The 144,179-nt window shown below is 41.4% G+C and overlaps 1 protein-coding gene across 2 annotated transcripts; it reads left to right on the top strand.

Annotated features, from left to right (window-relative positions):
* Positions 1–38,704: 38,704 nt before the first annotated feature.
* Positions 38,705–139,427, top strand: LOC139161885 (A.superbus venom factor 1-like). 2 transcript variants are annotated; one of them, XM_070741581.1, is made up of 30 exons: positions 38,705–38,785; positions 55,540–55,732; positions 60,528–60,690; positions 66,064–66,134; positions 66,370–66,455; positions 67,338–67,420; positions 68,381–68,471; positions 69,254–69,356; positions 71,349–71,469; positions 76,685–76,800; positions 77,478–77,630; positions 85,401–85,610; positions 85,734–85,928; positions 86,067–86,228; positions 86,330–86,459; positions 87,670–87,744; positions 98,936–99,035; positions 101,621–101,706; positions 101,821–101,960; positions 102,940–103,152; positions 107,701–107,851; positions 115,113–115,167; positions 115,949–116,036; positions 117,103–117,192; positions 128,767–128,872; positions 133,808–133,897; positions 134,059–134,142; positions 135,468–135,551; positions 137,538–137,673; positions 139,124–139,427. In XM_070741581.1, exons 1-30 carry the CDS (start codon positions 38,715–38,717, stop codon positions 139,263–139,265), a joined length of 3,588 nt encoding a protein of 1,195 aa, XP_070597682.1. In that variant the 5' UTR covers positions 38,705–38,714; the 3' UTR covers positions 139,266–139,427. The 2 variants fall into 2 exon arrangements, with proteins under 2 accessions (XP_070597682.1, XP_070597681.1); XM_070741580.1 differs by having other exon boundaries at positions 98,924–99,035.
* The last annotated feature ends 4,752 nt before the right edge of the window (positions 139,428–144,179 follow it).

Genomic DNA, 144,179 nt, shown 5'->3' with positions numbered 1-144,179 from the left:
GACTGAGTCTCTCATCTTGGCTGCCTGTGGCAGCTTTTTAAAACACGCACCTGCCTGCATGAAGGTTGTGAGCTGCTCTTTCTGTGGCAGCCAAAGGAATTGGCAGTGCTAAGCTAGGCAAAGCTTGTTGGAGCCAACAAGGCAGCTTCACACCTTTGCGCTCTTAGCTTCTCTGCATTCTATGGCAGCTCCGGAATATGAGAAGCCAGAATCCCTTCATGGACTCGCCGTTGATCTGCTGTCACTCTGCTTCAGTATTGGATAAGGTGATCAGATTTTAACATTTGTAAAATGGGACATCATTGAGGGGGGGGAGGGGGCATCTTGATTAAAAATTTGGTCTATATAGAGCAAAAAAAATCTCTTTCTCTCTCTCTCTCCCTTCCTCCCTTTCTCTTTTTCTTTCTCTCTCTCTCTTTCTCTCTCTTCCTCCCTCCCTCCCCCATTGTTTCGGTGAGGCCAGGCTCAGCAAAGAGTCAAAATCAAGAGTCCATTTTAAGTTGTGCCACATGCCATGGCCGAGTTGGGGAGATGGCGGAGGAAGAAGATATATAGATTTTCATGAAATGTCTAGTTCAATCTTAAACATCTTGTTTTCAAGTTTGGAGATGCATGGATCAGAAGGGACCTATAGATCACTTTAGATCAATCAACATGACATATTTGAGAGAAGTTAAAAATAGTATCTAGCTAGGACCCTATTGAATAACCAAATGCAATTATTCCTCAGATGTAGATGATAAAATACCCCATGTCTGAATTGCTTCCAAGTAAACTATTACTTTTGTAAACCAAGCAGTGAAATAACCTTTTAAATTTGTTCATATATCACTGTAAAAGAATAGAACAGAACAGAATAGAGTTTGAGAGCATTTCACCAAGGCAGTTGTTATTGTCACCATCTTGGAGAAGTCCTATAAAAGAAAAAGTATCTTCAAGAGGTCAATGCAATTTTAACTTTGGCATTATGGAATATGAGATTTAAAATGCACAAAAATGCTATTTAGCAATCATGTTAAACTAAGAGAGAGAAGACAAATAATCAATTGTGATTTTTAAGAGCATTAATTTCCTCAGAAATTCTCAAGCTCCTCCTCTCTCTCTCTCTCTCTCATACACACACACACACACACACACATTCACAGAGGTATTGATTAAACATTCAGCAATTGCAAAGGGGCTTGGCTTCAAAGCAGGCTCTCTGGAAAATACTGGAGTTGTCAGCACTTCTCTTGCCCTTCTGGACTACCATGGAGGGGATGGCTCTGTACCTGGTGGCTGCTCTATTGATTGGTTTTCCAGGCTTTTCCCATGGAGGTCTGTAAGTATCATAGGTATTTCAGCAGGGAGAACAAAGCAATGCTGGTAAACCCTTCTGGTCCTTTGCAGGGTAATGAATTTTCTTACAGGTGGCTCCAAACATTTTGGGGCTTTCTCAGAAAGTCCAATATACTCCACGACAGGAGTAAAAATATTAATCAATAAGAAGAAGTGACAGGCTCTGAAGTTCTAAGATGAGGTATTGGAGTGAAGATTCTCTGGACAAATATAAAGACCTTTTGTTCTCCATTACAGCTGGGGAGACATCTATGTTACCAATGCTAAGCAGAGTTAACAACTTCCAGAAACCAATAAGCCTGAATATTTGCCATCATGGCTAAGATTTCAGTGACATAGAGACTGGCCTACTTGCTTGCTTTGAGAAACTATTTTGCTGTGCGTACTTATACTGGAAAACCAGGCATGACTTTGCAGTAGGCATACAGTTTGTGTAACTAAATGACATGACATTGGACCAGATTACTTGTGGGACCACTTACTGCCAGCGACCGGTTAGGTCCCACAGAGTCAGCCTTCTCCAGGTCCCATCAACTAGACAATGTCATTTGGCGGGACCTAGGGGAAGAGCCTTCTCTGTGGGGGCCCGGCCCTCTGGAATCAGCTCCCCCCTTCTCTCCTTTCGTAAGAGTCTTAAGACTCATTTATGTTGTCAGGCGTGGGCTGATTAGATCTTAGCCCCTGGCCAAAGAGGGATCATATGATTGTTGTATGAATGGGTGTGATTGGTTTTTAATGTAATCAGGGATTTTAGATTGCTTTGTAATTGGATTGATATTATTGTATTTTACTGTTTTTTCCATATGTTGTGAGCCACCCCGAGTCTTCGGAGGGGGGCGGCATAGAAATCCAATAAATAAACAAACAAATAAATAAAAAATTGTCTAGCCAGGAAGCCCACTTTTCACCAGAAAGACCCTCTTAACATGGCCTTCTCCGTAGCAGTTTTACTTTAGAGTAGGTCAATTCTCAAGTTATTATTTTCTCTGTCGCCTTACAATAGACTGAGTGCTTCTGTACCAGAAAAAAATTTCTTGACTGTCTAATCAAACTTGGCCAAATAAAGAATTCAACTCAAATGCCTATCATTCGGGAAGAAAGTGAAAAGAGTCCTCTTTTAGGGCTTTTGGAATGGGGGCCCTCATTAGATGGCGATAATTTGAAATAATCTGAAAGGATTGATAAATAAATACATATATAAATAAAATTTCTAATACTGTTTGCATTAACGATCCCAAGCACTGGAGAATTTTAATAGCAGGAGTTTCTAATGTCACTTCATGACACACAGACACAATATTTCTTTTTCAGAAATAAACCTCAGCTTGAAATTGGCTGTGCCATTGTGGATTTTAGCCTGCCTCTATTGTCTCCCTGCCCAATAAATCACCTGACTTTCCTCACTTTGCCAACACCCAACTTTCCTACACATGGGCATTATCTAAATAAGGTAACAGCCAATTCTGACAATCCATGCATTCTGATAACGTAGCGCAAATGCAATCATTATTAGCTATCATCTATTATGTCTATGTGAGGATACCTTCCTGCAAGAGTTTTTGGTTACTCCAATCTCCGTATATCCCATAGTTTTCAAAAGTAATCAGTTAGCTCTGAGAAGCTTATTAAATTATACTGCATTATGCAAAACTGTACCCTTATCAGATTGCAAGGAGAAAATGCCAGCAGGCCTCACTTCCAAATTGCTTTGTTTAAATGTAAACAGAGCCAGAGCCAATAAAATGTGACTAACATTGATAAAACATTTGTTTGCAATATATAATATTAGAGGGATTCGATTTACAAAGCCTTAATCTCCCATTCAAACAAGACAATATGCTCATTAATCTGCCATCTAATTTTTTTTTCTTTTCTCCATTGCTTTACTTTTGCTTTTGTAATAAATATGCTTGTGGTATTACTATAGAGATGGTCTGGCAACAAAACCTCCAATTTCTTTCCCTGCAAGTTCTGTAAACTGTTGACAAAATGACAACACAGTGCCTTTCTCCTCATGGCCCTTAGTTGGGGCTGACAAACTAAAAAATTTGTAGAACTGAAGGCTGCCTTTGGGGAATGCTGGATCAGGTGGGTAGACACTGCTTTAACACGAGTATAGCAAGTTTGATGTGGTGATTAAAGTGCCGGCCTGGAAATCAAGAGTCTATGAGTTCTAGTGCTTTGGGCTAGTCCCTTTCTCAGCCCAACTCACTTGACAGATTGGGTTTTGTAGAAAAAATGGGAGGCAGCAAATTTATAAATGCTGCTGTCTTGAATTGTACAAAACAAGGGCAGTATATAAATCTAATGATGATTAACCTGATTTGAGGGTCTCTGTGGAAGCAAGCCCTCTGTGTACAGCAGTCAAGGCACAGAAAACCGCAAATCAGCTTCAAGTAGAGGTGGTTTCCTACAGGTTCGGACCAGTTATCTAAAACTGATAGTGGGAATTCTCTCCCCCCCTGCATTGATGGCCAGCTGGACATGCCCCCGAACTGGTCCTTCAACTTGAAATCTGTCCACCGGAGCCAAATTTACCCTCTGAAAATAACCCTCTGCGCATGCACTATCTATCTATCTATCTATCTATCTATCTATCTATCTATCTATCTATCTATCTATCTATCTATCTATCTACCTACCTACCTACCTATCTATCTATGTTGAAAGGGACCTTGCAGGTCATGAAGCACCATTTCCACCCCGTCCCTGTTAAAAGTGGCGTTTCCCAAGGCAGCATACTAGAACCTACTCTTTTCATTCTCTACATCAACGACCTCTGCGATCATATCACAAGCAACTGTGTTCTTTTCACTGACGATGTAAAACTCTTCAATACCTCAGACAACACAGATATTCTCCAAAAAGACCTTGACTTCGTCTCAAATTGGTCTAACACTTGGCAGCTTCAAATATCATCTAGCAAATGCTCTGTTCTCCACATCGGCAAATAGAATCCAAACCTCGTATACAAACTAAATAAACAAAATCTCACAAACAACCCCTCTCAGTAAAAGACCTTGGAATGCTAATATCAAATGACTTAAGTGCCAAAGCCCACTGCAACAATATCGCCAAAAAGGCTTCTAGAATTGTCAACCTGATCCTGCGTAGCTTCTGCTCCGGCAATCTCACACTACTCACCAGAGCTTACAAAACTTTCGCCAGACTCATCCTCGAATACAGCTCATCTGTCTGGAACCCACACCGCATTTCGGACATCAACACCCTTGAAAATGTCCAACGATACTTCACCAGAAGAGCCCTTCACTCCACCACTCGAAACAGAATACTCTATGAAATCCTGGGTCTAGAAAGCCTAGAACTACGTTGCCTTAAACATGATCTAAGTATTGCCCACAAGATCATATGCTGCAACATTCTGCCTGTCAATGACTACTTCAACTTCAACCGCAATAACACAAGAGCATGCAACAGATTCAAACTTAATATCAACCAATCCAAACTTGACTGTAAAAAATATGACTTTAGCAATCGAGTTGTCGAAGCGTGGAACTCATTACCACACTCCGTAGTGTCAACCCCCAACATTTTCCCCTTAGACTATCCACAATTGACCTCACCACGTTCCTTAGAGGTCAGTAAGGGGCGAGCATAAGTGCACTAGTGTGCCTTCTGTCCCCTGTCCAATTGTCTCCCCTATATTTTATATATCTTTTCTCCCATTCATATATCCTTTCCTCTACTCTTCATTGATGTATTCTATTCTCATATCTTTTCCTCTATCCTTTCCCTGATATTTACTACATGTTTTTATTCTCTTTAACTTTCAATTTGTATTGGAATAAATAAATAAATAAATAAATAAATAAATAAATAAATAAGTCCAACCCCCTGCTCAAGCAAGAAACCCTACACCTCCGCAGTCAGAGGGCAGTCCAATCTCCTCTTGAATAGGTCGAGAGTTGGGGCGTACTTTGGGGACTATCCACATGAACGCAGAAGAAGGCATGGGATCATCTGGATGCCCAGATTATGAACAGACCTCTCTCTCTCTCTTCAAAGAGGAAAGGATCATTAGCCTCCCCAAGTTTTTTCCCACAAAGCCTCCTGCCCCCCCCCCACTTTGGGGACCCATGCCTCTTTTCACCCCTCCTTCATTTGTCTGGAGGGTTACCAGAAGTGGGAGGGGGAGGGAGCTTTGGGAGCAGTATGTTCCCCTAGCCAATTTAGCAGGTCAGAATTTGTCAAATGTGTATGGGTGGAAGGAGAGGGTGGGACTGGGTGACCACCAAGGTCCCTTCCAACTCTTGTTAAATGTGTATGGATGGAGGGCGGGGGTGGACCCTACCCCCACATCTCGGGCCTCCAAATTTTTGCCTATCTTGACACTTTCTTTTGTCGTATGTGCTCCATGCATCGTAAAAATTCCAAAGATTAGCAGGAGGAGTAGGTCGTAAATGGGCCCCAGATAGCAACCAGCCTTCACTTCTTTGCTACCTAGCAGTCTCTCCAAACCCTCTTTTGAGAGGACTGCTCTGATTGGGTTCCCAAATTAGTTTTTAAAGGATTAGCTTGTTGTGAGGCAAGGAGTTCCACCAACCAATTTAGCAGCCCAAGAATTTGACCGGAAGACCAATTCTCCTGCTCGCGAAGAGGGTTGGACTGGGGTCACCTCCATCTCTGTCATTCCATTTCATTCTCCTGATTGAGCTGAGGGTCAGACTAGATGGCCTCTGCGGTCCCCTCCATTCTCCTGCTTGAGCTGGGGGTCAGACTAGATGGCTACCGAGGTACCTTCCCTCTCTATCATTCTGTAAGTCTCCTGAATGAGAAGGGGGGTCAGGTAAGATTAGATGGCCACCGAGGTCCCTTCCCTCTCTATCATTCTGTAAGTCTCCTGAATGAGAAGGGAGGTCAGGTCAGACTAGTTGGCCACTGAGTTCCCTTTCCTCTCTATCATTCTGTGAGTCTCCTGAATGAGAAAGTGGGTCAGACTAGATGGCCACCAAGGTCCCTTTCCTCTCTATCATTCTGTGAGTCTCCTGAATGAGAAAGTGGGTCAGACTAGATGGCCACTGAGGTCCCTCTCCTCTCTATCATTTTGTGAGTCTCCTGAATGAGAAAGTGGGTCAGACTAGATGACCACCAAGGTCCCTTTCCTCTCTATCATTCTGTGAGTCTCCTGAATGAGAAGGTGGGTCAGATTAGATGACCAGCAAGGTCCCTTTCCTCTCTATCATTCTGTGAGTCTCCTAATGAGAAGGTGGGTCAGATTAGATGGCCACCAAGGTCCCTTCCCTCTCTATCATTTTGTGAGTCTCCTGAATGAGAAGGGAGGTCAGGTCAGACTAGTTGGCCACTGAGTTCCCTTTCCTCTCTATCATTCTGTGAGTCTCCTGAATGAGAAGGTGGGTCAGATTAGATGGCCACCAAGGTCCCTTTCCTCTCTATCATTCTGTGAGTCTCCTGAATGAGAAGGTGGGTCAGACTAGATGGCCACTGAGGTCCCTTTCCTCTCTATCATTCTGTGAGTCTCCTGAATGAGAAGGTGGGTCAGACTAGATGGCCACCAAGGTCCCTCTCCTCTCTATCATTCTGTGAGTCTCCTGAATAAGAAGGTGGGTCAGACTAGATGGCCACTGAGGTCCCTCTCCTCTCTATCATTCTGTGAGTCTCCTGAATGAGAAGGTGGGTCAGACTAGATGGCCACTGAGGTCCCTCTCCTCTCTACCATTCTGTGAGTCTCCTGAATGAGAAGGTGGGTCAGACTAGATGGCCACTGAGGTCCCTCTCCTCTCTACCATTCCTTGAGTCTCCTGAATGAGAAGGTGGGTCAGACTAGATGACCACCAAGGTCCCTTTCCTCTCTATCATTCTGTGAGTCTCCTGAATGAGAAGGTGGGTCAGATTAGATGACCACCAAGGTCCCTTTCCTCTCTATCATTCTGTGAGTCTCCTGAATGAGAAGGTGGGTCAGATTAGATGGCCACCAAGGTCCCTTTCCTCTCTATCATTCTGTGAGTCTCCTGAATGAGAAGGTGGGTCAGATTAGATGGCCACCAAGGTCCCTTTCCTCTCTATCATTCTGTGAGTCTCCTGAATGAGAAGGTGGGTCAGATTAGATGGCCACCAAGGTCCCTTTCCTCTCTATAATTCTGTAAGTCTCCTGAATGAGAAGGTGGGTCAGGTCAGACCAGATGGCCACCGAGGTCCCTTCCCTCTCTATCATTCTGTGAGTCTCCTGAATGAGAAGGTGGGTCAGACTAGATGACCACTAAGGTCCCTTTCCTCTCTATCATTCTGTGAGTCTCCTGAATGAGAAAGTGGGTCAGACTAGATGGCCACTGAGGTCCCTCTCCTCTCTATCATTCTGTGAGTCTCCTGAATGAGAAAGTGGGTCAGACTAGATGGCCACTGAGTTCCCTTTCCTCTCTATCATTCTGTAAGTCTCCTGAATGAGAAGGGGGTCAGAATAGATGGCCACCAAGGTCCCTTCCCTCTCTATCATTCTGTAAGTCTCCTGAATGAGAAGGGGGTCAGACTAGATGGCCACCAAGGTTCCTTCCCTCTCTATCATTCAATGTGTATGTTTGTGTATGAAAGAGCAAACTGTCCCATTCTTTCCTTCCAAAAGTAGCATTTTGTAACAACCGTTCTGATTGGATGGTGGTGAAGTGTCCCATGTGGCCAAAAGGCTGTGGCTGAATTTAGATTTTTGTGGCCAAAGGGCTGGGGCCAAGAGCTAGGGGCCTTTGGGCGAGGGAGTGAAGGCAGCGGCCGATCAGCTGCTGCGGAGGAAAGAGCTTCATCCAACTGGTGGAGGCAAAAAGTCCCATTCCCGGAATCAAGCCCTCTGTGTGCAGCAGCCCAAGTACAGAAAACCACAGATCAACTTCAACCAGAGGTGGGTTCCTGCTGGTTCAGACCAGTTCTCTAGAACTGGTAGTGGGAATTCGCCCTCCTCGCTGAACTGGCAGAGATGGCTGGCTGGACATGCCCCTGAACTGCTCCTCCAACTTGAAATCTGTCCACTGGAGCCAAATTTACATGAAAATAACCCTCTGCACATGTGCAAAGCCTCCTGCACATGCACAGATGAGTTTAACCTGGGAGCACTTCTGGCACGACACAAAACCAGTAGGGAAAGTAATTAGAACCCCCACCCTACTTGCCTTTCGCAAACTTCTTAAAACTCACCTCTGCCGTCAGGCTTATATAGTTACATGTATGGTATGCTTGCGTTGAATGGTTTTTAAATTAGTGGGTTTTTAGATACTTTTTAAATGTTAGATTTGTTTATTGTATACTGTTTTATTATTGTTGTGAGCCGCCCCGAGTCTGTGGAGAGGGGCAGCATTCAAATCAAATCAAATCAAATCAAATCAAATCAAATCAAATCAAATCAAATCAAATCAAATCAAATCAAATCAAATCAAATCAAATCAAATCAAATCAAATCAAATCAAATCAAATCAAATCAAATCAAATCAAATCAAATCAAATCAAATCAAATCAAATCAAATCAAATCAAATCAAATCAAATCAAATCAAATCAAATCAAATCAAATCAAATCAAATCAATATACTGTATATCATATTGTTCCATTATTTTTCAAGAAAAGTATCTTTCATTATAAGATGCACCTTACTTTTTGGGGAGGAAAATAGGGGGGAATATCTGCCTGCCAGATATTCATCTGGGTAGTGTCTTTAGTCTGGTCAGCTTCAGCACATTATTTTATCCCCTGTTTAGGGCTTTAAAAACCCCTTATTCGGAGAGAGTAACAAGGAAAGAGCTTGCAAGCCAGCAAGAGTTGGGAACATCATTAGCACCTGATTAGGGCTGGAAAGAAACATTCGAAGCAAGTAGAACAATGCAAAAAAAATCTGCAAAGACTTAGGGCTTGGAAAACATTCTTTGCAGAGAGTAACAATCAAAGAGTTTGCAAGCTGCTAAGAGCTGGGAACATTGTTAGCACCTCTTTAGCACTGGAAAGAAACATTCTGCACAAGTAGAACAATGAAAAATAACCTGCAAACACTTAGGGCTTGGAAAACATTATTCGCAGAGAGAAATAATGAAAGAGCCTGCAAGGTAAGAGCTGGGAAAATTGTTAGCAGCTAATTAGGGATGGAAAAAAGCTTTTTTTTTTTTTTAAAGAGCTACATTCAGAATATAAGACGCACCCAAACTTTTAGCATCTTTTAGGGAGGAAAAAGGTGCATTTTATACTCCAAAAATACAGTATGTATATAATTTTTAAAAATCTGTTTTTATCTTTATATTTTATAATATTTTAAAATGTATTTTATATCCTATTGTAAGCCACCCAGAGTCCTCCGGGAGTTGGGTGGCATAGAAATACAATCAACAGGACTTCCGGGGGTGGAGCCAGGTTGAAGCGACGTGCAAGTCAGAAGCTCCTGGTTTGTACTCGAGATTTCCCGTTAAAAAACCAATTAGTGGTGTTAATTCTTCTTGGTGGGAAGAATTACAGTGAGGGGAAGCATCCAGCTATTGGGGGGTCCGCAACTCCCCCCCCTAGCGGGTGGGAAATCCCCGTGTTTTGGCGGGGAAAAAAGCCGGGGTTTTGTCCCCAGCCCGAAGGCCTGGCTTGCTAAACTGTCATCAGGAAGCAAAAAAAACTGAGCGGCGGCGGCACCAGCGGTTTGAAAAAAAAAAAATTCTTTTTATATATATCTACAACAACATTAATAATACCTACCCAGGAAGATTCAGAGGTGGAAAACAACGATATAGCCTCCTATAATTAAGAAGCGGCGATTGAAGAGAGTGGAGCGCGTTATTGTTTGAGGGGAAAGTAAGTCGTTGATGGTGGGCGGAAGTGGTTGCAGCTGGCTGGAGAGCTTATATTGAAGGCCCGGGAGCGGAGAACGGGACGGAGAACCTAGAAGGACCGGAGCTGTAAGGCCGGCGTGGCGGGAAAGCGCTGCAACGAGTTGGAGTGAGATTCGGGAATGAGAAGAGAGACTTGGAGTGTTGGGGGACGCTGTGCTGCTGGATTAAGAAGACTCCTCTACAGCCATCTATCACCCCGAAAGAAACAAGCAAGAGACAAGCAAGAGACAAGCAAGAACGGCGAGAGGAGTTGCGTGAGTTGCAAGAGGTTTGAGAGCTGAGACAACCGCCGTTTGCGCTATTTGCCCCTCCTCCCCTCCAGCGAGTCCAGAGAATCAGCCACCATTAAAGAAACTCGGCTGGGAGGCAACAGAGAAGAGGCGGAAGAGGGTGAAGGAGGGCTAAAAGCTAAAAGCTTGTTGCTTCGGTATGGTCTGTGGGGGGTTGTAAAATCCAAGCTGTCTGAAAGAAGAAGAAGAACAGAGAGAAGAGAAGACGTCCCTCTCTTCTGCATGCCTAGTGGGAGAATTGAAATCGCTGTCGTGTGCTGGTGAAAGTTACTGACTGAACTGCTGACGCCTAATTGAAACCAACGCTGCAAATTTGGAGCCGAGTGAAACGTGTCGTATTTATAATCACTTATGTTACTTATGTTAGCTACTCATATTAGTCACTTATTTTCTTAATACATTAGTATATTTTATTAATATTATTACTACCACTCTTACTATTATCAATATTGACCATTGTAACTGTTAGTTTTGTGTTGTTGTTTTTTTTTTCCCCACTCTTTCTTTCTTTCGTTTTTTTTTCCTTTTTGCTGACTCATTTTTGCCTGTCTTCCCTCTCTTTTTACATTTCTTTTCTTGTCCTTCCTTATGCCCACGTGCTTTCCCTGATTTAATCTCTCCCCCTCCTCCCCTCATCCTCCTCTAACTAAGATTAAGAAATCTTATTTCTGTCTTGATTTCCCTCGGTTTAACAGTCCAAAATGATTAACTGTGATTAATTGTGATTAACTGATTATTGGCTTAGGGGTTATACCAAGAACCTTAAATTAATTGATACTTGATAGTTGATAGTTGATATTAAACAATACTACGAAGGATTAATTAATAACTATTATATGTAGTGTTTATAACAGTACTTATAGAACGTTGTAAGGTTTTTTAAGACTAAGCTTGAATTAACTTAAGGTAGATCTATACTATTTATAATATTTATAATATTTATATTTATAATATCTATACTATTTATTATCTTTTATTACTAAATCAATTTACACAATCTTGATTACTATTAACATTAATATTAGAGTATAGTTTTTTATGAAGGATTAACTATTTATCTTAAACTGTATTTAAACCTTATTTCTATCTAAATTCTACTCATATTCAGATTGAACACTGTTGTAATTGACTAACTGCCAATAGGTGAACAATCAAGTGACAGACATAGATATAATTAATTAGAAAGTAGAAATCAGAAATTTTGCACTCTGTATTTAACTTCTTTCTACTAATATTGGAGAATTCAGTTGTGTTAGAACGAGCCTAACTATTTCAATCTCCCAAACAAGACTATTCTTGAACTGTGACTTAAATAACATCCCTATCTTTACGACTCAATTGAACACGTGGAAAGGTCACTACTTTGGGATAATTTGGACAATTTGGACAATCTGTCAACTATCTTCGTCTGGTTAGGGAGTATGACAACTAATTTCTCTAAATACCAAAAAAAAGCTACACCAGGAACTCCGACGATGCAAACTGTAAAACCAAACACAGAAATGGCAACCACCGACAAAACTTCTCTGCAATCAATTCAGGCTTCACTAAGTTTGATTCAAGAGTTTATGGTCCGCAGCCAAGAGGTAGCTACAGTTACCCAAGAAACCATTAGGCAAAACCACGAGGAAACAAAACAAAACTTTGAAAAGATGTCTGGAAAGATGGAAGGCCTGGAAAATCAACTCGAAGGTATACAAGAAATCATAGCTAACCATGAGCAGAGAATACAAAATATTGAAACAGACACCAAAAGAATCGATGAAAGAAGAATTGAATCAGAAAGAAGATTAATTGCGGCCAATAATGAGCTCGGAAATTCAATAGCAATCCTGGAGATGGAAAAAGCAGCTTATTTTCTTCGCTTCCAAAACATTCCGGAAAATACAGACGAAGATCTATTTAATAAATTATCCCAGCTGATTACTGACAACACACAGATTGAACTAGAGGAGGTCAAGGACCACATTGACGAAATCTATAGAATACAAACAAACTATGCCAAGAACCATAGATTACCCAGAGAGGTCCACGTAAAATTTACAAAAAAGTCCATCAGGGATGAAATATATAAATCAACAAGAAGCGGGAAAATTATGTACCAAGAAAAAGAAATTATAATACTCAAACAAATTCCGAAAAGAATAAGGGAGAAAAGAAGAGAATTCCACTTTCTTACGGCAAAACTACTGAGAAGGGGAATCCCATACCGATGGCTAATTCCGGACGGTCTTCTAGTAACATGGAACGGAAAAAAAATTAAAATAGACTCGTTCGAGAAAGCGGACTACTTTATCCAAAACAATTTAGAGCAAGACACAGAGATTCGCCAGACTATAGAGGAACTATCACAGGAGGAGAGACGGAGGGAGGATGGAGGAGAGGAAGAACGGGGTGAGGAAAGACAACAAAAAGAACAAAGGGTAACAACAAGAGCGGCGGCTAAACGTCAATAAAGGAAGAGAAAGTAACCGGAGAGGAGAGGGAGGAAAATGACGCGAAAAATACTTGAGTTGATCTCTGTAAACATCAACGGATTGAATTCTCCGATAAAAAGAAAACAGATAATGACAAAATTATTAAAACAAAATTCAGATATATCATGTCTTCAGGAAGTACATATTAGGAAGCAAGATTGTAAACTTTTAGAAAATAAAAAATTAGGTAAATTATTCACAGCCCTATCAGACTCAAAAAAGAGAGGGATTGCTTTGTACATTAAGGACTTTTATCAACCGGAAAAAATTTACTCAGATGAAGATGGCAGAATTCTAATTGTAAAAATTAAAATAGGTTATAGAGAAATAGCGATAGTGGCGATTTACGCCACAAACACAAAACAGAAACAATTCTATCAAAAACTAGCTGAACAATTAGCACAGGTACAAAAAGGGGACATCTGTATTATTGGAGACTATAATGCAGTGAGCGATCCCAAAAAAGATTTCAAATCTGCAAAGAAAAAACTAAAAGACAGGAAAATACTACCACCAGAATTCCAGGAAATAGCAAGGGAATATAGACTGGCAGATATCTGGAGAGAAAGGCACCCATCTGCACGGGAATACACCTTCTACTCATCACCGCAAAAGTCATGGTCACGAATTGATATGATTTGGGCAGACCAAAATTTTGGGAAGTTAATCTATGAAATTGAAATAGGGCCAAATATTTGGGCAGACCACCAACCAATATTGATGAAAATTAAAACACCGACCCCAGGTCAACACCGGTGGTCCATAAATCAACTGTTATTTCAAGATCAGGATTATATCAAACATATCAAACAAGAATTAAAATTATTTTTAAGAGATAATTGGAATACTGATACCACTATTCAGAATATTTGGGACACAACAAAAGCATTTATGAGAGGCATAACAATAGCTTATTTAGCAAAAAAAAAGAAACAGAAAGATAGGAAACTAAACGAACTTAAGACTAAATTAAAACACGCAGAATTAGAAGCCCAAAAAGATCTCCAAAACGGAAAAATAAGAGAAGAGATAGATGTAATAAAGCACAATATCAATTTAATGATACAAGATGAAATTGTTACAAAACTAAGGAAGACCAATCAATATCAATTTGAAAATGCGAATAAAATAGGCAGATGGCTTGCTTATAAATTAAAAAAGCAAGAAGAAGAACGATACATACAAACATTAGAAGATAAAAATGGGGAATTACAACATACACTGGGGGAAAAAAAGAATATAGTAACTGAATATTATGCTCATTTATACCAAAAAGAAGAAACAAACCAATCCCAATTAAATAAATATCTTGAGGAAGCGGAAATACAAAAGATATCAGAATCAGATGAAATCATACTAAACAAAGAAATAACCAAATTAGAAGTGGAATACGCAATAACCAAACAAAAGAACAGTAAAACCCCAGGTACAGACGGGATACCGGCCGAATTCTACAAAGAACTAAAAGACTATTTATTAGAAATCCTAGTAATAATATTTAATGAAGTATTGGAAAAAGGCTTGCTACCAATATCCTGGACACAAGCCTTGATAAGTCTAATCCCGAAAGACCCGGAAAAAAAAAAACATATACAAAACTATCGGCCCATATCCCTCCTCAATGTGGATTATAAAATATTCATGACAATAATAGCGGAAAGATTTAAACCAATTTTAAACAAAACAATAAAGGAGGATCAAAATGGTTTTCTCCCAGGCAGATACATAAGGAATAATACAAGAATAATTCTTAACACTCTAGAATACTATGAGACGCACTCCGGAAAACAATTAGCATTAATATTCTTGGACGCCCAAAAAGCTTTCGACAATTTAAGGTGGGAGTTTATTCTTGAATTAATTAAAAAAATGCAATTCGGCCCAAAAATAATAAACATGTTCCAATCTATATATAATACGCAATCGGCTCAAATTATATTTAATGGGGAACTAACAAGATCTTTTCAAATTGCAAAAGGTGTTAGACAAGGATGTCCTCTATCCCCACTTCTATACATCCTGGCAGTAGAAACACTTCTTAATCAAATAAGATCCAACATGGAAATTATAGGTCTTAGAACAAAAAAACACGAATTTAAAGTTCAGGCCTATGCAGATGACCTAGCATTCATTTTGGAGGATCCAATAGAAACAGGGGAACACCTGCTGAGAGAGATACAATGGTATGGAGAAGTGGCCGGCCTAAAAATCAATAAACAAAAAACTAAAATTATAACTAAAAATATGGACACTAAACAAGAACATGAATTAGAGACATTATTAGGAATCCAAACTGTTAAAAAAGTTAAATACCTGGGCATAACACTAACGAACAGATGTGGTACAATACAAAAAGATAATTACGAATCCCTCATTAAAAAAACAGAACAACAGTTAATTAGGTGGAACAAAATTCATATCTCATTATCAGGGAGGATAGCCACAATTAAAATGTCTATACTACCGAAATTTTTATATTTATTCCAGACGATCCCAATAAAATTAAACCAAAAATTTTTCAGCAAAATAAATACAACCATTTCAAAATTTATCTGGGCGGGGAAAAAACCAAGGGTGAGATTTAAAGCTTTACAAGACAGAGTAACACAAGGCGGATTTGGATTACCAAACTTCCAAGCCTATTACGAGGCATCGGTCCTTCTATGGCTTAAAGAGTGGATAACTCTCCAAGATCAAAGACTTTTGGCCTTGGAGGGCCATAACATCCTCCAAGGATGGCACAGTTTCCTATGGAGCGAAAAAGGGAAAACGCCAGTATACTTTAGATGTCACATGATCAGGGACTCCTTAATAAATGTGTGGTTAAAAACTAAAAAAGAACATTACTACAAAATTCCAAAATGGTACTCCAGTCTTGAAGCGCTCAGACACCCAAACTTATTTCAATCACCAAAAATATTGAACTACAACCACATATTAGATGAGAAAGGAGATATAAAATCCAGACAGCAACTAAGAAACCAAAATATCGATATTGATTGGTGGTCCTACGCTCAAATTTTGACGAAATGGAATAGAGACAAAAAAAAAAGAAGGGATCCAAGAAAAAGAAAGCATAATTGATAAAATACTATTAGGATATCCGAAAAAATTTATAACCAAAATGTATAATTATATAATGGGGTACTCTATGGAAACTGAATTAGTAAAAGAGAATATGATTACTTGGGCTAAAAACATAGGGCATTCCATTTACATTGAACAATGGGAACAAATGTGGAGAAACCTGAAAATTACTAAATCAATTCCATACAAAGAGAACCTACAAAAAATGTTTTATAGATGGCATCTATCACCAACCAGACTAGCCAAGATCTATCCCACCATAAAACCAAATTGTTGGAGGTGCAATAGCAAAATTGGAACATTTTTTCACTTATGGTGGACTTGCCCCCTTATCAAAAAGCTATGGAAAAAAATCCAAACATGGATACAACAAATTACAACAGTTTCCTTAAAACTCACACCAGAGATATTCCTCTTGAGCATAATTGATTTGAAAAACAAGAAAGAAGACACGTACCTGATACACCATATAATTACAGCTACTAGAATAACAATAGCACAAAACTGGAAAAGAGATACTATACCAACTGAAAGAGAAATCATCAAAAAAATCTATGACTGTGCAGAAATGGATAGGCTTACGCAAAAACTCAAAAATAAAGAAGATTCGAAATTTTATAAAAATTGGGAAAAATTTTACAATTGGGTAAAAAGTAAGAAAAGAAATAAATGAAGAAAAGGGGAAAATATAACGAAATACTACAAAAAGTAGATATATTAAAATGCTAAAATATTAAAATATAAGTGGAAAGTGTAGAAATGACTGTAGAAAAACTCTAGAATTCTGAAGGATAATATCGGACTACTAAGAATATTTTGATCAATCCAGCATGATTTCTTCTCAAATGTAAATACATATTGATATAAATACTACACTAACGAAACCGCGGCTTCCATATGCCGCCCAAATAAACAATCTAGACCTTTTAGAACTATTACAGTTCAATGGGGGGAGGGGTGGGGAGGAAGATCCAAAGATCCAAAAGATAACGAACTATAGAGAGATATTATGTCAACCACAATAAGTTATGATATGTAAATAATTGAATGGAGTGATTATGGCATAACTGCAAGTATGTCAGGTTATCACAATGTTGTTAATCGATGTATCTTTCTCCCTTTGTACATAATCTCTTTTGTAAATCAATAAAAATTATTTTTCAAAAAAAAAAAAAAAAAAAGAAATACAATCAACAAACAAACAAACAAATAAATAAACAAACAATACTGAAGATAAAATTAGATCTGAAACCAGAACACTTTTTGTTAGGAATAACTATTGACAAATATGACAAAAATACAATATACCTAATGTTACATATCTTGACCACAGTGAGGTTAGTCTGAAAAATGGAAAAATAAAGGTACCCCCACAGATGATGAAATCCTACATAAAATACTATCATGTGTAGAAATGGATAGACTAATGTTAGAGTTGAAAGATAAAACTGAAGCTGACTATTTTGAAATCTGGGACAAACTATTTTCCCCAACAACTACCATTGTTGGGGAAAAAAGGAAAGCCAGGATTAGAAATTAGTGGAAATGTTGGAGAAGGTTAGAAATTTAATTCGATTTAGTTCTTTATTCTCAATAAGATAGAGGGAGAAGAAGCAATCAAATGTGAAAAGGTAAACTGGATAATCCATCATGTACTCATTTCTTATGTTTTCTGGTCTTTGTTTTGTGTTTGTATGTTTTGTCTTTGTATTATAAATAAAAAAAACTTTTTAATACAAAAAAACACTGGAGGGACATAACTTACAAGTGGGTTAGCATGCGTTTCTATGGTATGGGAAGAATAAAATATGCAGTTACTTTCTTTTTTTCTTTTTTCTTTTTCTTTTTATACATACAATGACATTACAATAGCAAACAAAATAAGTACAATTAAATAAAAACGAACAAACAAACAGACAAATAAACATAACAGAAAACAAAACAAAACATATAAACAAAACATTTAGGAAAGGCAATTTTGCCACTCTTTTAGAATGTTCAATCGGAGAATTCTTCCTCATAACTTGTTATTATTTTGTTAATGTATTGCTTTGCATTGCTTTTACCTTTTTTTAAAAAAAATCTGTCTTTTGAAAATTTATAATTTATTTATTTTATTTTTGTCCTTTCCTCTAGCCAATCATAAAAAATTCCCCATATCTTATAATATTCTGAATCTTCTTTCCCTTCTTGTTTTTTCGACAGCATGTCCATGTCTGCGCAATCTAACACCTTTTGAATTATCATACCTTCTTCCGGTATTTTATCAGATTTCCATTGTTCAGCGTAAACTATCTTTGTAACTGTCAAAATATGGATGACCAAGTATTTTTTAATTTTTTTCTGAAGAATACCCAATAAATATAATTGCCCAGGAAGCGGAGTTACGACGCTGAGACAGTAGCTGGATTTTAATAATGGGTCACTTTATTAATTAGCATAAATTTAAATGATGTCAATTTGAATAATGTCAATTTAAATAATGTAATTCAAATGTTATAACAGTGTAAACAAAGGACCTGCAGAGGCCAACAACTAATGGGGCGGAATTTACCTGTCAAAACATTCATGGCAACTCTTGGGCATAACTCCTTGCTGATCCAGGTGAAGGTAGCCACCTTCACCTGTATCTGAGCCACGCCCATAAGCATGTGGGAGGAGCTCACCACCCAAGCCCCGAAGGAAATTGGATAAGGTGAGTCCCATGGGCATCCCCTCTCCAATCCCCGAAGTTGTACGCACCTCTAGTTCATGAGGAGAGGCAGCCCATCATCTTGAAACGATGCCCAAAAGAAGAACGTGCAGTTGTTCCTACTGTCCATTTCCGCCCCTAACCTGCCAAACCCCAGTGACCAGAGGGAAGCCAAATTAATCCAATGTATCTCTACATTGCACCACACCCCCTAACCAGTCCATCCTTAACGACAGTGTGGAATAGGTGAAAAAACGGCCGCACCAAGGAAAGACCACAAAAATTCCTATTCGGCCCCGAGGCGACCCCGTCTAGACTGTATGATAGAGGAGGGCGGGCGGGTGTTCACTTTCAGGATAGCAGAGGGCAAAAGGAGGAGGTCCACTTCGAGCTGCCCTTAAATAGGGCGGCTTAGGACCTCCTCCCAGGCCCAAGAGGCAGCGTGCTGGCCTGGCACGCTGCCAGAAGCCAAACCTCCGGTTTTCCCCAGAAGCCAGAAATGAGCACGCGTCTCCCCAGCTCCAGGGGCAATTTCAGCCGGCTCTTTAAGGCCCCGGCCGTGCATTTGCCCAGGAAGCGGAGTAACAACGCTGAGACAGTAGCTGGATTTTAATAATGGGTCACTATATTAACTAGCATAAATTTAAATAACGTCAATTTAAATAACGTAATTCAAACATTATAACAGTGTAAACAAAGGACCTGCAGAGGCCAACAACTAATGGGGCGGAATTTACCTGTCAAAACATTCATGGCAACTCTTGGGCGTAACTCCTTGCTGATCCAGGTGAAAGTAGCCACCTTCACCTGTATCCGAGCCACGCCCATAAGCGTGTGAGAGGAGCTCACCATCCAAACCCCGAGGGAAATTGGATAAGGTGAGTTCCATGGGCATCCCCTCTCCAATCCCCAAAGTTGTACGCACCTCTAGTTCATGGGGAGAGGCGGCCCATCATCTTGAAAAGATGCCCAAAAGGAGAACGCGTAGTTGTTCCTACTGTCCATTTCCGCCCCTAACCTGCCACGGAGCGGGGGTCAGATCTCAATCTTGGCCCCCCGACTCCCCCCTCATCCTGCACCAGCTCAGCAGGGACCTCTGCAGGTCCAACAAAACTGGCATTTCCCCCCTTAAGGAGAATGCATCAGCTCAGGAAGGCCTGGGCCGACGACCTGATCTAGGTGCCACCCACTGCCTTGCTAAATTTTTGTTTTCTAAAACAAAAACTGTCAACTCTGTAGAGTCATGGGCAGAAACCTGTTCTCCGCTTGCCATAGCCGCTATTCCCATCCCCTCTAGTGTCAACCCGACTGTCGTAATCAGGTTACAGCTGTCTTACCATTCTAGGGGATACTAAATAGCCTAATGCTATACGGAGGTACAGTCCAAACCCAAGCTTGGAACACAGAGTTGGACACCGGTCCTGGGCTTGACAGCCACTGCCAAGCCCTCAGAAACAGTCCCGGGTCATTGCCACCTTGGCAAGACCCATATATGGGGAAAACAGACAAGACCTTCCAGTCTTCTGGACAGGGCCAATTGCATTCTGGCCCGTGTCAAAACAGACAGTGCTAACTACCATGTCAGCGAACTGGGCAGCACCAAGGTGATTACCGCCCCAGACAGGTTAGAAGAAGCCCCTCGTCACAGCATCTTAGCCCGCCAGGTAGATCCTGCTGCTGGCCCCACATCCGCTGCGATTCCAGCCCGACTTCAGAGCTCATGGGGCTTCTCCTATCAGCAACCTAAAAAAAGATAGGTTAGCTCCACAGTAGAAAGGGGGGGAACCTTGTATATGCTGTGGATACACAGCCAGACCATTGCCCCCCCAAGCCCCGACAGTGGTACTGAATCATTGCCACCTTGGCAAGACCCATACCTGGGAACCACATACAAGACCTATGGATCCTCAGGGGCACAAGCACACTCCTGGCCTGTGCCAAAATGATTGTTGCTGACCACCACATCAGCTAACTGGGCGGTACCGTAAGGGATTTAGCCCATGCAGTAAATGGTGTGATATGTGTGGAGGGGTTGCCCTGTGCACACTGCGGATGCACAGCCAGACCATCACCCAGCTTGGCCGATGGTGTAACAGAATAATAAGAACTCCAGTTAGCTGGAGCACTTCAGACCGATAAGGAGCCCCATGTCCAGGGACCCTTACCAGTTGGTGCCCGTAGCACATGAATAACCTGGTGAAGAAAACAATTGGCCTTAATGTCAATTATACCCCCCATCCGTGGTGTCGAGAAATCCCCTTAAAAGGAGGAAAGCTAAAAGTGACTTCCCCTCTCAGTATGAGGTTCGGAGCCCTACGCTGTTAAGCTAGGGAGTCCAAATCTATGCTCTGCTACTTCCTATTCCTCTCACTGGGTGGGTGGTCGTCTGCTAGCCAAGACACCTCCCACCCCCTACATGAACAGTCGAACCCAAAAGATTGCCAGGGGAAAGGAAATTAAACTTTATCAGATCAGCCAGGCCTCTTAGTGCCCGCCTGTGTTAGCTAAGGCCTCGATCAGTGTGGCAAGACCATCTACGGAAATAGTAACCCCATAGAAAACACCCCGTAAGCTATACTAAACAAACTGGATAGCCTTCTAAAGGTTGCCACCTCCCAGCTGTACTGGGGGTAACTACAGCCTTTGCCATTTATGGCAAAATAACCTCCAACATATAATCCCCTTAACCCTGGGTTGTTAGGTCTGTTGGAGTCGGCCCGCATTAGCAGGCTCCGCCTTAATGGACCCCAAACCATAATGGTATAAAAGGGGGTAAATACCATATGAGTTAAATGATTTAAGGAACCGTCCCTGGGTACAAAACCCGAAGATTTATGGCAGACAAAGACAATAACAAATGAGAAAATGAAGGATCAATGCCCTTCCCCAGGGATAAGGTTAATAGTCTGGGACCCTGAGATGGCCATGAGGCCCGGCTTTATGAGTGATGTCCAAGTGGAAGCTCCCCTCGAAAACTCAAATGTGCAGTGGCCCATATGAACATATATTGCCATTGAAACCTTGGGTTGCCCGTCAAGGCTTATCAGTTCCTCTAGGTAGGCACTGTGTGGTTGCTATACCCGAATTGGAAGTATAGGCCAGAACAGTGGGCAAGCTCCATTTCCATTTCGTTGGTGGTATGCCCTATACATGAACGTAAATATACACGCATGTCCATAGACAGAAATGAATTGTCCTCACAAACATAATTAATGACTGTTATGCATTGTGTGACTATATGTGCTGCGCACATACCAAACAATGCCCAGGAACGTACACCCGTACGCCCCACTATGCTTATATAGGCCTACCTATGTATGCCCAGTACTCAGGTTGGTAATAATTTGCCTAATTAAACCCATAATTTTATTAATCCGGCTTTCTTTTCGAGTGGGCAAACCTCGATCTTGTAACTAAAATCATGCCTATGCAAGATAAGCAGGACAATTCCTATTCTATTGCAGGAAACAGATGGCTTGCAGCCAACAGAACAGTTAATGTAGGCCTCTGACCTAAAATTAAAGGAGACTAAGACAGCACCATTTTGGCCTTGTTCTGGCCTCATCAGCTAGCCAGCCCTTACTGGGATTTGATCCTGCAGCTTCCTCTAGGCTATAGGATCTGATCCCAAATCAAGAGGCCTGCTTAGAAAACCTTCAGTTCTTTACAACTGACTAATAGAACAGTCTGAAGTCCCAATTTATCCATGCATACATGGAGGAGGGAATAAAACCTAGCTAATAATACAGAAAAGGGGAAGGGGGAATATAACTCCCTCTATCAGTGCGATTAATTCGCTGACATAAATCAAAAAGTCCCTGGCCAGTCGGTTGAGGGCATGAGCCTCATAGCTTGTTAAACGCTCACAACCAACCAGCCAGCTTAAATAAAATGTAGGCCTCTACCCTGAGGGGAGGGGCCCATACTGAGTATTCTCGCCCCATGTTATTCACCAATCTGTGAATCAATACATGAATTATTCAATAAAATTTCATCTTTTAATATGTAAAAGGATTGGTGATAACAATCCATAATTAATAAAAATTAATCGCTAATTGCCAAGGAGCTAATCAGCAGAAGGGCTGTTGGCATGAAGGACCCAAGCACTAAAATCTAACTGAGGGAGGGTTATAGGCCTTTACATAGCATGAATCCCGAAGGGCCGATTACTAAAAAAAGGGGGGGTACTACTCCAATGCCCTCCCCCCAACCCCATCCATGCTGACCGTGGCATGGTTAAGTCAGCAGAAAAAACAGCGAAGGAAAGGCCCCAGAACCTGGCCAATCCTTCAGAAAACAGTTAAAATGCCTGTAATTTCCCTCAATAAAGTTACGAATCAGGATGGAGTGGGGGGGAGAATCTCCCCACCACGAGTAACAAAACAGTGCACCCCTAAAGGCCGGGAAACCTCCGGCCGAAGCCACAGAGGGGACTAGGGCCTGAAAGGGGCCAAATGGGCAAAACAGGGGGCAAGAGGACCACCGCCCCCTTACCCTAAAACCAACCATCCGGCGGGGCCTAAAGGCCACGCCACGTGAATCCTGCATTGGCGAACAGGCACCTGCCTGTTTGCTTCTGGATGTTGAGTCCGATATGGCCTGGAGCCTTCCAGGCCAGCCAGCAACCTGGGGAAAAGGGGGCCAGCGCCCCCTCCCTTTTAAAATGCCCAAAATGGCACTAAAGATGCTGAGGGCATTAAGCCTGAAATGGCCTGGAGCCTTCCAGGCCATCAAACAGCAGCCAGGGACAAGGGCCAGCCCCCTTCCCCCAAAATGACCCACGGGCAAGGCCAGCAGGCCACACCATGTGGGCCTGAAGCTGGCGAACAAGTACACAGCCTGTTCACTTTACAGGATAGCCTGTAAATAGGGCGGCTTAGGACCTCCTCCCAGGCCCAAGAGGCAACACACTGGCCTGGTGCGCTGCCAGAAGCCGAACTTCCAGTTTTCCCCGGAAGCCGGAAACAAGCACTGGCAGCATCTAGGGGCAATTTCGGCCGGTGCTTTAAGGCCCCGGCCGTGTATTTCTGGTTCCCCCCCCCAGTTCTTCCTTTGTTATTTCTTTCAACCAGTCATCCACCTTGTTCCTGTAATTTTTAGCTTCTGGACAAGTCCACCATTGGTGGTAGAATGTACCTTTTTCTTTTTTGCATTTCCAGCATCAGGAATATTTTAGATAATCTTTCCAGCAACAGATGCCACCTATACAACATCTTGTATTGGTTTTCCTTGAATGTAATTGATTTTTTCATGTGCCAATTGTAAATCCAAAGCTTTCCCCACTTTTCTAATTCGATTGTATATCCAAAATTTCTTCCCCAACTTATTATATTTTCCTTTACAATTTCCACCTCTGTTTCATATCAAATTAAATATTTTTATATTTTACCAATTAATTATTCATTGTTCCCTAAGTGTGTCTTGTCTAGATCCCCCCTTCCTACTTGAAAGCCATGTTCCCTTTTGTCTTTTTGATAGGCATCTTTTATTTGTAGATATGTCCACCAATCTACCACTTTGTTCCAATTCTTCCTTTGATCTTAAATTTGTTTGTTGATCTAATAATTCTTTATATCTGATTGTATTTTCTGATCTAATTAAACTTGGGTGGTACTTTAATTCAATTGGCGAGACCCATTCTGGTATCTTTATATAATGTTGTTTTTTAATTTCTTTCCAGGTTTGTATAAGCGAATTTCTTAATATATGTTTTTTAAAATACTTATGTATCTTATCCTTTCCATACCAAAGGTAGGCATGCCAACCTAGTAATAAATTGTGACCTTCTATAGTTAATATTCACTTATTTTCTAACATAATCCACTCTCTAATCCAAGTTAATGATGATGCATAATAATATAATTTAAAATTTGGCAGTTCTAAATCTCCTCTTTCCTTCGTCCTGTAATGCCTTTAATTTAATTCTCGATTTTTTGCCTAACCAAATATAATTTTAGTGAGTTCTTTGACAACTTTTTACCTGGATTAATTGGAATTGTTTGGAACAGGAAGAGAAACTTAGGCAGGACACTCATTTTAATTGAATTGATTGTTCCTAATAGTGAGAGTTGTAAATTTTTCCAATTTTTAAAATCAGTTTTAATTTGGCCCATTAAATTCATATAATTATCCTCTTTTAATGTTGCCATTTTTACTGTAATCCAAATTCCCAAATATTTAACTTTTTTGGCTATTTTCATATCAGTAATTTGTTCTAAGTTTTATCTGATTTTTGGTACAATTTTTAGTTATAATTTTTGTTTTGTGTTTATTAATTTTTAGTCCTGCCACTTCTTCAATTTGTTTAATCAAAATATACAGTTACTTTCAAAGACGCTATAAGAAATGCACTATTATTAGTATGGGAAAAAATGAGAGAAACACGACTTGAAAATACCAATATTGTTACACTATTTACAGAATAAATCAAAATATAAGAATGACAAAAATGCACAAGGATTTCAGAAAACAAATAATCTGGATATAATACTTTTGTGCACCAATGAAAACTTATTTCTAAAATATACAAATACTTGTTGCAACACAAACTGCTAGAAGATGAGGTTAAAAGTACAGTGGCACCTCTACTTAAGAACACCTGTACTTAAGAACTTTTCTAGATAAGAACCCGGTGTTCAAGATTTTTTGCCTCTACTTAAGTACTATTTTCTACTTAAGAACCCGAGCCCAGAAAAATTTCTCAGGAAATTTGAGAGTGGCATGAAGGCAGCATAGAAGTCGAATAAATAAAATAACTTGATTTAGAAATAGATGGAAATTATAAATACAAGGAAAATACACAAATGTATAAAATGGTGTTAGGATGACACAAGAAGTCTGTAATAAATAACGGTCAATGGGATGGTTGATGTTTACGCTAAATGTGGAGTAATTAAGATTCAAGGAAAATTGATTTGTAAATATGGAACTTACTTTTTTATGTGTGTATGTTTTGTAAGTTATGATTTGTCATTGTTTGTGTAATTTTTTATTTAATAAAGATGTTTTTTTAAAGAAAATACCAATATGGCTTTTGACAATGGAAGTATTAATACATTCAAACAGGATTAGCACAAGAAACATTATTACATAAAAACGTTGAAAAGGAAAAAAGAATTAGAAGAACAAGGGATTGATTTGGCTTGGTATACACAATTGGAAATACAAGCAAGATATGAAAAAGATGCTAAATTATATGTTTTTTATTTGGAGATGACAGAATTGGATGAAATACTCACAGGAACAGGATCGAATAATTTTAAAATTGTATAGTTGTTTACTCAGCGTTAAATTAGAAGAACAGCAAGTAAAAGACACAATGATAGCATGAGCAAAAAACTTTGGATACACGGCAGCAATTATGGGAAAGAAATTATAAATTAACAGTGGCAACAACATACAAAGGGAATTTGTGTAAAATATTTTATAGATGGCATATGTCACTGAAAAGCTGGGCAAAAATATTTAAGGATAAAGCAATTAAAGTTGGAAATGCCATCAGGCACCGGAATCATATTATCATATGTGGTGGACATGTGCAGAAGTGAGAAATTATTGGGCACAAATTCGAATGTGCTTAGAAAAGATGACACAGCAACATATTGATTTGAAGCCAGAGCTGTATTTGTTGGTTATTTTGTCAGAGAAATATAGTAAAGAAAATGTATATGTAATTATTCATGTAATAACTGACGCTACAATTGTATTTAAACAAAATTGGAAAGAAAGAGATAATTAAGAAAATATTGGAATATGTAGAAATGAATAGATTAACCATGGCAATTAAAGGGAAAGATGAATCAGATGTGGAAGTGTTTTTATCATTGGATGGAAAATAATATAGATTAAAGGAGATATGAAATTAAATTAAGCAAGAAGAAAAATGTTTTGATAGAAGATAAGTTAAATTGAACTGTAAAAATAGAGCTGAATATTAAATATTAAGAAAATGGTGATAAATATTGACACAAAAATTTTGAACCCAGATGACATACTGATGGATTGATGATGTAATGTTTGTTGTAACACCAACCCCCCCATAAAATCTTTTTTTTAAAGGAATGTGGTGCCTCAGCCAGCAAGCCATAACATCTACTATAAGAACCAAGATCATGTGAACAGACAGTTGTTGAAGTTGAGGGGGATTGATTGGCTCATATGGACTGATTGGCCCATGTGACCTGAGAGACAAAAGGGGATGGCGTGGTCTTGTTTTTTTAACTATACCTAAGAGCGGGAATAGGATTTCTTGAGAGTCAGAATCCTGACTTCCCTGAGTTCATTACTTGAAACAATGAAACATACATGTTGTGGTTGGCTCTGGGCCAGCTCCTGCTCCAAGGACTGTGGAGATTGATGTGGGAGAATCCTCACATTATCAGAGGCTGGTTTTACTGCCAACAGCTTCCGACAGCGAAGTGACTGTGTCAGGGGAAGATTCGGGAAGTGAAGTAGGATCAATGTAGGAGGTTATTACAGGCAGCCCATTAGCTAATTACCCCGTTAGTGAACCATCATCATCAGCATTATCAGCATTAGATTCAGAAAGGGGAGGCATTCATAGATGTTCGCAGACGCAGGTTGATGTCAAGGAAGGAACAAATGCGCAAGTATTATAGAAAATAAGGGAGAACACCTGTGGCTGGGGCAATTAGGCTAATGGGGCTGCTGATAAATTGCCAGCATTGTTGCCTCTCGGCATGGGAGTTTATCCGTTTTGAGAGAAAGAGACTTGTGGTTTGCTTCAGAAATTTACAAAGACTTTTGTGAATGGCTTCAGGATTTACAAGGACTTTGTGGAACAATTCACAGTTAAGTTTAAGCATGAGGACTCTTAAATTTTTTAAATTTTTTATTATTAAAATATAAACATGTACATCGTATAATACAACATATGATACATTACAAAACAAGAAACACACATTACGAAATAAAGATAAAACAAAACAAATAAACAAAGATAAAAGTGTCGGTGAATAAACAGGGGAGCTGTATTGGAAACGAAAATTAGATCCAATTATATTTGCTTAATACCATGTTTCGAATAGATTATCAAGAATGTTGAATGCCAGAATTGAAATAAACATATTGAAGAGAAATTAACAAATAATAATAAAATTTCATCTTTAAATATATATAAAGTCTCATGTTATTCTATAAGATAATTAATTACTTTATACCAGATTTGTAACAGTTCAAGGATGTATTTTACTTTTCACTCTTAGAGCCTAATATTCTTGCTTTTGCTTCCTAGACAATTATAGAAAGGGTCCCAACATTTGTTAAAAGTCTCCAGCGATTCATTTCTAACTAATAAAGTCAATTTCGACATTTCTGCGCAGTATACTATTTTTTTAATTATTACTTCATTTGGGGGTAGCTCATCGTTTTTCCACCACTGCGCATAAGATAGTCTTGCTGCCGTTGTTATGTGAATGATTAAGTGAATTTGGGATTTCAATAGATTTTGTCTGATTATACCCAATAAAAAGCATTCAGGAGTTTTGTCTAGTGACAAATTTAAAATTTCATCGATCCAAATTCCAATCTTATTCCAGAATAATTTAGCCTTAGTACATTGCCACCATAGGTGGAAGTAAGTGCCCAATTCTTGTTGACATTTCCAGCAATTTGGTGAGAGTTTATTATTCAATTTGGTTAACTTAATTGGAGTAATATGCCATCGGTAAAACATTTTGACCAAATTTTCTTTATAGGAAGTGGCAATAGTCAATTTATAGTTCCTAGTCCAGAGTGATTGCCATTCCTCCTCTTTAATTTCATTTTTAAGGTCCAAATTCCATTTCTTGACATTAATTTTTGTGTTAAAGTTGTCCAATTCATTGTAATTTAAGTAACAGTAAAAATTTTTAATTAGCTTATCCTGGGGGCCTATACAGAGCTTATCTAGCGGGGCATTTTTCCTTATCCCGAATTTTATTTTATCTTTGTTAAGTTTAGATTGAATCTGGAGGTATTCCCACCATTCCACTTTTTGCCCCAGATTTTCAAGTTCTAGCCTTGTTTTGATTGCCCCATTTGGGTTTAGAATATCTTTATATCTTATTATGTTGTTTCTTTTGTGTAAATTAGGGTGTACATAGGCTTCTAAGGGGGCGTACCACATGGGAATTCCTTTGTAAAGTTTAGTTTTGATTTTTTTCCAGGTGTAGATAAGCGATTTCCTAATCAAGTGGTTGGAGAAGTATTTGTGGGTTATCGACTTTTCGTCCCAGAGATAATAGTGCCACCCTGAATGGAGGTCGTGGCCTTCTAAGTTAAGAAGTCTAGTATTTGTTAGGCTCATCCAGTCTCTTGTCCATGCTAAAGATGCTGCAATGTAGTAATCCTTCCAAATTGGGAGAGCCAGTCCACCTTCTTCCCTCTTTCCTTGTAAATATTTTAGTCGAATTCGGGGACGTTTATTTTGCCAGATGAAATTGTTAGTTAGTTTAGTCAAATTATTGAAAAATTCCGGATTTAAATGAATAGGGATTGTTTGAAATAAAAACAAAATTTTGGGCAAAGTATTTAATTTTATGGCTGCAATTCTCCCTAATAGGGAAAGTTGTAAGTTCCTCCATTTTAACAAGTCTGCTTGTATTTTATGTATTAAAGTATCATAATTATTTAGTTTTAAACTGGACACTCTGTTTGTCAAATTGATGCCGAGGTATTTAATTTTTGTAACTATTTGAATATCCAATTTTGCTGATAAGATGTCTTTCTGTGATTGTCGCATATTTTTAGTTAGAATTTGGGTTTTGGATTTATTTATTTTAAGGCCTGCCACTGTACCATAATCTTCCAGAACTTCTAATAGTTTGGGACCTGAGTCTAAGGGATCTTCTAAGATAAATACCAGGTCATCTGCGAAAGCTTGAAGCTTATAGGTTTCTTTCTTACAATTTAATCCTCTTATCTCTTCCTTGTCTCTAATAATTCTCGCTAATACTTCAAGGGTTAAGATAAATAATAAAGGGGACAGTGGACATCCTTGTCTTGTACCTTTATAAAGAGAGATTTTTGTCGATGTGTCCCCATTAAGAATAATATAGGCTGATTGGACAGAGTAAACAGCTTTTATTGCATTTATAAATTTAGGGCCAAATTCCATATATTCAAGCTGTTTAATCATGAATTTCCAAGACACGTTGTCGAAAGCCTTCTGAGCATCAAGAAATATTAATGCCACTTGTTTTTCATTATGGACTTCATAGTACTCCAGCGTATCTAACACAATTCTAATGTTATTCTTTAGCTGTCTCCCGGGAAGAAAGCCATTTTGATCTGAATGTATAAAATAATTTAGAAAACCTTTGATTCTACTCGCTAAGATGGAGGTGAAGATTTTATAATCAGCGTTTAGGAGAGATATCGGGCGGTAATTAGATATGTCTGTATGATCTGTATCTTTTTTTTGAATTAACGCTAAGTTTGCTTCTGTCCATGAAGTTGGAATTTTACCTCTGTCTAGAGCCTCATTTAACGTTTCTAGTAGAGCCTTTTCCATTTCTTTAGGAAGGTCTTTATATAGTTCTATGGGGAGCCCATCCGGACCCGGTGCTTTATTGTTTTTTTGACTTTTTATTGCTTCTTTCAGTTCTGTATCGGAGATCGGTTTATTAATTGTATTGACCATTTCTTGTGGTACTTTGGGTAGTTTAGCCTGTTCTAGAATTTCTTGAGTTTTTAGCTCATGAGTATTGTTTTGTGTAATATCAGTATACTCATAGAGTTTTCTATAAAAATCGCCAGCGATCTTTTTTTTCCTTTCCAGGTCATGGCATAGTTCTCCATTTTTGTTTTTTAGACAGTTTATAAGTTTCTTTTCTTTTTGCTTCCTAAGTTTATTAGCTAACCATTTGCTAGGTTTGTTGGCATTTTCAAAATTATATTGATTAGTTCTTTTTATTTGTTGTGCCAAATTTTGTTGATCTATTAAATTTAGTTGATGCTTAATTAGTAACATATTTTGTTTAATTTCTTTCTTTTGAGGGAATTTCTGAAGCTCCTCTTCTAAGACTCTATATTCTTCTTCTAATTTAGCTGATTTCTGTTTTTTTTGTTTAAATTCTTTAGCCATATAAGAAATAGCTATCCCTCTGGTAACAGCTTTGGCTGTATCCCAGACATTTTGGAGACTAGTGTGATCTTTAGGATTTTCTTGAAAGAAATAGTTCATTTCAGTTTTGAATTTTTCCTTAAAGTCTTCCTGGCTTAATATAGATTTTTGCAGAGACCATCTACTGCACTGTTTAGTTCCTTTCCAAGATACTTTGAGCGCATTGTGGTCTGAGATGTAATTAGGGTCTATCTCTATCGAGTGAATTTTGGTATTGATTTCTGTTGTTGCCCAGACCATATCCAGTCTTGACCAAGATTGGTGCCTGTCGGAATAGAAGGTAAATTTTTTAAGGTTGGGGTTTCTATCCCTCCAACAATCTTTCAATTTTAGATCTTTAATTAAGTCAAAAAAAGATTTCGGTAATATTCTTTTCTTTTGTTTGGTCGTTTTATCGTTTTTATAATCCAGTTCATTATTAATTATACCATTAAAATCTCCTAATAGACAGATGTTGTCTGTAGAGTGCTCTTTGATGATATTTAACAATCTTTTATAGAATTTTTCTTGGCCTTCATTTGGAGCATAGATATTAATTAATGTTATTATATCTCGTTCTATGGTTAATTCTAAAATTAGTACTCTGCCCTCCTTATCTTTATATTTCAATTTAGCTTGGATATTAGAATTGATGTAACATAATACACCTCTCTTTTTCTCCGCAGCCAGAGATGTAAACAAATTACCAAGTTTATTACCTAATTGTATTACTGTACTTTCTAATTCTTTGTTGGCATGGACTAATTTGTCTGTCAGGTCTTCCATTTGTTTATGGTCCTGATCTATTTTATCTTCTAAGTCCTGAATTCTTTTTTCCTGTTTAATCATCTGCTGTTGGAAGGCCTCATGCCTTTTGTCCATGTTTTGCATCCTTTCTTTTAACTCTGCTGTATCGTTCCTCACCTCACCTAATTCTTTTTTTATATCTTGATGATTCTTGAGCATTAATTCCTGCATTTGAAGCAGCATAGTTTGGAGATCTTTATAGGAATTAGATCTTTCTCTGGGTAACATATCTTCCAGAAATCTCTGATTAGAAGGGCTCGGTATGGCTGAGGTGGATTGATTGATTGATTTCTTCCCAGAGCCCAGTCTGGACAAATTTGAAAGGCTTGTCATTTTTTCGATGGACCACCAGCTAGCCCACTTATACAATTGTCTTATGGTCCGATCCAGAATTAATTTAGATACAGTATATTGTGGGACTTTTGGATGTTGTAAAGACAGAAGGGTAATTCCAGATAAATCTATTGAAAGACCTTAGAACAGATAGCAATGAAAGATAGTAAATAGCTAAAAAGGGAAGAGGGAAAAAGGGGAAATAAAGGAGTAATGGGGTGAGAAGGGACAGATTCTAGCAAGTTTTATATTAAATGTTTATATATGTTATGTTAATTGGGTATGTAGGTTGCTAAGAAAGTATAATCTTTTCTTATTTGTAGTTAAATTCTGAAGAAAAATGTCTCTTACTAAAGACCAATAGAAAATTAATAAACAGAATAATACATATAAACTTAATCAAATTAATACAGTAAGTACAGCTTATCTACTATTTCTATTGTTAAACTATAGTAACCTTATGCTTAGTAGTTAATATTCAAAAGAGAAAATCACTTAAAGAGTTAGTATTGTAATCAAGCAGTCTTTAAGACAGTATATAGGTTAGTAGATTATTAACAAAATATTATATACAGGTGGGAAATGGATATCAATTAATATCAATCAATTAATATATACAAGTGATTAGTTAATTGATACAGTTGGTATAAAGTAAGATCAATAAATTCATTAAGGTAAGTTCAATAAATTCATTAAAGTAAGTTCATTGAGATTTGATAACTTAATATATTGAGTATTTACTGTTAATTGCGGAATTATAAATTGAAGAAAATCAAATGTTGGACATTAGAGAGACCTTATGTTGATTGTCAATTATCAGTTATAAATATGAATATAGCGAGGTATTGGGGCTAAGAAGTTACTTATTATACATTCTAATACATTTAAATAGGATATCAAACCCTTCTGAGTTCTCCAGATCTTAGTCGAAGGGTCAAGTAGAATTACCGTAGAATTTCAAGATGTTACAAGTTGATGTTCATACGTTAGATTGGTTAGGTAGGTAAAGAGTTAATTGAATATGGTCGAGATTAGCTTGCTCGTTCCAAAGATCGTCTATCACAGCTGTGAATTGGGGTTGTTCCGGTCCTGTTGCAATCCTGAAGCTTCACAAAATCAGTCTGGGTTGTGTGGGGGGTTGTGAAGCAATTCCTTCTTTGCTGCCAGCTTCCCTGAGTGAAAAATGAGGCCAGACTGTGACTCGGCAACAAAGGGAAAGATCGAAGCAGAAACAGGAACCAGGAAGTAGATGAGTCACGCTGATGAATCGGAGCCTCTAGATGGGTTTAGAAATAAAGAAATAAAGGAAGACAAAACGGGAGCTCTTCTAAGACGACAGGGAATCCCTCTGGGCTGTCAGATCTTCATACTGTGTTGTAAAAGCTTTTTATGGTGTTAATAAACGAAGAAGACTGTCGGAGATTGTTAAGACCCAAAAACGCTAGGTCGCCGCCGGCCGGAAAGAGGGAGATGACAGATCCTCTTTCTCCTTCTCTTGTCAGAGCTATTAGGATATCAAACTCAAAAGACGCTGCCCAAAAGAGGGGAAAAGAAAGTTCTCCGGTTATAAATCTCCAGTACGATCGCAGACTGGTATGTTAAGAGTCAACTCCACCGTTTCGTTCGCCTCCGCTAGTCGCCGTATAGTAATGACCAGCTGGGAGCTCTCTAGGCCGCCATGTTGCTCCTAGCTTACAGGCACTCACTCGTAGAGGGGTTTGAATGCTCCGTCGATCGGGCTGCCGCCTCAGAATCAGACTAGCGTCACCCCCAATCTGTCAGACCCCTGATCGCAGGATCTGTGGCCCTCGGGGGCCAAAGAGAACCTATAAAAATGGAGGTGTTTAACGGAGCCCCGCTCCACACCGTCCGTTCAGCTCCGCCACTGGCTCCGCCCCCCCCAAGCATGAGGACTCTTGAAGGGGGGTGGCTGTGATGTCTTCACAGCTGCTTTTAATCCGCTTTGCTTTTGCTTTATGTTTTTCACAGCATTCAAGGCTTGTGGTGTGTGGGAGAGCACTTTGGCTGATTAAAAGTGCATTTTGGACAGTATTTTCCTTTTGATAAACCAACTTTGTTTACTTTACAAACATGCATGTTTGAATTTCTACTTTAGACTTAATTGGGGGCTTGTAACGTGAAGCACGGCATAACAATACATATAAATTTATTTTCTGGTGCCGTCATGTCAATGTGTCAATGTGAACTCCTGATGATTGCTTAGATGTGTTTATTCCCATATTGAATGAAAGAAAAACTGTCCTAAGGTTAACCAGATGTCTTTATGCCTAAGTGGGACTAGAACTTTTGGTCTCCCTGTTTTTAGCCTGGTGCCTTAACCACCCCACTAAACTTGCTCTCTTGCACATAAAATATTTAAACATTATGTATAAATCACTGATTTACAAAAGTATTTTATAATATTCTATAAACATGGCATACTAAATTCGGGCATCAGTGCTGAGGTGGTTGTAGCCGAGATAAATTCTGGCTTATATGAACAACAGATGCTACTGTGAGGATAAATTTTACTCTTTAACTACAAAGCTTCCTATGGCATTAAAGAAATGTATGAAAATACATGAACTCTAGTTGGCTTCAATATAGCTACTTCATTGCTGTCTTTAAAATTTCAAACAGTTTTTGATGACAGCAAACTAATTAAGAACTGCCACAAACTCAGAAGGATGAAAGCAGTCTCATGACTCAGCTGGGTGCTGTGTCTCTTTTTGACTATTCAAATCACTTTGGGATCCACTGCTTCTCATTTTCCACCTGTCCACTTGCCTTTGCAGTTACAAACACAGGTAGAGGTCACAGAACACGTTCCACTTTCCGAGTAAACAAAGTAGATATGGTGCAATTGATTGTCTTTGGAGATGGTCCAGGTTCCAGTGCTGTCCATATATCCTGCCAAGAAAAACTCTTACTGGAAACCACATGGAGAATTATATTTCCTGATTAACTCTTTATTGGTGTGCAGTTGCGAATGTAAATTATAAAATGCTTCTTAAGAGTCTTATTTGTATCTTTGGTCTGATAGTAACTGCAGCCCATTTGACTTCTAATGAGCACTCTAATTAAACATAGTAAGACCATGCCAGAGAACGCTTGTTTTTGTAACTTTGGTATAATCCTACTGAGAACTGTAGCATATAAGATAAAATATGCTTAAGCAAAGACATTTTTAGACATTCTTTGCTAATTAGCCCTGGGTTTTGGGCGGTTGGTATGGCATGGATTTCTATGAGAGGGTTTACATGGGGAAAATTCAAGACCTCACTATGCTATTCAAAGATACTTTGGGAATGTACCCATTTCATTTATTGAATAGTTTCTGTAATATAAATTTCAGTTTCTAGTTGTGCTCTACTGCAGGTTCAAAAGGAAACTATAGCCACCTATCTTCACAATCTCCATCCTAGACACACCAACAATAGCCTAACTTCCTACAACTGAACCCATCCTATTGTGTTCACAACCCCTGGTGATCACAGAAAAGTAAGTGCAAGATCTATTTCACAGACAGAAGCCAGGAAAATCACAAGGCCTTTGCTTAAAAGTCTGTGCTGACCAATTGGCCTCCATCTTCACCCAAATCTTCAACAAATCACCAGAGATATGCCATGTTCCTTCTTGCTTCAAATGCTCCACTATAATTCCAGTGCCAAAGAAACCCTCCATCAAGGAACTGAGTGACTACTGACCAGTTGCTCTGACATCTGTAGCTAACATCTGTAGAAAACTAGACACAAGAACAGTTTTTTCCTAAACGCCAACACTCTGCTAAACAAATAATTCCCTCACCACTGTCAAACTATTCACTAAGTCTGCATTACTATTACTATTCATTTTTTTCATCGTTCCTATCACCCATCTCCTCCCACTTATGACTGTATGGCTATAACTTGTTGCTTGTATCCTTATGATTTAGATTAATATTGATTGTTTCATGATAGCTTATTTGAACCTTTTGATAATCATTAAGTGCTATACCTCATGATTCTTGACAAATGTATTTTTTCTTTTTACACTGAGAGCATGTGCACCAAAGACAAATTCCTTGTGTGTCCAATTACACTTGGCCAATAAATAATTCTATTCTATAATTTATGTTTAATGTTATGTCCTGCATCTTTCAGCTCCCAACCACCAATAATCACTGGGAGTCATGCAGCATATAACTTATTTTATTTTTATTTATTTATTAAACCAAATTATATAGTCTTCCATCTCATAAACAAACTATTCTGGGCAACATACAACAATTTGCAATAATAATGTCCATGCTAATAATGTAGTGACTTTTTAAGATTCAACTCTATTCTCCAAAGTTTTAATTAGAGGAACTGTTTTTTCTACATATAAATGCAGGGTTTTGGTTCACTTTTATAATTTACATTTTGTTAAACAAATCAGAATTAATTAGATTCTGATAAAAGACTAAGCCAAAATCCCTGATGTACAAAATTCGATGGGTTAAATACATGTGAATGTGAATATCAGAACCCGAAACCTCTTCTTATTTAATACAAACAATACAAATTTAGGAAGAATTAATTGTGAGCAGAAAAGCAACCCGCAAAGATGTTTAACCCACCTGTTACTATTCCACTTCAAATATACTTCCTTTCCTTCTGTATAATTCCAAGGTGGCGTTTACTAACAATACTTGTTTCTATAGAGGTCACTTGAGAGGCATGTAATTGTTGTGGATCAAATTGGTTCCTTTGGTCACATTCCCCACGAATGTCTGGAGATTCTCAATCATCCAGTCATGATTGTTCCAAAGGTGCTTTTTGAAAAGGCAATTGGACTTTTTCTTTCCTCCTTGAAGCTTCCTGGATGAGAAGTGAAATATTTTTAAGGAAAAGAACCAAGAAAATCCATTTGCCTTTTGGAAAAGGATCCCTAAAGAGATGTTACGGGGGGGGGGGGGGGGGGGCATTTGGAGTTTTCCTATATAGATTTTCATGAAATGTCTAGTTCAATCTTAAGCATCTTGTTTTCAAGTTTTGAGGTGTATGGCTCAGGAGGGACCTAGTGGAAAGATCAATTTAGATCAATCAACACAAAATATTTGAGAGAAGAAATTGAATAACGAAATGCAATTATTCCTCAGATGTAGATGATAAAATACCCCATGTCTGAATTGCTTACAAATAAACTATTAATTTTGAAAACCAAACAGTGAAATAACCTTTTAAATTTGTTCATATATCACTATAAAAGAATAGAACAGAACAGAACCTAATAGAGAGCATTTGGGAGCATTTCACCGAGGCAGCCATCATTGTTGGCATCTTGGAGAAGTCGTATAAAAGAAAAAGTATCTTCAAGAGGCCAATGCAATTTTAACCTTGGCATTATGGAATATCAGTGTAAAATTTTAAATCCCTGAAATGTGCTTAGTTAAGATTAGTTAAATTATGACAAGCCTTTCCTGTTACTTTGCTGTCTGACCAATCTTTAAATATAGTAAACTTGTTTTTTCTGAAAAAATATTTTCATCCTAATCATTCTGATTTTTGTTTATAGTTATGCATATTCCCATGAATTTGAAATAAAGTGCTCACAAAAGCATTCTTATAAAGGTATACTGGTTTTAATTGTTCTTCTTACTTAAGTTTAAATGCTGTAAATATTGTACTGTTGGAAGAAATATCCTTCTGGGTTCAGTTCCAAGTGGGGAAAAAGAGACTGGAAATTTAGTGGCTGTTTGGAAAGATGGTTTTAATGGTGGACAGGGTCACATAGCTTGAGTTCTTGAGCAGAAAAGAGAAGAGATGCCCTAATGGTCTTGGTTTTATTCCCCTCTGAGCCCCACCCTAGAGCTTCCTGTCCCTGTGTAAGAAATGCACTCTGATTGGTGGTCAGACTCCCGGGGGGCAGGGGTAGGGTTGTCTATCTCCCAGGCTTGGTTGAGCCTTGCTGGCTGATGTCATTTTCCTAGGTGCTATGTGGTGAGATGGGTAGAGGGCTAATGCTACCATGTCCTGAGCATCATGTGTTAATTCCATCACCCTGGAGCTGAAGGGGGTAGATCTTTGTTATGTAGAGTACACTGACTCAGACCTTAATGGGGCTGAGTTTCTGCCTCCCTTTGAGAGAGAATATTCTGCCCTTTTAATATTTTCTAAAATGTTTAATTTTTCTAGGAGATGGGTGGGTGCGAAGTTCCTACAGAACATATGTGCATGAATTTGAAATGGGACCTCATAGTAGCTTCAAGAGAAGTTCTGAGGAAAGCAAAAATAGGAATACCCAGAGCTACCATATCTGGTTGTAGACACTGAAGTAACTACAACATAACTGTCCCATATCACCGATCCTCAAAACAGGTGCTCCAAATAAATTGCATTTCCTGCTCAAAAAACTGAGGAAACAACAATGTCTTAATAGCCTTATTGTGATCTGTTTAGAGGCAGATTTGGGCTACTTTAAAGCCCTTCCAAATCTGTGTGAGGGAGGGAGGGAAAGTGAGTTTGTGAGTTCTTGATCTTTAGATAAAGAGATATTTGCAGGCGTAATAGCATAATATCTATAATAAATTGCACAAAAATGCTATTTAGCAATCATGTTGAACTAAGAGAGAGAAGACAAATAATCCTTTTTCCTCTGAAATTTGCTGCTTTCTCAAACTTCTCACCCACCCCCATGTACTGATTAAACATTCAGCAATTGCAAAAGGGCTTGGCTTCAAAGCAGGATCTCTGGATAAATACTGGAGTTGTCAGCACTTCGCTTGCCCTTCTGGACTACCATGGAGGGGATGGCTCTGTACCTGGTGGCTGCTCTATTGATTGGTTTTCCATGGTCTTCCCATGGGGGTCTGTAAGTATCATAGATATTTCAGCAGGGGGAAATAAAGCAATGCTGGTAAACCCTTGTGGTCCTTTGCAGGGTAATGAATTTTCTTGCAGATGGGTCCAAACATTTTGGGGCTTTCACAGAAAGTCCAATATACCCCATGACAGGAGTAAAAATATTAATCAATAAGGAGAAGCGACAGGTTCTGATGTTCTAAGCCAGTGATGGCGAATCTATGGCACGGGTGCCACAGGTGGCATGTGGAGCCATATCTGCTGGCATGCAAACCATTGCCCTAACCCAGCTCCAACGTGCATGTGTGTGCTGGCAGCTGATTTTTTGCTCACACAGAGGCTCTGGGAGGGCATTTTTGGCTTCCAGAGAGCTTCCGGGGGGAAGGGGGATGGCATTTTAACCCTCCTCCGTCTCCAGGGAAGGGTGAAACTGGGCCCACCAGAAATTGGGAAACAGGCCATTTCTGGCTTCCAGAGAGCCTCCGGAAACCGAGGGAAGCTGTTTTTGCCCTCCCCAGGCATTGAATTATGGGTATGGGCACTCACACATGCACGATAGCATGTACCAATGCTTTTTTGGCAACCAACGTAAAAAAGGTTCACCAGCATTGTTCTAAGCTGAGGAATTGTCATTGGAGTGAAGATTCTCTGGAAAAATACAGCCCACATTTTTTTGTTTCTGACAACCTTTTACCATCATGGCTAAGATTTCAATGACATAGAGACTGGCCTACCTGCTTGTTTTCAGAAACTATTTATTTTGCTGTGTGTACCTATACTAGAAAACCAGAAATGACTTTGCAGCAGGCATACAATATGTGTAACTAAATGACATATCAGTGATGGCAGCCATGAGGCTGACTATATTTCTCTGGTTCCAATATGGAGAATCAGTTACTGAAAAAGCAAAAGACAGGAGAAGCGGAAGGAAAAGGAGGTGATTTGTCAGCATACATATAACAATTCTTATAACAGGAAAGAGAAGTAAGTGATCAGTTCTGGCCCCATTTGGGATTGCAAACAAACTCTCTGGGGATGTAAACCCAAAGCAGGGACATGCAAGAGAGACGAACAAATGTCTGAACACTCTGCTAGATGGGGATTTGTTAGGGACTTGGCCTGGAATCCAAATCAATTTATTGCTTTTAAAGAAACAGAAACCTAACCACTATAGCTACAAATAGGAGACAATGTTTAAGACCTTTAACATAGGGTCCACTTCCTTTTCACTTTGGGAAAGCTGTTGGAAAGGCAGGATTTGTATTTGGGGTTACAACTGTCAGCCCATTATAATAATACATGCCACAGCTGTGCAATAATTGGTGTGTGATCATTGCAGCAGAAGAAAGCAGTGTTTTGTTAAGGCTTATGTGGCTAGGTACACCTTTTAAATTTATTTATAGGTTTATTTATAGGTTTATTTATGGGTAATCATCACCATGAAATTGCACTCTGTAGTATAGTGGGCCTGGGAGATCCTGCTGCCCAGGGTCTTTATGGATCAACTTGCTCATATTATATCTCTGTATACCACCATTACGTATTTAACAAAACAAACAAGTGAATAAAATAAATAAATATATGCTCTAAATTGGATAACAGCTCCCTCTAAGGTGCGCGGCCACCCAGCCGCACACCCAGCAATGACCTGCTGCGCAGCATTTTCCAATGCTGCGTAGGAGTCGGCCACTATTTCTCCCACCCAAGGGCTGCTCTCTCTTCTTGGCTAGTTGGCAGGGGCGGCACACCTTCTGGAGTTGCAGCTCCCACGTGGCCCAGGGAGGAAGAGGCTCAGAGAGGAAGAGGCTCAGAGAGAGAAGCCAAGACAGAGAAAGGTGAACAGATTCGGCTGTAGGAGGGGACATGGAAGACAGGGAGGAAGGCAGGCAGGCACGGGGCTGTGGGGATCTGCCGGTCATCCGATCCCAGCCCAGATCAGCAGCAGAATTGGAGGGAGTTAGGGAGGGAGGGAGGGAGGGAGGTCAACAGCCTGCCACCACTGCCTGCCACCCATGGGAGACCTGCCCATTGTCAGCCAGGGCTTTAAGGTTGGGGGGAAGCACAATGTTGGTTCTCAGCACTCCCACCCTTTAGTTCGCTCAAGGAGCTGCTCAGTGGGAGCTGGAGCAGCAGAATCACTGGGGCCCATAAAAGAGAGAAAGAACGAATGAGGGAAAGAGAGAAAGGGAGAGAGGGAGAGGGAGGGAAGGAGGGAGAGAAAGAAAAAAAAAGAGAATGGAAGGAAGGAAGAGAGAAAGAAAGAAAGAGGGAAGGAGAGAGAAATAGAAAGATAAAAAGGGAGGAAGAGAGAAAGAGAGGGAAAGGGAGAGAGAGAGAAAGAAATAGAGAGAAAGGGAGGAAAGGAGGAAGAGAGAGAGAGAGAAAGAGAAAGGTAGAAAGGAGAGAGCAAAAAAAGAGAGAGAGCAAAATCTAGTTTGAAATAGCTCAACTATTTAAGTGGCATTTTGATACTTAGTAGAGTTGTCATCTAATTATCTGCTATGTAGGCTTTTTGTGGAGGATTACAAGGCCATGTATGTAACGAAAAGCAAATTGGTCATGCGGAGTCTGCAGAGAGGGGCGGCATACAAATCCAATAAATAATAATAATAATAATAATAATAATAATAATAATAATAATAATAATAATAATAATAATGTTTCCATGCAGGATAATGACAAATTCCCTTCTAATTTTATTGTAAATAAATTTTACTGTAAATAATTTTATTTTAAATCACTCAACACTGTCAACTTTTTACTATGTCTGCACTTCTATTTCTACTAGTTTTTTCTCATCATTCCTATCACCCATTTCCTCCCACTTAGGACTGTATGACTTTAACTTGTTACTTGTATCCTAAGATTTTTATTAATATTGATTGTTACTTCATTGCTTATTTGACCCCTATGACAATCACTAAGTGTTGTACCTCATGATTCTTGACAAATCTATATTTTCTTTTATGTATACTGAGAGCATAGGCACAAAGAACAATTCCTATTGTATCCAATCACACTTGGCCAATAAAGAATCCAATCCAATCCAATAAATGTATTGTACAGATGTCATATTTTCAGGGTATTTTTTTAAAAAAATCAGCAATTTATTTCTTTTTGGAGGGGTGTTATAAAATTTTTCTTTATTTTTCTTCCAACATACAATAAAACAATATGAGCAATTAAAAACACACAATCAATACTTAAAATAATAATTAATGATATTTCTTTGATACGTTAAACATTCAGAGAAAAAAATGATAATGATACTTTCAATATTTACTTTTTATGCTCTTCTTTGCTAAGTTAATTAAAAATAACTACACATGAGATATATTTCATCTACTGATAACAATATTATGAAATCTAGTCCCTTATATTCCCCTTTTCTATTTATAATAAAACATAAACATCTTAACCTCTTAACTCAATATCTAGTTTAATCCTTTCATCTCTGTGTTAACACTGCTGTTCTGTTTAAGAAAAGTAACAAATCTTCTGTTCCCGGGTCACCCTGACCCGGACCGAAAGCTCTTCATTTGCAGTGCTTATGTTTGGTCAATTTGAATACTTTTTTCACTTGGAAAGTAGTCTGAACATTTCTGCACACAATGATATGAAAATTGAACTGAAGAAATTAATCCTTATTGGTTTATTTTGCACATAAATATGCCTCCCCCCCGTTTTTGTGAATTTTCTTTAGGTTTATTGATAATTATGCCTGCAAAATACATTCTATTTTACTAAAGTTGGTGTGGGATTGGTAGCTTGAACATTTATGAACATAATGATATGAAAATTGAACTGGAAAAATTGATGCATATTGGTTTATTTTGTTGATGAAATGCACGCCCCCCCCATTTTTTAAAATAGTCTTCACTTTATGGATAGTTTTGCTAGCAAAATACATTCTATTTTACTAAAGTTGGTATGGGATTGGTAGCTTGAACATTTCTGAACATAATGATATGAAAATTGAACTGGAAAAATTGATGCATATTGGTTTATTTTGCACATAAATGTATGCCTCCCCCCGTGTTCAATTATTTCAATTTATATAAAAATTATGCTGTTAATTTCAAACTTACATACTTTTTTTTAGTAAAATGGATTTGTTTCATAAAATTAGTTCTCTGGCTACAATGTGGTTGATTTTCAAAAGGATATTCCAAATATTTCTAGACAAATATGTATAAACAGTGACAATAATGGCACATAGCAAGGCCGGGGGGGGGGGTGTGTGGCCCTTTTGTGGCAAAAATAAACCAATAAGAACCATTTTTTTTCCAGTTCATTTATATTTTTCTTATATTCAGAAATGTTCAATTTAGTATATCAAACCTTTTGGGGGAAAATTCCTTAGGGATTTGTAGCCTTAAAAAATAGAAATTGACACGAAATTCAAAAAGGACGGGGGGGGGGGGCTTTTTGATCAAAATAAAAATATAAGTCTCAATTTTTCCAGTTCAATTTTCATATCATTATGTTCATAAATGTTCAAACTAGTTTTCCAGTTGAAAAAGTTTTCAAAAAGATCAAATTCAAGTACCTAAAAAAATCATTTTTGGTCCGGTCATATACGAACAGAAACAGACTCGAAGTTATGAATTTTTTTTGCCCAGAAAACAATTAGCCACCACCCCAAAAATATTTTTTGATGATCAGCATTGTTAAATTGAGTAAATGAATGCCTAAGATTTTAAAGAATATTTCGGATTTGGAGCATAAAAAAATAAAAAGTGAAAATGGTTGCAAGCAGCCGAGGGGGGGGGGCTTATTTCTGATATTAAAAAACCAATAAGAATCATTTTTTTCAGTTCCTTTATATTTTTCTTATATTCAGAAATGTTCAAGCTACCAATCCCACACCAACTTTAGTAAAATAGAATGCATTTTGCAAGCAAAACTATCCATAAATTGAAAATAATTTCACAAAAACGGGGGGCGTGCATTATATCCGCAAAATAAACCAATAAGATTTACTTTTTTCATTTCAATTTTCATATCATTGTGTGCAGAAATGTTCAGACTACTTTCCAAGTGAAAAAAGCATTCAAAAAGACCAAACATAAGCACTGCAAATGAAGAGTTTTCGGTCCGGGTCAGGGTGACCCGGGAACAGAAGATTTGTAACTTTTTTTGCCCAGCAAAAACTAAGCCCCCCACCCCCCAAAAAAAATTCTCATAGAGAGAACCCCTGAAATGATGAATAGTCATGAAATTTCAAGTTTCAGATATGCAGGGAAAATTTTTTACAGGGACTCAAACTTGGCTTCGGGTCACATACGACCCGAACAAACAACTCCTTATCCAACGCTGCCACCAATCCTTATTTCGTCATCTGGGTCTTTAATAGATTAAAATTAAATCATCATGTATTTCTTCAAAAGTAATTAAAAGAAAATACTTCTCAATTATTTTTAGTTTCCAACCATTCATAAAACTTTCCTCAGATCTTATAGTACGCACACTCCTCTTTATCTTTAAGTTTTAAAGTAAGCCTATTCATTTCAGCACAATCTAAAATCTTATGTAATAATTCTCTTTCATCTGGAATTTTATTTAGCTTCCAATTTTGTGCATATGCTATTCTAGCTGCTGTTAAAATATGTATAATCAAATATATTTCTTCTTTATTAAAATTTTCTGGTAAAATACCTAATAGGAACATTTCTTTTTTACATTCGATAGTCCTTTACAAAATCTTCTGTATCCAATGCTGAATTTGCTTCCAAAATTTCTTAGCTTCTGTGTATGTCCACCACATATGATAAAAAGAGCCTAATTACATTTCCAACATTTCTTTGATCTATTCTTAAACATTTTTGCTAATCTTTCTGGTGTCACATGCCATCTATAAAGCATCTTATATATTGTTCTGCCGACTAACCACAACAATATATATTCTCTTTATATACTGTTGACATTGACATTTTATAATTTATTCCCCAAATTTGTTGCCATTTATCAATATCTATTGAATATCCTATATTCTTCATCCACTTTATCATTGTATCTTTAACTTGTTCAAATTCTAAGGTACTTAAAGAATAATGTTTGTTTTTAATTTTTCCCTAAGTTTCAATTAAAAAATTTCTAATGCTACGTCATTGAAAGTACCTATGTATAGTCCGTTTTCCATACCATACAAATGAGTGCCATCCTATCTGTAAATCGTGCTCTTCTAAAGTCAAAAGTCTTTTGTTTCTGAGTGTTATCTATCCTCTTAATCCACATCATTGCTGCCGCTTGATAATACAAATGCCAGTTTGGAAGTCCAAATCCTCCTCTTATTCGTACATCTTGTAAACATTTTAAACTAATCCTTGGTCTTTTTCCTTGCCAAATAAATTTAGTTGTTATCTTATTCATATCATTAAAAAAGATTTTATTAACTTTAATTGGTATGTTTGAAAATAAAAAAAAGCAATTGTGGTAAAATATTCATCTTAATTAGTGCAATCCTGCCCATCAATGACAACTGCAAGTTTTTCCACTTTTGCAAATCAGTTTCAATTTGTTTCTTCAATTTAATATAGTTTTCTTCCATCAATGTCAAACATCTTGCTGTTAACTGAATTCCCAAGTATTTTACCCTCTTCACTACCTGTATGTTTAAAAGTGTCTTTAAATCAATTTTTTGGTTTTCTGTCAGATTTTTTGCAATCATATTTGTTTTCTCTTTATTGATTTTAAGTCCTGCTCCTTCTCCATAACTCTCAATTTGAGTTAGGAGTTTTGGGCCTGAAATAAGTGGTTCTTCCAAAATGAAAACTAAATAATCTGCAAATGCTTGCAGTTTATATTGTTCATCTCAAATTTTGAGGCCCAAAATCTCTTTGTCTGCTCTTATAGCGCTAGTCAGTACTTCTAACGTCAAAATAAATAACAATGGTGATAATGGACAGCCTTGTCTTGTACCTTTAGTGATTTTTACTTTATCGGTCATATCTCCATTCACAATTATTCTCGCTGACTGTTTATTATAAATTGCTTCTATGACATGTAAGAACCTCGCTCCAAAATTCATATATTGTATTTGCCTATTTAGAAATTGCCAGTTTAAATTGTCAAAAGCCTTTTGTGCATCCAAAAACATCAGTGCCATCTGTTTTTTGGGGTGCTGTTCGTAGTATTCTAAAGTATTTAAAATTATACGCATATTGTCCTTAATTTGTCTTTTAGGCAAAAATCCATTCTGATCTGAATGTATAAATTCATTTAAGTATCTTTTAAGTCTATTTGAAATAATGTATTGTTTAATTGGATGATATGACTGTTTTATAATGGGTTTTTATAATGGTTTTTAATATTAGATTTGTGCTTTGTATTTTGTTGTGAGCTGCTCTGAGTCTTCGGAGAGGGGCGGCATACAAGTCTAATAAATTATTATTATTATTATTATTATTATTATTATTATTATTATTATTATTATTAAGATTTATATGCCGCCCCTCTCCGCAGACACTCTGGGCGGTTCACAACAACAATAAAACAATATAGAACAAATCTAATCATTTAAAGTCACTAAAAACCCCTTATTAAAAAGCAAAACATACACAAAAACATACCATGCATAAACTGTATAGGCCCGGGGGAGATGTCTCAATTCCCCCATGCCTGATGGCAGAAGTGGGTTTTAAGGAGTTTAGGAAAGGCAAGGTGGGTGGGGGCAATTCTAATCTCTGGGGGGGGCTGGTTCCAGAAGGTCGGGGCCGCCACAGAAAAGGCTCTTGCCCTGGGTCCTGCCAAATGACATTGTTTAGTCGACGGGACCAGGAGAAGGCCAACTCTGTGGGAGTTAACCGGTCGCTGGGATTCATGCAGCAGAAGGCAGTCCCGGAGATATTCTGGTCTGATGCCATGAAGGGCTTTATAGGTCACAACCAACACTTTGAATTGTGACTGGAAACCGATCGGCAGCCAATGCAGACTGCGAGTGTTGGTGTAACATGGGCATACCTAGGGAAGCCCATGATTGCTCTCGCAGCTGCATTCTGCATGATCTGAAGTTTCAGAACACTTTTCAAAGATAGCCCCATGAAGAGAGCATTACAATAATCGAACCTTGAGGTGATGAGGGCATGAGTGACTGTGACCAGTGACTCCTGGTCCAGGTAGGGCTGCAACTGGTGCACCAGGCAAACCTGGGCAAATGCCCCCCTTGCCACAGCTGAAAGAGGTTTCTCTAATGTGAGCTGTGGATCGACGAGGACACCCAAGTTGTGGACCTTCTCTAAGGGAGTCAATAATTCCCCCCCAGGGTAATGGATGGACAGATGGAATTGTCCTTGGGTGGCAAAACCCACAGCCACTCCGTCTTATCAGGATTGAGTTTGAGTCTGTTGACACCCATCCAGACCCCAACAGCCTAGAGGCACTGGCACATCACTTCCACTGCTTCATTGACTGGACATGGGGTGTAGATGTTCAGCTGGGTATCATCAGTGTACTGATGATATCTCACCCCATACCCCTGGATGATCTCACCCAGCGGTTTCATGTAGATATTAAATAGGAGGGGGGAGAGGACCAACCCCTGAGGCACCCCACAAGGGAGAAACCTAGAGGTCGACCTCTGACCCCCCTCTAACACTGATTGCGACTGACTGGAGAGGTAGGAGGAGAACCACTGAAGGACAGTGCCTCCCACTCCCAACCCCTCCAGCCGGCACAGAAAGATACCATGGTCGATGGTATCGAAAGCCGCTGAGAGGTCAAGAAGCACCAGGATAGAGGATAAACCCCTGTCCCGGGCCCGCCAGAGATCATCCATCAACACAACCAAAGCAGTTTCCGTGCTGTAGCCGGGCCTGAATCCTGACTGCTGAGGGCCTACATAATCGACTTCTTCCAAGGACCACTGGAGTTGGAACACCACCACCTTCTCAACAACCTTCCCCATGAAGGGAAGGTTGGACACTGGATGATAGTTGTTAAGAATGGCTGGGTCCAGGGAAGGCTTCTTGAGGAGGGGGCACACAAGTGCCTCCTTGTAGGCAGCCGGAAAGGACCCCCTCCCCAAAGAAGCATTGACAATCTCCTGGACACAGCTCCTTGTCACGTCCCTGATGGTCGAAAACCAGCCAGGAGGGACATGGATCCAGTAAGCAGCTGGCGGAACTCACAACTCCAATGGCCTTGTTCACTTCATCAGGTGTCACCAGATCAAACTCTTCCCAGACAGATGGACAAGTACGGCCTCAGTCACCTCGACTGACTTGTTGTCAGTTGACTCTGTTATCCAATTGGAGTCGAGGTCCGCTCGGATCCAAGCGACTTTATCAGCAAAAAATGTATTAAAATCCTCAGCACTACTCTGCAAGGGCTCCCCAACTCCCCCCTGGTTAAGAAAAGAGCGGGTCACCCTAAACAGAGATTCTGCTGATGCAATCAAGGTGGCATGATACGTGCATCTTGCCGCCTTGAGCGCCACTTTATAAGTCTTAATATGAGCTCTTACAAGTGTTCGGTCAGATTCGGACTTACTCTTCCTCCATCGCCTCTCTAGACATCTCTTCTGGTGGTTCAACTCCTGGAGCTTCTCGTTGAACCACGGAGCTCTACAGGGTCTAGTGCCACGAAGAGGTCGCAACGGTGCAATCCGGTCAAGAGCCTCCAGCTGCAGCCTTGTTCCAGGACTCAGCAAGAGACTCTGACGAACTGTGGATGTGTGCATCTGGAATAACCCCCAAGCGCCTTTTGAAAGTCCTCTGGGTCCGTCAGGTGTCTGGGGCGGAACCACCTAGTTAGTTTTCTTTCCCTGCGGGGAAGGATTGGAGCCAGGAAGTCAAGCTGTAATAAAAAATGATCTGACCATGACAAAGGCAACACTTCTAAGCCCCTTAGTCTCAGACCATTGCTCAGTTGCTCAGAGAGGAATCCCATGTCGGGTGCATGCCCCCCCTCATGAGTTGGACCCTGTACTACTTGAGTCAGATCCATGGCTGTCATGGTGGCCATTAACTCCTGTGCTAATCCACAGGTTTCACCATGCGATGGTAGATTAAAGTCCCCCAAGACAATAAGTCTGGGGAACCCCACCACCAGCCCAGCTACCTCTTCGAGCAGCACAGGCAGGGCTATTGACACGCAGCTGGGAGGCAGGTACATGAGGAACAAGCCCTCCTGGACCCCTAAGTCTAACTTCACCAGGAGGGACTCACAACCCACAATTTCTAGAGCAACGAGTCTACACAGGCAAGGGCTCTCCCTGGCTATAATAGCCACTCCTCCCCCACTTCCCTGGGGTTGAGGCTGATGCCATATCTGAAACCCGGCTGGGCAAATTTCAGAGAGAGGAACTCCTCCCTCTTGGCCCAGCCAGGTTTCAGTCACATATGACATGTCGGCCTCCTCATCCAGAATCAAATTCCGGATGAGGAGAGCTTTATTTACTAACAACCTGGCATTGAGTAGCAGCAGCCTGAACCCAGGGCCAGAATTACACTCATCACCAGTGCCCTGGGTTGAGCTCACGGAGCCTGAACAAGGGATTGTTATTAAGCAGAGATCTCTCATTCCCCTGGAACAGCTAACTCTGTGGCTCCCGCCATATCTGCCTCTCCCCAGCAACACCGGGATATATAAGTTTCTGTCCAAGTATCCAGAATTTTAGCTTGTATAAATATTTCATTTATAAAATCCAAAAAGATAGGTTCAAATACCTCTTCAAATGCCTTATAAACCTCAGCTGGTAATCCATCAGGTCCTAGGGCTTTACCATTCTTTTGTTTCTTAATAGCTTCCGACAATTCCATCATTGTTATTTTAGCATCCAATGTCTCCCTAATAGTTTCTGGAATTTTAGGTAAATCTGCCTATTGACAAATTTTCTCATCCTCGATAACATTTTTGTTAAAATTCTCATATTATTTCCTTTTTTTCATCTTCTTTTTATTTCAATTCTCCTTCTTCATCCTCTACGTATTTTATCCATCTTTTCTCTATCTTTCCTTACTTTATAAGCCAACCATCTCCCTGGTTTATTGCCTTCTATTTTTGTTTTTTTAATGTTTTTAACTATTTCCTCATTTTCCATCAAATTTAATCTGTGCTTTGTCAAGTCCAACATTTCCTGAATTTCTGTATTTTGTGGATCTGATTGTAAAAACTGTTCCAGTTCCCTATGTCTCTTTTGAAGATCATTTTTATATCCAAAAATTTGTCTATTTCGATTGCTTGTATAAGTCGAAACTAAACCTCTAAAATAGGCTTTAGCAGTGTCCCAAAGAATTTGTAAAGCAGTGTCTCCTGTTTTATTCTCTTAAAGAAAAATGTCATCTCTTTCTTTATAAATAATTCAAAGTCTTTTTCTGGTAAAATTTCTCTCTTTAAAATCCATCTTGGTCTTTTTCTTTTATCTTTCCATTGTACAGTGATAGGATTATAATCCACCCATACATTTGTTTCAATATCCACTTTTTCTATCTGTTTTTTTAATTCTAGCATAGTCCATATCATATCAATTCCAGACCAAGATCTGTGTCTAGTGTATTGTTGTTCTCTCTTATGTCTATCTCTCCAGAGATCAATCAGGTTCCATTCCTCTACCATGAAAAAGGCTTTAGGAATTAACCTGCTTTTTGTTTTAATTTGCTTGTTAGTCTTATGGTCCAATCTGATATTTGATATTGCATTAATGTCTCCTAGTATACAAATATTTTCATACTTTAATTCATTAATCTTTTAATATAATCTTGTGTAGAATATTTCTTGATTATCATTTGGTGTGTAAATCACAACCAATAATATATTTTGAATATTCCTCTTTATTTCAACCATTAAAATTCTTCCTTCTTCATCGGAATATATAGAGTATCTTTAGATTCTATATTCTTCTTGACATACATTGCCACTCCTCTTTTACTCTGAAACATACAATTTTCCTAGAGATTTATTTTCTAAAAATAAATATGTACTTTTAATATGTACTTATTGTAAGCAAATTATGTCCATATTTAATTTTTTAAGTTTAGTAAATATTTTATTTCTCTTATTTGGTGCGTTAAGTCCATTAACATTCATTGAAATCCATTTAATCTGTTGATCCATATTTGTTAATTTTTTAATTTTTCCTCTCTTAAGGCTTTTGCTTTCTGTTGCTGATCTCATCCTAACTCTTTCTCTCTTTTCCTTATCCGCTAGTTGTTTTTCAAATTCTTCTGTGATTGCAATATTTTACTGAATATTATTATATTAATATTAGAGTGATTTGATTTACAAGTCCTTAATCTCTCATTTTCACAAGACAATGTGTTCATTAATCTGCTATCTAAAAATGTTTTTCTTTTCTCCATTACTTTACTTTTGCTTTTGTAATAAATATGCTTAAGGTGTTACTATGGAGATGGCCTGGCAATCAAACCTCCCTTTCCTTTCCCTGCAAGTTCTACAAAAGCCTTCAACTGTTGACATTCCAGTACAGTAATCCCTCATTTTTCACAGGGGATGTTGTTTCAAGACCACCCGTGAAAAATGAATTTCCGTGAAGTAGAGGAAAGATATTTTTTTATGTAATTAACAAGTATTTGGACTTTTATAACCCACCTTTTGCATTAAACAGTCATTTTATAATGTTTCTCAGCTGGAACCAGTGTTCCCTCTAGTTTTTTGGGGGGGGGGGGGGCGGAAAAGTATAGTGTCTGAGCGGCAGTCCCTTCGGGACTGGGCAGCACATAAATAAGTAAGTAAGTAAGTAAGTAAGTAAGTAAGTAAACAAACAAACAAACAAACAAACAAACAAACAAACAAACAAACAAACAAGAAACCCACCCTGTTTTGCCTGAGAGAATTTCAAAATAAAATACTGTACTGTGTGTCTATAACAGTGAGCTCATAATAGGGCAACTCTATCAATATCAAAATGCCACTTAAATAGTTGAGCTAGTTTCAAACTAGATTTTGATTTTCTTTCTCTCTTCCTTACTCCCATTCTTTTTCTTTCTCTTTTCCTTCCTCTCTTTTTTCTATCTGTTTCTCTCTCTTCCTCTCTTCCTCTCTCTTTCCTTCCCTCTCACTCTTTCCCTCTCGGCTTCTGGGCAGGTTTGGAAAACTCTGAGTTGATGATGATTTTTAAGTGAGTGATTGCTCACTGCTCAGCTTAGAGGGAACTATCGCTGGAACTACTGTACATTTGATATCCTTCCAGTTTCTTTAATAGAGTACAGTAGTACTGTAGAAAACAATTATGAATTTTTAATGGATTTAAAATTTTCAATAGATTTAATGGATTTAAGCCCCCTTTGAAAACCCATGAAGTAGCGAATCCGCAAAAGATGAACTGCGAAGTAGCGAAGGATTACTGTATTACAAAATGGCAACACAGTGCCTTTCTCCTCACGGCCCTTACTTGGGGTTGTCAAACTAAACCAAATTTGTAGAGCTGAAGGCTGCCTTTAAAAAATGCTGGATCAGGTGGGTAGATACTGCTTTAACATGAGTATAGCAAGTTTGATGTGGTGATTAAAGTGCCGGCCTTGAAATCAAGAGTCTATGAGTTCTAGCGCTTCCTTAGGCAGGGAACTTTGGGCCAGTCCCTTTCTCAGCCCAACTCACCTCACGGAGTGGGTTTTGTGGGAAATATAGGACGCAGCAAACTTATATATACTGCTGTCTTGAACTTATATATACTGCTGTCTTGATATAAGATATATATAAATAAAGGCAGGCTATAAATCTAATAATGATGAACCTGATTTGAGGGTCTTTGTGGAAGCAAGCCCTCTTTGTGCAGCAACCCAGGTGCAAAAAACCACAAATCAGCTTCAACCAGAGGTGGGTTCCTGACGGTTCAGACCAGTTCTTTAGAACCGGTAGTGGGAATTCTCTCCCCCCCCCCCTCGCTGAACTGGCAGAGATGGCCGGCTGGACATGCCCCCGAACTGGTCCTCCAACTTAAAATCTGTCCACTGGAGCCAAATTTACATGAAAATAACCCTCTGTGCATGCGCAAAGCCTCCTGCACATGCACAGATGAGTTTAGCCTGGGAGCACTTCTGACGCGACCCCAAACCAGTAGGGAACATAAGTAGAACCCACCCCTGGCTCCACCACAAAGTTAGTGTATAGTGAAACAGTCTATAATCACACCACAAACATCAGTAAAGGCCAAAGAGCAATTGAAGCAGTCTTCTGCACTGTTTTCCATGGTATTTGCTCGAAAGGAGCCTTATTCAGTCAGCCACCAGAGGATCCTAACACTCGGTGTAAGACAAATACATCAGAGACTATTACATCCACAAAACAAATTAGTTTCCTTCTTTCAGAGGTGGGTCTTGAACAATCAAGAATATTTTCTGAAGGAAGAGTGTTCAACATCTCACAGATCCTTGATGAATGGAAATCGTCCATCCAATGCAGAATCTGAGAGCAGCCGTATAGTAGCAGGAGCAGTGATGTTCCAGCCTCAAAACTAAGTCGCTGCCCAGATTCCCTCAGACGTGACTCTTGTTCTGTTGCTACAGAATGGTGCTGGATATATATCAGATGACCTCAGCAATTCTAAGGGTGAGGCTAGCAATGGGATGTTATATTCGAAACTTAGATCACTATAGGGTTTCCAGAACCTCCATTGGAAACTGCAGTTACACCATTCAGCAAAAAAGCAATGGCAGCTCACCTAATGTGACTATCTCAGACTATCTACTATCTACCAGCCGGCAGGTAGTGCATGGCTTGAGCATAAGGTTTGTGTATGTACTTATTGTCATCCTGAGTTCCACCTAATGGCCAGATATAAATCTTTATTGTGACCTGGTTCTTTAAGAGTTATCTTCTCAGGATACTTTATTCCAAAAAACAAGTGCACCCTGAGAAGCCAGACTCCATTTACTTTAGCATTTGGAGGAAACAGAAGCATCAAGAAGATTCTAACGTAATCTGTAGCACATGTTCATCTTAAGACAAAAATCTGCACCCCATACACACAGCATTGCTGGTGAGATTTAGATTTGGTTGTTATGTTCACCAGCATCTCAACACTGTTTATTTTGTATCTGGGTTATTATTGTATGTGTTCAGTGAAGGCCTACCAAAATTTTTACTAACACACTGAGGGTGTGGCTTATGCAGGATGCCCTGCATTTTCTTTCAACATCTTTCAGTGCAAATTGGGGGCTCTGGGGTGGAGGCCCATTTTTGCTACCCCACTGCGTTCCCCCCCATCCAGGCAGTAGTCCACCCCTGTATCCTATTTTTCCAAGTTTTTCCCATTCTCTTTAATAAAGCATCCAGATCTACACACACAATCTATTTTATTGGAGGACAAATCTGGATCTGACTGAGCACTACTAAGTTAATATAAGACATTAATAGTGCTCAAGGCAGCAAGAGTATTTTCGGTTCCAGTGGGGAGCAAGGAGGAGGGTTGAATTGCTGCTCCACTGGACTACGGAGGATAACATCAAGAAATATAGGAATTTGTGGTTTAATTCGGTACTGGACTTACAGGTGTTTTTCTAAAAAAAAAAAAGATTATGGAGATGCCTCATCAAATGCCTCACTTTTCCTAAGTAGTGATGGGTGAACCGAACTCACACAATTCGGGTCCGTACCGAATTTTGCGGTATTAGGTATGCCAAACACAAACCCAATATTTTTTTTTACTTCGGGCAAAGTTCGGGATTGCGTTCGGCATTTGGTCACCTTGGCTGGCCAGGAAGTGACATCTCTGTGACACCAAATCCCCGGTGGGGACCACCTCGTAAAAATAAACATGTTTATTTTTATGAGGTGGTCCCCACCGGGGATTTGACATTGGAAGGAGGATGGGCGCGTGCGGTATGTGTGGGAGCGTTTCTACATTGGGAAAGTAAGACAGTGGCAAGTTTCTCAGCGGGGACCACCTTGGCGGCGGCTTTAACGCACCAAAAAACCTGCCACCATCTTACTTTCCCAACGGAGAAATGCTCCGCACACACACCACGCGCGCCCATCCTCCTTCCAATGTCAAAGCAGAGGGGGACAGTGGCAGGCAGAGGGGGATCCCCCACCCCCACTCCCCCAGCCTCCGCACCAAAAGCCAGGAAGTGACGACGTCAAAGCCCCGGTGGGGACCACCTGGTAAAAATAAACATGTTTATTTTTCTGAGGTGGTCCCCACCAGGGCTTTGACAGGTTTATTTTTACGAGGTGGTCCACACTGGGGCTTTGACAGTACAGAGATGTCACTTCCTGGCTTTCGGTGCAGAGACTGGGGGAGTGGGGGCGGGGGATTCCCCTCTGCCTGCGAACCGCACCCCTCCCATTGGAAGGAGGATGGGCCGTGCGCAGTGTGTGTGGGTTTTTGGTGCAGAGGCTGGGGGAGTGGGGGGGATTCCCCTCTGCCTGCCACCGCACACCTCCCCCTTGACATTGGAAGGAGGATGTGCGTGCGTGGTGTGTGGGGTTTTTTGATGCGGAGTCTGGGAGAGTGGAGGGGATTCCCCTCTGCCTGCCACTGCACACAATCTCTTCGTGGGAGGGATTCCCCAGCTCCTTCATGTTTATTTTTATGTGAAAGGATCGCCCTTTGTGTGCAGCATTGCTGTGGCATCCTTTTTCATAAAAATAAAAATAAATAAAAATAAAAAATCTGTAAATTTAAAAAACGATGGTATTCCGGGGGCAGAGCTTTGACGTCACGCAGCATTCGAGGTTCGGGTTCGGTTCAGCCGAATTTTGTGTAAAGTTTGTCCGAACTTGCCGAACCCGAACACCGTTGGGTTCGCCCATCGCTATTCCTAAGCAGACTAATTCAGGAGATGTTCTTTTCTTCTTCTGCAGCTACACCCTCATCACCCCTGGTGTTCTGCGAACAGACACAAATGAGCAAATTTTGGTGGAGGCTCATGGAGACAATGCTCCAAAACAGCTTGACATCTTGATTCATGATTTTCCACGGAAGCAGAAAACCTTGTTCCAAAAAAGAGTAGATATGAATCCAGCAGGAGGCATGCTTGTTACTCCAACTATAAAGGTGGGTGTATGGTGATGGTTGCAATACAGTTTATTGTATCCCTCCCTAAAGAAATCAAGCTAAAATCCTGCTCATCCTGCTTGAGAGGAAATGCCATGCACGTTAGAAAAAAAAACATGATTAGACTTTCAAATATTGGGAAAAATGAAAAATATAACTCGAGGGAGCAAAGGAAAACAAAGTTATAGGATTCATATATATTTATTTTACAGTTCTTATTGCAACAATTGCTAAAAGATTATGCACAGCATTTCACAGCAAACAAGTAAAATATTATTTCTTTACTTGTTTGCTGTGAAATGCGGCGGGACAGTCCTGCTTTTTTACCATTTGTCTCGGGTTGTTTTTAAAATGTCCTGCTTTTTTAAAAAAAAGCCAGTCAGCAGCTTGAATGCCTTGAAGCCTGAAGGACCATTTCTTCATCCTTTGATGCTGGGTGATCACCCCGTGATCACCCCTGGCAGGCAGCTCAGCTTCCATGCTGCCTGAAAGGAGGACCTCTGCATTGGTGGATCATCAGCTGAGCTTCCTTCTTTCATGGCTTCCATTTTTTCCCTGGCAGATTCTACTCGCAAAATTGAAATGTAAAATAGCTTGAGGAGGGTGAGGGAGGCAGCAAAGTGGGGAGGGGTTTACTTTGTGCATGCCCAGGAGAGAGAGAGAGAGAGAGAGAGCATGTCCCTCTCTGTTAAAGCAGAACAGGCAAGCTACTATATTTTGTCTATAAGAGTTTGGTGTACAAAATTTTTTTGGGGGTGGGGACGCAGAAAACATTTAATTTTCAGAAAAAGCTACGAAAAGGTGGGAGGTGGGAAAGAAGGCTTAAAATAATCTTGTTGACAAGGGTTCCTTAATCAATTTCATTTTCTGAATCTGAAATAATGGTACAGTGCTATCAGTAGTTTCAACTACTCTGAGTCAGTATTTTTTTCACATATTATTTTTATGGACTTGAAAATGTAATGAAAATAATATTTTATGTTATATAACATATTTCTGGATTTGGTATTATGTCGTTCTAAATTCCAAGTAATTCTTTCACAGTTTTTATGTATCTTTATAGAATAAAAATGGGAAAATATTTCATTTTTTTAAAAAAACCAGAATTTACAATGATTTGAAAAAAGGAAAACAACGTATTATCTATATTAGTTTCATTACACACAAACACAGGAAGACCCATACACACACTTTTTTTAATATGAACAGCTCTAGATATAAGTTACTGTTTAGATTTATCTTTCACCCACTGAAAAAATAAGGAATGGCATACTAATTCCTCAAGATAACTCATGACTTTGGAAAACTTGCTGCCAGGCAGCTAAGTCATCAAAATTCTAGAAATAATAGGCCTATTTTCAGATCTTTTTTAATTAAATAAATCTACATAACCAAGAGTGGACTAGAAACAGCTATGGACTTTCACTTTTCATTTTCTTATTTTAGGCCACAGGATGCTTTTTGTCACAAATCCTCCCCCCCCCCCCCGCCCCTGGGGAATGTTAAAATCTGGTCACCTTATTTTAGAACAGATTGCTAGAGATGCTGAATCAGTCTAAATTTAGTGGTTAGTAACTGTTATAAGGTGACCAGACGTCCCGCTTTCAGCGGGACAGTCATGCTTTTTAGTAATTTGTCCCATGTCCCAGGTCATTTTTAAAAAGTCCTGATTTTTTGAAACAAGCCTCTGGCTGGAGATTGCTGGACCTCCACATCAGCTGATTTTGGGCAGCGTGGAAGCTGAGCTTCCTTCTTCATGGCTTCCATGTTTTTTCCCTGGCAGATTCTAAGCTTCTGGTCTTGCAACTTTTTGCAAGCCATTCCAGTCATCTCACAGGGGTGCCCCGTAAGCCACTGGCCAGGGTGAGCCCGGCGACTGAGCCGAATTGTCCACCCTGAGCCCAGCGGACACATGGTAGGAGTCATAGTCCAGGTACTGCAGTGTGCCCACGAAGTTCTGTGCCATGCTCAAGTTCAGCCCCCCTGCATGGCGCACAGAACTGGGGCACATGGAGGAGGGGCTCTCTTTCTCCAGCAGGTGTTGTCGGGCTCTCTGGTAGACTCCTCCCGAAAATTCACAGGTACAAATTTCAGACACACACACATTTGAAAATGCAAAACAATGTTCTTTATAATGAAAATTCACTTAAACTAAGCCCTCTCTTTGTATAGCAAAGAGCACTCGTCTCCAAACAAACTGGTAATTTATACAAGTCCCTTATCAGTTCTGTGATACTTAGCTTGCAGCTGTGAGGCAATTCACAGTCCTTCTTCTTTCACAAAGTGAAACACACTTTGCTCTGGTTTAGTTTCAAAGTGGGGAAAAATCAGCACACAAAAGGTCAAAGTTAGCAAAGTAGGCACGAATCACAACAATCAGATAATCCTCCACAATGGCCAAACTCACAGGCTGCTATTTATAGCAGCCTCACTAATTACCACAGCTCCACCCAACCACAGGTGGCCTCATTTTCTTTGATAATAACCTCTCAGTTGTTGTTGCCTATGCATCGCTCTCCGCATGCGTGGCTGTATCATTAACTCTTGTTCTGAATCTAAGGAGGCGCTAGATAATTGATCTCCTTCTGATCTGTCTGCCACACTCTCCTCTTCCCTGTCACTCATGTCTTCTTGGTCAGAGGAGCCTTCATGAGCAGATTCCACCGGGGGCAAAACAGGCCTGCAGCATGTGGATCTCCCCCACATCTACAGTCCTTGGGGCAGGAGCTGGGCCAGAGCTAACCACAACAGCAGGTAGCTCATGTACATGGTGGTCTGAGGTGAGCGTTGCTTCTCTGCATGCTGCTGCTGCTGCAGAGGAGAGGCTGGGAAAACAGCGGGTGAGGGGGGCGCATGGGCTGAGCCGAGCTGGGCTGAATCTGTCCAGCTTTTTGGAAGGGTTGTCGCTTGCTCCGAGCACAAAAGATGCACCACGCTGGCTTTTTGAAATGGCTCTCTTGGAAATGGCCAGGCCAGGCCCACGACAACCCGAGGCAGGTGACATGGATAGAGGGAGGAGGGAGGGAAAGGAGAGTAGAGTAGAATAGAGGAGAGGAGAGAGAGAGAGAAAGAGAGAGAGAGAGAAAAAGAGAGAAAGAGAGAGAGAGTGAGAAAGAGAGAGAGAGAGAGAAAGAGAGAGAGTAAGAGAGAGCGGGAGAGAGCAAGAGATAGATAGCAAGAGAGGGAGAGCAAGAGAGAGAAAGAAAGCAAGAGACAGAGAGAGAGCAAGAGACAGAGAAAGAGAGAGAGAAAGAGACAGTGTGAGAGAGAAATAGAGAGAGAGAGAAAGAGAGAGAGAAAAAGAGAGAGTGTGTAAGAGAGAGAGCATAAGAGAGAGAGAGAGAAAGAGAGAGAGGGAGAGAGAAAGAGAGAGAAAGGGAGGAAGGAAGAGAGAGAGTGAAGGAGAGGAGAGAGAGGGAGAAACAGTGAGAGGGAGGGAAGGAGGGAGAGAAAGAAAGAGACAAAGAGGAAGAGAGAGAAAAAAGAGGAAGGAGGAAGAGGGAAAGAAAAAGGGAGGGAGAAAGAAAGAGAGGAAGAAAAGGAGAGAGACATGGAGGGAGGGAGAGAGAAATAGAAAGGGGGAGGAAGAGAGAGATAGAGAGAGACATTTTTTTTGGCTAATTCTTTTGGCTAAACTTTTTTTAGCTCCTCCCCATCTTAAAATCTAGGATTTTTTTGGGCCAAAGAGCCAAATTTTCAGATTTCGAATATAGACATGTCAGGAAACTCCAAAGGCTTCTGGACAACTTTTGTTCTCCCTTATCCATGGAGGAGAAATTGGATTAGTCTGTGTGCTGATAGTACTATGTTTACACTCAACATGAACAATGCTAAAGGAGAAAAAAAGAAGAATATTGAATAGTATATTTCTATAACAGATCTGTTTCCAACAGCCCTGGATAGTCCAGAGGGCTTCAGTGTTGAAATGTTATTCCCTGACCAAATCTTGTTCAAGGCTTCACTAAGTCCGACTCTGCTAGCACTTGAGCCCAAAGAATGTCAAACAGCTGCTGGCATCTGGAGGGATAGATAAATTGAAAAAAAGTTCTGCAAATTGGACCATAATTTCATCAACAGAATTTATCCTCCTGACCTTCAAAACTACTAGGCTGGAGTTATGGACAGATTTGTTCATATTGGTAAAAGTGGTGTCTGTTAACTTGTGTGTATCCCTGTGTATTTGGATAATCCAATAATGGGCCATTGAAAAATGATAAAGGGAAGAGAGAATAGCTCTTATATGATTGTAGAGCTATAATGTGCAGCCCAAATAGTAGAATTCATTATGTGCTGAGATTCATGTTTCTCCAGGTTGAGAAGGTTGACCAGAAAAGTTTATTTGGGATGAGGGTTCCCTCACTCTCATTCCATTTTGTCTTGAACTTGGAAAAATTAGGGGCTGAGTTTTCTTGGTGTGTAAATTTGGAGGGGAAAAGGCCAAGGAGAAAAAGTTGTGGGTACACAGCAGTGGGCAAAGGACACCAGAATGGGAAGGTGAGATGTTGTGGGTATGTTCTTCATTAGTTTTATTGACTATGTTGCTTTAGCTGGCCACTATAGGGCCTCTTCATAGCCTCCTGCGAGGAAAGATCAGAAACTGACTTAGCAGAAGCCAGAAATACATTTTTTAAGATTTAATAAATCTATGTGTAGCATTCTGTGATCCTCTTTGTTTTTATTTTTGATCCAGTAGAAAATTTTAGAAGGTTTTAGTGTTTTGTTTAGGAATGAGGCCTTTGGTGGCCTTTAGCAATAATTATATTTGAAGCTCTGCTCTACTCATCTTCTCATCCAGATTCATGCAAAAGAGCTGAATAAAGACTCCAGGAAAAATCAGTATGTGGTTGTTCAAGTAATTGGTCTTCCAGTGAGATTGGAAAAGGTGGTTCTCCTTTCTTACCAGAGTGGCTTTGTGTTCATCCAGACAGATAAAGGCATCTATACATCAGGCTCTCCAGGTAAACTCTTTTTTCTCTTTTTTCTCTGGGGGAGAAAAAAGGCTGGGGGAGGGGAGGCATGGCTAAATTTAAACTACAGGCACGCCCAGGGAAAACTCACCAATCACTGAACATGTACCAGAAACTGCCCCCCGACCAACCAATGTATAAAATGGCCACACAACCCCCCGGGCTTGCCAGTCCAGGGAGGGGTGTAGGAGAGTATGGCGCCTCAGCTGCCATCATGCAGAGAGAAGGGGAGGGCAACAAAAAACCCTCCCCCTCAGCCCATAGCTTGCTTTTGACTGACAGAGCAGAACCTGCGGTGCCTCCAACTGCCCCTGAGTAGTGGTACGCAACTGATGGTTTTTGGAAAATGAGAGCGCAGTGTAGTAGAGCTGTAGCTGTGTCTGGGGGGGGGGCTCCCCAGCTCACGCCCCCCCCCCACACCAACACTGAGGCAAGCCAACCAACCTGTATGAATGTCTGCTAACCGTTACCAGATGGAGTGACTTCTGGGACCCATCTCCAGAGAAATCCAGAACGTAGACAACCCAGCCTACCCAGCCTCTCTCTCTACTGTGGGGTGGTGGTGCTGGGGGGAGGTGCTACTCGGAGCGGTGAGAGTCTAATGAAAAAGGCAGGCAGGGCAAAGGATGCACAGGGTTGTAAAAGGGAACAACCCCGCACGAAGCCAATGTAGGCCCCAATGTCCCTTCACCGCACGGGGCCCCCGGGGCCCACAATGGGGATTATAGTTAAACCTATATGTGTGGGTAAAGCAGTGTAGCAACTATAACAAGAGGAAGCCCACGGGCGAGGGCAATGGCGCCCAATGCTGGGCGAAAACATACCAATCACCCCGTGTACCAGTGATATCGTCGACCCAAGGTCTCTGTAGTACTATGCCATGTAAGGTACTCTGAATGCAGCCAAGGTGGCCTTGCATGAGGGCAGTTGAGTTGTGAATAGGGCAAAGAGGCTATACGCTGCTGTACGGTGGGGCATAATAGATAGGCAACTATGTATGTACAAAGTCGGTGCAGGAAATACGTGTGCTATGTAAACATTGGGAATGCCCCACCCACCTGGCTATACGTTAGCCAGGACAAGACACATCGGCCTTAGGCCCTACATAGCTTAAAATGGAAGTCAGGTTCCCTTTGGAGTTCACTGCCTTGCCCTACGGGCCAACCCTAGAAACCTGGCTGACCCTCTGAGGCAGGAGCAGCGGATACCAATCCAATGGTGCCATCTCTCCCAGCCATAGTCCAGAGACAGCTACAAAAGCGGCTGGCAGGAGGGGAGTTACCTGTAATGAAGCATAAGGTTAGTAAGGCAGAGAGTCAGTACACTTGGCAGAGTGAGGCCCGGTCCGACCCACAAGAGAAAAGGCCCCTCCACCAGTGGAAAGGAGGTATGTCATACACCCAGATAGGTTATGCAAACCTGGACTCCCACCTGCCTCAGACAAGTGTGCTGGGAATAGGAAAACCATGCCAATATAATACCTTGCCAGAAGCAGATCAAACAGGCATACAGCAACCTGAATGGTGCTTACATGTCCAACTCGCTGCCTGTAACCGTCCGGACACCTGGCGCCCCCCCAGCTGGAGATGATTAGTATGACCTCAGCCTGCCCTATGGACTCACCACAATTGCGACTTCATGTAAGACAGTACAGTAAATGAGCATCCCCAGTGTGTTGTCAGGTGACCTTGGGAAGGAAACTGCCCTGTACAGTAGGTATAAAAAGCAACTTGCATGGGATGAGAGTAATAAAAGAATAATGGCCCGATGGGCACCTGATGATATATTGAGCGTACCCCCACCAAGTGATGGGTCCACCTCCGGCTGAATTCCAATGAGCACCTGACCCCAGTAACCATACGCACCACGGGATGACACAGGCTTTATGTGTGTCACGTATCAGAATGGCCCCTTCGTGTGTTGCATAGTCCCATGCCAGTGTACTAATGAGCTCCAGGAATGCAGGTGCTCTATCATATGTTACCGGTGTCCATGACTGTACTGGCATTATGTCAGAAATGTTACCTCCGAAGATGCTTATTAGGCCTGGCGAGGACCAACTCCCAGATATATAGGAATAATAGGAAAATAAAATCAATAATACTGGCAATAATGAAAATAATAACCCACTGCTTGGAAACCATACTGTCCCCATGAGATCTATTATTCAAGGAGAATACAATCCCATGCAATACCGCCGCATAATGGAGATTCCACTGGAAAAGAGCTGAGTATAGGGAATGATCCAGGCATGAACAAACTGACAGGCTGTATTGTGTACTTGCGTACAAGCAGACCTACATCGGTGGGCTCAGGTAGATTGTATTAAAAATTAACGAGACATATCACAGCCTGACTCACACTTTGCCTTAAGAAAATTGCAGATAGCTATACCTCAATTATGGGGTACAGCTACAAGGTAAAATAATCATGGTGAAGGATTGGGTCGGTGGAAAAGATAGCCTATGTATAAAACAGTGTCAGGACTTGGGTCGTGGGGGCAACACGCTGGCCCTGTAAAAAGTGCCATAGCCAATATGTTGTAAGCTGCCCCCAAGTCTAAGGAGAAGGGCACCATGGACATCAAATAAATAAAATAAATCAATAAAATCTAACCCTCGCCCTCATGGAGCCAAATCACTTTCATGGTGTAAAAGCAAAAAGGGGGGGCTGCAAAATAGCTGTGGTTGTTAAGATAAGGGGAAACCAATAAAGATGATAACATTCTGCGCATAATGAGCACGCATGCCCACAACTAAGTAGAAAGCCCCAAAATTGTAAGAATGATATCAGCCCCGTGTGGAAGTATTTCTGTGAAAAGGGGTGTGTGTACAATGGAAGAACTCCCCCCGGAGATTAGAATGGCCCCCACCCTCCTTGTCTTTAGCAAATTACTCAAGACCCACCTTTATCGCCAGGCATGGGGGAACTGAGACATCCTCCCCCAGGCTTTTATATTTTATGTTTGGTATGTATGTGCTGTATGGTTTTAAATTGTTGGGGTTTTAGATATGTTTTATTTTAATATTAGATTTGTTTCACTGTTATATTGCTTTTGTATTACTGTTGTGAGCCACCCCGAGTCTTCGGAGAGGGGCAGCATACAAATCTAATAAATAATAATAATAATAATAATAATAATAATAATAATAATAAAGAAAACCACCACCAGACGAGGGTGAAAAGTCCCACGCAAACGGGTACAAACCTGCCTCAGACAAAACCCACACTAAACCTGAGAAAAAAATGGGAGCAAATGGACCATGAGACCCTCCCCCCCGATCTTCTTCCATGTTTATACGTCTTTCTGTGAGTTACAAGCTTGGCCTAACATAGGGGAAGGGGGTCAAAGGGAGACAAAGAACTCTTGCTCCCAGTGAGTGTCGAACTCGGAACCTCGGCATAACTAGAGGCGGTATTGCTGTATAAGTACCGCACGCTAACCGATTGCACCACAGCCTGGCCCCGTTACGCACCCCCCCAGCCGAGGAACTAGGAGGGGGGAGAAGGGAGACTCAGATGGCAAAGCCCACGCCTGAGGGCTGCACTCCTACCTCCTACCCCCCCCCAGGAGGTGTGTGTGTGTGAGCCACCTCGGGGCAGCAGACGGCCTGGGAGCCCGGCAGGCTGTCCATCCCTGCCGCTGATGTTCCAGGATGCTGATCTGGCTCCTGATGCCAGGGATCCAAGGTGGCAGAGCCCCGCCATGTGGGCTTTGCACTCCAAACCGCGGGGCCCAGCCACATGGGCTCTGCTACCACCTCATCGGCCAGCAAGCCTGACCGGCAGTATGATGCTGCAGAGCCCAGTGGACTCCATATGACTCCCGACTCTGGCACCTGTATGCCCGACCGGTGCCCAGGCTGTGGAGGCTGCCATGGGGCCTCTGCTTTGTTTTCCCCGCCGTCCTGTACCTACGAGCCAGGCCAGCGGCAGCATTCAAAGAGGAGGTGAGTGGGTGAGTGATGCTCCGTCCATCTTTATATGGGAGAAGCCACCCACCTCCGGAAAACACGTCATGCCCCTGCAACATGCTCGGGGTATGCTGGGAATGGGGGGGGGCGCATTATGAGCAGGCACCTCCTACACAAACCCCCAATTCCCTAACAATGCCGCCGACTCCGTCATACTCCCACCACCACCGCAAACGCCACCGGCCTCAAGGCAGTGAACGGTCCCTTCTGGGAGGTTTTCATCTTTGGTTTCATGCAACTCTGTAGCAATATAGTGGTGCTTTACATACAGTGCTACTCCAACTTCTCTTTTCTGGGGTTTTGTTTTTTTGTATCATATCAATATGTTCCAGTCATGAGTTTTGTCCCACTAAGTTTCTGTTACTCCAACTATGTCATATTTACCTTTGTGTATTAATAGTTTATGTTCACCCTGTTTGTTCCCCAGACTTTGAGCATTTGTATATAGGCACTTGAAATCTTTATGCCTGATTTTGGGTGCTCTTCCTATGTCTCCTATTTGGTGTTTGAGTTTGTCTTTCTTCCCATCCTTATTTAGTTATTTGCCTTGCTTTCTAGGGTTTTGTTGTTGTTTTTTGCTTGGAATTAGGCCCTGGAGATCCTAAAGATTGGTCACCTTCCCCCCTCAATTTTAGTTAAAAGGTCTCCTGATAGGTTGAGCCAATTCTTACTACTGTATGTTTCTTTAAGAAAATTTCTTACATTTTAAATATGTAATCTTGAAGACCTTTTCTAGAAAGGTCTTTTCTTTAGCTTTCCTTTGAAAAACTAGATGGTGTTTTTGTCTCAGTTACAGGAAATCCAGACTGAAATAATCTAGAAAAATTTACACCAGAATAAACCCATTAGCCTTTAAAGTGCCTGAGGATGCTGCTGTTGGGACTTGGCTCACTTTGTAAACCTGCTTACAGCCAGATAAGAAGAATGGGGGGAAGGAATAGATTGGAATGCAGGGGAGGCATAATGGGAGGGAAAATAATGCAAAAGAGCACTGAGAACCAAGGTCATCTGCTGAGAAAGTCTACTAGGTGGAAACTCCACGAGCAAAACAAATTGAACAGAACTGACCATACTGATTGGATGGAATAAAGGGGAACGTTTAAATATGCTGTTTGCATGTAAAAATGTTAGTATTGGCTTTGCTACTTCCGTATCCTTGTTAGCTCAGTAAATTATACTCTTGGTAATAAAAGTGTTCCAGGAATCTTTATTTGCTGTATGAATCATGTGGAAAGTTCACAGGTACAAAATATCAGACAATTTATGACAATACTTTTTTTTAGGATGCAAGAACCTCAATCAATTTTTTATAATAGTCACAGACTAGCACAATGCAAGCAAATATCTTCTGAATACTATCACAAATTACAGTTAGTCTCTTTTTTCTTAGTGCGATATCGTGTCTTTTCTATGGATCACAACATGCACAGGATGGACAAAACTGTGATTGTCGAGTTTCAGGTGAGAATTGTGTCTGCAATCCTGTATGATTAATATAGTGGCTGTTGATTCATTTTATAACCTAGTACCTGTGCTGTGTACTACGTTATAAGATGTAACCTTAAAAAACTCACCTGCTGGGTTGCATTTGCTCTCTATATTATGTCATCACACAGAAAATCTAATATTCCAGCTGGAAAAAATATGCAACAAGTATTTTTTTCAACACACCTGTTTTTTATTTCCTGGTGCCCAGACTCCACAAGGCATTGTTGTCAGTTCTAATCCAATCAACCCATCTTCATCCTTGATCCAGCCTTACAATTTATCAGAACATGCCAGGTAATTTAACATAGACATTATTCTAAGGCAACCTGTTTTGAAAACAAGGTTAAACTCTGATGGGGGAAAAACATTCAACTATTAAAGACTGGTTATAGCAGTGTTTCCCAACCTTGGCAACTTGAAAATATCTGGACTTCAACTCCCAGAATTCCCCAGCCAGCATTCGCTGGCTGGAGAATTCTGGGAGTTGAAGTCCAAATATCTTCAAGTTGCCAAGGTTGGGAAACACTGGGTTATAGAATAAAGCTGTATTGTATGTTCCCTTTTAATTTGCTTTTCAGATCGATTATTAAAGTAAGAAAAATCCAAGTTTGATATTTTGCATTTATCCATCACATTTCTATTTCCTCTTGGTTTTTTGGGGGTTTTTTGGAAATCCTGGAGCAGCATATTCTGTGAAATTGATTGGACAAATAATAGATGCAATTACATCACCACCATTTAAGTTCAATGAGTAAGAATAAATTAGTTAGAAATTAATGAGAATTAATTAAGAAATTAATGAGTTCCATGGGATTGTGGAGCACATAAATCAATTAAATTAAATTAGTTGCAGAAGTAAGAGTCACATTTCAGTTGCTACATATTTGAATCTGAAGATTTTTGAAACAGGCTTTTTCTTCATCTTTTACACCAAAGATATGCACCAAAGATCTATTCTATTCTAAAATGGGCCACGTGGAGACTCCTAGGAGTGGGTGAGCAGGGTTAGGCAGTCCTTGGAAAAACCTGTTCAGCGAACCCAATTAAAATTAACATCTGGTTCACCCAAAGCGGTCCAAACCACCCCTACTCCTAAATCTATTATTCTTTATTCTCTTTTGTAATAAAATGATTGTAAAGCCAAAGCAATGAAAAATCTCTTCTTTCTTTCTATAGTTTTGGGACATGGAAGGCTGTGGCTAAGTATGAACATTCACCAGAGGAGAGCTATACTGCATATTTTGATGTCAGAGAATATGGTAAGAAGGATCATTTCTGCTCAACATATATTTTTTTGGTCCTGGGTTTTATCTCCTTCAATAATCTCTCCTGGAAAGTTATGAGAGCCAATTTGGTCTAATGGTTAAGGTACCAGGCTAGAAAGTGGACTGAGTTCTACTATAGTCTTATCAATGAAAGCCAGCTGGATGGCCTTGGCCAGTCATTCTCTCTCAACTTCACAGGGTTTATTTATTTATTATTTATTTATTATTTGAATTTATAGACCGCCCTTCTCCAGTGGACTCAGGATAGTGTACAAAGACAAAACAAGATACAATATAAAACCCCAAAATATTAAAAAGCATTCATCCATCACTCATGCATTCCACTGATGCTCTACTGGCTGGAGCAAGATCTAATTGCTCAATGGCCGCAGGCCTGCCTACAAAGCTGTGTTTTTAAAGCCTTTTAAAAGGCTAGGAGGGTGAGGACAATATGAACCTCCAAGGGGAGTTGATTCCAGAGGGCGGAGAGCCTTCTCTGTTGAGGTCCCGGCCCTTTGGAACCAACTACTCCTGGAGCTCTGCATCACCACCACTCTCCTTGCCTTTCGAAAGGCATTAAAACACAGCTGTGCTGGCAAGCTTGGGGACTGTGAGTGACAGTTTTACTCTGGCCATTAGTATGAAAGAGGGATGATTGATTATTTTTTTATAGTGGATTCTTCGGAGAGGGGTGGCATAGAAATCCAATTAATAAATAATTGTATTTATTGTTACTGTGTCTATTTTATCCTTGTAATTCACCTGAATCCATGAGGAGAAGGGTGGCTTATAAATCTAAATGAATGAATGAGTGAGTGAGTGAGTGAGTGAGTGAGTGAGTGAGTGAATGAATGAATGAATGAATGAATGAATGAATGAATCGAATTAAACTCAGCAGATACATCCTCTGTCAGAGATAGATTTCTACCCTTTCACCTGTTTTTTTTTCTGTAGTGTTGCCAAGCTTTGAAGTCCGTCTGCAACCATCAGAGAAGTTTCTTTACATTGATGGCAATAAAAATTTCCAAGTGTCTATCTCTGCAAGGTGTGCTTGTTTATGAGTAACTAAAGCAATTTATTTTGGCACTGAGTGACATCTGCATGAAAAGGATTTTCCTTTGGATCATAATATTCAGAAAAATAAGATTTGGGTATTAGTCCTGATCTGAACATATTTACTTGAAATTTATTTCAAAAATACAATATTACAAAATAGTCTTTATTTAGCTTTATTAGTCTGAGTACTTATAAATAAGTTATGATATCAAACCCAATTATCACTTATAGCTTTAATACTACATCTTTTTAGTGTCAAGGGTAGGGTGGTAGCCCAGTCATAGAGAAGATCAGAGAGAGAGAGTAATCAAATTCAAGGAAATTATAATAATAAAAAATGTCCTAATCCCATTTTCCCACTACTTAGGAAATCACAAATATGTTACAAATTACAAATAAGCAATCTCTTCGTTATTTTAATGATTGATTTCAACTGTATTAAGGCTTTAATTGTGGTATCTTTTCTACTCTATACTTTTCATTTTTGCAAGCTATCTTGAGTATTGGAATGAAGAGAATGGTGAAGTACTGTATACATTTAGAAATCAGAAAATAAAATGGGCAAAGGATGAAGGAACAACCCCCACCTCAAATTCTCCTGCCCACCTTGAGCATCAGAAGAGACAAAGGCTTTGGAGGAAGAAGCCTGAATGAGTATAGCTGAGAAAATAAGGAGCAATGAGAAATTGGTCAATGCCCTCACTGATGTACCCCACTTGTGTCAAAGGAGATCAGTAGAAAAAGCAAAGATGTATAATTGTGTCATTACAGGTATTTTTATGGAAAGAAAGTGGAAGGTGTGGCCTTTGTCCTCTTTGGAGTGATAATAGATGATGTTAAAAAGAGCATTCCAGAGTCACTCACAAGAATTCCGGTAAAATGTAACAGGAATTTTTTGCATATAGGAGTGTGCTTGTGGGTTGTGTGCCAAATCTATTAGATAGAACAATTCCACTAGAAAGCTAAGCTACCATTATTGAGGTTGGCTATAGTAACAGAATTTTGCAAGCCTGGTTGTGAGAAGAGGAATGAAGGACTCTTCTTGTGAAATATTTCTGGACTCTCTCAATTGTGTTGATGTCAGATATGCAATGTGGGTTCCATACAGGCGAGCTGTATTCTAGGATTGGTCTGGCAAATGTTTTGTAAGCTCTTGTTAGCAGTTCAAAATTACCAGAGAAGAAGCTGTGAAGGATTAGGTTAACAACTCTTAAAGCCTTTTTGGCAATGTTGTTGCAATGGGCTCTAGGACTTAGGTCATTGAATATGAGTACTCCAAGGTCTTTGACAGTTTGAGGGTTATCAATGAGTTCAATTCCTCCAAGTTTATATTTAGTATTCTGATTCTTTTTACCAATGTGTAAGACAGCATTTAGTGGTGGAGATTTGAAGTTGCCAGGTTTTAGACCATTCTGCTACATGGTCAAGGTCTTTTTGAAGGGTAGCAGCATTGTCGGTGGTATTAAATAGTCTTTGAGTTTATTGTTAACAAAGTTGTAGAAGGCACGAGTAGACTTTGTCCGTGGAAGGTTTTCTTCTTGGATGATGTGATAATTGGTACATTCAGTCTTTATTTGGTGACACAAATTTTTATAGCGACTTTTAAAGTTTGAAACATGGCCTGCTTTATTTTTGTGCCAAAGAATTCTTTTTTTGGTTTGGAGCTTTCTTATTTTTATGAGTAATTTGCTTTTCTGAGTTTTGGTGAATATTAGTGGTTCGTATATTTTGGATTTCAAGTTAAAACATATTGTAGTGGTCTTCAGTAATGATGCAATCAGAGAAAATTGTGTGCAAGTCGAGAGGTGAGAGGTAGGCTTCGATGAGGTCATAATTGGCCTTTTTGAGGTTATAGTTGGTTGTCCTTTCGTTAAGATGGTTTTTGTGAGGGTGTATGTTTAGGTAAAAGTCAATCATGCTATGGTCACTGTTAGAAAAGGGTTCTTTTATTTGTAGTCCATAAATTGAGTGTAGACTGTTGCAGAAGATGAGGTGAAGACAATTGTTAAGTCTAGTGTTGTTAGTAATTAGTTGATCTGGTCCTAAGCTAGTAATGGCATTGTAAAGGGTTGAATGTATGGGTTCAGTGGAACATTCGTTTAGGATCCAATTTATATATGGAAGGTTTAAGTCTCCAAGCAATATAAGAGGATGAGGGTGGGAGCTTGCCCATGTTAGTAGTGAGGTTAGTTTGTTCGCGTATGTGATATCATAATCTGGAGCTCTATAACATAGAAAGAAGCGAAGTGTGGTATCTAAAGTCAGTTCACAGATGATGGTTTCAGGAAGATAAAGTTCTTGTTTAACTTGCACTTTTTTAAGGTTGAGTGATTTCTTGTAGAAAATTGCAACTCCACCTCCTCTGTGGGATTCACAGTTAGAACGGTAAACTTGATAGTCACTTACTGTGATAACGGAGTCTGGGAGGGATTCATTTAACCATGTTTCACAGATAAATATGACGTCGAATTTAGCAGTTTGTAGTAAGAGAAGGAGTTCAGGTATTTTATTAATGATGCTTCTTGAGTTCATCAGTTTATATTGGAGATTAGCAGTGGATGTTGTTGAGGAAGTAAGGGGCGTGCATACCTAGTCTTGGTTTATTGAGAGTTGGTTTTGAGTAGTGATGGATTGGAAGTTAGGATGGTTGTGGGCGATGGTGGTTTGAAGGTAGTAGCTAATGAGGGGTTGATCTTGGTTGAGGATAAGGGAGTGTGTAAGATGTTTTGGGCTTAAAACATTTTACCCCTTGCTGCTTTTGCCAAAGAGTTTGCATCACTCCATCAAGGTCATCTTCCTTATTCTACATTGTGGCAGACCAATTGATTTCCTTCCTTGTTTTTAATTATTTTTCATTTATTTACAGATTATTGAAGGGGATGGGGATGCAACACTAGAAAGACATACACTACGTTCCCGATTTCCAAATCTCAATGAGCTTGTTGGGAATACTCTGTATGTATCTGTAACCGTGATAACAGAATCAGGTGAGCAGGGATGGGAGAAGAGAATAAATTCTTTCTTTGAATACAAACACTTTAAAAATTAACAGACTACAATATTAAATACCAGGGACTGAAAATATTCCAATCCCAGCAATGAAACAATAAAGCAAAAAATTCCAAAGGCCTAGGATCTAGCATCAAGTCAAATTGTACTTCAAATCTCTACTACTTAATTACTAAAACTTAATGACCCTCCTGAACCAGAATTACCAATAAACAAACAAGTAAAGCTATTCTGAAAAAGTATTTCAGCCTGTATCAACATTTACCAAACCTTTTTCAGTATTCCAAACCTTGCAACATTTTTCACCTACACGATCATCTGGAAGTCCAGTTGTCTTTCAGCCAATATTCCTTCCTACCATCATTTCTCATTATAACATTTTACTGTCTATTTCAACTCAATTGAGCAATTAATAACTCAGGCATTAGTCAGGCATTGTATAACTTTAGATAAATTATACTATTATTTGACTTTTATTAATCTGATACTTTACTGGTATGATTGATCACTTGACTTGGTTAGGTAATATTAATTAACTATATATTAATTACTTTAATTAATTAACTGGATATTCATGTTTGATTGTTGATATTAATTGATTATTAATACTAATTAATTGCATTATTTATTGATAATAATTAATTGGCTTGATTAGACTGATTGATTATTATACTGGCTGATTAGACTGATTATTGATATTTATCAACTAACTTGATTAGCTATTGATATTAATTAATTCATCTGATGAATTATTGTTACTAACCAACAAATCTGTTAGCCACTATTTTGATCTTTTGTCAACCATTATTTGATTATTAACCATGCCAAGCGAAAAATTAAAAAACCTCAACAATCAAACATCCTGAAATGGAAGATACCTCTACCAAAGATGATATATGCTACAAATGTAACAAAACCACCAAAGAGAAAGAAGAATGCAATAAATGCCGCATATGCCCAATTTATGTCCACAATAACTGCCTGGAAATAAACAAAAAGGTAACCAATTTCCTACAAAAAGCTACCACATTTCTTCATTTCTGTCCATCATGTCTACCTAAACTGAATGATCTAATTACCATGTCTAATAAATTCCAAACCCTAGAAACAACCATAACATCACAAAAAGAATACATAGATTCCATGGAAGCACACAGTGAAGGACACATAGAAGAATGCTTCGCATGTTTGGATAAAAAAAAATATAGCACAGATAAATGGAAATTCAAATGCTCAAAATCATACTCCAATACAACAATAAAAAATATAAAAATCAAATAAATAAATAAACTACCTCAATCACTAGCTGAACAACCACTACCTCAACCACATGCTCACCCACAGCAACCACTACCTCAACAATCTACCAACTATCCAAACAATAAATCCTTACTCATCAAAGACACCCTTGAACAGGAACAAAAACATAATAATGCTATTCTATTTGGGCTTGAAGTCACAAATGAACCTGATATATATCAGGTTCGCAATATTATTGCATCAAAATTTCTTGCTGAAGAAATCATTGAAGTTTCTAGAGATGGCCCTGAGTTTAAATATAGTGATGGTTCAGTGGCCCCTCAAATCTGTAGAGTAATTTGCAAAAATTAACTCAGCAAACGAAAATTCATTTTCTACTATTAACTCTATTAACAGAAATGATTCCAACCCAAAAAAAATTCACTCAAAGCCTGACTTATCCATATTACAATGAATCCAATCCTGCAAACTCCGAGCAGATCTCAAAAAACGTCAAGACCAAGGACAAACTGACTTGTACATTGACTACCGTACTGGCTGCATCAAAACTAAGACCCACAATCCACCATCCAACCATCCAACCACCATCACCCAAAACCATTCTAACTTCCAATCTACCTTCAACTGAAACCAACCGCCCATGAACCAAAACTAGCTATGCACCCCGCCTTACTTCCTCAATATCAACCTCTGATAATCTTAAATGCAAACTAATGAATTCAAGAAGCATTATTAACAAAATACCTGAACTCCTCTTACTAAAAACTTCTAAATTCAACATTATATTTATCTGTGAAACATGGCTAAATGCATCCTTTCTCAACTACATTATCACAGTAAGAGACTATATCGAGTCTACGGAGAGGGGTGGCATACAAATCTAATAAATAATAATAATAAATAATAATAATAATCATGTTTATTGATCTGGTCATGTAACCTGTAGAGGAAGTGGAGTTGCAATCTTCTATAAGAAATCACTGAACCTGGGAGAGGGGCATGGCCAAATGCTGTGGTGGGATGGAGTTCTCCGTGCTCTGCGGGAACCTAGAATTACTGTTGTCTGTGGAGGGGGTCCGGTTCTTATGGAACTGACCCCAGAAGTCCCCTGGAGGGGCAGGGAAGAAGAGGGACACCGCTGGGTTCTGTTTGGGGTTGGCATATCCCACAGGAACCCAGCCCAGAGCCCTCAGCTGAGAACAAGCTGTTCCAGCCATTTTAGCCATGGCGGCCATGCATCGAAAGGATCATTTTGTGTATTGAGGGTTGTCATCTGGAGATAGAAGATATAAGCACTGTGCAGGAGAGACAGATATGGAGGAATTATTACAAGGTTGGTGACTTTTGCTGATAGAAGTGACTTTTAAAGCAACTTAAAACTTAAAGGGGAAAGAACAAAGGGACCGGACAAACAAATGTTTTCGGTACATTCAATATCATCTGTATTGTCAGTATATTCATAATATATTGACAATAGTGATGATATTGAATGTACTGAAAACAGTAATAGTAATAAAGGGTGAAAAGTGAATACAAAAAAGAAGGGATTGACAATTTTACTTATAAGATTCAAAGACGTTTTGTGAGAGGGGGAAGAGGGATAGAGAGGGAGAACAGCCAGAGAGATAAAAGGTTGTGGCAATGCAGAAAATTTAAGTATAAAGAACTCTGGGTGTTGAAATGCCAGAAGAGACATCTAGAGAAATGGTTTCGGCCAGCAGGGAGGTGAAACAGAGCTGGGTCCAGGAGATTGTCAATGCTTCTCTGAGGGGGGGGGGTCCTTCCCAGCTCCCCACAGGGAGGCACTTGTGTGCCCCCTCCTCAAGAAGCCTTCCCTGGACCCAGCCATACTTAATAACTACCATCGTCTCCAACCTTCTCTTTATGGGGAAGGTTGTAGACAAGGTGGTGTCACTCCAGCTCCAGCAGTCCTTGGAAGAAGCCGATTATCTAGGTCCTCAGTAATCAGGATTCAGGCCCAGCTACAGCACGGAAACTGCTTTGGTCACGCTGATGGATGATCTCTGGTGGGCCCGTGATAGGGGTTTATCCTCTATCCTAGTGCTTCTTGACCTCTCAGCGGCTTTTGATACCATCGACCATGGTATCCTTCTGCAACGGCTGGAGGGTTTGGGAGGCACTGTTTTATGGTGGTTCTCCTCCTACCTCTCCAGTTGGTCGCAGTTGGTGTTAGTGGAGGGTCAGAGGTTGACCTCGAGGTTTCTCCCTTGTGGAGTTCCTCAGGGGTCAGTCCTCTCCCCCTGATATTTAATATCTACATGAAACCGTTGGGTGAGATCATCCAAGGACATGGAGTGAGGTGTCATCAGCACGCTGATGACACCCAGTTGTGGGTGATGACACCCAGTTGTGCATCTCTATTCTGTGTCCACTCAGTGTAGCAGTGGAAGTGATGTACCAGTGCCTGGAGGCTGTTAGGGTCTGGATGAGTGTCAACAGGCTCAAACTCAATCCTGACAAGACGGAGTGGATTTTGCCTCCTAGGGACAATCCCATATGTCCATCCATTACCCTGGGGGGGGGAATTATTGACCCCCCTCAAAGAGGGTTTGCAACTTGGGCATCCTCCTCGATCCATAGCTGACTTTAGAATATCACCTGTGGCAAGGAAGGCGTTTGCCCAGGTTTACCCTATTTGGCCCTATTTGGACAGGAAGTCCCTGCTCACAGTCACTCATACCTTTATCACCTCGAGATTCAACTACTGCAACGCTCTCTACATGGGGCTGCCTCTGAAGAGTGCATTAGATCTCTGCCTTTTCTCTATATCAGAAGTTATTTCTCCATTTGTAAATCAGTCATTTATAAATTTGCATTTAGTCATCTCTTTGAAATGCTTTAAAATCTCTGGAAAATATTGAACTTCTATCAGGGGCATAACTGGAGAAAAGTTACAATGCTAATATTTCACATCACTTTTGTCAAATTTCAATTTTCAATTTCAATTTTTTTTGTTATTGGTCAATTTTCTTCAAGCAGTTTTAAATGTATAGTCTTGTGTGGAAATACATTCAGGCTTTATTTTTGAAGCATTTTAAGGGAAACAGTATGTCTGGCCTCAAAGACACAAAATAAAACAATGTATTAATAAATCTCCACTTCACATCTTCTGAAGTTTTAATATGTTAATTTTATATTTATAAACGATCACCTTCCACCTTAAAGAGCCTCGGTGGCACAGTGGTTAGAGTGCAGTACTGCAAGTTTCTTCTGATCACCAAGTGCCAGCAGTTTGGCAGGCTCAAGGTTGACTCAGGCTTCCATCCTTCCAAGGTCAGTAAAATGAGACCTGGATTGTTATGCTGACTCTCTATAAACAACTTAGAGAGGCCTGTAAAGCACTGTGAAGCGGTATATAAATCTAAATGCTATTGCTATTAATTTTTCTAACTTCTTAAGACCATGACAGGATAATAAAACTTACAATCAGCACATAATATGATGCAACGTTGTTTTCTACAAAGAAAAGGTATAGGAGGGGGAGAAAACATTGATAGAGAATCCGTGGTGGGCTGCTAGCCGGAACACCTAATTGGGCTCACCTCTGCAGCTCTGGAGCGGAATTATGCTTCCATGGAATTATGCTGTGTTCTGGTGACGTTTTTTGCTTCCATGGATATACGGAAGCAAAAACCTGACTGGAACGCTGCGTCAGCGTGCACAATTTTGCTACCTGCACAGGCGTGGAAGCATAATTCTGCTCAAACTCATGGTACCTCCAGAGCTGCAGAGGCAAGCCCAATTAGACGTTCCGGCTACCAGCCCACCACTGGAGAGAACGTGCACACCCTGAAAGTACTGGGTTTATTAGTTTGAAAGTAATAGTGTTTGAAACTAATAGTCAGGATTTTTCTCTGCATTTCTCAGCTTGATTTCCTATTTTAAGTTGCATTCCTTCTTTTTGTTTTGCAGGCAGTGATATGGTAGTGACTGAACTAAGCAGCATTCATATTGTGACATCTCCCTATCAGATCTTCTTCACAAAAACTCCCAAATATTTCAAGCCAGGAATGCCATATGAACTGATGGTAATAGAAACTGAGGTCTCCTATTTTGTCAAAGAACCACCTCAGAAATATCTTCACCCACTTTATTGGGTTTCTGAAGAACTGTCCATTGTTCAAGATCATGTGGAGGCTTAAGCTTATTTCTGGGTTGACTCTGTCAGTGTAAATTGATGGATTGATTGGTATTTATACATTGGATGTTTTGCTGTAATGTATCTGCATAGAACAAGGGTTTCAAATTCAGGGCCCGTCGGCCAGATCCGGCCCATGAGGTGTTTAGATCTGGCCCATTGGGACACCCTGGAAACAGCGGACTGGCCCGTAGTTCCTCTGCCAGCGAAAACGGAGCTCAGGAGAGCAGTGTACAGTCCTCCCAAGGACTGTTTTCATTGGCAGAGGGCTGCAGGAGGCCCAATCAAGTTTAACACCCCATGTCATAGAAGATACAGTATAAATTATAAAACAGCTGTAGTAAATCAATTTCTGAGCTGTCCAGAATCATTTTGAGTGAGTTAGGCAGCAATATAAATCGTTTTAATAACTAATAGTTGAGTAAACAGAGTTAAATTGTGAGCCGCCCCGAGTCTACGGAGAGGGGCGGCATACAAATCTAATTAATAATAATAATAATAATAATAATAATAATCAGAGGAAGCTGCCATGTTCCATGCTGAATCACCTCTTCTGGATTGTTTTAGGTGTATGTTATCAACCCCGATGGCTCACCAGCTGCCAATGTACCAGTGATTGGTACATCAGATGCCATTCATTCTGAGGGAATCACTTTAAGCGATGGGACTGCTAAGCTCATCCTGAACACACCGCTGAACCTTCAAAGCCTACCGATCACTGTAAGTCACTCTGACATTCTGTTAAATCCCATTCAGTATGGTGATGAGAGGGAGAGGGAATGTCGTGAGGGGGTGGATTCCCAGGGTGGAAAGGAGCACTGCAAATGAATAAGTGGCAACTCAATCTGGATGCTTTGTGTGAGAGAAATAGGGTGAAGGCAGCCCCTCCCTAATGGTTCTCAGCATTGGATTAAAACTTTTTTTTTTACTACAGGCTCTGCGGGCATGGTATGGTGGGTGTAGTGTGGCTTGGTGGGTGTGGCAGGGGAAGGATACTATAAAATCTTCATTCCCACCCCATTCCAAGGGAAAGGTTACTGCAAAATCTCAATTTTCTTCCAGTTTGCTGGAACTTGAGAGGCAGAGAATATTTGCTTGCTTGCTTGCTTGCTTGCTTGCTTGCTTGCTTGCTTGCTTGCTTGCTTGCTTGCTTGCTTGCTTGCTTGCTTGCTTGCTTGCTTGCTTGCTTGCTTGCTTGCTTGCTTGCTTGCTTGCTTGCTTGCTTGCTTGCTTATGTTGGAAGGGACCTTGTAGATCATCTAGTCCAACTCCCTGCTCAACCAGGAGACCTACACCACCCCAGACAAATGGCAGTCCAATCTCTTCTTGAAAATCCCAAGTGTTGGACCGTTCCCAACCTCCATAGGCAAACCGTTCCACTGGTTGATCGCTCTCACCATTAGAAAATTCCTCCTTATTTCCAGATTGAATCTCTCTTTGGTCAGCTTCCATCTGTTGTTCCATGTCTGGCTTTTTGGTGCTTTGGTAAACAACCTGACCCCCTCTTGTGGCAGCCCTTCAAGTATTGGAAGACTGCTGTCATGTTTCCCCTGGTCCTTCTATTCGCTAGACTATCCATGTGCAGTTCCTGCAACCTCTCTGTGTATGTTTTACTTTCCAGTCCCCTTATCAGCCTGGTTGCTCTCTTCTGTACCTTCTGTAGTGTTTCAATGTCTTTTTGTAATGTGGTGACAAAAACTGAAAGCAGTACTCTAGGGTTTATAGAGTGGTATTAGTATCTCCCTAGCTTTAGAAAGTATACCTCTGTTGATGCAATTTAGGATTGTATTGGCTTTCTTGGCTGCTGCTGCACATTTAGTTGGTTGTCCACCAAGACTCCAAAATCTATTATAATATAATATCATATCATATAATATATCATATAATCATATATTATTTATTATTTTGATTTCTAGGCCACCCTTCTCTGAAGACTCATGACGGCTTACAACATAAATAAATACAAAAACATAGCATGGTAGAAATCAAAGTTAAACTAGACCAAATCCAAATGTGACAATCTTAAAAACCCATGTCTTAAAACCATTCACTCATAATCATACATATCTCAGTCATAACATGGGCTGGAGCAGAATGTTCAGCAGCCCCAAGCCTGCCGGCAAAGATGTGTCTTCAGTAACTTCCAAAAGGCCAGGAGGGTGGGGGCAGTGCAAATCTCTGGGAGCAGTTGATTCCAAATGGCTGGAGCTTCCATAGAGAAGGCTCTTCCCTTAGGGCCCGCCAGCTGGCATTGCTTGCTACTTGAGGCAAAAGATGGTCCCGTAGGTAATCTGGTCCTAAGATATAACATAGCATAGCATAGCATAGCATAGCATAGCATAGCACAGCACAACACAACACAACACAACACAACATTCTTCTTTCTCTTTCTTTCTTTTACTGTTTTCTTTCTTTTCTCTCTCTCTCTCTCTTCTTTCCTTCCTTTCCCTCCCCTTTCCTTTCCTTTCTTCTGTTCCTTTACTCCCTCCCTCTCTCTCCCTCCCTCCCTTCCTTCCTTCCTCACTTCTTTTATCTCGGTGATGGGAGAAGCTTTATTTGTTCTCCCACCACCCAGAGAAAGGAAACACGTGATTCACTCTGATAGGGCAGGCAGCCCAGCAGCAGCACGTCCAGATGGGGCAGAGGCAGGACGGTGTGGAACACAGTTCCACCAGCGGAAATGAAGATGCATGCCCAATTCCAGCTGATCGGCAGCTGTCACTTCCTGAATTACTGTTCTCGGCTCGGCTCCCCTTTTTTTCCTATGCTGCTGCTGCTGCATCTGCGCTCCTTGCTTTTTAACTCTTTCCTCCTTCCTGGCCTAGGACGAGCTTCCTTCTCTCCTGCTCGGCTCGCCTCCAGCCTCCTGCGGCCACCTCCTGTCTGAGGTACAAGCAGAAGGCATGGGTAGAAGCGGTGTTGGCAGCATTTATGATTCTGGCAGCACCTGTTCACCTAGTTATCCAGCCTGAGGTGGGGGGGGTTGATGTAGGAAGGAGATCACAGGCAATGTGAAGTAAAATTGTAATCCCAGCGAGTGACACAGGTAAGGTTGTAAATCAAGGACTTATCTTTATCTTTATTTAGATATGTATGCCGCCCCTTTCCGCAGACTCGGGGCGGCTCACAGCAAAGTGGAAAAAACAGTTTATAACAAATATAAATTTCTACTAAAAACATTTCAAAAACCCCATTTTCTAAACACGCATACATACACACATACCATTCATAAATTGTATATGCCCGGGGGAGATGTCTCAGTTCCCCCATGCCTGATGACACAGGTGGGTCTTAAGAAGTTTACGAAAGGCAAGGAGAGTTGGGGCAGTTCTAATCTCCGGGGGGAGTTGGTTCCAGAGGGCCGGGGCCACCACAGAGAAGGCTCTTCCCCTGGGGCCCACCAACCGACATCGTTTAGTTGACGGGACCCGGAGAAGGCCCACTAGGTGGGACCTAATCGGTCGCTGGGATTCGTGCGGCAGCAAGCGGTCTCGGAGATATTCTGGTCCAATGCCATGAAGGGCTTTAAAGGTCATAACCAACACTTTGAATTGTGACCGGAAGTTGATCGGCAACCAATGCAGACTGCGGAGTGTTGGTGAAACATGGGCATACCTAGGTAGGCCCATGACTGCTCTCGCAGCTGCATTCTGAAGTTTCCGAACACTTTTCAAAGGTCAGCCCCATGTAGAGAGCATTACAGTAGTCGAACCTCGAGGTGATGAGGGCATGAGTGACTGTGAGCAGTGAGTCCCGGTCCAGATAGGGCCGCAACTGGTGCACCAGGCGAACCTGGGCAAACGCCCCCCTCGCCACAGCTGAAAGATGGTTCTCTAATGTGAGTTGTGGATCGAGGAGGATGCCCAAGTTGCGGACCCTCTCTGAGGGGGTCAATAGTTCCCCCCCCAGGGTAATGGAAGGACAGATGGAATTGTCCTTGGGAGGCAAAACCCACAGCCACTCCGTCTTATCCGGGTTGAGTTTGAGTCTGTTGACACCCATCCAGGCCCCAACAGCCTCCAGACACCGGCACATCACTTCCACTGCTTCGTTGACTGGACATGGGGTGGAGATGTAAAGCTGGGTATCATCAGCGTACTGATGATACCTCACCCCATGCCCTTGGATGATCTCACCCAGCGGTTTCATGTAGATATTGAATAGCAGGGGGGAGAGGACCGACCCCTGAGGCACCCCACAAGGGAGAGACCTCGGAGTCGACCTCTGACCCCCCACTAACACCGACTGCGACCGACCGGAGAGGTAGGAGGAGAACCACTGGAGAACAGTGCCTCCCACCCCCAACCCCTCCAGCCGGTGCAGAAGGATACCATGGTTGATGGTATCAAAAGCCGCTGAGAGGTCAAGAAGCACCAGGACAGAGGATAAACCCATGTCCCGGGCCCACCAGAGATCATCCATTAACGCGACCAAAGCAGTTTCCGTGCTGTAACCGGGCCTGAAACCCGACTGCTGGGGACCTAGATAATCGGCTTCTTCCAAGGATCGCTGGAGCTGGAGTGCCACCACCTTCTCGACAACCTTCCCCATAAAGGGAAGGTTGGAGACTGGCCGGTAGTTATTAAGTACGGCTGGGTCCAGGGAAGGCTTCTTGAGGAGGGGGCGCACGAGCACCTCTTTATAGGATGATGGAAAGGACCCACTCCCCAAGGAAGCATTAATAATCTCCTGGACACAGCTCCGTGTCACCTCCCTGCTGGCCAAAACCAGCCAGGAGGGACACGGATCCAGTAAACAGGTGGCGGAACTCACAGCTCCAATGGCCTTGTCCACTTCATCAGGTGTCACCAGATCAAACTCTTCCCAGACATGTGGACAAGTATGGGCCCCAGTCACCTCAACTCACTCGTTGTCAGCCAACTCTGTTTTCCAATTGGAGTCGAGGTCCGCCCGGATCTGAGCGATTTTATCAGCGAAAAATGTATTAAAGTCCTCGGCACTACTCTGTAACGGCTCCCCAACTCCCCTCTGATTAAGAAGGGAGCGGGTCACCCTAAACAGAGCGGCCGGGCGGGATTCCACTGATGCAATCAAGGCGGCATGATACGCGCATCTTGCCACCTTGAGCGCCACTTTGTAAGTCTTAATAAAAGCTCTTACAAGTGTTTGATCAAATTCAGACCTACTCTTCCTCCATTGCTTCTCTAGATGTCTCTTTTGGCGTTTCAACTCCCGGAGCTCCTCGTTGAACCATGGAGCTCTACGGGGTCTAGCGCCACGGAGAGGTCGCAAAGGCGCAATCCGATCAAGAGCCTCCGCTGCAGCCTTGTTCCAGGCTTCCGCAAGAGACTCTGCCGAACTGTGGACGAGTGCATCTGGAATAACCCCAAGCGCTGTCTGAAAGCCCTCTGGGTCCATCAGGCGTCTAGGGCGGAACATCTTAATTGGTTCCGCCTCCCTGCGGGGAAGGATTGGAGCCAGGAAATCAAGCCGTAGTAGAAAATGGTCTGACCATGACAAAGGCAGTGCTTCTAAGCCCCTTAGTCTCAGACCATTACTCAGTTGCTCAGAGAGGAATACCATGTCAGGTGCGTGTCCTCCCTCGTGAGTCGGACCCTGAACTACTTGAGTCAGGTCCATGGCTGTCATGGTGGCCATGAACTCCTGTGCCAACCCAGAGGTTTCGCCGAGTGATGGCAGGTTGAAGTCCCCCAAGACAATAAGTCTGGGGAACTCCACCGCCAACCGGGCTACCTCCTCGAGTAGCACAGGTAGGGCTTTTGACACGCAGCTGGGAGGCAGGTACGGGAGAAATAAGCCCACCTGAACCCCTAAGTCCAACTTCATCAAGAGAGACTCGCAACCCGCAATCTCTGGAGCAATGAGTCTACGTAGGCAAAAACTCTCCCTGGCAACAATAGCCACTCCTCCCCCCCTTCCCTGGGGTCGAGGTTGATGCCATACCTGAAACCTGGCTGGGCAGATTTCAGAGAGAGGAACTCCTCCCTCCGGGCCCAGCCAGGTTTCAGTAATACATGCCAGGTCGGCCTCCTCATCCAGGATCAAATTCCGGATGAGGAGACCACCGACCACCGACCTGGCATTGAGCAGCAGCAACCTGAGCCCAGGGCCAGAATTACACTCATCACCAGTGTCCAAGGTTGGGCTCACGGAGCCAGAACAAAGGATCGTTATTAAGCAACGGTCCCTCATTCCCCTGGAACGGCTAACTCTGTGGCCCCCGCCATATCTGCCTTAACAGTTCACTTGAACGATAATGATCGTTCAAGCCACTCCCACGTGATCCCATGGGCAGCAAGCCACTCCTATTCAATCACATGACCATTAAGCCACACCCACAAAATAAGCCACACCCATAGTGTGGCAGTAAAAAAATTGGCTGCCCATTACTGAGCACGTCCCCTGCCATGGGCTGTATGCAGAGAGTGGGACCTGAGGCAGAGGGCAGCTTCCATCATGATGGTGCTTTCTGCGACCCAATTCGCTCTTTGCATCTAGCCCATGACAGGGGATGTGTTGGTCCTTCAGAAGCACTGGGGAACTCTAGACACAAGATGAGCTGTGCCAGGATGTACCACACTAATTTTAGCCCCACCAGCAGCTTCCATTCTGTGAGAGGTTCCCACCCCGCGGAGAAGGGACCAGACTGCCGACAGAAGAAAGCAACCCCTTGTACTGGCTTCTCCAAGCTGGTGCTCACCTCCCTCTAGGCTTCTGTACGGGGCAGGTTTTAAAAATGGTGCATGCAACTAGAGCTGCCTGCTGCCCAAAATGCAATGCTCTATTTTAATCTCCGCATGCTCCCTTTTTTGGAATGGGGGAGGGGATCATGGCACTTTTGCCTGAAAACACTTTCTTTCCTGATTCCAAAAATGGAGTGTGCAGAGATCAAAAAAGAGCATTGCATTTCGGGCGGTAGGCAGCTCTGGTTGCACTCCTCATTTTTGGAACCAGGTGGCATAGGGCATGTTGCGCCAGGATATGCCGCACTAATTTTAGCCCTGCCGGCTGGGCAGCTTCCATTCTGGGAGAGCTTTCTGGGCTCCATCTCCATGGCATTGGGTCCAGGTGGCAGCTGCTCAGGCGGCCAAAGCAGCAGACCGCACGCAGGAAGGAGACTGGGGGAAGGAAGCAGGGCAGGGAGGAGGAGGCTGGGCTGGGGTGGACAACACCCGGCAGGAGCAGGAAGTGCCCCTAAATGCTTAAAGGTGGCGCAGTTGCCGCTGCCACTCCCAGAGGTGTGCCATCGAACTAGTGGAGGGAAGCACCTTCCTCCACACCTTGGCAGGTGCAGGAGCAGCTGGGGAGGTGTGCAGGTGCTCAAAGGAAAGTTTTTGGTTAGATGGGCTGCCAGGGGCTTGGGCAGCAGCAATAGCAATTTCCAAAGCCCACCTGCCTGGTCTGGCTTCTATTCCCGAAGTCAAGACAATTTCTGTCCCCCAAAATGCCACAGCAACCTGAAAGGCAGGTCCTTGGAGTGTGCACAGGATTTCCAACAAAAGCTGGGCAGCCTTTGATTCTGGGCCCCAGGCAAAGAGGATGGGTCAGATGCAAGAGGAATCCTCCTGGAGAAGAATCCACAGGTTTTTTGTGGACTTGAGGGCCAGGGGAACCTTCTCTTCTCGGGCACTTTCAGTCACATGAAGGCTGCAGAATGTGTGGCATCCCTGGAGTCCCTAGGCAGCCTGCCATGCCCCCTCCTGCTCAGACAGGCATTGCTGCCTGTCATAAATGGAGCCTCCCCCACTCCAGTAATTGTCTGTCGGAAGGATTTCTTGCTGTAAGCCAAACTGCTCATCTTTTTATTTTAAAAATGTTCAGCGCTTGGCTTGCAGCAGCAAATACTTCTGACAGACAATTACCAGAGTGGGCGGGGGGCTCCATGGGGTCACATGCACCCTCCAAGCATCTCTCCCACTCAGTCCCCCTTTGCCAGGAGGAGGCAACTCAGTTGACACACAGGGCAGAGGTGAGCTCCAACCTACTCTCTGCAGCTTAATTCTCTCCCGTACCCCAAGGCCATGCCTCATGGCCGCGGACACACATGTACAGTTCAAAAAAACCCCAAAATACTTTTAAAATAAAAATAACAAAAACAAGATGGCGACTGCATGCAATAATAAAAATTCAGCATTTGCACATGTGCAGAAGGGAAAAAAAGAAAAAAAATCTGCCATCATGGAACTGATGTCATCAGTGGGTTCCTTCCAGTACAGAGCACCTGACCGTATCAGTAGCAGCCCGTCACTGATGCCCACTCCCCAAATCCTAATTACAATATAGAATCTGCTGCAGTCATGTTAATACAGAGCTCTTTTTTATCCTAAAGATGCAGATCAAATAATAGGATCTCATTTTTTTTAATGAAAACAGGATGCTAGCCAATTCCTTTCTAGTCATTGCTGTATTCTTTCAGCAGTATTCATGTGGACATCACTAAGTGACAGCCTTAAGAGGAATTATAGTTGCTTTTTAATTAGGTTACTGCTTCATATTTATCCTGTCTAGGTTAGAACCAACCATGGAGACCTCCCAGGAGAACGCCAGGGAACGAGGTCCATGACAGCCACAGCCTACCAAACCCAGGGAGGATCTGGAAACTATCTTCATATAATCATTACATCTACAGATATTAAGCCCGGAGATAACTTACCTATATTTTTCTTTGTGAAGGGCAATGCAAACTCATTGAACCAGATCCAATATTTCACATACCTTGTAAGTATTATAGATCTGGAGGAAATCCAAGGGCTGCATTTCAATTTATATTGTAGCCTTGAAACCACTGGCTTAATCTATCATTTCTAAGCTTTCCATTAATCAGTATTTGTTCATCCTCAGATATTGACTAAGGGGAAGATATTCAAGGTTGGCCGTCAACCCAGGAGAGCTGGGCAGAATCTGGTGACCATGAATCTACGTATCACTCCAGATCTCATCCCTTCCTTCCGGTTTGTGGCTTACTACCAAGTGGGAAACAATGAAATTGTGGCTGACTCTGTCTGGGTAGATGTGAAGGATACCTGCATGGGAAAGGTAAGTCAGCCTTCCCAGTAGCTTTCTTAATAGTCATGAGAAACACATTATTATAGCTGTATCAGAACTATTTTTTCTTAAAGTGGCAATTTTGCTGTCTGTTGGAGACCTGAGCTTTTCTTTGCTTTGTATAAACAGTTGGTTGTGAAAGGAGCATCTTCCAGAGACAATCGAATACAAAAGCCAGGAGCTCCAATGAAAATCAAATTGGAAGGGGATCCAGGTGCTCGGATCAGTCTTGTGGCTGTGGACAAAGCAGTATATCTTCTCAATGATAAATATAAGATTAGCCAAGTGAAGGTAAGATCAGAAATTTCTTAACCTACAAACACTCAGCTTTTAAGGGTTTTCCAACTTATAGAACTGAAGAGGAACATTTTTTTTTCTGTAATGTGCACTAGATATGGGAAACGATAGAAAAGAGTGACTTTGGCTGTACAGTGGGCAGTGGCCAGAATAATCTGGGTGTGTTTGAAGATGCTGGACTGGCTCTGATAACTAGCACTAATCTCAACACCAAACCAAGATCAGGTATTTAGGGATGGGTGTTAATATCTGGGAGATGGGAGAAGTTTTTCAATCCATTTAGAAGCCAAGAGAAAAGCATTTTCTCCATCAAATACTACTGGCATCATATGGGAATCAATTCACAAGACCAAAGCAAATAGTCAAGGCTCACTGCAGAGTTATTTGGTTAAGATAGTCACTTTAGAAATTAATCAATTAATTCATTAAACAAACAAAATGTATTGTTATCAGTGTGCACTGAGGAACTACCTCCAGAAAATAGTAGAAGAAACTCCAGCAGACAAAAAAGTTTCACCCATATTTATACATTTCAGAAAGGAGGAAAAAATAATAGTCATGCATATGCCTAAGTAATACATGATATAAGCATAAACATTAATAATTAACAAACCTCATATTACTACTCTACTTACTATGTTCAAGAAGGAATTATTCTATTAACAAAAGAAACACAGCAGTTTGGTTGCCATAGAAATCTTGGTCAGGCTTACAGAGAACCAGGCACTTCATGGTTGCCTGTTTCATGTGCCAATTAGCACACATTCCTTTTATGTTTCTCTTTTGCTAAAATGTCCCAGTTCTCTAAGGATTTGTTTTCCTTCCATTTGAAAAGTATGTTTCAGCACCTGAAGTACAGAATACATGCATAGGTGCATCAGATTGCCTTCCGTTCCCTGTCCTAATGTTTCTCTTTTACTAATATCATGTATATAAACATTATATCTTTGTATACCACCAATACGTACTTGACAAAACAAACAAATAAACTACTGGCCATTGGGTTCTTGAACTGCATGCAATGGTTTCCAACATCCTCTACTGTATGATTGCTCAAATTGTAGGGAAAATTCCAGATCACTGTTTCCAGTGATGATTCTAGAGGAGGGAATTATAATGCAGGATTTCTACTTTATTCTTATTATTTTAAGAGGGACCTACCTTACTAAGGTTTCTTCCTTACCGCAGCTTCCCAATTCTAAAGTGAACTTTCTATGAGCTGCTTTGGATCAATTAGATATAGGTTTAAGTAACACATAATTAAGGCTTCAGACTACATTCCCTATCTATTTTAAATGGGAAAAAGTCCCACAGAAGGCAGCAGAACTACCTTACTCCCCTACTGTAAATTAATTGTAAAATTAATCTTCACAAGAATTAGTGCTGAGCTAATTCTTCTTACTTTAATCTTTATCTTCTCCCCTGCTGCCTACAGATGCAAAGTGTCCTAAGCCTGCAAATCGGAGGCGTCGCAGCTCTGTTTTGCTGTTTGACAGCAAGGAAAGCAAAGGTATGTGACAAATAATGAAGTTTCTGTTTACTGTGAAGTAAAAGAATAAAACTGCAGCCCATTTGCATTTATTGAATCAGTCAGGAAATGGATAAAGAAATGGAGGAAGATTGTCCCTCTTTCCCTTGTTTCTCAAGCAAGAGGTAGAAAATTAATAATCTATATCTATATTAAATAGGATCATTCTTGAGACTTCCGGTCTGGCTCGGGACTGCAGCGGAGTCTCCTGGGCAGGGCTCTGCCCCGAGACTCCTTCTACCTCTCCGAAGGTCGTGGATTGCGATCGGATCGGGTCCGGATGGCCTGATCCTAGAACAGGGGGCTTCCCTCTGTCCGAGGAGCCGCCGCCGAAGCTCCAGAGACAGCGGTTCGCCCTACAGCTTTGGAGAAGGGAGAACCGATCCTCTTCCTTAAGAGGATACGGCCATTGCGATCCCCCCAAACCTAGCGGGAAGCGAGGAAAAAGTTAAAGAAAGTAAGGATTTTTGCAGCTTCTCACATTGAAAAAGAATACAAAAGACAAGAAGAATTTAAGGTAAAATTTTATTGTTTCATGTTTACAAATAGAAGATCGGAGTACAGAGAAAGTTACAAGTGAAAGTTTCTTTAACAAGGCGAAGGTGAAAGTTATTAGAAAATTCAAATCCATTCGCGAAACAACAGCCGGATCTATTTTTCTTCACTTTCGTTTTCTGCTTTGAACTTGAACTTTTGAACATCTAAAAACTCTGGAAAATTAACCACATAATACAAATTTGATATGATTTTATGAAAGACTTAAACTACAAAGCTGAATAAAATTGAAAAAATTTGAAATCTTTACATCTTCAGTAAAAGTGCATCCCGGGCTCTAATTTTTGACAGCGGAGGGATTAAAAATGTCTTTGCTTCACTTCCTTCTTTCTTCAAACGACAAAATGAAATAAACTAACAACTTGAATATAAATGAAAAGTAAAATGAACTGATATATTAAAGCTAAGAAGACTCATTTTCTGGACTGTTTGTTCTTGGATTATTCTCTTTGGATTACTTGCTGTATTCTTGGATTTGTAGCAGAGAGACTGGCTGCTTTGTCTTGGGCTGCGAAATATAAATTGACTCCATTTTAATAACTTCAAATTTGACTTGTCTCTAATTGGAAAATTATGACTGTATAAAATATAAAATATAATAACATCGAAATTTCTTTTTTGACATCGTTGGACTAACGAGACTTTGAATCTACAAGGATTATTCACTATATAAGAAGAATATAAGTATATAATATTGGTACATAACACTGATTTTTTCCTCTTTAAATTTTACAGCGTTAATTCTTAACTTTTTTTTTCCTTTTCTCTTTTTCCTTTGTTCTTTTTAAATAAAAGTAATTTAGAATATATGCATTGATAACTATCCTTGGTTTCCTGCTCTACTCTACTGAAATTAAAACCTCCTTTTCTACAGAGATTGCTTCTTCTCTGCCTTTCTTTTTTTTCTATTTTTCTTCTTCTCTTTAGTTATATAATTAACTTTTTATTTCTCTTCTTTTTTTACTACTATCTCCCTTTTTTGTATTGAATTTCTGCTTTTTCTTTCTTCTTTAAATTGTTTTTAAAATTGTTTTATTTTGTCTGCCTTCCTTTTGGTCTTGTCAAATTAAGGTAACAAGATAATTTACTGTGACATTTGCTAACAATTTTACTGATATTTCTGCCATATTATTAGTTAAATTTTATTGTGATATTTTAAAGAAAATTTGTTGAAAAAGTAATTGAAGAGGTTTGGAATTTATAGTGATTCTTTTCTTTTCACTAAATATAAAACAATAAGAATTGTAAACTTGAAAATGTCGAGTACTTCAACCTATACTAAAACAGTTAAAAAGCCAACAGCAACTGCAGCTTCATCACCCCAAGGCTCACCCCATCCTTCACACCAGACTGTATCTGTAACCATGTTTACTAAAGAGAAGGAGAAAGAGAAACCACAACAGCCTACGCTTACAACAATACAAGAGACTTTGAATGCTATGAAGGAGTTTATGCTTAAATCACAAGACGATGCAACTCAACAAAGAGAAGCCATAAAAGAAGATGCAACTCAACAAAGAGAAGCTATAAAAACAGAGATGGCTGAATTCAAAACAGAGATGGCTGAACTCAAAGCAGACATGGGAGAAATGAAGGCACAGATGAAGGAGATCCAACAAACTCTGAAAGAGAGCGAAGACCGAGTCAAAATAGTTGAAGAGAAGACTGACAAAATGGAAAAAAGAATGGACTATCTTGAGGACAGAGCTGACTCGAGATATAGAAGATATGATGAATCAATCACTCATCTGGAAATGCAACATGCTTCATATGGGCTACGATTTCAAAACATAATAGAAGAAAAAGATGAAGATTTAAAGATGACTATGGCCAAAACCATTTGAGGAATCCTCCAGGCAGACCCCGTGGAAATAATGAAAGAAATCGATGAAGTTTTCAGAATTTCAAATAGCTACATACGTCACCACAATCTTCCAAGAGAGATTCACATTAAGTTTACAAGAAGAACTCTAAGAGATTATATACTACACTGGGCAAGAACTGGAAAACTGCAACACAAAGGAACAGAAATAAAAATATTAAAACAAATCCCAAGAAGTGTCAGAGAAAGCAGAAGAGACTACCATTTCCTAACCAGAATTTTGATTAAAGAAAATATAACTTTTCGTTGGCTTATTCCACAAGGACTATCATTAACCTGGCATTCTAAAAGATACAAACTGGAAAATTGGGATCAAGCAAGAGACTTTTTTGAAAATAGTGGAATAAGCCAACTGGACCAACCAGTAAAGGAACAGACAGTACAACAGCAACCAGTAAAGGAATTGACAGTACAACAGGAGGAAGTCATGGGGGCAGCTGCACAAGAAGAAGAGTAGGACCAAGGCACTAGAAGAAAACAACCTCAGCGCGAAACCAAAAAGCACAATAAATGACAACATTGAAAAAAAAATTTCTCAGTAAATGTAAATGGACTGAATGAACCAAAGAAAAGAAAACAAATGTTTTCCAAAATTAAAAATCAAAAAGCCCAAATTGTAATATTACAAGAAGAACACATTAAAAAAAGTAATCGAAAATTATTATTAAATCCTAAAATTGGAAATATGTATGCTGCATTAGCAGACCAAAAAATAAAAAAAGGAGTAGTGATGTATGTTGAGAATTCTATAAATTCCAAACCATTATTTATAGATGATGAAGGTAGAATTTTGATTGTCCAAGTTAACATTGAATCTAGACCTCTTGCTATTGTTTCTATTTATGCCCCAAATGTAGACCAAATGACTTTCTACAAAAAATTACATCAAAAAATAACAGAGTTAAACATTGAAAATATGCTAATAATTGGAGATTTTAATGCTATTACAAATAGACAGTTAGACCACTTGGGGGGGGGATAGTAAAAAGAAAAAAAAGAATTTACTGCCTACCACTTTTCAAAAAATGAAAGCAGAATTATTATTAAATGATATCTAGAGGGAAAGACACCCTCAAAAAAGACAATATACCTTTTATTCTAACCCTCACAAAATTTGGCCAAGAATAGACATGATATGGGCTCCAAAAACAACTGCAGAACAAATAAAAGAGGTGGAAATAGATGTTAATACATGGGCAGATCACAATCCTGTAGTAGTCTATATGAAAGTTAATAAAAAACATTTTAATTGGCAGATGAATAGAAATATATTGAAGGAAAAAAAATATAAGGATTGGATCGAGAAAGAACTAAAAATATTTTTTGAAATTAATAAAAACTCAAACACCAATCCACAAAATTTATGGGATACAACCAAAGCATACATAAGAGGATTAACGATATCTTACACAGCAAAACATAATAAGGAAAATAGAATAAAATACGAACAATTAATAAACGAGTTAAAACAACTAGAATCTTTATCACAACAAAATATAAAAAACAAAGAATTAAAAGGAAAAATAGAGGTAACTAAACATAAAATTAGGTTGATAGAACAGAATCAAACAGCGGAAAAAATAAAAAGAGCTAAACAGTATTATTTTGAACATGCTAACAAACCAGGTAGATGGCTCGCATATAAACATAGGAAACAGAGACAGTCAAAAATAATTTAAAAACTAGAAGATAAAGATGGAACAATAAAATATGATATGGAAGGGAAAGCAGATATTGTACAAAACTTTTTCAAAGAATTATATAAAAAAGAAAATATTAGTGAAGATGAAGTTTTCAAATATTTAGAACATGCTGAGTTACCACAATTAACGGAAGAGCAACAGGCAAATATGGAAGAACCAATAACAATGGAAGAATTCCTTACAATAATTAAAAAAACAGAAAAATAATAAAGCTACCGGACCAGACGCCATACCGGCAGAATGGTATAAAATAGAAAACGAGACAATAAGAAATAATATGTTAGAAATTTTTAATGAATGTAGACTTGATGGTAGAATCCCCAAATTTTGGTCTGAATCTTTAATAACCTTAATTCATAAACCGGGTACAGCAATAGAAAAAATCAAAAATTATAGACCCATATCATTATTAAACGTAGATTATAAGATATTTACTGCAATATATGCAAACAGATTAAAAAAGGTTATAAATGGCATAATTCATCAAGACCAGAATGGTTTTTTACCAGGTAGACAAATTAAAAATAATCTCAGAATGGTTATCAACACATTAGAATATTATGAACAACATCCTGGAAAAACATTATCTTTAATGTTTCTAGATGCTCAAAAAGCCTTTGACAACGTCAATTGGATATTTATAAAAATGCAATTGAATAAAATGAGATTTGGTCCTAAATTTTCAAATTTAATAGATGCTATTTATTCAAAACAAACTACAAAAATTATATTAAATAACGAACAATTGGAAACATTTGAACTAAATAAAGGAGTTCGCCAAGGATGTCCTATATCACCTTTATTATTTATTATGTCCCTAGAAACCCTATTAATTAAAATAAGAGCAGACCCAAATATAAAAGGTCTGACCGTTGGAAAGGAGACATATAAAGTCCAAGCCTTTGCAGACGATCTGACTTTTATAATTGAAGATCCGATAACGACAGTCCCAATATTAATTCAGACAATAGAACAATATGGAAAGGTAGCAGGTTTAAAAATAAATAAAAGTAAAACACAATTTATAACAAAAAATATGAGTAAAATACAAGAAAGCAAACTGGAACACATCTCTGGAATACAAGTAGTTAAAAGGTTAAATATTTGGGAATATGGTTAACAGCAAAACAATAACACTAAAAAATGATAATTATACAAAATTAATGGTGGAAATTAAAAAAGACTTAGAAATTTGGAATAACTTAAAAATATCCTTTTTGGGAAGAGTGGCCACAATTAAGATGAATATTTTGCCTAAAATTTTATTTTTGTTTCAGGTAATCCCAATAAATCCAGGGGGAAACTTTTTCAAAGAGTTAACAAATATAGTTTAAAAAAATTATGGCAAGGGAAAAAAGCAAGAATAAAGATAAATATGTTAGAAGATATTAAAGAAAGGGGAGGATTTGCACTTCCAAATTGGAAATTATATTATCAGGCAGCCGCCTTAACGTTGATTAGAGATTGGATAACCTTGGAAGATAAAAGAACACTAAACTTAGAAGGATATGATCTTCTGCTTGGCTGGCATGCCTTTGTATGGTATGACAAAGATAAAAATCACTCATATTTTAAAAGACATACTTTAAGAAAATATTTATTAGAAGTTTGGAAAGATATAAGAAAAAACAATTTTTTAACTATCCCTGAATGGGTCGCCCCTTTAGAAGCAATAATACACCCAAAGTCCATAAAAGACATGAAAATAATAAGATATAAGGACTTATTAAATGATCAAATGAAATTAAAATCTAGGATTAAACTACAAGAGGAAGGGACAATAATTGATTGGTGGCATTACACACAGATTCGATCTAGATACCAGAAAGATAGTAGGTTCTATATTTTTAACAAGAATAAAAATTTATTAAGTAATTTAATTACTACTAATCAAACTAAAACAATAGGGAAAACTTACAAATATTTGATAGCACATAAAAACATAGAGCTGACCTTAAAAGATAACATGATAAGTTGGTGCAGAAATATTGGAAAAGAAATAGATATAGATACATGGGAGAAAGTCTGGACTTATAACTGGAAAATGACAAAATCAGTGTCCCTAAAAGAAAATCAAATTAAAATGTTTTATAGATGGCACCTCCCACCAAATAGGATAGCAAAAATGTTCCCCAAAACTTCCCTGATGTGTTGGAAATGTAAGAAAGAGATAGGGTCTTATTATCACCAATGGTGGACATGCAGTAAAGCCAGAATGTATTGGAAGATGATAGAGAAAATAATGAAAGAAATAGTAAAGCAAGATGTAGAAATTACCCCGGAATTCTATTTATTAGGAATTACAAATCAGAGTTATAAGAAAGAAATTTTATATTTAATTATACATATTTTAACTGCGGCTAGGATTATATATGCGCAAAATTGGAAAGGGGAGAATATCCCCAAAGAAGAAGAAGTCATCACAAAAATATTGGACTGCGCCGAGATGGATATGATGACAAGACGCTTAAATGATCAAGAAGATACGAAATTTTATGAAACATGGAACAAAGTTTATATATGGATAAATAAGAAAAAATAACAGAAAATTAAGATATACTGTAAATGTGTAATTGTCTTTGTAAGGATAAGGTTATCATTTTAAGGTTATAGTAGTGTTAGATAAACTAAGTTTGGTTTAGAAATATAGTAGAATTAGATTATATATTAAGAATTATTATGAGAAGAGTTCTTTTTTAAATGAAAAGTTTAACAAATCATTTTTTTCAAATATTCAATTATATATTCAATTATGTATTCTTTTTCTGTATTTAAATTTATACTTTCGAGATAAGCGGGGAATATACATCCCCACCTTTATGAAAATTAATAAAAAGATTTTAAAAACAAAAAATAAATAGGATCATTCTTCACTTATCAATAATTTTGAGTTGAATACTGAGTGCAATGGAGGGAGAAGTACCCAATTGTTTAATGTAGACTATGCAGTAACTGGTTCAAGCTAAAGAGATTACATTTGTTAGACAACATTTTTAAGCATTGTTTTTTTAGTGTTCTCGGATCGCAACACTGATCAAGAATTGACTCTCATCCTTTTTTCACGTGCACTTTCTGTAAACATATAACATCCAAGTATTGCTTCTGTAGTCTAGCAAATACGTATCTTCTTTTAATTGAATAATTTAGTCCATTAATGTTAACGGAAAAGTTTTTTGCTTCTTCTTCCATTCTACTGCTAATTTTTTGCCCTCATTATTTAGTGTTTCTTGTTTCTCTTTAGTTTTTTCATCTTCTCACTTTCTTTTTCTTAGAAACATAGAAACATAGAAGACTGACAGCAGAAAAAGACCTCATGGTCCATCTAGTCTGCCCTTATACTATTTTTTGTATTTTATCTTAGGATTGATATATGTTTATCCCAGGCATTTTTAAATTCAGTTACTGTGGATATACCAACCACATCTGCTGGAAGTTTGTTCCAAGGATCTACTACTCTTTCAGTAAAATAATATTTTCTCATGTAGCTTTTGATCTTTCCCCCAACTAACTTCAGATTGTGTCCCCTTGCTCTTGTGTTCACTTTCCTATTAAAAACACGTCCCTCCTGAACCTTATTTAACCTTTTGACATTTTTAAATGTTTTGATCATGCCCCCCCTTTTCCTTCTGTCCTCCAGACTATACAGATTGAGTTCATTAAGTCTTTCCTGATACGTTTTATGCTTAAGACCTTCCACCATTCTTGTAGTCCGTCTTTCGACCCGTTCAATTTTGTCAATATCTTTTTGTAGGTGAGGTCTCCAGAACTGAACACAGTATTCCAATTGTGGTCTCTCCAGCGCTCTATACAGCGGGATCACAATCTCCCTCTTTCTGCTTGTTATACCTCTAGCTATGCAGCCAAGCATCCTACTTGCTTTTTCTACTGCCTGACCACACTGCTCACCCATTTTGAGACTGTCAGAAATCACTATCCATAAATCATTCTCTTCTGAAGTTTTTGCTAACACAGAACTGCCAATACAATACTCAGATTGAGGATTCCTTTTGCCCAAGTGCATTATTTTACATTTGGAAACATTAAACTGCAGTTTCCATTGCTTTGACCATTTATCTAGTAAAGCTAAATCACTTACCATATTACAGATGCCTCCAGGAATATCAGCCCTATTGCACACTTTAGAGTCATCGGCAAATAGGCAAACCTTCCCTACCAAACCTTCCCCATGTCACTCACAAACATATTAAAAAGAATAGGACCCAGAACAGACCCTTGTGGCACACCGCTTGTACCTTGACTCTGCTCAGAATACTCATCTTTAACAATAACTCTCTGATGTCTATGCCTCAGCCAGCTGCAAATCCACTGAACTATCCAGGGATTAAGTCCAATCTTCACTAATTTATCTATCTGTTCTTTATGTGAAACCGTATCAAAGGCTTTGCTGAAGTCCAGATAGGCAATATCCACGGCACCACCTTCATCCAACACCTTTGTGACAAAGTCAAAGAAATCAATGAGATTAGTCTGACATGATTTGCCTTCAGTAAAGCCATGCTGATTTGGGTCCAATAAGTTATTGTTTTTTAGGTGCTGATTTATCCTCTTTTTGAGTAGAGTCTCCATCATTTTAACTATAACTGATGTCAAGCTAACTGGCCTGTAGTTACCAGCTTCTTCTCTACTGCCCTTCTTGTGGATAGGCACAACACTGGCCATTCTCCAATCCTCAGGAACTTCTCCTGTTAACAAGGATTGGTTAAACGAATCAGTCAGGGGGGGTGGGTCATTGACAAATCTGAGTTCTTTAAGAACTCTGGGGTGGATGCCATCTGGACCCATTGCCTTATTTATCTTTAATCGTTCAAGTTCTTCTAAGACATCGGCTTCTAAGATCACTGGAGCTGAATCCGTACAGCTGGAAGCAATGCTATATCCCTCTATAGTATTTTGAGAAAACTGAACAGAAGTAGCTATTCTTGTAATTCTTTATCCTCTACCTGTTGCTCTTCTTGACTTTTGAACTCTAAATCTATATTGCTTTCTCCTTCTTTCTCTACATACTGTTCAAAAAACTGATTGGTCTTCTCAACCATGTCTATCCTTATTTTTATCTTGCCATGTCACCAACAGATATTTCATTTCTTATTAATTTTGTTTTAAAAGGTTGGAATTCTCTTCCTTTCACTCTTATTCATTTTGGTATTTGTTTAAGTACAATTATCTTTTTCCCTTTAAATTTTATCTATTCATCTTTTGTATTTCTATAAATTTCATCTCTAATAACTATTTTCATGAACCTAATGTGTATTTCACATGACAGTTTGCATTTTCTCACATTATTTGTTTGCACTCTATAAATTTCATCAATATTGTTTCTTAATTCATTCCATTTGAACGGAGTCTGTCAATATGTCTAATATTAATTTGAGTAGGTCTTCATCTCTTGCTTCTTGTGCATTCTGTTCTGACCCAGCTTCCCGACAAATGAACACAGCACAACACAGCATCTGAACAAACCTTGTTTTAATATTAATGACTACTAATTAGCTTGTTTAGCAATCATTCTAAAGTCAAATAAAGTATAAATCAATATTTTCTGTGCCACATCTGTTAATTAAGCTTCTCAATTAAGCTGGCAATAGTTCAGACAAAAGAACATTAGTTTGACAAAGAGTCTTTCAGATAACAGCAGATAAACCACACAAACCTTGCTGTTGATGAGTTCAAAACAGGAGCAGGAACAGAGGCTTGAAAGACCTGCTTCCTGTAACTTCCTCCCTCGTTTTCACCACTTAAATAGTGGCCAATTATGCTCAAGTAGTCCTTCTTCTCAAGAACCATTCCTGCCTTTTGGCAGCTATGCATGCATGCTCATTGAGAACAGGATCCTCTTCTTCTTCACTCATGGCAACTTCTGGAGGTTATGAAGGCCTTGACTGAATTTCTGCTTCTGGCGCTGAGCCCTCTCCAGTCTCCTCGCTGTCCGACTACCAGCTACATAGGTGGGAATGGGACATTTTCCCTCTGCCAGTTGGCGACAGCTCTTTCTTCTCCAGCCTTTCTTCTCTGATGATTGGCTGCTGCCTTTTCTCCCTCACCGAAAGGCCCCTACTTGTTCAGCTCAGCCCTTCTCCTGCTTGAGCAGGTGGTTGGACTAGATGACCTTGAAGGTCCCATCCATCTCCATGATTCTTTATCAGCCTCCTCCTCATTTCTTCATGGTGATTTGAAATTGTTTCTTGTATTTTAAGCATAAATAATTTTATCGAGCTTTGTAAATTTGATAAAAGTTGAGGTTTTCCCTGATTTTTCAATAGTTGTCATTTCTGTAATTAATTTTTGTCCTGCTGGTGAAGCTGTCACAGGTGTCATTTTTAATAGTTTTGGTCACTGTAGATGTAGTTGACATGTTTGTTCTTCTAAAGAAATTGCTCCACAGTACCATCGATTTTACCTATCCACTTATGGTATATTATCTATCTCCTTCTCGCCGCCATTCTTCCTCATCTCTCTCTCTCTCTCTCTCTCTCTCTCTCTCTCTTTCTCTCTCTCTCTCTATGTGTGTGTGTACTTGTCTCTAGGTCTCTTCTCACTCTCTTGGAAAGACATGAGTACTTTCCTTGGGGCTTTCCCCACCTCCCCCCTTCCCCTCGTGCCCTCCTGGCTGACTGTGATGGGGCTGGGAGGGTGTGCATGAGAGGCAAACAGGCCTGGATTTCCGAAAGGTACAAAGAAAACAGGTAATGAAAAGCACACAGGGCTTTCTGAATGATGGGACCCAGGAAGCCAGGGAGGGAGGGATGGAGGGGGAGAGGGGAGGGAGAGAGATAGAGATGCCAAGGATGAGTGGGTAAGGGAAAGGTCTTCCAGAGAAGGAAGGGATTCAGGTTCCCCCATTGTGAAGCATATAGGAAAGTATAGTTTGATTAACAAAATCACAGAAATGCCTACCATTTTGCTATTTTTTGAAAATAACTATCTAGTTAACTGTGGCTTATTTAATATTTTTTTTAAAAAAAAATCAGTACCTTATACCAACTTGCTTTCTGTTTTCAAGATGATTTTGAAGATGAATTCTTTGAAGACAGCAACATTATCTCAAGGTCTGATTTTCCTGAGAGTTGGTTGTGGCTAACAGAGAACCTGCCTGAGCAGCCTAACAATCAAGGGTATTGGAGTTCTGCTGTTTATATTAGCCCACTTTTCAGTTGAAAGGAAAATGTAATGATTGCAAAATTTATACAGAAATGGGGAAGATGGAGTCTCTTCCAAAGAGGAAAGTCTTAGAAAAAGCCCTGCATGAAACCTGTGGTTTATTTTTCACCTTCTTTAGAAGATGAAAGCTACCTGTTAACCACTGTTCTTTATTATGGCCAATGACTAGAATTCCATTTTGAAAAGGTAGAAATGATGATTATTTACAATTAATAACAGAGTAACAGAGTTGGAAGGGACCTTGGAGGTCTTCTAATCCAACCCTCTGCTTAGGCAGGAAACCCTACACCACTCCAGACAAATGGTTTTCCAATATCTTCTTTAAAACTTCCACTGTTGCAGCATTCACAACTTCTGGAGACAAGTTGTTCCACTGATTACTTGTTCTAACTGTCAGGAAATTTCTCCTTAGGCTAGGTTGCTTCTCTCTTTGATTAGTTTCCATAAATTGCTTCTTGTTCTACTCTCAGATGCTTTGGACTCCCTCTTCTTTGTGGTGGCCCCTGAGATATTAGAAAACTGCTATCAGGTCTCCCCTAGTCCTTCTTTTCATTAAAATAGACATACCCAGTTCCGTTTTTCATAGGTTTTTAGCCTCCAATCCCCTAATTATCTTTGTTGTTCTTCTCTGCACTCTTTTTTCTCTGTACTCAACATCTTTTTCACATCATTAACATTTATATTGTTCAATATTTAATCTATTTACAATATTTAGCTTTTGGTTTGGACAGGTTCAGGTGAATCAGTAGTTGCGACCTGCAGATGAGCCTGGCCACCTGCCTGGGCACAATCCTAACCTATATTACTGTGTTTTTGTATGCTGCACACATGTGGACCACATACTTGAGTGAATTCCCATGTTTTTTGACACTGCATATGTGTGGGAATGGCACTTGAGTGCAAATTCCAGTGTTAGTGATGCCATATGCATTCGTGGATGGCGCGCGCACATGTTTCCACCGAGTCTACGGAGAGGGGCGGCACACAAATCTAATAATAATAATAAAAAAAAAAAATAGTTGGATGAACCATTGTTATGGTATGTGATGCCCACCTCTGGGTTCTACTATAGGGACACAGTAGAAGGACCAGGAAATGGTAGTTGTGGAGAAAGAGCTCTGCTTTTCAATTCTTGCCACTTGGACAATCGGTTTGTTGTGCATTGCCATTTGTTGGGGGTCAAGGGAAAGGGAAGGTTTTGCCTTCTCTTTCTGCACCAAATCCCCATGTACAATTGGTGGGCCACTGTGTGACACAGAATGCTGGACTCGATGGGCTTTGGCCTGATTCAGCATGGCTCTTCTTATGTTCTTATGTCTCCCATCACAGGGCAACTTTGGAAGCTATCAGTAGAACCTTGAGGAAAATGTAGATAAAGGAAATGTGACAGTGAGTCACCTTGAAGTTGATTTCAAAGTTAGGAATAAGTAATTGTGGATTATTTATCCAGTAGCAATCAAATAGCATTGTCATATCTACTTTCAATATTATGGTAGATTGCTTTCAAAATTAGTATTTTATTATGAAGTCCCATTGTCACAAACATAGAACTTAATGGAGGAAATAGCTGAAGGCAGCTTCTATTTGAACATTTGTATTTCTCATTGATTTTTGGATATTTTTGGAAGGAAGGATGCTCTATGATTGGCAGCTGCATGAGCTGTCTACCTGACATGAGCTTCAAAGTGCACACTGTAATAGCTCTGGATAGTAATGATGCAACATTCTCAGACTTTTCTTCACCGTGGCCCCCTTTAAATACCTTTTGTGGCCACGGACCCTAAAGATGTAACTCAATATTTAAATCATAACATTTCTTCAAGCCTTTGTGTCTGGTTATATATATGCAGAGTAACGGAGGAGGATTAGATAAGATATCAGAATATATTGTGCCAATTTAATGAGCCAGACAAATTATGAAGACATTTTTGTATAAAACAGTAGTTTCTTTGTTTGTTTGTTTGTTTGTTTGTTTGTTTGTTTATTGATTTGATTTGATTTGATTTGTATGCCGCCCCTCTCCGAAGACTCTTCAGTGAAAAGTATCTTCAGTCTTCTATATACAGAAACTTTACATCAACTATATTCAGCTTACTTACAAGTAGATATTTAACCAATCCAGATTACAAGTAGATACAAAACCAATCCAGGTTTCTAGTAGAAATTAAACCAATCCAGGTTTCTTCACATCACTATCTCAGTTCTACTCAATATCTAACTCATGCTCAAACTGCTCCAGTCAGCCAACTAACAACCACCATCAACAGCAAATAACCACATGAAAATGGTGAAGTTGATCTGCATCTTATAATGCCCTGGCCTGATTAATCAGGTTGCAGTTCACACCCAATGACTCAGCATTAGTATGCTTACATTCTATCTTTTACCTTATATGGTACCACAATGAAATATCACGCAGGATTGCTAAGCCTGACACTTTGTGAACCTCTAGTGATGATATTGCACCCACCCCGACCCTGGGTCTGTGGGTCACAGGTTGAGGACCACTGACCTCTAATACATTTCATTTTGTGCCTAGGATTTCAAGCAAGACACTGTCTTTTTATCTGAGGGATTCCATCACAAATTGGGTGGTGCTGGCTGTGGGCATTTCACCTACCAAAGGTAAAGAATTATGAACGATGGAGCTAAAGTTGGGAAATATGAAAAGCATCTAAGAATTAAAGTAGAATTAACATTGGGGATGGGGGGTGTCTTTGTTATTGGCCTTACTTGCAGGGATCTGTGTGGCTGAACCTTATGAAATAACAGTCATGAAAGAATTCTTCATTGATCTTGAAGTGCCGTATTCAGTAGTGAAGAATGAGCAGGTGGAGATTCGAGCTGTTCTGCACAACTACGCTGAGGAGGATATTTATGTAAGTTTTGGGATTATTACAACAGTGTGAGTTTAGAAATTAGGAAATGTGCATGACTTGACAGGTGAAGGTGTGTGTGTGTTTGTGTGTGTGCTCGCATGTGCGTGTGCTTTTTCATGAAAATATAGCATAATAATGAGAAGAGTAATATTATTTTCAATGTTTGCAAATACCTTTACTGCCTGGCAAATAATTCTGATATTGTGAGACCCTGTGAGGGTTTTTAGAGGCCCCCTCTGCAGATCCCACTTTAAGAAACTCTGGGTTTAGATCAGTGATAGGCTACCAAAATTTTTACTACCACACTGTGGGCGTGCCTTATGCATTTTGTTTCAACATCTTTCAGTGCAAATTGAATGCTCTGGGGTGGAGCTCCATTTTCGCTACCTCACTGTGTTCCCCCTCCTATCCGGGCAGTAGCCCACCCCTGATTATCTACTATATAAAGTATATGTACCCACACGCACGCACAGCTCTTCTAAAATTATACACATTCAGCCTCATTTAGTGCGATAGGAAAAACATACCGAGAGCCCAGAAGGGGAAAAAAATTTAAAAATCAAAATTTTGCTACTGGTACTGCGTACCTGACTGTACCAATAGGAGCCCATCACTGGTTTAGATCATCATCCCTGCTCCATTTGGGGTTTTTTTCTATTGAGAAGTGCACTTATGGGGCTCAGGTATTTGGGCGGCCTTATTTGCATACGTACAGTACTGAATTATTCACAGTCCCATTTTCTACCAGTGTATGAAGAAGGGAAAGGAAAGAATAAATTGCATAATATAATGTGTGTGTATGTGTGCTCTATGTGTACCCCTGTTCTGTCTTTCCTTCCACGTATCACAATGATTTGCTGGTTCAGGAACAGATTTAGTGGGAAATGTGTTTGTGTCATCTGTGGGAAAGCTGGATTTTAAATGATTCTTATGGCCGACGCTGCCTTGTGGCTCATCTGCTTTTTTTCATCTCCACTAGGTACGAGTGGAACTGTTGTATAACCCAGCCTTCTGCAGTGATTCCACAGAAAGAAGTAGATACCGAACTCAGTTCATGATTAACGCTCTGTCCTCCATGGCAGTACCATTTGTGATAGTCCCATTGCAGCAAGGATTGCATGATATTGAGGTCAGAGCAAGTGTCCGTGGAGAGTTGGCATCAGATGGTGTGAGGAAGAAGCTGAAAGTTGTAGTAAGTAACAAGTGGCTTTACATTATGGCTCTTGAAAAGAGAGGCAATAATCAGAGATCACTGCAGATAAAGACTATTTACAATAATTTTATTAATGAATGCACCCTTTATCTTCCTCCATTGCAACAAAAAGACTTTTTGGTCTCAAAACTTAACTTGTAACAACACAAAATAACATATCTACCATGGTTGAGATAGTCTAGCTCAGTGCTTCTCAATTATTTTCTGTTACGCCACCCCTAGGAAGAAGTAAACCTTTCACCCACCCCATCTCTCTGATCTGGGTTCCAATGAAATTTTAGTATTAGTATTTATTATTGTATTTATTATAAGCTGCAAGCAAAGTATTGGCTGGAGAAGGCTGTTCTACCCACTTACCTCGGAGTAAATCACACTGAACTCAGTGGAGCCTATTTTCAGTTAGGCAACCATAGGCTACCATGGTTTGGGACCTCTTTTGACATGTGGCCAGGCCAGCTTAATTAAGACGATGTTTTAGGGTCTCGAGCCTGGTCCATAAGTGCCACCTCTGCCAGGCTTTCCCAGAGAATGGTGTGGGAATAGGCTTTAGGTGCCATTCTAAGCTTTTGCCCAGCTGCAGAGCATGCTTCTGCTTCTCCAGCAGTAGGTTCACCATGTCATTCATGGCTACTATGGTGCCCAACGAGAACAACAAGAACCCATGCAGCCACCCCATCTGGCCTGGTTGCCTTCCCTTCTGGACTCAGAGCAGCATGCAACTGGGAAAACACTCCCCGTATGGGGGTATCAATTGAGAGGGACCACACGTTCCCCAGGTCACACATGCCTGCTCTGGCATTGCACCACTATTTGAGAAGGATTGGTCTTGTTTATTATTCATCTTGGACTGTACAGTGATCCCTCGATTTTCGCGATCTCGATTTTCGCGAAACACTATATCGCGATTTTTCAAAAAATAATAAATTAAAAATACTCCCCGGTTTTTTTGCTATACTGTACCATGGTTTTTCTCACCCGATGACGTCTTTTTTTCTATCATTTCTCTCTCTCTTCCTTCCACTCTTCTCTCTCTCTCTTTCTTCCTCTCTCACACTCTCTTCCTCCCTCTCTCATCTCTTTCGGGGGGGGGCGGGTGCCTACGGGGGATGGTGGCCGCCAGCGCTGGACTTGGCGGTGAGAGGGGCAGTAGCGGCGAGTGAGCGGGCGGGCGGGCTGGCGAGTGGCGGGCGGGTGGGTGCTTATGGGGAATGGTGGCCGCCAGCGCTGCTGCAGGAGGACTCGGCGGTGAGAGGGGCGGTAGCGGCGAGCGGGCGAGCGGCGGGCGGACGAGCGGCAGACGGGCAGGTGGCGGACAAGCGGTGGGTGGAGAAGCGGCAGGCGGGCAGGCGGTGGACAAGCGGCGGGCGGACAAGCGGCAGGCGGGCAGGCGGCGGACAAGCGGCCGGCGGACAAGCGGCGGGCGGACAAGCGGCAGGTGGACAAGCGGCGGGTGGGCAAGCGGCGGGCGGACAAGCGGCGGGCGGGCAGGCGGCGGACAAGCGGCGGGCGGACAAGCGGCGGGCGGGCAAGCGGCAAACAAGCAGCGGGCGGACAAGCGGCGGGCGGGCAGGCGGCGAACAAGCGGCGGGCAGACAAGCCGCGGGCAGGCAGGCGGCGGATAAGCGGCGGGCGGACAAGCGGCGGGCGGGCAGGTGGCGTACAAGCAGTGGGCGGGCAGGCGGCGGACAAGCGGCGGGCGGACAAGCGGCGGGCGGGCGGGCGGGCAGGCGGCGGACAAGCAGCAGGCGGACAAGCGGCGGGCGGGCAGGCGGCGGACAAGTGGCGGGCGGGCAGGCGGCGAGCTGTATGTAGCGGAAGTAAAAACACCATGGAAAAGTGGCGCGCATGCGCAGATGGTGTTTTTACTTCCGCACCACTATATCGCGAAAAATCGAGTATCGCGAGGGGTCTTGGAACGTAACCCTTGCGATACTCGAGGGATCACTGTATAGTTGTTCTGATTGTCTTTTGAAAACTCCTAGAATCTTCTCATGGCAAAATTTGGTTGGTTTGGAAATGGCAGAATGGGGGCAGAGCTCACTGTTTGGGGAGTTTCTTCATGCAAAGCAAATATGCTCAGTTTTACAGCCAGGATTCTTTAAGTCCAGTCTTTCTCCATCACCCCTGCAATCCCTCCCCCAGCTGTAATTTAAAAAATCTCTTTACTTTTCAGTGGTGTGGTTTATGTATGGGTCGGAGGATGGGTGGGAGATATGACCAAGTGGGTAAAATTGTCCACAACAATAGCAATACTGCCAAAAAGGGGGGAGGGAGTATGCTGGGTGACTAGTCAGATTAATTTAGGAGTTTCCTAGGCTGGTCTGCCTTCCTGAGCACAAGACAAGGGCAGAGCACCAGACAAGGGCAGAGGTGGAATTCAGCTGATTTGGACTGGTTTGAATGAATTGGTAGTGTCAACTGCAGGACATAATGCCGTCCTGTTTAGCCATATTTTCAAGGCCTGGTGCATGCATAGAAGTTGTGTGCATGAGTAAAGTGCATGTGTGGGAAGCCATACACATGTGTGGAGGTGGCGAAAGCACAGGGAGCACATCCATGCTCACATTTGGAAACTGGTAGAGAAGGTAAATGAATACCACCTCTGGAGAAGGCACTATGGTATTACCAGGGTAGTCATGCCCTTTGTATACTTGGACTAGAATGGGATGGCATCCTTATCTTAGCCCATAAAATACTTGCCCACCACATTTTTTTTTTAAATTAATAACACTATTGAATTCTGAAAAGAGACATAGAAAACTGAGTATAATAAAAATGCTATACAATGCTAGCTGCCATTAGTATTGCAAGTTGTTATCTGCTAGTTCTTGGTGGAAATAGTCGTCAACATAGAACAGTTCATTTGGTAACTGTTTGAAGTACTGAAAAAAGTAACTTATAACTGTTTTCACACTTATGACTGTTGCAGCATCCCCATGGTCATGTGATCAGAATTCAGATGTTTGGCAACTGGCTCATACTTATGATGGTTGCAGTTTCCCAGGGTCATGTGCAATGTTCGCTCTTCCCCTGGGTCCCACCAAACGACATTGTTTAGTCGATGGGACCCGGAGAAGGCCAACTCTGTGGGACCTTATCGGCCGCTGGGATTCGTGCGGTAGAAGGCGGTTCCGGTATTCTAGTCCGATGCCATATAGGGCTTTAAAGGTCATTACCAACACTTTGAATTGTGACCGGAAACTGATCGGCAGCCAGTGCAAGCCACGGAGTGTTGGAGAAACGTGGGCGAATCTGAGAAGCCCCACAATAGCTCTCGCGGCCGCATTCTGCATGATCTGAAGTTTCCGAACACTTTTCAAAGGTAGCCCCAGGTAGAGAGCATTGCAGTAGTCGAACCTCGGGGTGATGAGAGCATGAGTGACTGTGAGCAAAGACTCCCTATCCAAATAGGGCCGCAACTGGTGCACCAGGTGAACCTGGGCAAATGCCCTCCTCGCCACAGCCGAAAGGTGATGTTACAATGTTAACTGTGTTTAAATCACTGCTGGGAAGCTCCTTGACCGTCTGTTTCAAAAGTTGTTGCCTTTTTAAAAAATGACATGGGAGGTCTGCTGGCTCTTTCAGGCAGCAGCAGGAAATGAAATAAAAGGCAGAAGGTTAGGAGTTAAAGGTTCACTCAAATCCTTGCTATTCAGTGATGTGTCCTTCGAGGTCACAGACTGAATCTAAAGAGGGGGATTATAGGAAGAGGTGCAGAATTTAAAATCAGATTGAGTCCTCATTGGTCATAGGGTGGTCTTAACCCATACTTGGAGTCGAGCTCCACCGAACTTGGAGAAGAGGGAGAGTTCAGGTCCTTTAAAGTTTACTATGCAAATATAATGTAATTGGCATGTCAAATGGCACCTCTCATAATGTATACTGCTCAAAAAAAATAAAGGAAACAATCAAATAACACATCCTAGACCTGAATGAATGAAATATTCTCATTGAGTATTTCATTTGCACAACTATTCTATTTGTACAACAGCATGTGAAATTGATTGTCAATCAGTGTTGCTTCCTAAGTTATACTGTATTCTGTTGTTTAAGTGTTCCCTTTATTTTTTCTAATCAGTGTATATACAATTTATGTTTATACCTTCCTATTTATGTTTACAATGTTACAATTTATGTTTATACCTTCCTATTTATGTTTACAATGTTACAATTTATGTTTATACCTTCCTATTGCAGCAAATTAAATCCATTTATTCTAAATACATTATATTACTATGAATGTACACATACATAGAAATTGCAAAGATTGGTGCACAAAAAATTGGTTGGTTTTACTTTCATTTGTGTCTTCAGAAAGTGAAAGGAGTTTCCTTTATGATTTGATTTTGTTGATAGCTTGCCAATATAGTGTTGTTTCTTCATCCAAATATTTGATTGGCTCTTTCTTACATTTTGAAATCTATTCCACCTCTAGGTCATATGAGGTTACAAGAAACACAATCAAGTAAAATCAAAATAGCTAAGAAACTGTAGTTGATGGTCTTGCTAACCCTGGTTGTTTTTCAGACCAAACTCAATGAAGATTTCACTGTGTCAGCATCAGGTGATGGAAATGCCACAATTACAATTTTACCGTTCTATAATGTGCAGTTGTTGGAGGAAGCAAATATTTGCAACAAATTCCATCTTGAAGTTTATGTTGAAAACGTGCACTTGAGTAAGTTTGGCTTCCTAGAAATAATGCATTGTAATAAAATGTTGAGGGGTATGGGGATAAAAATTTTACTGTTCACTTGTTAGAATCTCAATTGCATAGAAAATATTATTAACCATACTTACTGCATTCTGGAGTATAAGACGCACTTTTTTCCTCCCTAAAAGGAGCTGAAAATTTGGTTGTGTCTTATATTCCGAATGTAGCTTTTTCTAAGCTTTTTTTTCTAGCCCTAACTAGGTGGTAAAAATCTTCCCAGCTTCCTACTTCCTCCAAAGAAGGCTTTTTCCAGCCCTAGGTCTTTGCAGGCTTGTTTTCATTCCTACTCCCTCTGAAAAAGGTTCTTTCAGCCCTAACCAGGGGATAAGATAAGATACTGAAATTGAACAAAGGGTGCTAACAAAGATGAATCCTGGTAGGTAGATTTGTTTTCCTATTTTCCTCCCCAAAACTAAGGTGTGTCTTATAATTCCATTGTTAGAGGTTATAGTTCCATTGTCTATAATGTTTTTAATTGTTGTTGTTAGCCGCCCCGAGTCTTCGGAGAGGGGCGGCATACAGATCTAATAAATCATCATCATCATCATCATCATCATCATCATCATCATCATCATCATGTGCGTCTTATACTCCAAAAAAATACGGCAGTCGAGATCCAGTACTGGCAGTCAACAAATCAATTTGGACACATGGTCATAGACCAGAAGGCCTCTTGTTGTCCACTAAGTCTAAATATTCTCTTATGATTTAACTAGTTGCACCAACTCTTATCATTTGAGGTAAAAGATGCCAAAAAAGAAAAATGACTTAATGGCTTTCTTAATTTTAGAAACTCCAGAAAGAGAGATTAACTCCAGAGATTTTTGACTGCTTTAAATTCATGTTGATGGGTTTGCAACAGGATTCATTTTTATTACCGGTTTTATATCTGTGTACCATTCTAAGGCATTATCACATGTTTATCTCATTTTTCCTTTGCAGAACTCACATTTATTTGTCAGTGGGTTAATATTGCTATGGAAATCTTGTAATAACTTAATATATTTAGTACATTTATTTTTCAGTTTTCTTTTGTGGTACTGCTCCATTTGTATGTAGATTGCTGGTTTACATGGAGAAATTTTATCATTGGAGGCTTTAAGAAGAGACTGGACAGCCATTTGTCTGGATCTCATGCTTGAGCAAGTGGTTGTTCTAGAAGATCTCCAAGGTCCCTATCAACTCTGTTACATTTTGATTCTGATTCAGAAAAGACAGTGTAGAAAAGAGGGAGAATGGATTTGTCATTTCTCTCAGAGGATATAATTGATCATTGTATTAATCATACTACAGTGAACCCTCGATCATCGCGAGGGTTCCGTTCCAGGACCCCACGCGATGATCGATTTTTAGCGAAGTAGCGGTGCGGAAGTAAAAACACCATCTGCGCGTGCGCAGATGGTGTTTTTGCTTCCACTGCCGCCCGCCCTTCGCCCGCCCACCCCGTTGCTCGCGCCCGCCCACCCCGTTGCTCACGCTGTTGCTGGGGCCGCTTCCCAGCTGGGGAGCCGAGCTAGGGAGTCCCCACCGCGCGCGCGTTGCTGGGGAAAGCGCGCGCGCTTGGGGACATCACAGCTCCGCTCCCCAGCTGGGAAGCGGAGCTAGGGAGTCCCCAAGCGCGCGCGCTTTCCCCAGCAACGCGCGCGCGGTGGGGACTCCCTAGCTCGGCTCCCCAGCTGGGGAGCGGAGCTGCGATGTCCCCAAGCGCGCGCGCTTTCCCCAGCAACACGCGCGCGGTGGGGACTCCCTAGCTCGGCTCCCCAGCTGGGAAGCGGCCCCAGCAACAGCGTGGGCGGGCGGGCGGTGCCCGCGCGCTTGGGGACATCGCAGCTCCGCTCTCCAGCTGGGGAGCCGAGCTAGGGAGTCCCCACCGCGCGCGCGTTGCTGGGGAAAGCGCGCGCGCTTGGGGACTCCCTAGCTCCGCTTCCCAGCTGGGGAGCGGAGCTGCGATGTCCCCAAGCGCGCGCGCTTTCCCCAGCAACGCGCGCGCGGTGGGGACTCCCTAGCTCGGCTCCCCAGCTGGGAAGCGGCCCCAGCAACAGCGTGGGCGGGCGGGCGGTGCCCGCGCGCTTGGGGACATCGCAGCTCCGCTCTCCAGCTGGGGAGCCGAGCTAGGGAGTCCCCACCGCGCGCGCGTTGCTGGGGAAAGCGCGCGCGCTTGGGGACTCCCTAGCTCCGCTTCCCAGCTGGGGAGCGGAGCTGCGATGTCCCCAAGCGCGCGCGCTTTCCCCAGCAACGCGCGCGCGGTGGGGACTCCCTAGCTCGGCTCCCCAGCTGGGGAGCGGAGCTGCGATGTCCCCAAGCGCGCAGGCACCGCCCGCCCGCCCACGCTGTTGCTGGGGCCGCTTCCCAGCTGGGGAGCCGAGCTGGGGTGTCCCCGCGCGTGCCGCCCGCCCGCCCACGCCGTTGCTCGCGCCGCCGCTGGGGTCTTACGGGGGCAAGAGGGGGAAGACCCAGGGAAGCCTCTGCCCGGGTTGAAAACTAGCGAAATAGCCCTTTCGCGATCCTTGAGGACGCGAAACTCGAGGGTTCACTGTATACTATACTATACTATACTATACTATACTGTACTGTACTATACTGTACTGTACCACACCATACCATGCCTTACTGCTATGCTATGCTATGCTATGCTATGCTATGCTATGCTATGCTATGCTATGCTATACTATACTATACTATACTATACTATACTATACTATACTATACTATACTATACTATACTATACTATTTGACGAGATCCCATTCGTCATCTTTAGGCTGGTGCTTTCGGCTTTGTGCTAGGGCAAACAAAGAGTGGCCTGACCTGCCATCCCTCTATAAATACTGGTGGGTGGGTGTGGATTCAAGTTCTGCAAGTGGGTTGGTTGGCTGTGTTGTAACATCCTGATTAGTTGATGGGGTAACATCTTGAGTAGTTGATGCAGTTGATGTTTGCAGATTAGTTGGTGTTTGCAGATTAGGGGTGATATCCTGAGTTGTTTTTGCAGTTGATGCCTGTAGACTAGTCAGCTGTTTTATAATGTATGTCTGTGGTGTAACAACCTGGGTTTTGTTTTAGCTCTGTGTTTGTGATCTGGCTGATTTTTGGCTCACACAGAGGCTCTGGGGGGATGGCAGAGGGAATATTTACCCTCCGCTGGCTCCAGGGAAGCCTTTGGAGCCTGGGGAGGATGAAACATGAGCCTACTGGGCCCACCAGAAGTTGGGAAACAGGCCATTTCTGGCCTTCAGAGAGCCCCCGGGAGGATGGGGGCAACTGTTTTCGCCCTCACCAGGTATTGAATTATGGATGTGGGCACTTGGGCATGTGTGATAGCGTACGCACACGCTCTTTCAGCACCCAATGAAAAAAAGGTTCACCATCACTGGGACTGGAAATTGGCTGATGGACTGGCCCCAGTGTTAACTAGGCATGAATGGTGCACCAGAAGATACAATCCTAGCGTATGGGAAGCAGCCTCGTTCCAGGTGTATGGGAGGTGCGTGCTCCTCTTCCCACCTCAGATTCCCTCACTTTTTTTTTTAACCTTAAAATTTTGGATTTTTTTCATTCCCCTCCCCTCCCCTTCTTCCTTCAGCAGCGACTGTCCTCCTCCTCTTCCTCCTCCTCCTCCCACCCAAATTCTGAGCTTTTATTTCTTTCCTAATGGGTTTGCACACATTATTTGCTTTTACATTGATTTCTATGGGAAAAATTGCTTCTACTTACAAACATTTCTACTTAAGAACCTGATCACGGAATGAATTAAGTTCTTAAGTAGAGGTACCACTCTATAAGTACTCTATAAGCCTAGATAAAAGAAGGGATGGGGTGTTCATGATCAAAATCTTTAAATATATTAAGGTTGTGAATAAGGTTTTAGAAGGAAGTATTTTCAATATTATGCAAAAATCAAGAACACAGTGGCATAACCCCAAACTGACAGAAGGGATGTTCAAAAGTAATGTTAGAAAGTATTGTTTCACAGAAAGAGTAGTGGGAACTTGGAACCAACTTCCAGCAGAGTTAGTAGGTCAGTTATAGTAACTAAGCTTAAACATGCTTGAGATAAACACATTTCCATTATCCAACAAAAATTTAAAAATACAATTAAAAATAAAGAAACAAAACCATCAGTCTCAATGGACAACTACCATGTTTTTTCAGTGTATAAGACGCACCTAGATTTTAGAGGAGGAAAACAAGGAAAAAAGTATTCTGAACCAAATGGTGCAGTATTAAATAATAATAGTAATAGTACCCTCTCCAGCTATAAGGGGGTGGGTTTGCAGCTCCTGCTCTCCCTTCCTTCCTTCCTCCCTCCCTTCCCTCCCTCCCTCCCTCCTTCGTTCCTTCCTCTCCACTTCTCTCTTTTCCTCCCTCTCTCTTTCCCTTTCCTTTCTTTCTCTCCACTTCTCTCTCTCTCTCTTCCCTCTCTCTTATTCTCTCCTTCCAGGTCTCTATCATTTCTGGGTACCACTCCCTCTCTCTCCCCCTTTTCTCTCTCATTTGTTTCTCATTTCTCTCTTTCTCCATTTTCTCTCTCATTCCTTCCCCCTCTCACTTCCCCCCTCTCTCTTTCCAGCCCTGTCTCCTCCTCCACCCTTGTGTTTGTGTGTATACACTCTTGAGACATTTCCAAAAATAGGTGAGGGCTGGGGGGTTTTTCCTCTCTTATTCTTTGGGTACTTTTTACCATATGCTTTAAATCAAGAGTCACTTCTCTCTCTCTTTTGTTTCTCTCTCTTTCCTATCATTCTCTGCCTCTATCATGTTCTCATTTCTCTCTTTTTCTCTCCTTTTTGCTCTCATTCCTCTCTCACTCTCTCCCTTTCATTTCTGTTTTTCTCTTCCCTCTCCCTCTCTTTTCCCTTCTCTCCCCTTCTCTCTCTCATTTGTTTGTTCTTCCCTTCCCTCGTTCTTTCCTTCATTTTCTCACCTCCCCTTTTCCCCTCTCATCTTCTCCCTGTCTCTCTGTGCTCGGGGTTTTGCCTTCACATTTTGGGGGTGGGGAAGAAGCTGCCGAGCCCCCCCCCAGCCTGGGCTTTGCTGGGGGCTGGTTTGGAAAGGGAGTCCAAAGCACAGGACCAGCACTTGAGGTTGGGGCCAAGGATCCTGTGGGCCGGGTTGAGTAATTCTGCCAGGGACGGATGTCTTTTGCTTCTGCAAAATCTCTCTCTGGCCAAGCTCCGCCCCCGCAGGACTCCCAAGTTCCGCCAAGGGGACGCCCTGCCTGGTTCTTCGCAGCTGCATGCAGGGAATCCTTGTGAGGGGCTCCTGGAGGCTCCGTTCTGTACCCAGCAGCAAAGTGTTGTATTCTAGGTGGCTGCACAGGGCATCCAGGTTGCAGGAACAAGGGGGGCATACCGCCTAAGTTAGCCGATCACAGCAGAGACAGTGGCAGCGGTGGCGGCAGGGTCCTGGGGTGTGGATGTGACATTCCCGGCACTGCTGCTCTTTGAAGGGAAGCCACTGGAGCTGCCTCAGCAGTTGCCTCCACACTTGTCTCCACCGGGACTGGGTAACTTAGCGATGCATCCGCCTTGTCCCTGCCACCTGATGCCCTGGAATGTGATGTTTTGCTGCTGAGTGTAGAGCAGAGCCTTGGGAGCCCCTCGCGAGGATTCCCTGCATGCAGCTGTGGAGAACTGGTCAGACGTCCCCTCGGCGCATCCAGCAGGCAGAGGAGGCCCACGGTGCGGCCCTGATCATCCAGTGGGATGGGGCTTGGCTCCATCAACCCCCACCCCAATCTCCCACCTTCTGGGGCATCCCCAGGGCTCAGCCGCCAGCCTCCCACCAAGGGCTGCCAGGTAGCCTTGGCAACATTTGGTGTATAAGACGCACCCAGTTTTTGATGCATTTTTTTGAAGTAAAAAGGTGCGTCATACACTGAAAAATACAGTAAAACTTTTTCTACCACCAGTTTTCTGTTTTTCTAGGCTAAACAATAATATACAGCCAAAAACACTGCACAAACATACATGTATAATAGCAGTTACTGTATGTAAAGAAAAAACATAAATCTGGTTCTTGCAAAAAGATGGATGAGAAGCATTTTACACCCAGGTTGAAAATTCCTACCTCACACACTTTAGAACCAACACAATTACAGTGATCTCTCGAGTTTCGCGATCTCGATCATCGCGAAACGCTATATCGCGATTTTTCCCACCCGATGACGTCACTCTCTTCCTTCCTTTCTCATCTTTCTTTCTCTCTCTCTTTCTCTATCTTGCTTCTTCCTCTCTCACACTCTCTTCCTCCCTCTCTCATCTCTTTCTTTCCTTCTCTCTCTTTCTCTATCTCTCCCCCTCTTGCTGGAGGGCGGGCGAGCGGCGGGCATCAGCGAGGAGCCGGGGTTTCCCCTTTGCGTGGGCGGCCGGGAAGACCCAGGGAAGGTTCCTTCGGCCGCCCAGCAGCTGATCTGCTCGATAGCGCAGCAGCAGCGAGGAGCCGAATCGGGGTTTCCCCGCACGCAAAGGGGAAACCTCGATTCGGCTCCTCGCTGCTGCTGCACTACCGAGCAGATCAGCTGCTGGGCGGCCGAAGGAACCTTCCCTGGGTCTTCCCGGCTGCCCACACAAAGGGGAAACCCCGGCTCCTCGCTGATGCCCGCCGCTCGCCCGCCCGCCAGCAAGAGGGGGAAGACCCAGGGAAGGTTCCTTCAGCCGCCCAGCAGCTGATCTGCTCGGTAGCGCAGCAGCAGCGAGGAGCCGAATCGGGTTTCCCCTTTGCATGGGCGGCGGGGAACGCAAACTCCACCATCTATGCATGCGCGGCCATAGAAAAAAAGGGCGTGCATGCGCAGATGGTGTTTTTACTTCCGCAACCCTACATCGCGAATAATCGATTATTGCGAGGGGTCTTGGAACGGAACCCTCGCGATAATAGAGGGATCACTGTATTCAATTATTGAAATTTGATCTGGATTTATATTTATTTATTTTATGTTTAAATGTTCCTCATTCACTTATTTCAAGACTTTTCGAAACCCAGTTAATCATAGAAATAGAATTATATTTATATAATTATATTCATGCTTTGTTTTAATAATAATAATAATAATAATAATAATAATAATAATAATAATAATAATAATTTATTAGATTTGTATGCCGGCCCTCTCCGAAGACTCCATGAAGATGCTGGGCCAGTTAGGCAATCAAAATTTTCACTTAAAAAAGCTGCAAAGAATATGTGCAGAGTCTGAGTTTCCTTATTTCTTTTGTAATTTTTAGACTTAAAACAGGCAAATGGAGCCAAGGCAGCCCTCATGCTTAAAATCTGCACCAGGTAAGAATGTTGAATGTTAAATAAATCTTTGGATTGTAACTGAATATTTACAGTAATAACTTGGAGAGGCAAATTTGTTACTTTTCAAGAAAATAGTTATATTTTCCCCAGATTTACACACTATCTCTGCTTGTATATTGATCTGTTTTCTGTGTATCGTCCTAATTGGTAACATTTTGTTGGTGGTGGATAAAATGAAGAGCAGGATTTAAGACTCCGCAGGTCCTTCAGATTGATTTGGGGATGCAGAAATTGTAATATGCTACAGCACGATGGCCAGTATATGAATGGGAAACCTCCAAGAGACTCTAGAACTTTAGGCTAGGATCAGAAGTTGAGAAAAATAACTCAGGAGAAGGTAAGGACAAATATATTCCATATTGATGGGGAAATTCCACAAACTTGTTCATGAATCCATCAGAGGTTGAGTAGACTTAAGAGAACTATAGAATGAGACTAATGATAGGCCTTCAGCTTGGTTTTGCCATTTAAAGAAGAAAAATACATTCAATTTTATGTCCTAATGCTTCTGACTCAGTTTTAATCCAAAATCATGAAGCTTGTAAAAACATTCATGAAAATTGTTTTGTGAGTTAGGAGCATGAACATCACAGTGGCTCCTGTGCCAGTTTATAAGATCCATTGATAGTTAGATTTCTCCCCTTCAAGAAGAATCATTTTTTAAAAACACAGCACTGCCCTCATAGCAATAAAGAGGAAAATGTTTGTGAACTAAGCAATCTATCTTTGGTCATTTCCCCCCCTCCATTATTGATTTTAGGTATCTGGGAGAAGTTGATTCTACAATGGCAATAATTGATGTTTCTATGCTGACTGGTTTTCTCCCTGATGTTGAAGATCTTACAAAGGTAGGCAAGCTTTGCATGGGGCTTGAAGTGTATTTGCCTATATCAGCGTTGGTGAACCTTTTCGGCACCAGATGTCAAAATGGGAGCACGCACATGCATGTAAACACTAGGAACCGGAAGAGCAGTTTCCTGGCATGCATGCGTGCACCAGGAAGCTGAGCTTCCAGTTTCTGGCATGCACCTAATCACCTGGTCTTCTGGTTTCTGGAATGCATGCTGGCTGGTATGCATGTGTGCCAGTGGTGGGTTGCTCCTGGTTCATCCCAGTTTGATGAACCAGTAGCAGTGGTAGGAGGCTCTGACTTCCGCGCACGTATACACGAACCAGTAGCAATGGGATTTGGAACCCACTACTGATGTGCGTGCTGGAAACCAGAAGCTCAGCTTTCTGGATATACATGCACACCCTCAAGCTCACTTTCAGTTTCTGGCATTCCCACACATGTGAAGACCAGCTGGCATGCCGGAACCTGGAAGAGCAACAGGCGATGGCTGGTAAGCCTGAAGAGATGGCTCTGTGCACCACTTCCAGCACACGTGCCATAGGTTCGCCCTCAAGGGCCTATATGATTAAAACTGTAGAGAGAATGAATGAATCTTCATTACCAGTAAATGAATCAATAAGACACTGAATTTTATTTCAATGACACATAAAATCATTATTTTTTAAAAAAAAAATCAGAAAGTCTTGTACTTGATTTGTTTTGCAGACTTGATACTGCAAAACTTTGTAAAACTAGTTTAGGTTATTTTAACTTTTAACTATTTTAACTTTCTTGATGTTGACTGTAAGTAGTGACTTCTATATTGACCAGAATTTGACTGTCAGAAAAAATTGATTTGTTCAAGGCTGTGTGGAATTTCTTTGGCAAATTACTAATATTAAATCACTTTTTGGCTATCTCAAAGTTTCTCAGAGGTACATCCCTAACCCTTGAAAATACTTTCAGATTTTACTATAAATGTAACACAGTGCCGGTACAAATGGTTTCAGTTATCTGCAGTTTCATGTATTTGAATCATTTGCTGAAGTAAATATCATCCTTTCCTTCCTTTCATTGTTTAGCTTTCTAAAGGAGCTGACAGATATATCTACAAGTTTGAAATTGACAATAATATGGCTCAGAAAGGATCTGTTATCATTTACTTAGACAAGGTAAATATGTATGGAATCAACATCTTTGAGCAGTTGCATGGTTGGTTATTTGGTTTGCTAGGCAAACATTGAAGTGTGTTATACTGAAAAAGATAGTGTGTATATTCAGCATAATTCATTGTTGATTGTAACATATCATATATCTAGTAAGAAAGAGATATAATGATCTCTTGCATTATATTTAAAGATTGAATTTTTGCCATATTTATCCATACACATAAATGTAGTACTATTTCTTGTCTGTTTTTCATGATTTCAGTGATGTATGTGCCACCAGTCCTTGAGCTAGCAAACTATGCTACTCCAGATTCTGCAACCATTCTATATTGGTAGATTCTTTGAGTTTTGTTTTCCCTTCTACTAAGCAACATCAGTCTTTGGGAAACAACCTCAGCCACTCCCCCTAACAGCTTCAGTGGATGCTTAGAACAGCATATTTTGCCATCTATCAGATGGCCTGACTTACAAATAGCAGATGGGTGTTTTGGGTACAGGGAAATATGGGGTGAGCTAATACCTCCCATCCATTTTAAAATCTCAAGCCTGCCCTGATATATGCTGGTTCAGCTATTTGTGAACACAGCTCTAACACTTTATCGAAAGAGATAAATATGGTGTTAGCGAACCAAATAGCATTCTGAGAAATAAATCATTTCCACTCCTGTGCTTGTCGCTGGGTACGATTTATTAACAGCCATGCCTGGATTTGACTGGAATAATTCGAACTCTGAGTCCCTTAGATTACATCCGGGTCAAAACCTCATATCACATCCCCAAACCCACAAATGTTGTCATGAGGACCAATCCTATGCAGGATTTATTTATTTTTATTTATTGATTGATTGATTTTGTCCAATACACAATTATGGTTTTCGTGGGTATACACATAGTAACTCTGACCCTGGGCTCAGGTTGCTGCTGCTTAATGCCAGGTCGGTGGCATTAAGCAGCAGCAAATAAAGCTGGTAAATAAAGCTCTCCTCATCCGGGATATGATCCTGGATGAGGCGGCCGACCTGGCATGTATTACTGAAACCTGGCTGGGCCCAGAGGGAGGTGTTCCTCTCTCTGAAATCTGCCCAGCCGGGTTTCAGATATGGCATCAACCTCGACCCCAGGGAAGGGGGGGAGGAGTGGCTATTATAGCCAGGGAGAGCCTTTGCCTGCGTAGACTCATTGCTCCGGAAATTGCGGGTTGCGAGTCTCTCTTGTTGAAGTTGGATTTGGGGTTAAGGTGGGCTTATTTCTCACATACCTGCCTCCCAGCTGCGTGTCAAAAGCCCTGCCTGTGCTACTCGAGGAGGTAGCCGGGTTGGCGGTGGAGTTCCCCGGACTCATTGTCCTGGGGGACTTCAACCTGCCGTCACTCGGTGAAACCTCTGGGTTGGCAGAGGAGTTCATGGCCACCATGACAGCCATGGACCTGACTCAAGTAGTACAGGGTCCGACTCACGAGGGAGGGCACGCACCTGACATGGTATTCCTTTCCGAGCAATTGAGTAATGGTCTGAGACTAAGGGGCTTAGAAGCATTGCCTTTGTCATGGTCAGACCATTTTCTACTACGGCTTGACTTCCTGGCTCCAATCCTTCCCCGCAGGGAGGCGGAACCAATAAAGATGTTCCGCCCCAGACGCCTGATGGACCCAGAGGGCTTTCAGACGGCGCTTGGGGCTATTCCAGAGGCACTCGTCCACAGTTCGGCGGAGTCTCTTGCGGAGGCCTGGAACAGGGCTGCTGCGGAGGTTCTTGACCGGATTGCGCCTTTGCGACCTCTCTGTGGCGCTAGACCCTGTAGAGCCCCATGGTTCAAAGAGGAGCTCCGGGAGTTGAAACGCCAAAAGAGACATCTAGAGAAGCAATGGAGGAAGAGTAGGTCTGAATCTGATCGAACACTTGTAAGAGCTTTTATTAAGACTTACAAAGTGGCGCTCAAGGCGGCAAGATGCGCGTACCATGCCGCCTTGATTGCATCAGCGGAATCCCGCCCGGCCGCTCTGTTTAGGGTGACCCGCTCCCTTCTTAACCGGGGGGGAGTTGGGGAGCCCTTGCAGAGTAGTGCCGAGGATTTTAACACATTTTTCGCTGATAAAGTCGCTCAGATCCGGGCCGACCTTGACTCCAATTGTAAAACAGAGTCGACTGACAATGAGTCAGTCGAGGTGACTGGGGCACGTACTTGTCCACCTGTCTGGGAAGAGTTTGATCTGGTGACACCTGATGAAGTGGACAAGGCCATTGGAGCTGTGAGTTCCGCCACCTGTTTACTGGATCCGTGTCCCTCCTGGTTGGTTTCGGCCAGCAGGGAGGTGACATGGAGCTGGGCCCAGGAGATTACCAATGCTTCCTTGGGGAGGGGAGTTTTTCCAACACTCTATAAAGAAGCGCTCGTGCGCCCCCTCCTCAAGAAGCCTTCCCTGGACCCAGCCGTACTTAATAACTATCGTCCAGTCTCCAACCTTCCCTTTATGGGGAAGGTTGTTGAGAAGGTGGTGGCACTCCAGCTCCAGCGGTCCTTGAAAGAAGCCGATTATCTAGGTCCCCAGCAGTCGGGTTTCAGGCCCGGTTACAGCATGGAAACCGCTTTGGTCGCGTTGATGGATGACCTCTGGCGGGCCCGGGACAGGGGTTTATCCTCTGTCCTGGTGCTCCTCGACCTCTCAGCGGCTTTCGATACCATCGACCATGGTATCCTTCTGCACCGGCTGGAGGGGTTGGGGGTGGGAGGCACTGTTCTCCAGTGGTTCTCCTCCTACCTCTCTGGCCGGTCGCAGTCGGTGTTAGTGGGGGGTCAGAGGTCAGCTCCAAGGTCTCTCCCTTGTGGGGTGCCTCAGGGGTCGGTCCTCTCCCCCCTGCTATTTAACATCTACATGAAACTGCTGGGTGAGATCATCCAAGGACATGGGATGAGGTATCATCAATATGCTGATGATACCCAGCTTTACATCTCCACCCCATGCCCAGTCAACGAAGTGGTGGAAGTGATGTGCCGGTGCCTGGAGGCTGTTGGGGCCTGGATGGGTGTCAACAGACTCAAACTCAACCCGGATAAGACGGAGTGGCTGTGGGTTTTGCCTCCCAAGGACAATCCCACCTGTCCGTCCATTACCCTGCGGGGGGATTATTGACCCCCTCAGAGAGGGTCCGCAACTTGGGCGTCCTCCTCGATCCACAGCTCACATTAGAAAACCATCTCTCAGCTGTGGCGAGGGGGGCGTTTGCCCAGGTTCGCCTGGTGCACCAGTTGCGGCCCTATCTGGACCGGGACTCATTGCTCACAGTCACTCATGCCCTCATCACCTCGAGGTTCAACTACTGTACTGCTCTGTACATGGGGCTATCTTTGAAAAGTGTTCGGAAACTTCAGATCGTGCAGAATGCAGCTGCGAGAGCAGTCATGGGCTTACCTAGGTATGCCCATGTTTCACCATCACTCTGCAGTCTGCATTGGCTGCCGATCAATTTCCGGTCACAATTCAAAGTGTTGGTTATGACCTTTAAAGCCCTTCATGGCATTGGATCAGAATATCTCTGAGACCGCCTCCTGCCGCACGAATCCCAGCGACCGATTAGGTCCCACAGAGTGGGCCTTCTCCGGGTCCCGTCAACTAAACAATGTCGGTTGGCGGGCCCCAGGGGAAGAGCCTTCTCTGTGGCGGCACTGGCTCTCTGGAACCAACTCCCCCCGGAGATTAGAACTGCCCCTACTCTTCCTGCCTTCCGTAAACTCCTTAAAACCCACCTTTGCCGTCAGGCATGGGGGAATTGAAACATCTCCCCCTGGGCATGTTTAATTTATACATGGTATGCTTGTGTGTGTGTCTGTTAGTATATGGGGTTTTTTAAATCTTTAAATATTTTAATTAATTGGATTATTTATGATTTGTTCCACTTGTTGTGAGCCGCCCCGAGTCTTCGGAGAGGGGCGGCATACAAATCCAAATAATAAATAAATAAATAAATAAAAATAAATAAATAAATAGTAAAATACATGATAAAGGTTATAGAGGAGATACTGATAGTAAAATATATCTAAGAAATAATAGAAAAGAAGATGTAGTAATAGAACATATCAATGAAAGAATAGAAGAGATATAGGAATAGAAGAAAGGTATAGGAGATATAGGAGAGCAATAGGACAGGGGACGGAAGGCACTCTAGTGCACTTGTACTCGCCCCTTACTGACCTCTAAGGAATCTGGATAGGTCAACCGTGGATAATCCAAGGCTAAAGTGTTGGGGGTTTGGGGATTGTTGTACATACTCTTGATCAGTTGGAGGATGATGAATATATTGAGGACTCAGATTCAGATAGTGTTTATGAAGTAGTGGGGGGCCCAGGGTTACAGGGCTATGAGTTCAGGATCTAGTGAGGGAGAATCAGACGCACGCTGGGTTAACCCTAAATTCAGAAGGATTCAGAAACGTAGAGAGCAAAGGTCTGGAAGAAGATATTAAGGAGAGGAATGGGTTAAATATTGTAGTGAGGTATTTGGCATGTCAGGGGGCTAGTGGAGAAGAAGGGTGGAGTTTCAACGTTGCTGAAAAGAAATATGGAGGTGTTTTCACCACGCTAAAGTATTTTGTATTGTATTGCTGTCTTTTTTAAAGCTATGTAGTTAGGAAATAAATCTTGTCTAAGTGAAGCAGGAAAAGGAATGTGAGAAATGCGGCTAAGAGAGATATAATGGACTGGGTGATGTCTGGAATGTGTTGAAAATACAGTAGAGCAGAGAAATAAACGGAGTTGCTTTATTCATGAAATGATGCATTTAATGAGAGTTATTTGTAATTACTAAACTTCTACCAGAAACCAGAACAGGGATGACACTAATGAGTTCCACGCTTCGACAACTTGATTACTGAAGTCATAGTCAAGTTTGGAGCGGTTAATATTAAGTTTAAATCTGTTGCGTGCTCTTGTGTTGTTGTGGTTGAAGCTGAAGTAGTTGCCGACAGGCAGGACATTGCAGCATATGGTCTTGTGGGCAATAATTAGATCTTGTTTAAGGCATCTTAGTTCTAGGCTTTCTAGGCCCAGGATTGAAAGTCTAGTCTCATAGGGTATTCTGTTTCGAGTGGAGGAGTGAAGGGCTCTTCTGGTGAAGTATCTTTGGACATTTTCAAGGATATTAATGTCTGAGATGCGATATGGTTTCCAAACGGATGAGCTATATTCGAGGATGGGTCTGGCAAAAGTTTTGTAAGCTCTGGTAAGTAGTATGAGATTGCCAGAGCAGAAGCTACGTAGTTTACAACTCTTGAAGCCTTCTTGGCTATGTTGTTGCAGTGGGCTTTGGCACTTAAATCTTTTGTTATTAGTATACCAAAGTATTTAACCGGGTGGGGTTATCTGTGATAATTTGATTATTCAGTTCCTATTTGGAGTTCAAATTGAAATAAAAAATAATGCTTATTGGTTTATTTTGCTCATAAAAGCCCCCCTTTTTTGTGAATTTGTTTTCAATTTATAGATAGTTTTGCCTGAAAACAACTTACAATTTTACTAAATTTGATGTGGAATTACTAGTTCAAACATTTCTGAACATAATGATATGAAAATTGAACTGAAAAAAATGATAGTTATTTGTTTATTCTGCTCATAAAAGGGCTGTCTCCCCCATTTTTACAAGCATGTCACTTTATAAACTTTTCTAGGCTCCTAATTCCAAATATTTTCAATAACTTTGGCATTGAATTACCAGTTTGAACATTTCTGAACATAATAAAATGAAAATTGAACTGAAAACATTGATGCTTATTTGTTTATTTTGCACATAAAACTCCCCCCACTGTGTTCAACTATTTCAATTTATTATTGTTATTATTTATTAGATTTGTATGCTGTTAATTTCAAAATTACATACTTGTTTTTAGTAAAATGGATTTCTTTCATAAAATTAGTTGTCTGGCTATCATGTGCTTGCTTTTCAAAAGGATATTCCCAATATTTCTAGCCAAATCTATATAAGTAATGAAATTAAATGACACACAGCAAGGCCAAGGGGGGTGGCCCTTTTGTGAGCAAAATAAACAAATAAGCATCACTTTTTTCAGTTCATTTCTATTTTTCTTATGATCAGGAATGTTCACTTTATCAAAACTTTTGGGGGAAAATTCCTTAGAGATTTGTAGCCTAGAAAAATATAAACTGACATGAAATGCTCAAAAAATGGGGGGCAGCCTTTTTGATCAAAATAAAAATATAACTATCAATTTTTTCAGTTCAATTTTCATATCATTATGTTCAGAAATGTTCAAACTAGTGTCACAGTGAAAAAGGTTTTCAAAAAGACCAAATTTACGTACCTAAAAACATCTTTTTGGTCCAGGTTGTATACAACCAGAAACAGACTCAACGTGGGGGTTTTTTACCCAGAAAAAAGTAAGCCACCCCACCCCACCCAAATATTTTTATGATGAATAGCAATATTAAATTGAGTAAATCAATGCCTAAGATATTAAAAATATTTCAGATTTGGAGCCTAATTTTTTTAAAAAAAAATTAAAGTGAAAATGGTTGCCTTATTTCTGATTTTAAAAAACCCAATAAGCATCATTTTTTTTTCAGTTCATTTATATTTTTCTTATGATCAGGAATGTTCAAACCAGTAATCCCACACCAAAATTAGTAAAATTGTACACATTTTGCAGGCTAAACTATCTATAAATTGAAAAAAAATCACAAAAAAGGGGGTGCGGGCTTTTATGAACAAAATAAACCAATAAGCATTATTTTTTTAATTTCAATTTTCATTTCATTGTGTGCAGAAATGTTCAACCTAGTTTCCAAGGGAAAGAGGTTTTCAAATTGACCAAATATAAGCACTTAAAATAAAGAATTTTCGGTGCAAGTCACACAGACTCGTAAACAGTACAAGTGTATAGTGGTTTTGAACAGAGGAACAGGATTAAATCTCAATCCCTTATAAGATCCTAAAGTGGAGTTAAATACTTCAGGAAATTCTCGAACAAAATCTGAATATGCAATTTCTGATAATTTGTTAACCCCAGTCACTTGAATACCCAAAGGTGTCATCCACTGCAATCCCAAAAGCGTATGTCTAGCCCCTGCCACTACTATTAAAGGTAATTTACATTGTACATTTTTAAAAGAAGCAGGTACCATGGCTTTACCCAGTATCCGAATAGCCCCCCCTTGAAAGTCTTGAATTAATGCAGTAACAGGCTCCAGGTGAGCCTTTTGTAAAGCAGGCATATATAGTTTGAGTTTTTCCCACAGCATAATTGAATATTTAGACCCTGAGTCTAATTCCAATTGACACGGTTGGTTGTTAATGTTATCTTATTTGAGCCGTGTGTGATGGTGCTATTAATTGTGTGGTCAGAGTTACCTCGGAAATAATCCTGGTTTGTGTTCCCAGCAGTTCTGGTGTAGCTCCTTGCAGGAAAATGAGAGGGGCGGCTTTCTCTTTGTTGCCAGGTAGGACCTTGTTGGCGGGGGGAGGTCGCTGGGTTGGAGGAATTTCATCAGAGAAGGGGCACTTGGGACGCGGATGGTTCCCTCTGCATCCTGCTCAGGTGATGAATTGTCGAGATGATCTTTGTAGTCTGACTTGGGTAGCTTGAAGTTGAAGGTAGGATTCTTCCGAGTCCAGTAGTTGAGTTGGCACTTCTTTGGTTTCAGCTGCAATTGGAGGGCTCTCTATTTTGCAAACAATTGCCACTTTGTCATTTTGTTTTAACTCAGCAGCTGCGACTTCCGAGACTTCCATGGTTTGGGTGGTCTTAATAACATGTTGTAAGGAAGGTTCATCTTTGGTGAGTAGCTTATTTCAGACAGCTACGTTCTTCATGCTGGAAATTAAGGCATCGATGACCCTTGTTTCTGGGTTGTCGAATTTGCACTTTGACAACACGGTTTGCAGCTGGGTAGCATATTGGTTTATAGATTCTCCTTCAGTTTGTGCCATTCGGGGGAATTGATGTCTGTAGACGATAGCTGGTTTAGTAGGCTTGAAATGAGCCGCTAGCTTTGCAGTTAAGGTATCCCAAGGAACTGAGTTCACAGGAAGTGGATCGGTCAAGGTTTGAGCCAAATCATAGAATTGTGATCCACAATAATTTTTTAAAATGTCTCTATTCTGTCCACTGTCAGCATTTTTCATACCTGCTGCCTCTGGGAAGACGTCAAACCTTCCCATATATTCGTCCCACATAGACTTCTCAAGATCGAATAGTTCAGGTGCTCTTCCTACAGATTGATTTTCCATGTTTAAGGAGAGTGCAGGTAAGACCTCCTCATCGCCAGTGAAATAACGAGACTTGGTGTTCAGAATTGCTACTGTTTATTCTCAGAGTGGCAGGATTAACATTGTCTCTCTAACAGCTACAATAACCATAGGCCTGAATAGAGAAACGGCGCTGGGTTACAGTTTCTATAACTTCCTATTTCCCGCCCAGAGTAACTGACGGTAACTTAAATTTCCTGTTCAACATAACAACCAATCAATTTCAAACAACGATTATTCAACTATTTACATATGGATCATTGCCCCTGAGATTGTAGGTTGTGAGTCCCTCCTTGTGAAGTTGGACTTAGGGGTTCAGGTGGGCTTGTTACTCATGTACCTGCCTCCCAGCTGCATGTCAAAAGCCCTGCCTGTGCTACTCGAGGAGGTGGTGGGGTTGGAGGTGGAGTTCCCCGGACTTATTGTCCTGGGGGACTTCAATCTGCCGTCACTCGGTGGTTCCTCTGGACTGGCACAGGAGTTCATGGCCACCATGACAGTCATGGACCTGACCCAAGTAGTTCAGGGTCCGACTCACGAGGGGGGACACCCCCCCGACATGGTATTCCTCTCGGGGCAATTGAGTAATGGTCTGAGACTAAGAGGCTAAGAAACATTGCCTTTGTCATGGTCGGACCATTTCCTGCTGCGGCTTGATTTCCTGGCTCCAATCCTCCCCCACAGGGAGGCGGAACCGATTAGGAGGTTCCGCCCCAGATGACTGATGGATCCAGAGTGCTTTCAGAGGGTTCTTGGGGTTTTACCAGATTCACTCGTCCACAGCTCGGCGGAGTCTCTTGCTGAGGCCTGGAACAAGGCTGCAGCAGAGGCTCTTGACCGAATTGCGCCATTGCGACCTCTCTGTGGCACTAGACCCCATAGAACTCCATGGTTCAACAAGGAACTCTGGGAGTTGAAATACCAGAAGAGACGTCTAGAGAAGTGATGGAGGATGAATAAGTCCGAATCCAATCGAACACTTGTAAGAGCTTTTATTAAGACCTACAAAGTGGCGCTCAAGTTGGCAAGATGCGCGTACCATGCCGCCTTGATTGCATCAGCAGAATCCCGCCCAGCCGCTCTGTTTAGGGTGACCCACTCCCTTCTAAATCAGGGGGGAGTTGGGGAGCCCTTGCAGGGCAGTGCCAAGGAATTTAACTTGTTTTTCACTGATAAAGTCACTCGGATCCGGGCGGACCTCGACTCCAATTGTATAGCAGTATCAACTGACAATGAGTCAGTCGAGGTGACTGGGGCTAAACGTCTTTGACCATCTGTCTGGGAGGAGTTTGACTTGGTAACACCTGATGAAGTGGACAAGGCCATTGGAGCTGTGAGTTCCCCCACCTGTTTACTGGATCTGTATCCCTCTTGGTTGGTTTTGGCCAGCTGAGAGGTGACAAGGAGCTGGGTCCAGGAGATTGTCAATGCCTCCTTGGGGAGGGGGTCCTTTCTGGCTCCTTATAAGGAGGCACTTGTACGCCCCCTCCTCAAGAAGCCTTCCCTGCACCCAGCCGTGCTTAATAACTACCGTCAAGTCTCCACCCTTCCCTTTATGGGGAAGGTTGTTGAGAAGGTGGTGGCACTCCAACTCCAGCAGTCCTTGGAAGAAGCCGATTACCTAGGCCCCCAGCAGTCTGGACTCAGGCCCAGCTACAGCATGGAAACTGCTTTGGTCAGGTTGATGGATGATCTCTGGCAGGCCCGGGACAGGGGCTTGTCCTCTGTCCTGGTGCTTCTTGACCTCTTGGCAGCTTTTGATACCATCGACCATGGTATCCTTCTGCACCGGCTGGATGGGTTGGGAGTGGGAGGCACTGTTCTTCAGTGGTTCTCCTCCTACCTCTCCAGTCGGTCACAGTCGGTGTTAGTGGGGGGTCAGAAGTCGACCTCTAGGTCTCTCCCTTGTGGAGTGCCTCAGGGGTCAGTCCTCTCCCCCCTGATATTTAATATCTACATGAAACCACTGGGTGAGATCATCCAAGGGCATGGGGTGAGGTATCATCAGTATGCCGATGATATCCAGTTATACATCTCCACCCCATGTCCAGTCAACGAAGCAGTGGAAGTGATGTGTGGTGCCTGGAGGCTATTGGGGTCTGGATGGGTGTCAGCAAGCTCAAACTCAATCCAAAGAAGACAGAGTGGCTGTGGGTTTTGCCTCCCAAGGACAATTCCATCTGTCTGTCCATCACCCTGGGGTGGGGAATTATTGACACCCTCAGAGAGGGTTTGCAACTTGGGCGTCTTTCTCGATCCACAGTTAACATTGGAACATCATCTTTCGGCTGTGGCGAGGAGGGCGTTTGCCCAGGTTCGCCTGGTGCACGAGTTGCGGCCCTATTTGGACAGGGAGTCATTGCTCACAATCGCTCATGCCCTTATCAACTCGAGGTTTGATTACTGCAATGCTCTCTACATGGGTCTACCTTTGAAAAGTGTTTGTAAACTTCAGATCGTGCAGAATGCAGCCACGAGAGCTATTGTGGGACTTCCCAGATTCGTGGCCTGCACTGGCGGACAATCAGTTTCCGGTCACAATTCAAAGTGTTGGTAATGACCTTTAAAGCCCTACACGGCATTGGACCAGAATACCTCCGGAATCCCAGCGGTCAATAAGGTCCCACAGAGTTGGCCTCCTCCGGGTCCCGTCAACCAAACAATGCCCCAGGGGAAGAGCCTTCTCTGTGGCGGCCCTGGCCCTTTTTAATCAACTCCCCCCGGAGATTAGAATGGCCTCCACCCTCCTTGTCTTTCACAAATTACTCAAAACCCACCTATATCGCCAGGCATGGGGGAACTAAGACACCTCCCCCAGGCTTTTATATTTTATGTATGGTATGTATGTGTTGTATGGTTTTAATTGTTGGGGTTTTATATATTTTTTCTTTTAATATTAGATTTGTTCCACTGTTTTATTGCTTTTATTATTGTTGTGAGCCACCCCGAGTCTTCTGAGAGGGGCGGCATACAAATCTAATAAATAAATAAATAAATAAATAAATAATAATAATAATAATAATAATAATAATAATAATAATAATAATAATAATAATAATAATGAATATTCAACAGTATGGCATAGTGATAGGAACTCACCCTGTTCCACAATACTACCAGGCCTTGAATTGATGGGATGTCAGCTATTTCAGGTTGGAAGATTCAGCATCTTTATCCAGCTGCGCCACTGCATCTCTGTTTATAAAGATGGAGCTTTTATTTTAAAAAATCCATATTATCTCCATGGCCATATTATCTCTATGGCCATATTATCTCCATGGCCAAATTCGCACTCATAAAATTATCTTTTCTCTCCATACTAGGTCTCCCACTCTGAGGATGAATGCCTGCAATTTAAAATTCACAAGCATTTTGAAGTTGGCTTCATTCAACCACGAACAGTCAAGGTGTACAGCTACTATAATCTAGGTAATGGCAGATGTATTGAACACTCCTTCATTCTCCTATTTTCCCCCACAACAATTTTCCCCTATGAAGTGAATCAGGTTGAGAGAAACAAGGTCATCTAGCTGGCTTTCCTGGCTGAACTTACAATTTCCTTCCTGCGTGACACAGAATGCTGGGCTTGATGGGCTTTGACCTGATTTAGCATGGCTCTTCTTATGTTCTTATGACTTAGAGAAATCTGAACACAAACCCAAACTCTTTCTTAGACATGTAGATTACACTTTCGTAATTTGGCCACATGAAAAAGAAAAACTGGACAATTTCCACACATATCTCAATAGCCTACACCCCAAAATACAATTCACTATGGAAATAGAAGCCAACAACCAACTTCCCTTTCTGGATGTCCTAATCTACAAAAAACCCCAAGGCACCCTAGGATACACCATCTACCAAAAGAGAACACACACCAACCACTACTTAAATGCTCATTTCCACCACCACCATGCACAGATCATCACAGTAGCCAAAACCTTCATCTCCAGAACCAAACGCTTAGCTGACAAAGACCACCTGAAAACTGAATTACACAAGCTCAAAAACATATTAATTTCCAACGTATTTGGAAAAAAAACAATGACAAACCAAACCAAAAAAGAGACACCCCCCCAAAACCAAGACAAAGAACAGGATAATGGCACCACTCTCCTCCCTTACATAAAAGGCACCACAGAGAGAATCAGCAAAATTTTCTGCAAACATAATATCAAAAGAACCTTTGTCACTAACCAGAAAATATCCAACATCTTAAGAAACCCAAAAGACAAGATCCAACTTGAAAACCAAGGAATCTATGAAATACCATGCAAAATCTGCACAGCCACATACATTGGACAAACTAATAGAAGAATAAATGCATGCATTGCAGAACACAAAAATGCAATCACAAAATGTCCTCCCTTTTCCAGCACATTAAAAAACGACATGAAATGGACTTCAAAAAAACTAAATTAATCTCCAAAACAGGACACCCCTACAAAGAATAATCATGGAAGCCATAGAAATCGAAAAACACCTCCTCAATATGAATAAATGTGATTACACCTTCCGGCTACCAGAAATTTGGAAACCAGCCCTAGCCAAAAATAAATATCACAATCATAATTCCACCGTGCCAATCATCTAACTAAATGTGATTCCACCAACCAATCCAAACATTACAACACAGCCACCCAATCTACTTGTAACATTTGAACCAGAACTCCACCCCGACTACTACTTATAAAGAAAAAATGGCAGTTGCAAACAAATCATACTCAGAACACCATAAAGCCAATAATTTCAGCCTGAAGATGGCGAATGTGATTTCACCGAAATTTCACAAAGATACTCAAAATATTCCATGGGACAAAACCCGAACTCACAACAATTTACACACACACAAACACACACACACTTCTCGTGTAAGTTTCAGAGATTCCTGGCGACGTTTCAATGAGGTCCCGCTCATCATCTTCAGGCTGGTGCTTTTGGCTTTGTGCTAGAGTGAGCAAAGGGTGGTCTGAGCTGCCTTCCCATACTGGTGGGTGGGTGTGGAGTGATTCAGCTGCTGCAAGCTGGGTTGAAACTTCCTGGTTAATTGGTGGGGTAACACCTTGAATAATTGATGCAATTGATGTATGCTGATTAGATCAGTGTTTCCCAACCTTTTTTGAGCCGCGGCACATTATTCATATTTTCAAAATCCTGGGGAACATTGAAAGGGGGGGTGGGGGGTGGGGGGTGGGCTAAGGAAAAGTTTGGACAAAAAAACCCTCTCTCTTCCTCCCTTTCGCTCTATTTCTCCCTCTTTCTCTCTTTTCCTTCCTTCCCTTCTTTCTCTCTCTCCATCCCTCTTTCTTTCTTCCTCTCTTTTTTGCTCTTTCTCTCTCCCTCCTTCCCTTCCTCTGTCTTTCTCTCTCTCTTGCTATCTCTTTCTTGCTTTTTTCTCTCTTTCTTGCTCTCTCTCTCTCTCTTTCACTGTCTCTTGCTATATGTCTCTTTCTTTGCCTCTCTTGCTATCTCTCTGTCTCTCTTGCTATGTCTCTCTTTCTTTCTTTCTCTCTCTCTGCCTCTCTTGTTATGTCTCTCTTTCTCTCTTGCTATGTCTCTCTTTCTTTCTCTTTCTCTCTCTGCCTCTCTTGCTATGTCTCTCTTTCTCTCTTGCTATGTCTCTCTTTCTCTTTCTCTCTCTGCCTCTCTTGCTATGTCTCTTTCTTTCTCTTTCTCTCTCTGCCTCTCTTGCTATGTCTCTCTTTCTCTCTTGCTATGTCTCTCTTTCTTTCTCTCTCTCTCTCTCTGCCTCTCTTGCTATGTCTCTCTTTCTTTCTCTCTCTCTCTGCCTCTCTTGCTATGTCTCTCTTTCTCTGCCTCTCTTGCTGCCTCTCTTTCTCTCTCTGTCTCTTTCTCTGCCTCTCTTGCTGCCTCTCTCTCTGCCTCTCTTATATGTCTCTCTTTCTTTCTCTCTCTCTCTCTCAGCTGACTGCAAGCGGCAGCCCTGACGGCAGCTGGACGTGCTGTTGGACGCCGTACATGCCAAGCCCGCAGCGCCAGCAGTACGGCGTCCAGCAGCACGTCCAATCGCCACCGTCAGGGCTCCCACTTGCAGTCAGCTGAGAGAGAGAGAGAGAGAGAGAGAGAGCTCCCGCCGCCTGGAGCTCCCTCTCGCCGCCGCCATCTCCCCGCGACTGCCTGCGGCCGCTGCAGCCGCCCCCTCCCGCTCCCCCCGCCAGTGCCCTCCCGCCAGGCCCCAAAGGACACTTGCCGCCGACGCCAGGGCCCGGCGGGAGGGCACTGGCGGGGGGACCGGGGGGGTGCGGCTGCAGCTGGGAAAGGCGCAGGGAGGGAAGCTGCCTGCCCGCCTGCCTCGGGGAGCCGCGCTTGCAGCCGCAAACCAAAAGGGCAACCCCCGGGCGCTCCCCAGCCCCGGCCCGCCTCTGCGCCCCCGCCCGGCCCGCGCTCTCTCCTGTCCTCTCCTGCCCGATGTCGTGGTTTCCGGCGCTCTCCTGCTGGGCCCCAAAGAAGGAAGGTGGGAAAAAGGCGCAAAGAACGAAGCTCTCCTTCTTCTTCCTGCCTTCCTTCTTTGGGGCTCAGCAGGAGAGCGCCGGAAACCGCGGCATCGGGCAGGAGCCGGGGGACAGCTGCGAGCGGGCGCTCCAGGTCGGCACCGGCAGCGCCCCGCCCAGCTGGAGCTTCCGTAGCTCTGCGGCACACCTGGCAGTGTCTCGCGGCACACTACTGTGCCGCGGCACACCGGTTGGGAAACGCTGGATTAGATGATATTTGTGGATTAGGGGTGATATCTTGAGTAGTTGGAGTCTGCAGACTAGTCAGCTGTTTTGTAATGTATGTCTGTGGGGAAACATCCTGGGTTTTGGGTTGGCTGTGGGTTTGTGGTCTGGTCATGTGTTTATGGTATATGTTAGTTTGCTCTGTGTGCGTGTTGCAGCAATTGGAGGTTACCCCACCAATTAACCAGGAAGTTTCAATACAGCTTGTAGCAGCTGAGCCAGCACTTACCACTTGTTTCATCATGAGCCAGAACCTCAGTCTCCTGGAAGTTAAATTCATGGCCCTGCTCCTCAATATGGGTCTAGTTGATCTAGGATGGTGGGGGTGGCCACGGCTCCTTGCGCAGCCTTGGAAAAGGGTGCACGGGGGTGTTTTGGGGTGCACGGGCGCCCAGGCATGCATCTTAGAGAGTACAGTGGTTGGAACACTAGTTTATGCTCGTGCACCCTGTTTTTTAATCATTTAGCCGTTTCTCCTACATAGTGGCTTGCACAATTTCTACAGTTTATACAGTAAATTACTGAGGAAGTTTCCTCCTTTGGTAGAGTTTCTTTTGGGTGTATTACTCTCCTCCTCAGCGTTTAGTCAGGTTTATGTGCCACTTTAACCCCATGTTGTACAAGTATACATGCGGCTATTTCGGATACCTCTTGTATGTATGGGCATTAAGATATCAGCAAAGGCCTCGGGGGAGTGGATCATTAGGATTAGATGGAGATCTGAAAAAAATCCTCTCCTCATAGGCATAAGGAACAGCCTTAATTGTAGGAGACATTGGTTTTATAACAGACTATACGAATCATGAATGCAGATAGTCTTCTGGCAAACCCCCTTCCGTTTTGATAAGCAGGATTCAGACTTACAACCGCATGGTTTGTTTAATGGCTATATGATTAGATAACAACTGCTTTAACTTACTTACTGACCATAATTAAAATGATTATAAAATTCAGTCTGGTCATGTGAAGATTCAACTTACAACAGCAATGACTTATGACCAGAATTCAGGGCTTAATTGTGGTCATAAATTGAGGACTACCACCACCGCTCTGAGTCTCCAGAGAGGGGCGGCATACAAATCTAGTTAATAATAATAATAATAATAATAATAATAATAATAATAATAATAATAATAATAATTTTTTTAAAAAAACCTATAGTCTATTTTATACTGTGAAAAAGTGGCATGTTCAGGAGATATCAAGAGGGATTAGAATGACAAAAGTAAACATTGTGCCGTCAAACCACAAGTCCCACCCATTTTGTATGTTGATTGTGGCATCACATACATGCTTAAAGCTGGCAATACATTGCCATTAGACAAAAGGAGCAGAATTCTATAGATATTCATGTTCCAACTTCCTAACCCCATGAGATAATGGGATATCCTCTCTTACATTTCTTGATGCATTGTAGCACTCTCTGCTTCTCAGGTAAATGCTTAACAAAACTCAATCAGTCAAGCAACTTTCTTGATAAATTTCCATTGCCTTGTCAGGTCAGACATGCCCCAAATTTAAAGTTTCCTTGAGAAAATGGGTTATCCTTTGTTCTTCTAAATAATAATGTAGTCATCATAGATTTATTGATGTGACCTATGGGCATAACTTTTAATTCTTCCTTTAGATGAACAATGTTCCAAGTTCTACCAGCCAGATAAAGGAACAGGCCTTCTCAATAAAATATGTCGTGGCAACATTTGCCGATGTGCAGAAGGTAAGTTGGAATCATTAAATAAAGTTTGTATCCAAACACCAAAATCAAAGGTTTGGTAAAAAGATAGTATGGAATATTTTTCCCAGCAACGTCTTTTAAATGAGAACATGTACCCTTAACGGTGAATTCAACATACTGTCTTCTCTTTTCCCTTCTTGAAGAAACCTGTTCCTTGCTCAACCAGCAGAAAGAGATTGATCTTCAGTCACGAATTCAAAAAGCTTGCAAACCAAATGTGGATTATGGTATTTATATTGTAGAATCTTATTAATAAGGTAGTGATGTCTTTCATTGTTAATGGTCTACTAATTATCAAGAAGAAATGGAGCAGCCATTTTGAACTTATTCATAATAAGATGAATTTTTTTAACCCTCAGAATACACACCTTTAACCTGCAGTGATATTTTTCTAGTGAGCATGGTACTGCTTGTTGGTGTTCTATTTACCCTCCGGTGCATCATATAACAATTCAGGGCTCCTAGAAATAGATTTGTATCAATGAGTAAGCAGAGCCAAAAGACTGAGGTTCAGAGAACATTTCCATGCTGCACACACTCACTTTTCAATTCTTCAAAAAGCAGCATGAAGCCAAAGTTCAGTAATCTGCATGGCCCAAACTTCAAAACCCAGAGGTGAAAGTTTTCAGAAAAGGGGGAAAGGACTTCTTGGAAGCTTAGCCCCGTGTGGTAGCCCAGTCAGGAAGAGCATCCAGGCACATCAGCAGGATCTTTAGCATAAAGTTACATTAAACAGATTCATGAAGACTGAAAGTATTTCTCCCATCCTCTTTTTTTAATTTCTGGAAAACTAGGGAGGGTGTCTGTTATATTGTAATAATACACGGATGCTGATCTGATCTGATTCGTTTTATTGGGGATCGGGCATGGAACTGCAGCAAAATAGCTAGAAACCAATAGCTACAAAATATCGACAAGAATGCCGGTTTGCGGCTGTGCTGTCCTTTTTAAATTTTCTACACTAGAGGTGCGGCTTGACAACCTCTTGAATTTCCCGGCCCGCATTTTAGCCAATCCATATTAAGTCATTTCCATAAACTATTTACATATTCTATTTACATACACAACAGTCTTCTCTGAAACACTTAGCCTACACAAAAGGAATTCAAGTGTTGCAAATGTCTCCCAAATGACCCTCTCTAGTTTCCTGGGCTTTGAAAGGGACAGGGAAGTGTAATGTACTTTGAGACTTGCAAGTTTCTGTTAATGCAACCTTACAATAAAGTATTTTTTAGTCCATCCAGCCATACTTCATATCTGGGCTACCTTCCATGACTGATAATAGTATCACACTCATAGAACTAGGGCATCTCCAGAGAAAATATACACTTTGCTTCCACGTATCCCACATTGGAGCTGGTATTCAGTGGCCTCACCTGGAGGATTCTAGACTGCCACAAAGATCCAGCCTGGAAGTACTCATAGTCTAGGTGGAAACGTTAGCAGTACCTGTCCCAAAGGTACTTTACTTGTGCCTCACTAATTATGCCACTCGTGGTGAAAAATAATCAGCTGTGTTAATGAGTTTTGTTTCTGTCTTTGTTCTTATAAGTCTACAAAACCAAGCTGCTTCGAATAGAAGAAAATGATGCTAATGTTACCTATGTCATGGAAGTTTTAGAAGTTATTAAAGGAGGTAAGAATTTAACCCTAAAACAATCATTTTCTTTCAAATCTGAAAGTTCATTTGAACCCTATTTGAAAGTTCACATTGGTCTAATTGATTTGATTTGATTTGATTTATTCAATTTAAGTGCCACCCCAGTCTTAATTGATTCTGGGCAGTGTAGAATAAAATCAAACAAAATAATAAATGCAATATAGTAAAATTAGTAATGGAATAGGAAAAAAGAATAAAGAGCAAAAACAGATGTTGAATCCAGTTGATATACCATCCATACCCCCAAATGTATCAGACAGGAACCCAATCACCCCAAGGGCTTGAAGCTTTCTAGAGAAGGCAGCAGAGTCGGAGTTACTGAGATATTGACTTCACCTGCCTGCTGAATTTTCATCTCGATGGTCAGAATTTTCCTTGAGTGAGAATGCTGTAACTCTCTCAAAAATTAAAAGAGGGAAGCCATTAAAAACCTAAAGTGTCAGTAGGACATATATTATTGCACAGAAGCTCACGTTTCTATGGAACTGTAAAGTATTTCCCATTGGCAGTCAGACAGAAGTTCTCTCAAAATGTGTATGATTGAATATTGCCCAAAATTGTTTGTAACACTTTAGGATTCATCCTCCTCACATATGTGTTTCAGTAATTCTTTCAGACTTCCCTTATTCATGAATAATCAAAAGGAATAATGGGATTTCGGTCTGCTTTCTTAAAACAAAGTCACCCATTTAATGCTTCTGGTTACAGTCAAGATGCAGAAATTGATGCAGGTCTGGTGATTTCTTTTGCTTGTAAGAGGAATATGCCATTAAATTGATCTCTCCACTCTTTTTCTGTGTTTTAAAGAGAGGAAACATCTTATTCCTCATCATTATCACTGTTATTCAAACTCACCACAGGGTTTATCTAAACAGAATGTTTCTGTTTTAAATAAGGATTCAGGATTTTGTCTGTGAGGATGAGGGGCTAGGGATAAGTTACATCAGAAAAAGAGAAAGGAGCCAATATCTCTGTTGTGTATAATTGGCCTCTCTAAGGAAAAAGTAGAGCTGAGAAGATAGCTTGTTTGCCCCAAGGTGATAAACATGAAGCTTGCAAGTAGAAGCAATTTTTCCCATAGAAATCAATGTAAAGGCAAATAATGTGTGCAAACCCATTAGGAAAGAAATAAAAGCTCAGAATTTGGGTGGGAGGAAAAGGAGGAAAAAGAGGAGGAGGACAGTTGCTGCTGAAGGAAGAAGTGAGGTGAGGGGAATAAAAAAAAAATCCAAAACTTTAGGGCTTAAAAACAAAAAGAGGAACTCTGAGGCGGTGAGGAGGCGTACACACCTTCCATACACTCAGTGCGAGGCTGCCTCCCATACACTGCGCCAGAGAGAGAAACCCAGGTGGGCAAGAGGGGGGAACCTCCTGCTCCTTTGACTGAAAGGTAGCTGCTGCTGCTGCTGCTCCTACTTGCTTCATTTTACTTCCCATGCTGAAGGGCTCCCCTCTCCTCTCGCACACTCGCTTTGTAGCCTTTCCTTCACTGTGGTGACTCCTCGGTTTGGCTGAAGCCAAGTTGATCTGGCTGAGGCAAAACGCCCCCTTTTGCCTTTCTGCTCCCAGATGCTCCGGGAGGCAACTGGGCGTATGGGAGGCAGCGTGAGAGAGTCACCGCAGCGAAGTAGTTTATTCCCTCTCTGAGCACCCAGAGAAAGGAAAATGCTTCATTCACTCTGCCAAAGCCTTCTTAAGCACCACCGAAAGGCTCCTCTGGCAGCCCAGAAAAGCCCGAGATGGCCAGGATTAAAGGGGGAATGGCAGGAAACTGGCCAAGCCTTCATGCTGCTCTTAAATTTACTGGGAAATTTTTTCGGGTTCAGGTTCTTAAGTAGAAAATGGTTCTTAAGAAGAGGCAAAAACATCTTGAACACCCGGTTCTTATCTAGAAAAGTTCTTAAGTAGAGGCATTCTTAGGTAGAGGTACCACTGTATTCAGATTCTATCTAATTTTTGCAGGCACTGATCGAAATCCACAAGCAAAGCCCCGCCAGTATGCAAGTCAAAGGAAATGCCAGGAGGCTTTGAATTTGAAGCTGGACAATGATTATTTGATCTGGGGTCTCAGCAGTGACCTGTGGCCCATGAAAGATGAGTACGTATTTCACTATTGTTTTCAATTTTTTTTTGTTTTTCTGCTATCAAATCCATAGAACACCTAAAAACATATTTACAGTACCATAGAATGTTGTGTTATATCTTTGAAAGCAATCATAATCTGAATCATTTAATATCAAAATAGCCATTCTTTTTCAGATTTATTGGATGTCACTCACTTGTGTAAATTGCATATGATATTGTAGGGCAGACTGTACAATAACCTTAACTAGGATTTTCAAATTCCTTTATGCATGGATATTTTATTTTTATTTTATTTATTTTATTTATTGGATTTGTATGCTGCCCCTCTCCGTAGACTCGATAGACAGATAGCACCATCTGCCCAACAAAATCTATTTGGGAATATCTAATGCTTTTGCCCAAATGCTTCAAGCCACAAAGTCCATATGCTCTATGTCCTGGAGGGGTCTTTTCTATCACACCTCAAATTTCTCAGTGCCTCCAGCTCAGGCCTGCAATGGATCCAAACATGTGAGATCTTTCACTCAGCAAAGAATAAAAGTTGTCTCCATGTCTTTGTTACTGTCTAGTGGTTGCCAAAATTTTTGCAGTCTAGACCTACTTAGTCCAATCATTTCATTTCACTTTGGACTGAATTATTTCCACCATTGTTTTTATATAGTGCAGACAGTTCAGCAGGGGAAGGGCTGCTCCTCTCTATACACTCAAACATAACTGAAAAAGAGTTGGTAGATCACTGTGTGTTTAGGAACATACACTTGTTGTTTTAGGTTTTTTTGGAAACATTAAAGCTGATACTCATTTACCTGACGAGAATCAAAACACTGCTTGGGTGATTTAACATTTCAAAGCAACATAAGGATTTTTCACACTTCTTAAAAAGTCTCCTTGAATTTAGGATTGCCTTAATTGTCACAAATCTGATGCATCTTTTATTCTCCTTGCCTAGTTGACTTTGAGAAGTTCTATCTTGGGGTTGTTTTTTCATTCCATTTGGGTTGCATACTTCTAATTTTTTGTTGATAATATACACCTTTAGCAATTAGATCCAATTTTCTGCTATTTGTCTCAACTGAAAATCATAAAATCTTAGATTGGGGAGAAACAATCTATGAGATAAAACTGATTTATCATTGAATTCATTCATCCATTCATCCATTACATCTGTGCTGTATGCTGTCAAATCTTGCAACTCCCAAGGGTGTCATGATAGCAGTCATGTTTTATAGCAGGAACCATTTGAATTTTCCAGAATTCAGTTAAGGATTTGGATTTTAAGGAAAAAGAAAAGTTTGTTTTCTGACCCTAAAAACAAAATCTAAATTAAAATGTCATATTCGTAGCAAGGAATGTTTAAAAACTATATTTAGATTCAATCCATGCCCAGCACATTGTTCCAACAAGAGACGGTTGAACTAATTTCTTTGCAGGGCTGTTTTTAGCTATCCTGTTTCTCTTTCCAGTATTTCCTACCTCATTACAAAGAACACCTGGATCGAGAGATGGCCCAATGAGAATGAATGCCTGAATGAAGAATTCCAGAACTTGTGTGAGGACTTGGTTCAGTTGTCCAACGCACTGATTATTTTTGGCTGCCCTACTTAAAATTTAGAAGAATCAATGATACGAAGAATACTCTCAGAAAACAGATATATGAGCTAATATATATACGTTACTTTGCCTCTTGGTTTTTTTAATTTTGTATCATTTTGCTCTTCTATTTTCCTTCAAAATTGTTTATTCATAAAATAAATAATTGATTTCTTACTTTGGTATCCTGTTGATTGTTAATAAGCAGTGACATTCTTTTTTTGTTATTTTGATTCTTTTATTAATTGAAGTTCTCAGAGAAGATTATAAAGTACTGTTTTAGTGATGGATGGTTGAGTTACTTGTCGAATAATAACTGGAATTAATAAGGTTAAGGAAGACAATTAGGTGGCATAGCTCAACAGAATGTAGAATATAAATTTACTTCCTTGTAATTTTATCCCAGTAAATAGAATAGATAGATCTCTGCATTTTGCTCAGTTTCTACCTTTTAATAATAATAATAATAATAATAATAGTAATAATAATAATAATAATAATAACCACAACAACAACAACAACAACAACAACAACAACAGAGTTGGAAGGGACCTTGGAGGTCTTCTAATCCAACCCCCTGCTTAGGCAGGAAACCTTACACTACTTCAGACAGATGGTTATCCAACAACTTCTTAAAATCTTCCAGTGTTGCAGCATTCACAACTTCTGAAGCACTGTTCCCTTTAAGCCCACCCATTTTCCAAAGCCATGCATGCAGCCAGAATGCGGGGGGGGGGGGGCAGGGGGGGAGGAAACGTGACAGCTCTGGCTACAACAAGGCTTTGATTTTGATGGCTGCTTCTGCTCTTGCTAGAGCCTAGCCGGCAACGCCCTTTGGCTGCCCGATTGGCAGCAGGCTGAACCAATCACTGCAAGAATGCAGCTCCTATGCAGAAAACAGGCACTGAGAGAAGGGGCAGGAGGGGAGAAGGGAATTTTGGAAGGGAAATGGGATGGAAACATGATCTTTCTCCAAGGTGAACCACTTCAGGTGACCGTGGCTTTCTCTCGTGCTTAGAAATAGAATTTCCTTCCAGCAACCTGGCAATATATTTTACAAGTAAAATACGTTACCCATTTAAATTTGATTCATTTCTAGTAACAGAAGAGGTAATTTTGTAATAAAGTAAGTATTGTTACTTCAAATGGAAACATACTTAACCCTGTATAAGTTAGCTATATGAGATTTGATTAAAGGTAAGCTCTGTGAAATAAGTGAATACATTTTATATGTTGGTTTGCAGATAAACAAGATAACAATAGAAAAATTTGATGATAACCATTTGATTTATTAAAATTGTGAGTTTAAAACAATACAAAGGACCAAGGAGAAGCCGCTGCCTTTTGTACGATTTTTTTTTTGTCGCAAGTCAGTGAGCTGCAAGCCAAGCAGGAGAGGTGGAACTAGACCATTTCTGGGGCAAACGGGGGAAAGCTCTTTATCTGTAATTATTTTAAAAAGCAGACTGGAGCTGTGCAGGAGAGCTCTATCCGTCTCTCCAGCACAGCTCTGGTCCACTGGTGAAAGCTTCAGCTGGGCTTTCCCCCGTTTGCCCCAGAAATGGTCTAGTCCCACCTCTCCTGCTTGGCTCCAGTTTTTGCAGCTCACTGACTTGGGACAAAATAAAATCGTACAAAAGGCAGCGGCTTCTCCTTGGTCCTTCTCCCTTTCTCCAAGCAAACCCAGCCAGCCGAAGGGGCTTTTGGAGGGGTTAAATCAACATTTCTCTCCCCCCCCCCCACAGTTCCCAATGCGTGCTGCTCTTTCTCTCTCCTCCCCTCCAAATTATCGGGGAGAGGAGAAAAGAAATGGCACAAAGCCAGAAAGAGAAAAATTGAAACAATTCTGCCGGCACTCTAAAAGCACCTTCCTCCGCCACCACCGGCGCCCAACTTCTCCTCCTCTTCTCAGAAGATGACAGCCAGGCGATGTCCAGGAAATGATCACCTTGGTGTCCTTAGCAACCTGCCAGTGATGTCAAGGCTCCGCCCCCGGAATCTCTTCGTGGGAGGGATTCCCCAGCTCCTTCAAAGGGAGGTCTTCACATAAAAATAAACATTGTTATTTTTATGCGAAAGAATGCCACAGCAGCGCTACAAGCAAAGAGCGGTCCTTTCACATAAAAATAAACATGTTTATTTTTACGTGAAAGGACCTCCCTTTGCTTGCAGTGCTGCTGTGGCATCCTTTTTCGTAAAAATAACAATGTTGATTTTTACGTGAAGACCTCCCTTTGAAGGAGCTGGGGAATCCCTCCCACGAAGAGATTCCGGGGGCAGAGTTGCTAAGGACGCCAAGGTGATCACGTCCTGGATTTCTTGGAATCCAGGAAGTGATCACCTTGACGTCCTTAGCAACTTTCCGGTGACGTCAAAACTCTGAACGCCGAACACAACCCCGAACTTTGTCCAAAGTTCCAAAGAATTTCGGGTTCGGGTTTGGTGTACCGAACACCGCAAAATTTGGTATGGACCCGAATTGTACGAATTCGGTTCGCTCATCACTAGTGGCGTACCATAAGGTTCCATCTTAGACAGAGAGAAAATGCTCCTGTTTGCTCTTTCATCAGAGAGCTGGTTGTGAAGGCAGTGTGAGGCTCCTCCCATCTGCCTTCATGACAAGCCCGGACACTGCCATTTGGGTTCTTTTACCCTTGGCACATACACAGAATGCTTTGTGCATGCGCAGAGGATAAAAGAACCCAAAGGGCGGCATCAGGGTTGGTAGGTGGAGCCTCGCGGTACCTTTGCAACTGGCTGTCTGATGACCAATAGGCATGAGTGAACCAGGAGCATTTCACCCCTGGTCTTAGGCCCAGTACTGTTTAATATCTTCATAAATGACCTAGATGAGAGAATAGAAGGGAACTAACCAAATTTGCAGATGATACTAAGCTGGCAGGAATACCTAACACCCTAGAGCAGTGATGGCACACCATTTTTTCCTTGGGTGCTGAAAGTGCATGTGTGTGTGCTATCGCCCATGTGCAAGTGCCTACACCCACAATTCAATGCCTGGGGACAGTGAAAATGGTCTCCCCCACCCTCCTGGAAGCCCTTTGGAGGCCTAAAACAGCCCATTTCCCAACTTCTAATGGGTTTGGTAGGCCCGTTTTCTGCCTTCCCCAGGCTTTAGAGGCAAAAATGCCCTCCCATCCCCATGGAGACTCTGCAGAAGCCAAGAATGCCCTTCCAGATCCTCTTGGCAAGCCAAAAATCATTTGGCTGGCATGCTCATGCACATTGCAGATGAACTAAGGTAACGGCCTGTGTGCCAGCAGATATGGCTCCACATGCCACCTGTGGCACCTGTGCCATAGGTTCACCATCACTGCCCTAGAAGATATGCCCAGGATCCAGATGGATCCTGACAGACTTGAATACCGGAGCCTATCAAATAAAATGAAATTCAGAGAAAGTAAAGCCCTACTCTTAGGTAAGAAAAACCAAACATATACATATAAAATGGTGAAACCAGACTCAATAGCAGCGATTGTGAGAGGGATCTTGGAGTCTTAGTGGACAGCTAAACATGAGCTAGCAGTGTGCAGCAGCAGCCAAAAAAGCCAATATAATCCTAAACTCTATTAATAGAGGAATGCAATCTAGGTCTAGGGAGGTACTAATACCACTCTATAAAGCCTTAGTTAAACCACACCTAGAGTACTGCATCCAGTTTTGGTCACCACACTTTAAAAAATACATCGAGACTCTAGATAAAGTTCAGAAGAGAGACACCAGGATGATCAGGGGACTGCAGGCTAACACATACAATGAAAGGTTGCAAGAACTGGGCATAGTTAGTCTAGCAAAGAGAAGAACCAGGTAAGACATGATAGCAGTGTTCCAATATTTGAGAGGCTGCCACAGAGAGGAGGGGGTCAGGCAATTTCCAAGACACCAGAAAGCCGGACAAAGAATAATGGATGGAAACTGACCAAGGAGAAATTCAACCTGGAAATAAGGAGAAACTTTCTGACAGTGAGAGCGATCAACCAATAGAACAGCTTGCCATTGGAGGTTGTGATAGCCCCAACACTTGAGACTTTCAAGAGAAAATTGGACAGCCATTTGTTGGAAATGGTGTAGGGTAGTGATGGTGAACCTTTTTTTCCTTTGGTGCCAAAAGAGTGTGCATGCTCACTATTGTGCATACGCAAGTGCCCACATCCATAATTCAATGCCTGGGGAGGGGAAAACAGCTTTCCTCACTCCTAAGAGGTCCTCTAGACTAGAGGCTGGAAACGGCCTGTTTCCCAATTTCTGGTGGGACAAGTAGGCTCGAATTTTGCCCTCTGCAAGCTCCAAATGCTTCCCTGGAGCCAGGAGTGGTTAAAAACACTATCCCCCAGAGGCTCTCTGAAAGACAAAAATGCCCTCCCAGAGCCTCTGTACAAGCCAAACATCATTTGGTCGGCACACACAGGCACATTGGATGTGAGATAGGGCAACTACCTGGCGATGGAGAGGCAGGAGGAAGGGGCAGTGTTCCCTCTAATTTTTTGGGGGGTTGGGCAGAAAAGTATAGTGTCTGAGTGGCAGTCCCTTTGGGACTGGGCGGCACTCTTTCCCTCTCACTCTTTCCCTCTCGGCTTCTGGGCAGGTTTGAAAAACTCTGAGTTGATGATGATTTTTAAGTGAGCCATTGCTCACTGCTCAGCTTAGACGGAACTATGGGAAGGGGGGCATCTATTTCTGGGGTGGCGATAAGGTCCCACAAAGTAGGCCTTCTCCGGGTCCCGTCGACCAAACAATGTCGTTTGGCGAGCCCCAGGGGAAGAGCATTCTCTGTGGCGGCCCCGGCCCTCTGGAATCAACTCCCCTTGGAGATTAGAACGGCCCCCACCCTCCTTGTCTTTCGCAAATTACTCAAGACCCACCTATATCGCCAGGCATGGGGGAACTGAGACACCTCCCCCAGGCTTTTAT

Source organism: Erythrolamprus reginae, chromosome 2 (genome assembly GCF_031021105.1).
Source record: "Erythrolamprus reginae isolate rEryReg1 chromosome 2, rEryReg1.hap1, whole genome shotgun sequence".
NCBI lineage: Eukaryota > Metazoa > Chordata > Lepidosauria > Squamata > Dipsadidae > Erythrolamprus > Erythrolamprus reginae.
Note: the sequence above shows the minus strand (reverse complement) of the source record. Positions and strands in the feature narration are given on the sequence as shown.

Bases quoted from the DNA above. Each gene is read 5' to 3' on its own strand.
- LOC139161885 (XM_070741580.1), top strand. From the start codon at position 38,715: ATGGAGGGGATGGCTCTGTACCTGGTGGCTGCTCTATTGATTGGTTTT. The intron at 99,036-101,620 runs GTATTGGAGTTC...TTTTGTGCCTAG, and splicing joins GAGCAGCCTAACAATCAAGG to GATTTCAAGCAAGACACTGT. The intron at 137,674-139,123 runs GTACGTATTTCA...TTCTCTTTCCAG, and splicing joins CTGTGGCCCATGAAAGATGA to TATTTCCTACCTCATTACAA.